The sequence below is a fragment of the Oryzias latipes genome, chromosome 1 (genome assembly GCF_053564925.1).
Source record: "Oryzias latipes strain Hd-rR chromosome 1, Olatipes_Hd-rR_3.1".
NCBI classification, from domain to species: domain Eukaryota; kingdom Metazoa; phylum Chordata; class Actinopteri; order Beloniformes; family Adrianichthyidae; genus Oryzias; species Oryzias latipes.
Genome location: NC_136237.1, coordinates 16,655,774 through 16,799,094, shown reverse-complemented (window position 1 = coordinate 16,799,094; position 143,321 = coordinate 16,655,774). Strand labels below are relative to the sequence as shown.

The window sequence follows — 143,321 nt, the reverse complement described above, 5'->3', positions numbered from 1 at the left end:
GTCGAATTGTGAGTCTGTGTGTGTGTGTATATGTGTGTGTGTCTGTTAGGAGTGAGACATAGGTAGGCGTGTACACACAATCTTTGCTGCACCACTGTGAGCTCTCTCCTGCCTCAGTCACGGAGGTTGTCTGTGTGAATTTATAACCGGGGTGTCCAGATGCAGTCCTGCCTCAGCAGCTGTCTTGATCTTTCCGCCCCCACACTTGTCTCATCCACACAAACCTCTATACATCTGTTTATTTTGCTTTACCAACACCAAATTCTTTCCACTCTGTATACTAAACCCACCTGAACATCACTTTTAGAATCGTACATTTAGAGAGAGAAAAAAACATTTTACCTCCACCAGCACAGAAAATTCAGTGTTTTTTGTTTATTTTTGGTCATGGACACGTCCTTCAAGGATGAAAGAGCTGAAATGTTGTTTTTATTGATTAAAATTTGAGAAAGCAAGTTAGCGCACACTCGAATCCTACCTAGTTATTCACTTTCAAAGCAGATAGATCCGAAAAATCTCACTTTTATGTTGATTTTGTAAACTGGAGTCAAATTTATAAAGTGTCTGCTAACAGAAAAGCCCCAGCACAGATTTATCCTAATTTCCATCTTTGTATACTTTCTCCCGCTAGCCACCCCCAAACTAACATTATGTGCAACAAAAATGGTTAATTTTCTTAATAAATGTCCTCCATTATCAGAAAAATGCCACAAGTACGTGTTAAAAAGACCAAAAACACTATTTTTATTTGAATGGGTCTTTAAACTGAGCCCCGGTGTTATATACAGTGTTTTTGTGCATAAATGTATTCCTTTATTCATATTTAAATGGATATGCATACTCATCTGTGCTAAAAGCATAAACAGTTTAACTTTGAATAAGTCCTTTTTTAGAAAAACAAAAATATATACTTTTAAAAGAGGTGAGAGTTTGTGGCTTATGACATAAATTAAGTGACAGAAAATAAATAGGATAAATTATAAAGAGAATGAACAATATTGGAAGTCTTTTTTGGAATATTAACATCACCAAAACAGCTAAAATCAATTTAGCCATTCCTTTGTTTTTATTTAAATCTATAAAAGTTTTCTTTTTTCTTAGTGTTTCATGTGTGCATCTGTTTGTTCCAATTGTGCATCCACTGAGTTATTTTCCTGTTTTCTTTGCAGGCAGAGATAGGGCCCGCTGCCTTGAACATTACAGACACATTTGTGGGTGCAGGCGGTGGTGGCAGCAGCAGTACCAGCGGCGGCGGTAGCAGTAGCCCGACCGGTAATTCTGGAAAGGCTCCAGTTCCGTCGACGGCGTCATCCCCAGGGGGCCGCCGTCCCGGTTCGCCTGCAACCTCTGGCCCCAAGCCTTCCTCTAAAGGTTCCTCTGGGCGAAAGGGCACCTGGCGGGTGGAGGACCTGGAGGGGGAGCTGGAGAGGAAGATAAAGATGCTGGAGAAGGAGCGACAGGCCATGAGGAAGGAGACACAGGGCCAACATGAGAAAATCAACCAGGGCATTGGCAGCGTTACTGACCGTGTCACTGAGCTGGAACACAGTGAGTCTATGGGGGGCAGCTAGGGAGGGTAAACTAATGCACAGTGAGAGGTAGACAGCTTTATCATCAAGCTATTCACATCAGCGTTGTGAAGCAAGGCTGAAATGAAAATTTAACTAGCTCTGCAATGGAACTGGGTCGTCACCACAGTAAACTGTAAGAATAACTTGATGCTTGAGTCCTTAAGACTGTCAAAAAGAAAAGACAAGTAAAACATGACATGCATAAATGAAGCAACATTTTCCTTTCTCTCCCGTGTTCCTGTGAAAGAGTCATATTTTTCTTTTTTTAGTAGAAAAAGGGGAGTCATAAATAATTCTGCTTGTTTCAACTAAGCAGATGTTACTTTGGAATATCTTTCAATAATTTTAACTTCCATTCATTATAACTGCTTAAACAGACAGTGAGATTCAGATGTAAAAACCTACAAAACACTGAGCTTTAGCAGTGATTCCTCCATCCTTTTGGAGAATTTTCTCCAATTTAAAAGCTGGTTGAAGTTATCCACAGGAAGAGTTTGTAGATTGATAACTTCATAAAATCAATTTATATTTGTTGTCGTAAACTTTTCTAATTAATGTCTGTATTTATCTCCTTGACATTTGTCTCCCAGCACTTACGGAGCCACCGTTTCCTGAAGGCTTTGTCCTCTCCTTCCCTATGCGGACCAATTACATGTACGGGATGGTCAGGAAAGAGATCACTGAGATGTATGCCTTCACTGCCTGTTTGTGGCTCAAGGCTAAAGAAGGAGGCATTGGGACGCCATTCTCCTACTCTGTGCCAGGTCAGCCCAATGAGCTGGTGTTGCTGCAGGGGGTCCACAATCCAGTGGAGCTGCTCATCAACGATAAGGTCAGAACTTTTTCTCAGTTTTAACCCTAAAAATGGGAGAAATGTCTGATTGGACCTGCTTTGTTAAAAAAAGTGGATTATTTCAACACTTTTAGCAAAGTATATTATTTTTCGTTCGTGCGATGCTTCTGAACTACTCCGCCAAGCTCCGGTGTAATGCCAATCACAACGAATGCAATTCATGCATCGATTTTTCAGCTGCTGCCTCTGTTTTGATATGCGCCAAATTTGATGTTCATGTGTTCATAAACTTGACGCTCCCTTCGGGATTCTCCTCTTTGGACAGCGCTTCTTCTTATGCAAAAATGTCAGTAGCAAATACTGCTACAGGCATTTACAGTGTCCTCTAGTGGTTGTTGGTGGTAAACAACTGCTAACAGGCGACCGATTTTTAGTGGGAAAATAACAAATATAAGCCTTTGTTTTTAAAAAATCACAAGTAAGTCGCTCCTTAGAAGAAGCCTCACCTCTGGCCAAACTATACAAAATAACTGTGACTTATACTCGGGGAAATATGGTAGTGCTGACCAGAAGACCTCAGTAGCTGGTCAGGATACATGAAGTTCAGTGGAAATATTTTTATTGTTTTATTTTGTCAGATGAGAATATTTTCTGGAGAGAGAAAAAATAAGCAGAGACACCTCAAAAATTTGGCCATAAGAAAGTAAAAAGATCCTTGTTTTAAGAAAATTTTTTGTTATTTTCTGTCTTGCAAGAAAAATAATCTTATCAATAAAGTTTTTCCAAAGCAAAATAATATTAGTCTAAGAAAACACATCTTAGTTACTAGAATTTTTTCTTAATTTAAGAATTCTTGGCAAGATCCTTTTTCTTACCCCATTGGCAGATATTCTTTGGTGCTTATTTAAAGAAAACCTGCCAATGGGGTAAGAATATTGGACTTTTTCTAAGGGGCCTCTTTTTGCAGTGCAGGAGGGAACTCTTTATGAGAAAAAATCCAAATGTGCAAACACAGAACACAAAAGACTTTCATCTAAAGCAAAGAGAAAAAGCTCGAGATAGGCTAGAGATCTTCTGGGGGAAAATGAACTCATCCATCTATACACACATCTGTTATTACAGTCTTTTGACTGACTGGCTGTAATGGACGTTATCAGAAATATTGTGTCCTCAAACCTTCAGGTGGCGCAGCTTCCTCTGTCCTTGCCACAGGATGAGTGGCAGCATATATGTATCAGTTGGACCCTGAGGGATGGAGTATGGAAGGCCTACCAGGGGGGCAAGATGAAGGGGAGAGGGGAGGGGCTTGCTGCCTGGCACCCAATCAAACCAGGAGGAGTCCTTATACTGGGACAAGAACAGGTGAGAAGGATGGGTGGATGAAAAGAGTGATGACTAAAAATATGAGAATGATTGGAATGATATCATGGTTTAAATCTTTGTAAAAAAGCATATAAATGAATGGAAGCTGATTCACTGAGGTGCAGATGACTGGACGGTTGCTGAAAACCCACTTGATTAACAAACAAACGAGACAGGTTGTAGGAGTGCTAAACATATGAGAGAACCCATCATAAGGTGAGGTGTTTTGAAAAACAATCATTAGCTCTTCACACAAGTGCAAAATAATTGGGTTCATCATTCTCATCTGCTTCTCTTCTTCATCAGTGAGTCAGATCCATTGCATAACCATTATGAAATCTGATGTTATCACTCCTCCCTTATGTCAAAGTTATGTCCCAGAGCTCATTGTCCATGCATAAAGGATACAGCAGAGAGAGGAGACTTTATCACAGCAAGATGACTCACTGATGCAACAGGACTTCATCTAATGGACAGATTTTTAGAGCTCTGTTAATCTCTGTTGTGGATGACTGATGAATAGTTGTTGTGCGAATATGCTTACTAGATTTTACACAATCCCAGGACATCCCTCCCCTTTATGAGGATGCTCGAAACAAACATTAATCTTATTTTGGCGGAATCCTCGCAACCCGGTATTTTTGTCCATGGCTTAAGCTTTCACTCCATTTTCATGATTATTTAACCAGGAAAGAGGACTTAATAGTAAACCCAATTCCTGATGCACAGCCATCTTCAGGTCAGAGGTTTTTAGAGCACAGAGCACAGAGTCGACATTCAAATACAACACATCTAAACAGGTTCAGTTGGGCAACTATAAAAAAGTAAACTTTCTAAAAAACTATTTCATCTGTCATCTTCAATTGAGTATTAGGGCCACCATGAAAGGAAAAAAGAGTAAATTATTATATGAGAAAAAATTCATAAAAGTATAAGAAAGAAGTCATAATTTTATAAGATCAAACTTGTAAAACATGAATAATAATAATAATAATAATAAATTTTATTTCAAGCGCCTTTCAGGTCACCCAAGGTCGCTGTACAAGGTTAAAATAAGAAAAACAGAATAAAACGTCAATAAGAAATTATCAAAGTAAAACATGAGTAAACATAAAGACATAGTAAAAAATAATAAATAAAAACATTTAAGATAGATACATAAAAAATTATAGGATAGAAAAACAGACAAACAGACAAATGAGGTTGCGATAACTGAATGGATTAACTGTATGATTGTTTGAAGAGATGGGTCTTGAGTTTGGATTTGAATAGTGGCAGTGTGTCGGTGTTCCGTAAATCTGGAGGAAGAGAATTCCACAGCTGAGGGGCAGAGCGACTGAAAGCTCTGCCCCCCATGGTGGCAAGACGGGCAGGTGGGACATGGAGTTGGAGAGAGGAAGTGGAACGGAGAGATCGGGAGGGAATGGAAATGTGAAGAAGGTCAGAAATGTAGGGTGGAGCCAGGTTATGGAGTGCTTTGAAGGTGATGAGGAGAATCTTGAAACTAACCCTTTGTTTTATGGGAAGCCAGTGTAAGTTTTGGAGAACTGGTGTGATGTGGTGGGATAACGTGGTCCTGGTGATAATGCGGGCTGCAGAATTTTGAAGAAGCTGCAATTTTTTGAGTGTTTTATTGGGCAAACCAAACAGGAGGGAATTACAATAATCGATCCTAGAAGTGACAAGACTATGAACAAGTACAGCAGTTGTATGAGGTGTGAGAGAAGGGCGGAGACGAGATATATTGCGAAGATGAAAGTAAGCAGAACGGGTGATGTTATTAATATGAGATTGGAACGAAAGTGAGCTGTCGAGGATGACACCCAGACTCTTTACCTGGGGGGAGGGAAGAACAGAGAAGTCATTGACAGAGATGGAGAAGCTATTGGATTTGGAAATAGTGGATGGAGTGCCTACAAGGAGGACTTCAGTTTTGGAACTGTTGAGTTGCAGAAAATTTGAAGAGAACCAGGAATGGATTTCTTGCAGACAGAGGGTAAGGGAGGAAGGAGGAAGTGATGAGGAGGGTTTCGTAGAAATGTAGAGCTGGGTGTCGTCCGCATAGCAATGGAAATTAATGTTGTGTTTATGGAAGAGAGAACCAAGAGGGAGGATGTAAATGATGAAGAGAAGGGGACCTAGGACTGAGCCCTGGGGAATACCAGCAGAGAGTGTGAAGGTGTTTGACATATGAGGTTTAATATGGATAAATTGACTACGGTCTGATAAGTATGAAGAAAACCAGGACAGAGGGGTGTGAGAAATACCAATAGTTTGAAGTCTGTGAATAAGAATATTGTGGGAAATGGTGTCAAAAGCAGCAGTTAAATCAAGGAGAATTAGAATGGACAGTGAACCGGAGTCCGAAGCTAAGAGGAGGTCGTTTGTGATTTTTAAAAGAGCTGTTTCTGTACTATGGAGTGGGCGGAAACCAGATTGAAAGTGTTCGTAGATGTTGTTACTGGAAAGATGAGCACGGAGCTGAAGAGCAACAGTTTTTTCAAGGATTTTGGAAATGAAAGGTAAATTAGAGATTGGGCGAAGATTATTAAAGTTATTTGGGTCAAGACCAGGTTTTTTCAAAACTGGAGTAATAGAGGCGACTTTTAGAGAATGTGGAACAATACCAGACATGAGAGAGGAGTGAATAATGTTGGTAATTGATGGGAGAAGAGAAAGGAGACAGGATTTAACGAGAGATGTAGGAATGGGATCCAGTTGGCAGGTGGAAGGTTTAGAGTTTGTAATAAGGTCAGAAATGGTTTGTACAGATGGAAGTGAAAATCTTGAAAAGGTTGTTAGAACCGAGGGAGGAGTGAAGATGTCCACTCCAGAGACTGCAGCTTGGCTTGTGAGCTGTTGATGAATTGTAGAGATCTTAGAAACAAAGAAGGACATTAAAGCGTTACAAAAGTCAGGTGAGGAGAGATGATTAGGGAGAGAATCAGGGGGTTTTGTTATATTAGATAGAAGTGAGTAGAGGGTCCTAGAGCTATGTCGGTTAGAGTGAATCAGGCCAGAGTAATAGGAAGTTTTAGCGGACGCTATAGAATCTTTATAGAGGATAATGTGGTTTTTGTACATGTCCTTATGAATTATGAGTCCAGTTTTATTTTGAAGTCTTTCCAGTTGTCTGCCTTTAGCTTTGAGCTGACGTAGTGCAGGTGTGAACCAAGGTGCAGAGCGGGTGAAAAAAGAAAAAAGTTGTAATTTTACAAGGAAAAAACGCCATGCTTTTTGAAAATAAAGTTGTAAACCTCGGTCTACATTACGTGCCGACTAAATCCATCAACTTACAATCATTTATGGTGATGCCGTGAGGTTTTAGTTTACCATAGACATCTATATCCCATAATGCATTTGGGGCTCTGCAACTATACTGCCAATGGGGTAAATGACACATCGGCCCAAAATCCACTCCTTGTGGATCATGAATTTTTTTTCTGAAGAGGCTGCAAAATCTTTTTTAATGTCCTTATTCTTATGATAAACTATTTTGACCTACTAAAATACTTAGTATTTAACTATTTGTGAAACCAATGCTTACAATGCCCGCTACATCTTTTATGATGAAACACATCTTTTTGTGAATTTATGACTTTGATAATGTAACTTTTCAATTTATAACGTATGACCTTATATATGTACAGTACATACAGCAGACACAAACACCCATAGACTTGAATATAGAACTAATCCATTTGTTTAGTTGTATTTTTCAGGACAGTCACTGTTTGACTAAACTAACCTTCATCGAGTTTTTTGAAGCAGCCATTAATGAGTGGACTCCAATTTCCATCCTATTTTTTTTCCTTCCTTTCTCTGAACTGGTGAGATCACATTTTGAAAACCCCACCAGATCACGTTTTTGGTGTTTTTAACAAGTTCTTGTGTCATTTTTTCTGATGATAGAGGACATAATATAAAGAAAATTAAGCCTAAAGTTGCATTTCTGACTCTTTCTTTATTTAAGTCATTGTAAATCAGGAGAAGACAAAAAAAAAAAAACAGTTTGAAGGAGCTCGGCTGTTTTCCTCGTCTGAGCTGGCATGTGTCTATAAAACTGTACGGCTGGATAGCTTGAATATTGTTCGCCACTCACGTTGCACCTCTAATGCTAGCTTGGTGGTGTGAGGGACTGTAAGCACCACCAATAGATGGATGATGGGAAATGGGGGTTGGCTTACTCTGCGCCAACAGTCACAAAGGTGAATTTTTAATAAACTCCTCTTGCTCTGCAGCAACTATGTCCTAGAAATCGACAGGTTGTTTGATTTTGGCTAAAAATGCCATAATAATAACTAAAATGTAGGGAACACTTTTAAAATAGATCAACATATGAACAGAGTACGACTTTAGGGACCAACAATCCCTCATAAGCATTTAAAATAAGTTTATAATCACATGATATTTATCATTTTTAAACTAGTTTAAAGCACTTGGCATGATTATTTCAATTATCATAATGAAAACACACACTATGGGATGACTAACTACTGTGTGTACTTTTCAAGGATACACTGGGTGGGCGTTTCGATGCCTCCCAGGCTCTCGTCGGTGAGATATCCCAATTCAACCTGTGGGATCGGGTGCTGAAGCCTGCAGAGGTGGCCGCCCTTGCTGACTGCAGCTCCTCAGTGCTGGGAAACATCGCCCCCTGGACCGATCATGATGTAGACGTCTACGGAGGTTCCACCAAGGAGTCCTTGGACCCGTGCCATGCTGCTCAGAGATCCAGCCTCAACAGCCCCAAACAGTGAAGGCTGACACAGAAAGCCAACCAGTCGTGGTTCAAATTAAAGGGGTTGAGAAGTTGATTCTGGTACAAAATTTGGGTTCAAGTACATTTGCTTGTTGGGGCTAAAAAGCTTGCTGAAGGACTGATAGCGCTATTAAGTCGTAAAGAGTGGTGTATCCGTTTTGTTCTTTGTTTTGTTGTCCACATTTATGTGATTACTTCTGCTGCGAGCAAAAGTAAATGTAGCTCTGCCAAAGACCAGTACGTATGGAAGGAGCGGTTAATGGCATCAACAGGTTTGACGGCGCTTTCCAATCGAGCACGGATTGGTTTTGTGTAAATTTGTGTGAATCTTGTTAGGCCCTTCATTCTGACGTGATAATGCAGACTAATGGCTTTGACGGGTTTGTAGGCAGTCATGAAATGAACTTGTAACTAACGGTGTCTTAATTTTGCAACACTTTCTATCTTTTCTCATTTTGTGTGACGTGGGTTAAGTACAGCAGCTGATTTCTGAGCTCCTCTTGTGGTCGTGTGCGTTCCATCATTTTATAACTGCATATGATTCATTTAATGAATGTCTTTATGCTTTTTTTCTATTGCATATCATGATCTGGAAACCGAAATGACTTCTAAATGTAGTATGCGTAATGTACCTCTGGTAATGTTGCTATGTGCTCGTCTGCCCCTCTTGCTGTAAGCTTGTCACACTTCTCCGAGTCCTGCAGTAAAAATGTTGCAGCGTTTTCCTTTGCAACCTGACAATGCAGCACTTTCTGCTGACCTCTGAAATAAACAGTTCACGTCTCACTAAGCAGCAATCTCGCATCAGTATCATGATGAATGTGTTGCAGCTAAATCTGCCTTGAATCGAAACCAGATGGAACGGGAGTATGTTTGCATGGATGTCCTTTACAAAAGCCACATTTCTGCAAACAGAAGTGAAAGTGTAAATGAAAGTGTTAGTTTTCACAGATGGAGCTTACACACACAGCTGATCAGTCATCACTGCATTAGCAGCACCCATATGTCTCTCATTGTGTCTTATGTTCAGTCAGTTCTAGTTTACAAAAATGTTACATCATGCAAGCTTTTAATTTATGTAAGGGTTTCATAACGACAATTGTAAATAATGAAGCAAATCAATTTATTTGCTAGGTTTAGTTTTTTCTATGTTTTCAGCAAAGTGAATTTTATTTATTGGATGTACATTTTTGGATCTTTCTCACCATTTAATGTAAAATGTGTTTGGTATTAACTGTTTGATTTTTCCATAGTTCAAAAATGCAACTAAAAAAGAAATCTGCATGTTCTTGCATCTGCATGTTTTTGTTCTTCTATAGAAAAGAAAACTTAATATTTATTATTTTGCACCTTAAATTTGATTAAGTGATTAAAAGCTAGCCCATGAATCAACAAATTGCATCAACAAAAACACTGCAGAAACACAACTTACAAGCTGTCACTGGTCTCAATTTGAGCACAAGCAGCTGCTCGTGATGCTCTCTGAAGCCACGGATTCATTTAATAATTTTTATATTTCTTATTTATTTCAACATTTTCCAGATTTATTTTTAACCATATACTTTTTATTATTCTTATTATTATTTTGTTATGACGGTGCAGCAGATAAAACGCTTCCATTTATATTGTTAAAGAAATATATATTAACCCCTTGACGCCTATATTTATTTCCACCTATGAAAAAAAAAAATCACTTGTGTTTTTGCTCTCAAGTAGAGGCCATAAAGGTAAGTTTGGAGCTGAAGTTGTTTGATGTATATTTGGATCAATGGGCATCAAGGGGTTAAAAGCATAGCATTGGTGTGGAGTTAAAGTGATGAAAACATTTGGGAAAACAGAGAAAAATGCAGTGATGTATCTACAAGTCAGATCGGCTCATAATCTTTGGATGATAAACTGACAAATGATCCAGATTTACTGACAGGTTTCATGAAGAAAGAGGAATAAAGGAAGAGCAGATAGAGAATTACATGACATGCGCCCCTTGAAAACATGCATACATGTCATTAACCTGATTTCAGCAGAGCTTCTGCATATCTGTAGACAGATTGATGATGATTGAAGGGTATTAAGTGGGTGACACAAGAAGACAGCACTCAGTAGACAAACCAAAACTGTCTAATCTTATAGACACAATACAATAGTCATACTTCTGAGTCTAACCATGTGGATTCGTGACTGCTGATCTGCCCACACAAGCAGCTTCTCTTGTCAGCTACTGTATGAGTTGATGTGTAACCTCCTCCCACTGAAAAGATTTCATCAGATTTTTATCTCACTGTCAAAATTAGTGCAGTTTTTTGAAGCACTGTTGCTGTTTTTACACCTAAAATGATTTTTTTTTTAAACGAGATTGCACTGAGGTGATTATCTTGTAATTAGTCCGGTTTGCAGAAGAACCGTCCTGACTGATCTAGATCATTTTTTTTTCTTTGGGTACAAGGAACACAAACATGTGACTGTCTTCCTCATATCTGCTTGAAATGAAAATGCTGTGGAAGAAGAAAAGGAGAAAGATGTTTCCATTTTTCATGAATATATAAGAAGATTTAGCCCTGTTAAAACTTGTAATATAGAGCACTGCTGTAACATATGATTCAAATTAGAAAAAAAAGTGTTACTCCTAAATTATTAATTTGTGCTCCCAAATTTGTATTTTGTGGCAGCAATTTAGTATTTCATGGCCACAAATTAGAATTTATTAGCATTTCCATGCACAGATAAGCATTATGTGCACACTAATCAGTACATTTTAACCACAAATTAGAAATTTGTTAACATTTGTATGCAATTTATTAGCAAATCGTGTGCACATATAAAAACGTAATGCCCACAAATTAGGATTTCATGGCTACAAATAGGTATTTTGTTGTCACAAATTAGTATTTTGTTGGCACAAATAAGCAATTAATTAGCATTTTATTGCATTAATTTGCATTTTGTGGCCACAACTAAGCAATGTATTAGCTTTTCTGGGCAAAACATTGCATTTTGTGCACCAAATTTGCATTTTGTGGCCATTAAAGTACTATGTGCACACAAATCAGAATTTTGTGCTCGCGAAATGATTATTTTTGTATAATCAATGCAAGGAGTTCCTAACACTTTCTTTAACTATTTGTGCTTTCAAAATGCTGATTTGGTTTTACAAAACAGCCTAGCCTACTAATTTGTTGCCAAAAATAATTAATTTAATACATGTTTTGGGTTTTGAATATATTGTTCAAAGCTCTGTATTATAAAAACAAACATACGTACATTAAATTGCAAACAAATTGACACAAAATTCTGAAAATCCATGCTTAGATTTATGATAAAGACACTGAACCAACCACACAAGGATATTATTCATTTTTATGTGGTTGCAACAAACCTTATTTTTATTTATCTTTTTTCTAAGTTTTTGTTATGAGTTTGTTATTGATCGGAATTACTCATAAGCCATTGAAGCAAGCCAGAGCACAATCCATCATCACCTTCTGACAGTAACATGCTGCTTGCTGCCAGTTTGTTCATGTAGAACTAAAACATAGTTGACTCTCTTTTTTTATAAGTCCATATTTTTCAATTTGTTTGAAGCATCAAGCTTTTGATGACTTTGTAAAGCCCAAATGGATTATTTTATAACCTCCTTCAATTGTTTTGATATCCATTATCTGTTTTTACATTGAAATCATTTGTGACAAAATGTAGAAAACAGCAAATTTAGAGTTAGTACACCTGTTTTCAAATTGGAGCCAGTTTAGCTCGTGCTGGTTTGTGGCGCCTTCTGTCCGTGAAACCAGGGTTCAACTCCGGGCTGCTCCCTGTTCCCTTCCCTACTTCTGTGCCGGTCCCAAGCCCGGTTGCTTTGAGAGGGTTGCATCAGGAAGGGCATCTGGCGCAATCATCTGGTGTAAAACATTGCCAAGTTTACCATGCGACTCATTCGCTGTGGCAACCCATGTTGGGAAAAGCCAAAAGAGAAGCTACAACACCTGTTTTCGAATTGTAAATTTTAAATGATAGAAACCTGCAATATTTTTCCTGCTTTACACTCTCAAAATTTCCGCCTCTGTCACTTGTTTGAGCCTTCTTAGTTTACCTGAAGCTCCTGGGATCCTTCCATCACAGGCTGTCAAGCAGGATGCTAGTGTGAAACACAACAACCTCATTGGAACGCATCAGAGGCAGTGAGTCTCTCAGTTGGTCATACACAGCAGGACAATCGGTCAGTCAGTGAGTCAGCAACCGAGTGTTTTCTTTTTTTTTATGATGCTGTCATTTTTCTCTGCACCATCCTTGCTGTTTATTTCACCTCCGTCACAGCTTGTCAGAAGACTCACATGTGGTCTTCCTCTCCCCTCCCTTTCAACTTCCTCTGTTGCTGAATTATAGATAAAGTCCACCTTCATTACCTCTCTCTGTGGGAGGCAATTTATCATCACTGCATCAAATAATACATTACCTGTCCAAATGAAAGGTCACCACTTGTTTAACTAATCCCATAGCTAACAAACTCCTACTGGAACAGTGGTGTTTCAGCTGACAAAGAGTTAGGACTGCAGATAGGACTGAAAAGGTTCTTCCATAAATAGATGTTCTTTTTTCTTTAATGCAGTTTCAACATGACAATTCCTGGATTCCTCTAGATCAAAAAGTCAAAGTTGGGAGGACAAACAAACAATGTTTTTGGACTTGACAGCATCTGTGGCAGAGGTGTTACTTCACAGAAATCCCACTTCTGGTTTCAAAGCACCTGAAGAATAAGAGGCATTGTCTGACATAACTGTGTCTAACTGCTTTAATATCAAGCCACAGCTGCACATTTATGGAAATATGCAGCCAAATAGTTCTGTTACGTCTTTTTGACATGCAAGTTATTTAAATTCTATTCACATCAAGGCTGCTGTACTATCGTTTCTGTTTGGACTCTGGACATTTACCATGAAATATTTACAGAACACGTTTTCCTTCTGGTGAATTATTTTCTCAAGGTCTTTAGCTCCACCACCGTACTGCCTCTAAAATCCTCCATTATGTGCCTCTCATCTCTTGAAATTTTCCAATTTTTCAGTCAACTCAAGTATTTGAAGCTTTTCTTTGTGACTGACTCTAACAACATAGTTGGAGTCAAAATAAAAGTGCTTTTTCTTTTTTTTCTCATCCATTTATGAATTCATATCTCAAATAGATTTGACACATCTACTGAACGTTTTTTAATTTTTGTAGTTTTCTTTTTTTGCCTATGTTTTTTGTGAAGTTGCTCAAGGTTAACTAGCCCACCAATCAAAGTAAATAAACAGTTGATGAGTGAATCCTTTGTACATGGATGCAATGGAAAGAAGAGGACAGATGATTATTAATTAAAAATGGAGAAACTTATCTGTATTAACAATAAATGTGCAAGAAGAGATCTAATGAGATGTCTTGGCACTTGCACCTTCTTCAGACACACTAAGTAAAGTACGCACAAAAAATTAAAAGCAGTATGTGTTACCTTGCCTTTAGAATTGTGGTATTATGCAGAAACCTGTGGGTCATGATCTATCAGTTTGCCCCAGGGCAGCTGTGGCTGCAACAGTAGTTACCATCACCAAGTTTGAATGAGGAGTGAATGAATAATGGAAACACTGTAAGCGCTTTGAGCGTCTGGAAAAGCACAGATAAATCCAATCCATTATTATAATTATTATTATTATTATTATTATTATTATTATTATTATTATTATTATTATTATTATTATTATTATTAAAGTATGTTTAGAATTTGTGTAGAAATGATCCCTTTTTCAGCTTTATGCCTGACAGTAAAATGTTTTTTTTTAAACTTCATTTACCTACAGAATGCTTCTCCATTTCTTATATAAGTGAACATTTTCAAATTTTGTTTCTAAGCTCCAGGGAAACTCACTTTTTCCCTCAGTTTTCAACTGTTGTGTCAATGCTGCTGCAAAAATATTTGCTGGTGGCATGACTGGCAGCGAATATGAATCAATAAGCTGCCTCAGACTGTCCCCTCTGATTTCTTTATTTTGACTTTACTACACCACCAATACTGTAGATAAAATAGTTTTTAGTAAAAAAAAAAAAAAAGACAAGAAAAAGGAAAAGAAAATCCTTAAAATCATTTTAAAAAGATTTTATAAATGTCAGCATTAGTTCATAGATGTATTTCTGTATGTGACTTCAACATTTTCCTCATTACACTATTGATTATCTGTTTGATGCAAGTTGCAATATTGTTCTTCTGGTTATTTTCTGCAGTCATTAACTACAGAATTATTTGATTTCAATGCTTGAAGGGCCTATGCTATATACCTTATGGCTTTTACAGTAAACAATATCCAGGTATATAATAATATATTACCTTCGGCATTCAAACAAACATGTTTTTATTAAATATTGGTTATTTTCCTGAGTTCTTTTCCAACTCTGAAATACAGTAAGACGACTCAGTCTCTGAGGCATCGGCTTTCGCTCTGTGTGGGTGCCGCCCATTTCATGACGTCAACCTAACATCGGCCTCAGCAGCGTGTCTGCCTCTCGCTCATGAAAACAAACAACATCCAGGGTTTGGTAAAGATGGATGTGCATATTGTGCATATAAAATGAAAACACCCCTAGCTCTGTGGAGAAAGTGTGTGTGTGTGTGTGTGTTAGCCTGGAGGTGGTGCTGGCAGCGCACTCTTCCTGGAAGGGGCTGTTTCCCACTTATCTACGTCAGCTTGTGAACCCACTCATTTTCATGGGTTGGGAGGGGCTGGTGCTCAGAGCGCATGTTTTTAGAGGAATACTCAGAAATGCGTGAATGGATCAAATACCGCTTTGGGGATTCTTTTCGTGAGGAATAAATATTATAATACACATAAAAGCTAAAAACAAAAAAAAGATTTTGCATGGTATAGGCCATTTAAGCTAAATTATGTATAAAATAACTTATACATTGACACTTGTTTAAAAAAAAAAGATAACAATTTTGAAAATCTTTGTTTTAAAGCAGATTTCCTGCATCAGATCCATTCATTTTTTTCTAAACACGTTTTTGTCCCTTTCGGGGTCACGGGGCTGCCGGAGCCTAACCTGGCCATTTGTGGGTGAAGGCAGGGGACATCCTGGACAGTCTGTCACAGGGCCACTATCACACACACTTGGGGACAATGTCGAGTATCCAATTAACCTTTGAGTGTTTTTGGAGTCTTGAAAAAACCTGTAGAAAACCCACGCATGCACAGGGAAAACATGTAAACTTGCAAAACTCCACACAGGAAGGTTCCCCATTGGTGATTCTGTTTCAGGTGCCCCAGTCAGGACTTAAACTGGGGCCTTCTGGCAAGAAGGCAAGAAGGAGGCAAGAGCACAAACCACGGCGCCACCCTGCAGCCCTCGTCAGCTTCATCTAACCGTAACATCTACATGCTACTGGCTCACAGCAACAACCCTTACATCCTCCTTCACTACATCTATGAAACCGACGTATTGACTTCCTTATAATTTTACCAACATTGTCAACATCCCTCCTATGAATGTGTTTAAATAATCCCAATCTGCTTCCATGCATTTATTTCGAAAATATGTAACAGGAATTGTTTCTCTGATGGGTTTGTTCCTTTCTTCTATCCCAAAGAGAACTTCAACCACTTCATCTCTGCTACCTCCAGCTCTGCATCAGTCTCTAAACCAACAACATGGCTTCTACACCTCTCCTGTCATTCTTGATGACACTCTTGTCACATGTCCCACATGAACCCCTCCTCCACCTGTTCCAACCTGCTTTTACACACCTCATAACCTCTTTCCCACACTTTCTGTTGCTCTGGAATGTTGTCTCTAAGCAGGCCACAACAACAACACCAAACACAAGAATACTAATTTAATTTGATTTAGTGATTTATTTTGAATCATTAAAAATAACTGAATAATGCAATAAAAAATACCAAAGACGGAGACATCAAATCTGTTTTAAATATAAAGTAATAATGAATTTAAAAATAAAGAAGAAATTACCAAAGATTTTTAAAAATAATACCATCTTTCATTATCATGAATAGATACTTTTGCATAATGCATACAGTACACACGTCACATTAGATTAATTTATTATAACGGTTATCAACTAAAATCTTAATTTGTTGCTTGAAAAGGAGTGGGAAGAAGAAAATGTAGTCAAACCCCTCCCCCCCCCCACAATTTGGTCTTTATCAAATCAAGTGCAGGCTATTAATCAATTAATTAAGTAAAACAATGTAACAACAACAACAACAACAACAACAACAATAATAATAATAATAATAATAATAATAATAATAATAATAATAATGAAAAAGAGACGTTTTAGCTGTAGAAAACATTTCTAATTGAAATTACACGAGATGACAGCATCATTTCGTCGGGGGCGGGGGGTGTTGATTGACCTTGCTGTAACCAATAAGAACGCAGCGTGACTGAGAGGGGCGGGCTCTATTTGTGTTTGTGCTCAGTTCAAACTGTCTCCTTAACAACGTATGAAAACGAACGATAAAAGCAGATTGTGTTGTTGGATTGACGCCTTGTAAGTATAGCATCCCTCAAAATTAATGTAATAAGCATTTGTGTGACGAAGTGGCGTCATATGCAATGCCTTGGTGGTGTTTCATGTGATTCTGAAGCATCAAGCAGATGCTGATGTGAAGGAAAGCTAAGCTAACTCTTTAGCTACTGGAAACTGCTTTGCTAAGTGATAAATCCCGGTCAAACATATATGGTGACATCTGTCAAAGTATATGGAACAATTTCATTTTCGAGGAGGTCCGTTAAGATATAAACTGCGAGATTCAGCTGGTTAAGGTTCAAGCTAACTGTTTCTCTAGTCGGGTCATGTTACTACATTGCTAGCTGCTATTTGTGTTTGTGCTCGTGTGTCCTGTGTCGTATGGTTTCCTTTCACCATTTAGCAGCTACAGGTTCTGACTTGGAAAAATGGACGGCATTAACTCGAAGTACACGTCTTCTTGTAGGTGATGGCTGGAACCGGGGAGGGGAAGAAAGAAGAGGCCGATTATAAGAGACTGCACAACTTCCCCCTCATCAGGGTAGGAGAAAGCACCGGAAACAGGACAAGGACATTTGGAAAATATCATAGCAGGATCCCCCCGTTCGTTTGCTTATTTAAAGATCCATTCAGATGACAATGGGGTTGTTGGTGTTTTTAAAATGTTCTTACATTTTTCTCATGATGGAGGACATCGTGAGAAAAATGCATGCTTCCTGCTGCGCTTCATTCTGATTCATCAACTTGTAGACAAGTAGATCTATATACGTCTTTGTTTTTCTCGTCTGAGCTGACATCTGGCTGAAAACTGTACAGCTGGAGCAATGTTGCTCGTCATTTCTGTTGCACTCGTAATGTTAGGTTGGGGTTGAGAGGAGAGAGCGTGTGAACAGATGATGATGATGGGAAGGGGTGGCTGTACTTAGGCTTATTTCTGTTGCACTAGTACTGTTAAGCTTAACAGAATTGGGGGCTGTAATCTAGTGGGAGAATACATAAACGAAAAGCTCTGTGCAACAGGGGATAGGGGCTTGGAGCTGCTCTGTACCAACAGTCCCGCCCACAACTCAGTTCTGATGAACTACTGCCGCTCTGTGGAAACTATGTCCTAGAAAACCACACAGATTTTTTGATATTGCCTAAAAACGGCATAATTATAATTGAAAAACCACTGGAAACACGTTTGCTATAAATTGAAAGATGATCAGAGTGGGGCCTTAAAGCTAAGCATCAATGTGCAGTTTTTGCATGACAGACTGCAATTAAACTAAAATTAAGAGTTAATGTGATAGTTGGTGTACCTTGTCAACGTGGATGCCAGTGTTTTACTTTGCTGTGTATTGAGGTATTTGAAGAATACGTTTTCTTAGAAAACTGGAAATTGACCATATTTGTTTGTTCACAGCACACAGACATGCCAGATGAAATGCGAATAGAGACCATGGAGCTGTGTGTATCAGCCTGTGAAACGTTTGCAACAAACAATGAGGTAACTTACAGTGGAGGAAGTATTTGATCCCTTGCTGTTCTTGTAGGTTTGCCCACTTGAAAAGAAACAGTCAGTCATCCTAATGATTGGTCAATTTGAATAGTGAGAGATAGAACATTACAAAGAAACTAATTTAATTTAAATAAATGTATTTGCACTTTATTGAGGGACATGAGTATTTTTTTTGGCAAAACCCTTTTTAGAGCACAGAGGTCAGACGTTTCTTGTAGTTAATGAACAGATTTCTGCACATATCGGGCAGAATTTTAATCCACTTTTCTGGCAAAGAAAAGCTTCAGCTCTCTCTATAGGTTTTCAATAGGATTGAGGTCCATGAGCTTGACATGCTTCTTCTGCCATTCCTTGGTTGCCTTGGCTGAATGTTTAGGGTCATTATCCTGTTGGAAGACCCATCCATTATCCATTTTAAGTCTCCTGGTGGAGGGTAGGAGATTCTCACTCAGGATCCTCCCATCCACACAATCCTCTGCAGAAAAACACCCTCAAAGCATGATGTTCCCACCTCCATGCTTTAGAGTGGGGATGGTGTTCTTGGTGTCATGGGCAGCATTTCTCTTCTTCCTGAAACGATGGGTTGAGTTGATGCCAAATTCCTCAGTTTTGGTCTCATCTGACCACAGCACCTTTTCCTAATCACTCTGTAAATCATAAAGGTGTTCATTGGCGAACATCCAGCGAGCCTGCACATGTTTGTTCTTAAGCAGGGGTACTTTGTGAACACAGCAAGATGTTAAACCATTGCTTTGCAAAGTATTTCCAATGGTTTTCCTGGTGACTGTGGTTCCAGCTGCTTTGAGGTTGTAGGCCTATTTCTGTTCTTTTGATCATGGAAACCCCATGAGGATTTGGAGCCCCAGACCTATAGGTGGATTGGTTGTCATGGTCATGTATTTTGGCTAATTTGCACCAAGACCTGTCACCTTAACCCAGTCACCAGCTTGTTGCTGATGGATTTGTAGTCCGTTCTGGTCTTGTGCAGGTCTGCAATCTTCTCCTTTAAATCCACCGAAAGCTCTTTAGTCTTTCCCGTGTTGGAGAGTTTGGAGTCTGACTGATTCTGTGGACGGGTGTTTTTTTTCTACAGGTGATTATTTCAAACAGGTGTTTTCAGTTCAGTTGACAGGTAGATTAGGAGACTCTGACTGGTCTGTGTGAACCCGAACTGTTAATAATTACAATGGGGTTCATATACTTATGTAATGAAATCCAAACAAATTTATATAAATTCTTTCAAGTTTGTTTCTTGATTATGTTTGTCATTGTTTATCTCTCTCACTGTTCAAATGAACCTACTATTAGTGTGGCAGACTATCAGATTTTTTTAAAGACCCACTCCAATGAAACTTGTATTTTTTTTTTACATGTTCTTGTAGCATTTTTTTTTTAAATGATGGAGAACATATAAAAAAGAATTTCAGATTTAAAAGTTCATTTCTGAGTATTACTGTATTCAAATTGGGAAGAATCAGGAACAGATGAAAAAATGCTGTTTGAGAAAAAGCTCTTTTGTGAAGCAGCAAGTGAAATGGGCGGACCAAAGTCTCACCGCTTCGCTCCATCCTGATCCATCTACCTGGAAACAACTACATCCATGGACAACTTTGTTTTCCTCATCTGAGCTGATGTCTGGCTCAAAACAGTACGTCTGGATAGCTCTGATATTCCTCGACATTTTTGTTGTACCACTTGGTACCCCAGCTTGGGGTTGTGAGGGGCTGCAAGTGTAAACAAAGGGATGATGGGAGATAACCGTGGCTTGCTTTTGTGGCAACAGTCTCGCCCACAACGCAGACCACTGGGAACACTTTGAAGAACAGAAGACGATCGGAGTGGGACTTAAAGTGGACAAACCGATAAAATCGGCAAGGGATCAAATACTTATTTTCTCCACTCTAAATGCTTACTTTTCTAATATTCAAATCAAATCACTTTTCATTCAGATGTGCAGCGGTGGACAAAATTGTTGGTACCCCTCAGTTAAAGAAAGAAAGTCCACAATGCTCACTGAAATGACTTGAAATGTTCAAAAGTAACAATAAATTAAAATTTATTAAAAATTAAATAATCAAAATCAGCCATTACTTTTGAGTTGTTGATTAACAGAATCATTCAAAAAAACAAACTAATGAAATAGGGCTGGACAAAAATGATGGTACCTCCATAAAAGGCTGAGAACTAATTGCCCACGGGGTCATGATGAACTCAGGTATGTCCTTTAATTGACCTCACAGCTGTTTTCAAACCCATAATCAGTCACACATAAAAAATGTGAAACACACACAACACCCCCCCACACACACACACACACAATATAATAAAACATAAACTAATGTTGATGAATGTTAGAATTAGAAATTCTGGCTTGATACTGAAGAGTTTCAGTCAGGAATCAAAGTGTTTCTCATGAATGTGTTGCTTCTTTTCCTGTTCCTCCATCCCATAGAGTGCAGCGAAGATGATCAAAGAGCACATGGACAAGAAGTTCGGCAGCTCTTGGCACGTGGTGATTGGCGAAAGCTTTGGTTTCGAGGTCACGCATGAATTGAAGAACCTGCTCTACATGTTTTTTGGAGGGAGCCTGGCCGTGTGCGTGTGGAAGTGCTCGTAGCGGCTCCGCCCTTTGCTTTATCCCAATGGTGACTGAATTGGAAATTAACACCAGCTTCTAGCCAGATTCTGGTTACATTTGGGTTTGGCACGTCAGCTTGTCTATACTACCATCCACGAGGCTCAGTATGGTGATCTGAATACAGAGAACACTTGAAAGTCTGACATCTTTGATTGGCATGAACAGCTGCTAGCCTCTTCCGCTACAATTCCTGTTACACTTGTTTCTTTTTATTTTTTTACCCCCATAAACCTGTTCTGTACTCACTTTAAGCATTGTCCTGAGTGTTTGTGAGAGTGCCTGTGCAGTTCAGTTACTTTTCTCAAAATGGCAGCTGGCCAGGGTCTCCAATCCCCTTTGTCCTCCTTCCTTCTTCAGGGAGTGTGTGTGTTTGCAAGTGTGTGACTGAACTGACACGTTTGTGTGTGCTGGACACACACTTTGTTTTGGTATGAACCCTCTCAACCAATGGTAATAACACTACTGACCACTGAACAGTCTAAGCACAAGAAGTGCAAGCCTTTTCCTGTCCGCACCGCCTGAAACTTCTCGCCTGTGCAGCACTACATGGTTTTCAATAAAGTTTTTAAATATTTTTTACGTGTACATATCTTGATGGAAAGCTTCATTTTGAAGGTATCTTCTTATAACCGAGGGCTCCGAATCTTAAAGCCAAACAATAAAACCCGATCCACCTTTTTTTCTCCTTGCTGTTTGTAATGATCTTAAACCGGAGCCTTCTTGGGTGACAGCAGCAATGTGATTGCTTCATGCAACTGAAAGGATCCTGCTCAGTGGAGCATAACATGTGAACTGACCTGATTGTATAATAAAGTGAAATGTAGTGAATGACTTTGATCATCACATTGCATTTTATTCTCAAAACCTTTGGATTTAATGCAAAGCTATTTTTATGAGTGCATTTCTAAACAAAGTGATCAAAGCAAGAGGTAGTAAAAGGGATTCAAAAATCAAAGTATCTAAATATTGACATCACCTGTCAGACAGTATTTGTAATATGATGTAGGTATAGATCTTGTATTTAATTGGTATTAAAAAAATTACTATTTGGACAAACTACAAGCATTTCATTTATTAGGAAATAAACCGCTATTACTCAGTTATTCTATTTGTCAGAATAACGATTCATGCTCTGCAACCATTTTTTAAAACATGTTTTTGCTAATCCTAATTCATTTTAAAAAAATAAAGGCAACTGAATTGGCTTGATTTTGTTGGCGCGGGAAGAAAAACACTTTCTTTGGGTGATGTCACACTCAGTCCAGTTCTCATATACGGTCAATGGTTGTAATACTTTTAGTGATCTAATTTGTGCAGCAGCTTTAATTTTTTCTGTAGATTTTTTGAATAGAATTATTATTGGGGTGTGCAAATAACCACGTGGTGTTTTATTTGGAGTTATTTATAAGTTACTGAAGTGGCTAAAGAATAATGTGATGTTATAAAAGGTCACAGTTAAACATCAGTAGCAGTTTGGATCTTGTAAATATTGACAGATGAGGAGACCTGGCAGCCCGGGTTTAAATATCTATGTACATAAAATGTCCTGGCTCCACATTGGGTCAGCCTGCACTTTCAGCTCACCCCTACAGTAACTGTTGCCCTTTGACCCTCACTGTGATTTACAATGTTGAGATACAGATCCAAAATTCTGCCAATGTGTGAATCTGTTTCTGTTGCTGCAGTTTAAAGGAAGCGTCAGGATCTCTCAAGGTAACAACAGCAACCACATTTCTAAAGGCATGAAGGACATTTGAGATGTACAAAGCAAAACAAAACCCTCAAAGGTCCTATTATTAGCAGCACAATTGTGAACATGGATTATTGTGTTTTTTTAGTGATGGCTGCATCACAGTATATTTTAGCTATTTTATTTAACCACTAACTTTCTCTTTGCCTCAGTTAACCTTCATAGGCTCTTGAGAGGTTTTGACAGAATGCTTTAGGTGGAGTACAGCCAGAGCAGGTCATAGTTAATTTTTTATTTTGTTTACCAGCTTAACACACCACAGAGGCAGTTAGAAAACAAAGACACTTATTTTCATGTTTTCACTGACATTTTTTTCTGGAGGCAAAAAACAAAACATTCTCTTGCACTTTTAAATCAGAAAAGATGGGTTGTGTCCAAATTCCTTCATACTCTCTACTTAGTGCATTATATAGTGCAGTCACCATTTTTTAGCGCTGTCCAAATCTACAATTCCAAAATCTAGTACCATAGAAATTTCCCAGAAATCTGCAAAAAAAACAGTGTGCATTGAGGCCCACTAGACTAGATTGGCAAATTTAGACCACAATGCATTGCATTTGAACACATTTTCATGTAAAATTCAGCATTTCAATTAATCTTTTATAAACCATCGAAGTTTTCATCATCAGAAAAGTGGATTCATAAATTTTCTTCTTAAAATTTTCATATTTATTAGGTTTTTATGGGAAATCAGTGTCGTTAAAACAAAAAAATAATGAGCATGGTGTCCAAATTGCTTTTAAAATCCGGGGAATCAGATAGTCCCTATATAGTTTTTTAGTATTTAGGGAGTAGGGAGGAATTGGGACATAGGCGTCAAGTGCTTTGCCTCAAACTTGAGCTGTAATGAAGTAATTTAAGAAAATCCTGTGTGTTGCAAACTGTGATTCGTGGCCACTTATTACAAACTATCTGAATATATTTTTTATCTACTTTATACACTTTTTTAAAATCTGAGAATGAAAATACATGCAACCATTACTGATCTTTTCTGACTGCATTGATAAAACACTGGGACATTTGTTTATACTCTATTGTTATTAAGCTGTCAGTGTTAATCCTTTTGCCTTTTTGACCTACAAAAAATCCACCTGTTCAGGAAGATCCCGGTTGACAGGTGACAAAAGGCCTCAAGAATAAGAACTGCTGTTATTATTTCCCTTTAGAAGTACCCATGTACAGTCTGGACTAATTTCTACGTCATGAAAAAAAAATATGGAGAACATTCATGTGACAGGAAAAAGATGATTATTTTTGATGTATGATTCATCCATTTCCCATGACCTGTAGCTGTGACTTTACAAGACCTGATTACATAAAATCATTTTTTGTGTTACAAAAAAAGGCATCAACCCAGAAATATATTATAGTGCATTAAAAATGATTCTAAAAAGCTCAAAGTCTCCTTTAACAAACTTTCATTCCTGTTTGCAAAGGCTTTGTACCAGTTCAGTGTGAAAAAGATAGAGAATGGTCAGAGTTTGAGGATCCCTGACCTAATTCTGCATGTAAACATTCTGGCATAAGGACTGAGGATGAATTTGATGGGTAAATGTGGATGTGTTGAAGCTCACACTGGCGTAACACACTGATAGCTTTCACCTAGATTTACCTGGCTGACCTAAATCATGGAGAGTACCCTCTGGATTCAACAATTTCTGTGACAGCCCAGTTAATCCGCTGTATAGCCTGTCGGTAAACACGCTTCCATCACGGGGCCACCTCATCCATTATTCACCTCAGTCCTTCTTCATTTTTCTCCTTTATCTCTTGAGCATGGTTAAAAATTCATGATAAAAGCAATAATGTCACATTATGTAAAGGCTCTGATGGTTTGTTTGGACTCAACACTGAAAAGCTTTCTATGACACTTCTCATGCAAGAGGCTCATGGGAGCTTTCTGTGAATTTTGAGACAAGTTTTTGCTAAGAGAAATGAAAAAAGAAAAGTGATGCTTTCTGCATACAATTCCCCACCCAAGTAATGCAAGCTTCCACATTCAGAATACATAATCCTACACCAAATCTTTGTTTACCTCTGGCTCTTCGTGGATATGGTTACTTGACTGCTAATGGTGATTTTAGACAGCCCACAGGGATTTAAAGGAACAGTCCATAGATGCCTGTTGTTCCCGATTAGTTACAAGCTCAAATTACATATATTTTCTGTGCTATAGTCAAATTTGAAAAACAAAAACATGATATTTTTTTTCATAATTGGAAATAAATTCCGGCATCAAGGGGTTAAAAAAACCACAGCAGAGATAAACCTTAGATTTAAACATTATTAGGGCTCTCTCAACAAAAAAAACTGAGGATAATTTAAGTCAAAGGCTCATGTAAGATCCCAGAAATGTTGATTACAAAACTTTTGCAGGAAACAGAAGCATAACAACTTTGCATTCCAGAAAAAAAATGACTCCACATCAGACAATTTTGCAAAAATTACTTTTTGAGGCACTCTTTTGTCTTTTGTTTCATTTTGCCTTTCATTGCAAACTGATATCATTTGATCAAATCTGAAAGAAATGTATAAAAAGAAAGATCTTTACCATATTCCTAAAAAAAGTTACCTGGCCTCTAAAGTGAGGTCTCCAAAACAAAACAAAAAAAAAAGACAGGAACATATGGATAATAAATCACAGTTTGTTGGATGCACCTACAAAATTTGATCTAACCTGTACTGATTTGACAATTTGCCTTAGTTTAACATTTTATCATCTCGCTGTTTTCTTATTGTCTTCTTGTTAATCTGTTCTCTTTAGTTTTTCCGTCTAGTAAGTCCTGGAGGCCTGCCTCTTTATTACTTTTTAGTCTAATGCACTCTGTCTCTGCTCCTGCTGCATACTGATGTATTATACACAGGCTGTCTCAGGTTGGCTCCATTAGCACACAGACACCACTCTTGTTTGATGCGTCTCCTCTGTTCACTTGTTTTAGTTTATTATTATACAAATTTCTTTTCCAAAATGTAGAACCCCCACCCCTTCTTTTATTTTTGATTGAAGCGGAGATGAAGAAATTCAAAGCCGTGTACAGCAGAGAAAAATAAAATAATCTATATTACTGGGCTGTGTTTGGTAATGTTTCAAAAAATAAAACTAAAGATGAGTAAATGTAAGATTTTTATTCCCTCTTGGGTCTGTAGACTGCTAATGCAACCCTATCTTGTACTCAAAACATGTAGTTGTTTAGCCATGAGCTACATACACACCGAGCATTTGACGCTCCTTCAAGACGTGCTAAGCGCATGTTCTTGAACTCACATTTAGCTCACAATGTTCACACTGGGCAAGCAGGGAGAGGCTGTTTCTTCCCGTTCCTTTTCTACTCTTGTTTACTAGCGTGTGTCCGCCACCTACAGTTGGAATGTGCTTGGTGTGAAATGTGGAAGCGATGTAAAGCCCTGTAATCTTGCTTCAGGCTTTTTCTTTCACAGCTCTATTCTGATATATAAAAAGTTGATGTCATATCATTCCGTCCAGGCACAAACCACACTCGTTGATTTCTTCTCCATGATCAATTTTCAAGTGGTTAGCACTTCTGTGAATTAAAAGAGACCCATCCATGTTTAACTACCAAATGTGAGTCCCACATTGGTCAAAGTTCAACATGGTTTGACTTTTAACGTGCATTCAGTGGACACATGTTTTATACGTGTAGTTCCAAAACAGTTGTGTGGTGACACGTGAATGCGAGAGTTTTGAACGCAAAAATCTGAAGCATGCAGCGCATTTACACGCATTTACAAATACTTTTTTATTAAAAGGGATCATCTGAACATACCTTGCAGTAAACGGTGTGAACGTAACTTTTAGAGAAAATTCAAGCAACAGCTTTCACCTGCACAACTAGCTTGACATGTCTAGAGATGTGAACTAAATGTTACATCACCCACATCACCCAAAGAAAATGGCTTACTTCCCACTCCAATGCACTGAAGTCAATTCTGTCGCCGTTTTTTCATGATACAAATGCCGCCATGTTTGAACCGGACAGTGCCAGTAAGCAGTGATTTGTTTGATTCAGGCTGAGATAACATTGTTATGGCAACCATTCTCACCAATCAGGAGTTAATTTGTTGGAAATCCACATCCCTTTCACTAAAAGCGGGCTCAGGAGAATCTGTTGATCAAATATTTCAAACACTCAACATTTTTACTGAGGCATCTGATTGGTCAGTTTATAACTGGAATAATTTGCACTACATAAAAAAATACCATGCTTAAAATTTGTGTAGCTAGGCGTGAATGCAAGAGTTTTGAACCCGGGAGCCAGAAACTTGCGTTTGAATAGGCTTTTTATTGAGAGTGGCTGCTTGACCGCAGGTTGCCGTGAGCAAACCTTCACACCAAACCCAGAATTCTATTCAGTTATGCATACATTTTATAGCAGCATTTACTGAAATCCTCAAAATAAATAATCCTGAAAAACAAAACCCAGACTAAGAGGAAGAACCCAAGTTCTCCTTTTGTTGTGAACATGCCTTTTTTTCTTCTTTTAAGTAAATTAATATACATGTAAGACAAATAAAGTGTTGAAAAAAGCCCTGGTTTGAATCCGATGACGAAACCCATTGATCTTTGTCCAGATCACTGTGACCTGGCATTATTACCAAATGAACATCACAGATAGCAAAAAACAACAAACAGTGAAGTTCTTCCAGGATGCTCATACTGTCTCGTACTCCAGGGATAGAGTTGAGAGCAGGCTTTAAAAAAGAAGGTATGTTTATCTTTCATTCTTTCTCCCTGCTGTTATCTTAGTATATAAAATTAATTTTATTATAATAAGTCCTAAGTCAATATGAAACTTGAGATAGTGACATATTGATCCTGACACCACAATGTACCTTAATCTTGAGGTATTGTTAATTGAAGGCTGGTTGCATGTTATTTTTCCTCTCTAAAGCCTTTTAGCCTACCCTTTTTCAGTTTTTCCATTCTTTTCTTATGCTTTCTTCCCACTGGGGGTCTGGATTTCCTCATGGCAGTATGGCGTGGCGTGTGCGCCATCGCTCCAGGACAATCTGCCTGTCCCTGGTCTTCATCACCATTTTCATCCACCTTCTGCTGGCATTTGTCTCGCTTTCCATTCCCCGCCTGCCTTGCGACTCCCCACTGCCACCTGGGACGCGTGCCTTTAGAGACTTGGCACGCTTCAACCACACCTCGGATGGCATCAAACGTCTAGCAGAGCCTCCAACTGGAATTCTAGAAGGTGATGCCAGAGGTCACAGGGAAACAGTCGTTGACAAAGAACTGCCAGCGAGAGGAGGTATGACGGCGGGCATACGGCAACATGGTGCCAACCAAACAGAACGTTTGGAGTCTGACTTGTTGAAGCTAAAGGCGCTGTTTGACCATCCACTTTACAACATCCCTACGCCTTCCATCCCTGAGGATGACTGGCTGCTGAAAGTAAAACCAAAGGCCAAGGAAAGTGAGAGGAGCTCCCTGATGTGGTCAGTGTGGCACACAGTGAATGGGCTTGGGGCTGTCTGTGAATGTTTGTGTGTTTAAACCTCTGATTGTGCAAAAACTGTTCAACGATGTTCACCAAAACCAAAATAAACTATATGTATAGAATGGGATTAAAGTTATATGGATCGAATCAATGCAAAATGAGTTAAAGTCTCAGCAAGCAAAACCTCTATGAACTTCAAAAGAATTACTTGATTTTTATGTTTTCAACGAATAGAAAATCCCACATATGCTTTTGGAAGATTATAAAATAAATGTACAGGCTTGAACAGAAGTGATGGTAACTTTTAATGAAAAACATAAATTTGACCATCAGAACATCTGGATCAAGATGTGACCTTCAATCAGAATCAGAGGTGCCATGTAAATATGGAGGGCAGGAGTCACGGTGCTGTTGTTTACTGCACTTAACATCGACCACAGCAAGATGAGAGGAAAGTTTTAAGAGATTTAAAAAAAATAATGAATTAAAGAAAATCTTCAAGCAGTTTCGTGTTCCTCTGTCTACACGACAGTAAAACACTCTTTTTGAATGTGGCTGCAAATTGTAAAAAAAAAAAAATGTGGATAATATAAATGATAATCAAAAAGCCAAAGACAACCACAAAAGAAATGAAAGAAAAATTCAAAGGGCAGAGTATGCCAGTATTAGGTCATACCATCCATCACAGTTTTAGCCAAAGACTACGGAAATCTCCAAAGAGGATGATGGCATTTTGCCACCTTCCATATTGACAAGTCTCAAATACTCTGGGAGAATTTCCTTTGGGGCTTTATGGCAGCATCAGCTTTGTGTTTACATTCACAAAAATGAAGAACAGGAAAAGAATGCTGGTCCAATTGAAAAAATGGAGTCAGCTTTGCTGTGGTCGGGGGCTGATCTTCTGTATTTGGGCGCTGGTGTCTTGAATCTGTGCAGATTCCAGGAAACGTTAAGACCTTTAACACATTTTGGAGCCAAATGTGTCCCTGAGCAAAATGTAGTCCAGTTAAGTGTACTACTCAGTTTTTAAGGGAGGTAGTATACTTGAATTTGCTTTTTATGAACTATCTTTATATTGTGAATTTAAAATGTTCTAATTTAGTCTAAAGAAGTATTCAGTTTTGCATACTCCCTGCACTACACATAGATAGTCTATAGTATACATGCTATACGTATACTTATAGCGATGCTTAATAAAATAAACTTCAAGTGTACTACTTTCTGCTAAAGGGCTAGTGTCAAACAGCTTGGTCTCAGTTGCAAGGGTCTTCAAACTTTTCTGTTTTCATGGCTGGATTTGTTGTTTGTGGGGTCATGGGGTGTGTGTTTGTCTACGTGCGTGTGTTTGTGTGTGACTACCTTTTAGTAGTTCATAACTGAGCAACTCAAATCATGAAACACAGTTATTTTGATTTGATTTGACTGTTCTTACAGTACACGTGTCAAAACAGGCTCAGCCAAAAGTCCACAATACTAAATAAGGGTCAGGTGGGCAGGTCAGTAACAAGCATAGGAGCATCAGAGGAGAAGTAGTCAGGATGCAGGCAAGATTCGGGGCTGGCAGCAGGCAAACTGAGTCAAAGACAAAACAGGGTCAGGAAATCAGTTCTGTATTCTACCGCTCAGTAATGCAGGCAGCAGGGCACAAACTATACTTTGCACTGAGTGAGGCTCAGTACTGTGATTCAGCATGCTGTGATTGATTTGGGAAATGAGAGTCAGGTGTGCAGCACTCAGAAACTGAATGCTGAAGTTGCTGGGAGATGTAGTGCGTCTAGAACTCTGGAGATGGTTCCCGCCGATGACCACAGAGGAAGACACAGCTCTGAGTTCTGACAACGTGGCTTTCTGTGAGCTCTGACCCTGTTGAACACACAGAAACACAGCAGAATTAATCTAGATAAGCAAGGAAATCCCTCAACCTAAAAAAAAGCTGAAGCCATTTGCTCATAAACAATAACCTACTGAGTGAAACAGATGTCTCATTGACAGTTACAGAAATCATTTAATTGCTGTGAATGCCTCAAGTACATGGCATTCACAGCAAAAAAAAAAAAAGAAATCCAGTTAAGGGTAGCATCATTTCTGTCTTGGCAAGTTTCAAATCTTTTTAAATAGTTCTATTAAAGAACAATTCAAAAGCAATATCATATTTCTTTTAAGTATAGAAATAAACTTTATTTATCCATGAGTAACTTTGAAAAAAAAAACACTAATACAACAATTTTCTTTATAATTATATGATATTTTTGTGAATTTTGATCTATCATTACTTTTTGATAGTTTTGAGTTATTTCAGTGATTCATGTGGTCTTTTCCATTAGTAGAAGTGTAGGCTACCACAAATGTTGACCTTTTCCACACTTAATTGTTTTAGGAATTTATATATATTTTTTACACAATTATTTTTGCTTTATAAAATGACAAAAATGAAGCACACATTATGTTTCTAAAACATGCAGTAAATAAAACTTTAATAAAAATCTGAATTAATCCAATAAATTAACTGTCAACCAATTTAACTTTCTCTGTAATTTCTTGTGTTTTTTTAACTTTAGGCTTTATTTGGATCTCAAAATGCACGTTTTGGTTGTAGATTATAAATAAAGAGTGAGGGGGGGCCGTGGTGCAGCGGTAGGGCAGTCGACCCCTGATCAGAAGATTACAGGCTCAATTCCCGCCCCGCCTGCACATGTGTCAAAACGTCCTTGGGCACCGAACCCCACCTTTCCTCTGGTGGAAGGTTGGTTCCAGTGTTAAACAGCGCCACCAGTGTGTGAATGGCTTTGGTGAATGTAAAGTGCTTTGGGCCTTTGAGGAAAGTCGAAAAGTGCTATACAAGTATACACCATTTACCATTTTGAAGGTCTATGTCCAACTTGCAAAGCAAAAATGCTGCTCCCATGGGATAAACCTCAATATTCAATACTAACATAACGAATAATAGAATGTTTGAATGAAGACCTTTTTATTATTTAATTGTAATAAGTTGACTTTTGTGTATTTGATCCATTACTTCAACAGAGATGAGGTTTGTCTTATAGTCATGTGATTGATCAGGCAAAATAAAGGATTTTCTTTGAGTATCTTCGATTTTGTTCTTTACGCTTTTTGTTTTTAAGCTGTGTACTTCTCGTCTACTTTCAGGGTGAGCGCTAGCCAAGAAGGATACGATGAAGTTCAGTGGAACAGCAGCAGTGAGAGCCACCCTCCATGGCTGCGCTTCCATCTGGGCATCACCCGTTGGGAGCTTTACCCCCAGCATGACCCCAACATGGAGCTTTTGACCCAGCAGATCGCCACGCAACGCATCGTCAGCGCAGGTGTGACATGTGGCTTCTCAGCTGGAGGTTTACCTTGGTGATCTATGTGCTGAGACTCAATCATTTTGATTTACTTCAGTTGAGAATTAACACAACTGCAGTCTGTGGCAATGTGATTTAAAAAAAATTGACCCAACCTGACAAAAATTAAAATTCTATGCCAGTTTTAAAAGTCTGCAAGCTGCAGGGAGTCTAGCTTAAGTAATGAGAAAAGACTGTTGTGATTGTGCGACTCCTGAGACTGAGGGCTGGACTTCTAACTAGAGATCCACTTTGAAGTTTTCTTGAAGCAAGAGTCTGTGAAGCTTTGAAACACCCAGGAGATTCAGCCTTAGGTGGTGGTAGTGAAAGGCCAAGAATACATTTCCAACTGTCTTCTCTGTGCTGATGTTTGAACTGCTGGCTTGGAGGGACAGTAAGCACAGAATGCTTGCATGACCATGACTTGGTGGTACTTTTGAACAGTTTTATTCTTGTAGAAATACATCTCTCTTATGTCTCACTCTGATCATCTTTTGATATATTTTAACAGTGTTCCCAGTGCTCTTAAATTACAGTCAGGCCGTTTTTGGCCAAAAAAAAAAAAAAAAAAAGGGTGTAATTTTCCCGGACGTAGAGCAGGAGTAGCTCATTAGAAATTTGCCTCTAGACAATTGGGGCAAAGAGACTCCTCCCCTTACCTGTCACCCATAACTGAGAGGTCTCTGTTCATACTCTCTCCCACTACCTTACAGCCCCTCACAACCCCAATTTAACATTACTCATGCAACAGAAACGGTGAGCAATATTGAAGCTATTTAGCCATACAGTTTTGCGCCAGATGCCAGCTCTGACGAGGAAAACAACGTTGTACTATTTGTCTACGAGTGGATGCATCAGAATGGAGAGGAGCAGGTAGACTGTGGACCACCCAATGTTTTTCAAATGGCATTTTATTTATTGATTAGAGTAAACAGATACTCAGAAATAAAATTTTACGCCTAATATTCTTTATGTATGTCCTCCACCATCAGAAAAATGCCACAAAAACATGTTAAAAGCACAATTTTCATCAAAGTGGGTGTTTAAATGAACCTCATCATCTACAGTTTTCTTTGCGGAATTCTGTGCAGAAGCAGGAAAAACTTTTTTGCTTTAAATTGGGAAGTATCAAATTATTTTCATCAAAAGTTATTGGGATAAGGTATACAGTATGTGTTTGTTCTGGTAAAAAAGGAAAAAGGTTTTGTGACACTTTCACAGAAATGATGTTGTTTAAAACAAAAGCAAAAAATAAAAAAACAACAAATGATTGCTGATAACATCACTAGATTAATGTAGAGGGTTCAATTTTGAGAGCTCAGATGGATACAGGACTTCATCCTTTAAACTGTGTTATTGTTTTATGATGAGAATTATTTTACCTGCTGCTTTGTGCGTGTTGATGAGAAAGCGCCTTTGTGCTCCCTTAATGGGCAACGTGTTCAGTCACAGCAGGATGTTTGTGAAGGAGAGATTGCACAGTGATGGTTACCACGGTAACACTCCCCATGTTCTTCCTTCAGTGCAGAAGTCCGGGGGGACACAACTGAAGCTGGTGATGTCATTTCCAAACTATGGACAAGCCCTGTTCAAACCCATGAAGTAAGGTGAAAGTTGACTAACTGACACAGAGTTTTACAAAATACATATCATGAATGACCTTCTCCATCTTTTGACTCATTTCTTTGTGGATTAAGTCCCATGTTTGCACTGATGATTGTATAAATTTAGGCTTTTCTCTGACAGACAGGAGAGAGAAGAAGAGACCAACTACAATCTTTACTACTTCTCTGACTTTGAAAGACACAACGCAGAAATTGCAGCTTTTCATTTAGACAGGTAGATTCAATTATTCTATGAGAAATGCTAAACTGGAGGATGAAAGCACTCAAAGCAAAATCCATCATTTTTCTTCTTCTTATCCATGTCCTTACTTCACAATTTTTGTAATTCCCTCTGAAGGATTTTGGGTTACAGGAGAGTCCCCCCTGCAGTTGGAAGGCTAGTGGATGTGGTCAAGGAGATCAAAGACATCACCACGGATCGCAAATTGGCCAAAACCTTCTTCACGTCCCCCGGTATACACTTCTCAATTATTCATAAACTCTGCATAAAATTCCTTTGAAACATTCTATAATAAATCTATAAATAGTCCTGCTCTGTTTCACTCTAAAACTCTATAAGGCCATTTTTTTTACATTCATCTCACATAATGCTCTTGCTCTCCCTAGTGGGCAATGTGTGCTTCTATGGCCAGTGTTCCTACTACTGCTCCACTGAGCATGCTGTGTGCGGAAGACCTCTGAACCTAGAAGCCTCCTTGGCTGTCATGCTACCAGATCTGTCCCTAGCACCTCGGAGAAGTTGGAGGTCTCCATGGAGACGCTCATACAGCCGCAGCAAGCTGGCAAAGTTTGTATATTTCGAGGAAAAAATTGCATTGATATAAAATGACATTGTATCATTGATATTTCTTAATATTTTGCCTGGAAAATGAGCAACCTCTATAATGACTAATATACATATTTTAATTAATTTTAACAATAAGTTTATTGCTAAATTTGTAAAAAAAAGAAACAAAAAAAAAGGAAACTACATTTTTTCATTTTGAGTAGGAAAATGAATGTTTCTCTTCTCTTCTCAGATGGGAGACAGAACCTAATTACTGTTCAACTATAAAAAAGACTGCGCCTTACAACAAAGGCACACGCCTGGTGGACTTCATGGATATGGTCATTTTGGACTTTCTGATGAGTATGTGTTCTCTGGGTTTGGGATATAACAGAAGTCTGCAACCTTTAGCACTAAAAACCATTTGGTTCTATTTCTTACTGATCAAAACCCAGCAAGAGACGCAAAATTCCACTTTACTACTTAGAAAAACACACTTTATTTATGTTTTTGTGCCCAATAAGCCGTTTATTTATAAAATGTAGCTTTTAAAGATCTTCCTGCTACAGCAGATTTACTTGAGTGTAAAATGCAAGAAAGTCAAACGTAACTTTTTCTGTCATCATGACTTGCGTACACCATCATGCTTTTATTATTTTGACTATGAAATATAAACATGCCAACATTTGTTTAGAATCCAATTTTTATATGCAAGCATTAACCATAAAAAATTGTCTCTGAACAGCAACTAAACAGTGTTGTGAAGCAGAGGATAAGAATATGTGTTTTAAAATTCTTCTAAAATTAAGCCTTAATGAACTAAAGGCGTATACTTATATAGCGCCCTTCTTCCTACTAGGACAAAGCGCTTTACAGTCACAGACCCATTCACCCAGTCACACACATTCACTCACACATTCACACACTGGTGGCGGCTCCGCTGCCAAACACAGGCGCCAGCCTACCACCAGAGGCAAGGTGGGGTTCAGTATCAACCAAAAGTACAACACCATTTTTTACTCAAATTGTTAGCATTTTTCTCCAAAGTCAGTGAGCCACTATGGAAAATTAGTGTGGCTCCAGAGCCTCAGGTTGCAGACCCCTGGTATATGTTTTTATGTTTTAAAGCTACTTTTATGCTGAAAAAAATGGCAGAACAAATGTTCAAGTCAAAAATGATTGATTTTGTTGAATCTTTTTGGACTTTCAAGTGATGATAAAACACACCCAAACAGACATTTTGACAAAAAAAAAAAACAACGTATTTCTGTTCTATGTTTTTAGTCATGCAATGTCTCATGAATCTAGCATGGAGAACATGTTTCAATCATTTTTTTCTTTTAGAGATGATAGATTCCTCTTATGCATCTAAATAAAGTGTCAGAAGACACTGCAGCAGCACTTCAGCTAATTAGTGTAGCTGCTAAACTAATGCATCAAGGGTTTTAAGTACGTGGGCCTATAAAAATGCTGTGTCTGTAGGCAGTTTGCTGCCTTGACCTCTCTTATTTATTTATTTTTTCCTTTTATGTACTTCTGGACTATAAATCATTTGGAAACATTTTTTTCTGCAACACAAAATATGAATTTGTCAAAGTAGTTCTTCTTAACCCTCACATATTTACACTTTTACATATTTAAACCTTTTAAACCTTTACACAGAGGTAACATCTGGTGTGTTATGTGTTCCATGTTAAAACAAACTATCACAAATTAACATTTATACATGTTAAAGCCTGAATTTGCAAATTTAATCGACTATAATAATCGACTTTTACGACTTCACGGAAAAGCACCACGCGCCAGTCAGTTACGTTGGTCACCATGGTAACGAGCCGTCGCAGTGGTTGCTGACAACTTTTTTCACCATACCATCAAGGTAAGTTAATAGGGTTTGTTTCCTTTGAAAAATATTCTTGGTAGTTTTTGTGTCAGATCCGAGAATGTCTTTAGTTTCAGAAGAAAAAAGGTTATGTCTCGTGTCTAAACTAAAACATTGATTTATCGTGGGGGGGGAAAAAATCATTTCATACTCTGCTAGCTTGTGTTGTCACAACCGGTTAGCATTTGAAGCTAATATTAGATACATTTCGTGTCACACTTTTAAGTGAGGAAATTGATGTTTTAAAGTTCCGTGTCGGCATATCTGTAAGGCCTTAACTCTAAAATGTATTCAGGCGGTTTGTTTATAAACTAAAGCAACTAAATCAAGAGGTTAGCTACATTTATTACCAAACTACCAAACATCTTTTGTAAATATTATGTGCAGTTTTTACCTAAAAATTGACAAAATAACTTACTCCTTTTCATACTTAGATAGAAATATTGTTTATTTTGTTCATTATTCTTGGAGTGCTTTTTATTACTATACTCCACTATATGTCAGTGCTCTACGTGATACAAAATAGAACTGGCTTTCTCCTAAAATGATCCCTGTTTGTTATACATTTTTCGTTTTTTTTTTCTTTCCAGGCTTTCTAGAGTAAGATTACCTAAAAACTGGAAGGCTAAGACAAATTCATTTCAAACTCACTGATGGTATTTACTGAAAGATCTGCAGCATGTCTGCTGCCCCATCAACGAAAAAATCCCACAAGGGATCCTCTCCTTCTGCTGTTACAGCTGATACAAGGCCTGCATCTGTGACTTCTAAGCAGGATCACTCTCCTGACGTGACGTTACCACCTTTACGCCCAAATCCATCCTACTGGGAAGCAGGCTCTGTGCCGACACACCTGTTCTGTCGTGCGTCAGGCTTCAGAAATGATTCTTTGGACAAATTTGCGCCAGTACTGGAACTCCCTCAGCTGGTTTCATGTGTAGATCAGAAGAAAAGCATTGCAGAGGCAAAATGGACTGAAGGACCTCAAAATATAACCAAAGCACTAAAGGCTACAATTCTCATCAAACCATCTCAAATGAGGTAAATAATACATTTAAGAAAGATTTGAAAATTGACTGTTGGTATTGTGTTTGTAAAGACCCACTTCGATGAAAATCATGTTTTTGTGGCATTTTTCTTATGATGCAGGACATATATGAGTAAAAATTAGGCGTAGAATTAATTCATTAAGTATTTCTTTTTTTAAATTGTTGTGAATCAGGAGCAGAAGAAAAAATGCGGTTGAAAATAGCTTGTAGGTTGAACGTGGGACCTACAAAAGTAGGCCACAAGCTCCCTGTTCTGCTCAATTTAGATACATAATTGATCAACATTGTCTTCGTAGCCTTCATCAGAGCTGGCATCTAACTCCAAACTGTACAGCTGGATAGCTCCAATATTGCTCGCCATTTTTGTCGCACCAGTAATGTTAGGTTGTGGTTGAGAGGGGCTGTAAGACAGCGGTAGAGAGTGTAAACGAAAGGATGATGGGTTATGGGGGAAAGCTTACTATGCCTCAATGGTGCCGCCCAAAACTTTCTAAGAACAACTGTTGCTCTGCCGAAACTAGTCCTAGAAAACGACACAGGTTTTCTATTTGGGCTAAAATCTGTATAATCATAGCTAAAAGACCACTGGGAACACTTTTACAATTGATTAAACGATGATCAGAGTGGGACTTTAACTATCAAGTCATTTTATCTATCACATGAAAAGCTTCCTCATGGTTTACACATGAAGGAACTTGATTCAGAAGGTCCTTGACCCAGGGCCAGCAGAAATAAACACTTTAGCAGGAATTCTCTTCCTTTATTTCCAGTAGATTATAGGAAGTCCTTCACAGTTGAACCTTCACATATCAAGCTTTTTGAAATGAAATAAATTTCTCTAATTTTGTTATATTTCTGTTTTATCGCTTCAGTTCTAAAGAGGAAAAGGAGACGACAGTGTTGCCAACACATAAGGAAGCAAGGGTAATGAAAGACCGAAGAGTGACTAAACCAAATGAATGCCAAATGACCGGCATAGACATCATTCACATGTTTGCCCAGAAAAGAGATCAAGGAGGAGATGTGGAGATTTACCACCTGAAAGAAACAGATGGAGATCATTTCAGGTAGGACATGGAAACTGAGTACAAAAGTAAGGAAAATAAGGTTTGCTATTAGTTCTTTTCTTGAAGCAATTTTCCTTGGTTAAATGTTTTTGTTTATTTTCCTTTTAAATTGTGCTATATTTGTAAGGAAATATACATTTGTAGAATTAAGAATAGAGCTGAATAAAACTTGTACCTGTAAAAAATGACACATTTTCTCTGCCATGCTTAGATGCAATAATCTTCTACATTTCAGATGCTTTTCTGTCCTTTAAAGTCCCATTCCGATCATTTTTTGATCTATTTTCAAAGGGTTCCCAGTGGTCTTTTAATTATGCCTATGCAGTTTTTTTCAGCCGAAATCAAAAGACCTTTCATTTTCTAGAACATAGTTTCTGCAGAGCGGCAGTAGTTCATTAGAAATTCACCTTTGGCGTGGAGCAACCCCTTTCCCTCCCCATAACTGAGAGTTCTCTGTTTACACGCTCTCCCACTAGTTTCTAAGCACACACACCTATAACCTAACATTAGCAGTGCAACAAAAATGATGAGTGAATCCATAGGGAGCTTGTGGTTTGTGCTTGTAGCTCCTTCTCACAGCTACAAGCTTTTTCCAGTGGCATTTTTTCATTTGCTCCTGATTCAATATAATTTCAATAAAGGAAAAATCTAAAATACAATTTCGACCTTAATTGTTTTTAAAAATGTCTTCCATCATCAGAAAAATGCCACAAGATCGTGTTTAAAACAGCAAAAAACACATTTTTTATTGGAGTGGGTTTACCTGTTTTTCTGGAACATCAGTTATGAACTACAAGGTGCTCTGTTTGTTTATAGACCATATGACCTACAAGTGGTTGATCCCGAAGATGCTGGTTCCGAGCACTACATCTTCTCACCTGAAACCGTCCTCCATGTGACGAAGACTGGTTTCGGTGGACTGGTCAGCCATGCAGATTGGTACAGGGAGCAGGAGTTGTGGACAGCTTTGCAGAAGATCGCTTTTTTCAGGAACTTCAGACTCTACAAATGCTTTTATTGGTAAAATCAAAAGGCTTTGAGCTTGCCAACCATCCATAACAGTGCAGTTTATGCCCTGCTTTTTATTTATTTTTCCACAGCTGGCATAAGAACACCTGCCAAATGCGTTTCAAACGCAGATGCAAGAATCTGCAGGAAAAGCTTCTTGTAGATGTCGCTCAGTTTAGAAATGCTCTTCATCTTTTAACAAGGTGAGTCAAAAGGAACTCAATTCTTCAGCATTCAGGTAGTCCTTGTCATGCCGAAATTGCTGGCTGCTAGCACATAGGCTGTGTCCGAAATCCGTTCCACTCACTACTTAATGCACAATAAAAGGGTGGTCAAATCCACAATTCCAAAATTAAGTGCCCTTGAAATTTCCCTGGAAAAAAACTAGTGTGCACTGATGCTGACTAAATTGGCGAGCATCGTGCACAATGCATTTAATTTGAAGGATGATTTATGATTAAAAAATGTATTTATTTATAGTCATCAGAGCACAATGAATTCAAAATTGGTCTTCGTAAAATGTTCAAACCTATTATGTTTTCACTTTGGGAAATCGGTAATGTCATATTTGGCCTTTAAAAAAAGAGAGTAATGAACATGGTGTCTGAATTCCATTCAAATCCAGGGTATCAGATAGTCCTGCAGTGTGGTTTTGGAGTAGTTCAGGTGTATGGAAGGAATGCGGACATTCTGAAATTGTTGCAAACTAACCGACCTGACAGTGGCTTGGATTGGATTTTACTGTAATCTTTTTGTTAGAAGTTGTTCAGCCGAAGAGCGATGAGTCCCAAATGTTCATCTTTTTACAGAGTAATTGAGGAGCTGAAGGGGAAACGCAGAATTCCTCTGGAGGAATCCAAAACCTACATGTTGCTTGACTTGAAAGAGCTTCTGAAAAACAAGAATCAAGAGTTTTTGATGACTATGGAGAAGTTATCCCAGTATCATGCTGTCATTCTGAATATGGTACTTGTTGATCTTCTGTGGAAAATTCCCGGATTAGAGCCTTTGTGGAAATCGTTTTAAGGTTGCCGTCTTCATCTCAGGTGACAGAGGACATCTGCAAAACACAGCAGGAGATCCACACGCAGATGTCAAAGAGGCCAAACAAACGCTATGGACCCATTCACCTGCTTTTTGCCAGACAGAAGGAGCTAAAGAAGGAGCTGGCTACAGCTGAAAGAAATCAAACAAAATTGGGAAATTTTGCAACACTCATCCATAACATGATTGAACAGAGTCTTGTCACGATCGTTCAAGAAGATACCCAGTCTTTTATGGACCTTTTGAAGGTATGAAAAGCACTAATGCAGCAGCATTTTCACATTTTTATAGTTAGCTTCAAGTTATTGTCAAAGACCCACTCTGATGAAAATAGTGTTTTTGGTGTTTTTAACATGATCTTTTTTCAGCTTTTTTCTGATGATGGAGGATATATAAAGACGATTAAGCTCGAAATAGCCTCTTTCTGAATATTTCTTTATTCAAATCGGAAATCAGGAGCAGACAAACAAATGCTTTTGAAAAAGAGCGTATTTGATTTTGGCTACAAACTGCATAATCATAATTTAAAGAACACTGGGATGCTTTTGAAAGTTGGAGTTTCAATGAATCTTGTATTTTTGTCTTTACTACTTACTCTTAAAAATCACCAAAACTATAGTATTACACTGGAAATTTTTTATCAAAAACACTTTCTAATTAAATAAAGTGAAATAAAAGTTTGAATTTCAATAAAATGAACTGTTTTGCCTTTTTAGGGCATGGCATTTCAACAGAGCTGCCTCTTCCTCACGGAGCTCGCCTTCAGTGCCAGTAGTCAGCTGATCTTGGATCCACCAATCCACGCTTTTCAAGAAACACTCAGCAATTTCTTCACGACTGCTGACAGAACAATTATTCAGGCAAATGTCAGCCGTCACCGCAGAGACACACGCTGTCATGTTCAATACTTTCAGTCCCCCTCATGATAATGGCTGTTATTTTGAGCTGCGATTATGCAATAATGATCATGAGCATCTCTCATTCCTGACAGATGTGTGAAAATTGTGGCTTTTTTACGGAGATCAGCCGCAGTGAACGCAGCTCTGATTACAGTTTAAGCTTAAACTGCATGAAGAAATCTGGGATTCCAGGTAATCTCAGACGTAATGAAGTGGAAGACTGCTGATACAACCCAGTGCATGTGATGAAAAAAAAAGTCTCTTTAGCGTTTCTTTTGTGTGTTTGTTCTTTGAGGACCAATGACCGGCTCATCTGTCGGAGACACTTTAAGCTGTCAGCTGTTGCCGCCTGAAGAGATTCTTCTAATGGTGAAAAGCACAATGGTCAGCGGCTGCTACTATCCTCTCTCCAAAACACAGCTGGAGTGGCAATTCAACATTAATGACATTGCAAACCAAGCTGAGGCTCAGCAGAGGGAGCTTATGCAGGCAAGAGTAAAATCATGAGTCCACGCAGAAGCTGAAAGCAAAACCTGTATTTTTTTTTTGTTTCTGCTCACATTTATCTTTGTTGTCTGGGCAGAATGCTGATTTAGAAATCCGGGAGGTGTGTAAGAGCTACGCGTGGTTGGAGGACATTTATTTGTTTGTGACTGGGTGGAATCCTTCCTCTCTGGAGTCCTTGAAGGGGCAGCCAGCTTTAGTGTATGAAGAGTACATGAACAAGTTGCAAAGCTGGGCTGACAGAATGCACGAAATTAAGTCATCCATCTCCTCATCCAACCGACTGTTCCTCCTTGATTGTACCCATACAAAGAATTCTCTTGGTATGTAACGACATCAAAAAGTTAATCTTGTTTTTTTTTGTGCAACATTACATTTCAGAGAGAAGCAAACCATTAATCAATAAGAAAACATAGTTTCAGGTTTCTTATGCACTTTTAACTGCAAGAAAAATAACATTTTAGGGTCATAACTAGTATTTTTATGCCTTAAACACATGGAACCCAACATTTAACCATTTTTTATGACATTTTATCACCATGTATTTTGTAAACGCTCTCTACGATACAACTTACACTTTAAGTCTGTAAAACATATCTTTTTAAAGTATAAATGCTATATTATCTTACTTTTTGGCCTTTGCAAGAATGTTCTTTATCTCTTTGTTTTCGTTTTTAGGACAACAGCTGGTATTAATTGAAGAGAGAGTTACTGCACAGCTTACTGAGCAGATAAGGCTGCAGTCAGAAAGCCTCGTGTCTGATCTGGAGAGCATCACTGCTGAACTCGGAACAGAACCACAAGGCATACGAGACTTCTCCAAATATGCCTTTAGGGTAAAGGATCTCTTTAAATATTCCTGCTCTTTATATATATGTATGTGTGTGTGTGTGTGTGTATGTGTGTGTGTGTGTGTGTGTGTATATATATCATTGTTATTTGTGATTAAGCTTTTGTTGCTATTTTTGCCCGTTTAATTTTTCTTAGCTATCATCAAAATAATATCATCCTTTTAAAAACAACTTACTGTGCATAGTTGTATTTTTTTCTTATCACAGGTGAGGGAAACAGTAAAAATGTTGGCTGACATGCAGAAACGTTTGGAGTATGTCCTCTCCCTGCATGGCACTGTCAGCACGATCAGCCGGAAGATGACCGAACAGAGTTTTGAACAAAAGGTTTGCTGGTGTAGTTGTGACAATAATGCTATAAATGATCAAAGAAGTTTAAGTTCTAGTTAAGTAAACTTAAATGATCATCATTTTTCACAGCAGTAGTTGTGTTTGTGTTCTGCTCCTAGATGCTGGACGTGTGGGGTTCCTTTATGACCTTGCTGAAGCAGGCAGACAGCCATGTGTGCCGCCACCTTCCCTCAGTGGCTCATGCTCTGGAGGAAATGTTTTCATGTTTCATCTGTCACCTAAAAAATCTGATCTTTAAAGCAACATCTGGACCTTTCCTTGACTCGAGCCAGAACGCAATCGAAATGGCCTCCAAGTTGAAGTACATGTGTGTCCATGTGCAGACTGTCAGTGCCCAGCTGGAGGAACTGAACCGGAGCAGTCAGAACCTACGAGGTGGGACAAATTTTTAATTTTAAAATTTTAAAAAAAATTTAAGTTTAATTTTACAAAAAGGTTCTCTTAGACAGACGACAATACTGTATTATGCTCTTTAGTCCTGATCAACACTGTGGCAATGTTAGTAGTTTCCAATGACAAACTGAGTTTTTGGACAATAAATTAATTTTTTCCTACAATAAGTTATAAAATGAAGAGTTTTCCAAAATGTTCATAAATATAAATGATATAAAATAAAAGGGCTACTATAGGCCTACACAAAAATTGCTAGGTACAGACACATTTAAGGTTACCTTAAAAGTGCTAAAACAATCTTATGGCAGCTTGAAGTATTTAACGAATCAAAAAAAATCCATTTATGCATTTGAGCTCTTTATGTTTGATGTTCGCCTCCTATATAGACCAGGGTCATTTGGAGTATAATTTAAGTTATTTTGACTCTTATTTAAATGAAACTATTGCAGTGAAATGGAAATGATGTTTTTGGTTGTTTCTCTATTTATTCTTGGATCGTAAGTTATATCGTCATCGCACTATTGATCACTAATATCGCATATTGTGAGTTTTCCTCATATTGTGCAGCCCTGATTAATTTTTTTGTACACTGCAAAAACAGGCTCCCTAAAAATTCTTCAATTTTGAAAAATGTTCTTTAAATAAGCAAAAAAATCTACCAATTGGGTAAGAAATCTTACCAAGAATTCTTATTTTAAGAAAAATTTTAGTCTCTAAGACATTTTTTCTCAAACTAAGATTATTTAACAATTGAAAAACTTTCTTGATAAGATTATTTTTCTTGTAAGATAAAAAAACGAGACAGTTGTTTTTCCAGAAACAGGAGTCTTTTTACTTTCTTAAGATTCAGTTTTTCCAGTGTAAAAAAATAACACAATAAACCTTGAAATGTATTAACAAAGCTTTCATTTTTTTATGGTTTCTCATTAGAAAACACAATGGATTTGAACATTTTGACCACAGACGTTCTAAAGGTCATAGCTCGGAAGGAGCTGTGGCAACTCAGAGCGGCGTACACCACATGGATGGAAGAGTGGAGAAAGCTGCTGCTCAGTGAGGTAAACACATGGAAAGCTCTTTTGTTTTCATGAGGGAGAATAAAACATACTAAACACCATCATTGTGATTTCAGTGTATTCGTGGCAATGTAAAAAACAGATTTGTACTATTGTTTTTAATAAATATTAGAGTATAAATTATGATTAGTTAGTTTAAAAGCAATAATTTGATCAACATTTTTAAAAGTCTTTTTAGCCTAATACCGTCTTGTGCAAAAGGTTTCACTCACTCCTGATTTTATCAGAATTTTTTTTTATTCCCCTCATAAATAACTGTTACACAGTCTTGTTGTGATGTGTGCCTCTGCTGGTCTCTCCTGTCAGGTTGTAGTTTCAGAAGCTAAAGAGAAAATTTCCAAGTGGATGCAGCAAATTCAATGTTTGACAAATATACCTGCTGATGACCCAGTCATGCAGGAGACTGTAGAGGTTCTGGAAAGTTTAACCCTTCAGGTGGGTGTCATAATGAAGTTACATTCCACCAGCCTCAGGGAAAAACACTGGAAAGCTATTTTGCAAGGTCAGAGCATTTTCCATCTGGTATCACATGAGTACTTTATTGAGTAAAGATTGATTTTGCTAAAATAAACTGTATAACGCAGGGATGGGCCTACAGTGTGTCCTTGAGAAGAAACTGACTGTGGCTGAAGTCATGTCTTCTCAACTCAAAACTCATCAGAAATTAATATATGATGTACGTAAGTTACTAATATTGAAGTTACACATACTTAAAATATGAAACCGGTTATTTAGGGACAATAAAAAAGGATCTATTTAAATATCTACTTGAGGCTCTGCTTGAAACTTCACTTTATCAGACATGCAAGGATGCAGAAACAGAGTGGAGCATGGAGCTGGCCCTCCAAAAGCTTTGCCTGGAATGGAATGACAGACGCTTCCAGGTGGAGGAATTCTTTCTCCCTGCTTGGCAACACTCTGTGTCACAGAATGGACCGACTGCCGACAAAGTCAATGATCATTCTGAAAGTGACAGCACCTCTAAAGGTCCTAGATTCATTATTACCGGTAAGAAAAACTAAAGTTGAACATTTGTAAAACATTAATTCCCTGATTCTGCTGTTGGTTAAACTGTTCTAGCTTGCAGCACTACCTCCAGATAGTTGAAAAATCTGTATTCTCTCAGGTTTGGAAACACTCCCGGCTGAGATAAATAGGGGTTTATCAACCTTGTCAGTCATGATAAAGTCCAGATATTGCAATGAGTTCAGGCCACAGTTGAATGAATGGATTTGGGCTTTCCAAGAACTTGGTAAATCAGTAACCCCAAGTTAAAATTCAGTTTTTGCCTCAAAAAAGACCAACTTTTTTTATTTTATTGCTTTTTGTTTGTATTTTTTCAGGTGAACTAATTGATTTATTTAAAAGACACCAGCAGCTGTGGGCCTTTCTGACCAAGAGTTTCGATGAAACATCCATAAGGGATCAAAGGGAACATTTGGTATGTCCCTTTCACAATCACAATGCTAACATCCCTAAGTTTGAAAAGTCTATTAAGTTCAGAACATATTTTTTCTCATTTTTAGTTAAAGCGTTTTCAACCAGTTGACAAGACGTATCGAGAAATAATCAACACAGTATTGACTGACCCTCTAATGGTGAAATTGGTTTCCTCCGAAACAACTGACAGCAAGATTTGTCAGAGTCTAATGGATGGTTTGTCAACAATGGAAGCCATTTTTTGCCAAATGGTGGATATTCTTCCAACCCTCTGCGACCAGTTTCCAAGACTCTGGTTTTTGAGTGACAGTGAAGTCATAGAGCTGCTCTCCTATCAGCAGACACCCTTTACGCTTCAGCCTTTTGTTTGCAAGTTGTTTCAAGGGGTGTGCTGGCTTGCATTTGACAGCAAGTTATCATCTAATACAAATGATGGGAAGAGTTGTGCAGCTTCAACTCAAGGCCAAAAAGAGATGAACGTTTCAGGAGTTCTTGGTACCTTCCAGGAACAAGTTGTGTTTTGCCCCTCTCTGGAAGTAGATCCTAACACCTTGGCTTGGCTGTTTTCCTTTGAAAAACAGTTAAAGCTGACAATAAAAAGGCTCATGAAGAAATGTGCTGTGCAGCAAAACCAAATTCAACCATTTGTTCTAGATTCACCGTGTGACAAAGCAGAGACAGAAATCCAGGCTCATTATTCTCACCACAAAGAAAACGCTCTACCTGTTTTAGGTCTGCTGTCTGAATTTCCTCTTCAGTGTCTCTTGGTAGCTGAGGAGGTGAATTGGTGCAGGATTGTTCTTCAGGCTTTCCAGAAGACAAGTCTAGGTGGTTTGAGAAACCTAAAAGCGCACAACCTTGCAAAACTGGAGAACCTTGGCGAAACTATAAGGAGCACATTTAATGGATCTGAAATGACACCTCAGGTTTCCAAACACTCAAGCATGTGTTTGCGTGCTTTAGTGCATCTCACGATGAATCATGCACAGCAGCTCTCTCGACTCATGGAGGTACCACATGACCCTGAATTGTCTTTTGAGTGGATAAGCTTGATGAAGTACCATTTCAACTCAGAGGATCAGAATGCGCTGGACAGTGATGATCTCACGTGCTATGTAGACGTTTTGGATCATCGGTTTCAGTATGGCTTTGAGTATTTTGGACCAGAGGACTGGGTGATGGTCCATACTCCGTCCACAGACCAGGCAATATTGGGGATTTTAATGGCTCTGAAAAGCTACAGATCTGGGTTTGTAAGTAGAAATTCAATGTCTGGACAAAACCACACCATAGTCCAGTTGGGAAAAGCCCTGGGGCAACAGATTGTCGTTAAACAGTGTTATCCAAGCACAACACCTGGCTTTGTTCAACAGATGCTGCTGGGTGCTCTTCACACAGGAGCCTGGCTTCTGTTGGACTCTGTGGACTTATTACCAAAAGGTGTCATGTCTCTGCTGGGAAAGCTTCTAGCCGACATACACCAGTTCTTTTCCAGGTTACAAGAAAACAGGAAATTGAGATTAAATGAGGAGCAAGAGCACATCGAAACTGAATCACACATTGTACTTGCAAGAAAGTGCATCTCTCCTTGTCCGAGATATGGATGTATTCTTATCTCAGAAGAAAATGCTTCCATGGTTTCTGAGAATCTGCTCCGTTCTGTCAGACCCATTGCTTTAAAACATCCAGATTACAGGGTTATTGCAGAAGTAATGTTGACTTCCATTGGTTTCCAAGAAGCCAAGTCTTTAAGTCATCGTCTGGTCTCCCTGCTTCTATTGGCCAAAGATTCAAACTGTCTCCCTGAACATTTCCTTGATGAAAACAGCTGTTTTCTCGCTGTCGTGCAAAAAGTAGTTTCAGCGTCTGAAGTGCATTTACGGCATGGCAAAAGTCAACGGCAAACTCCAAACGAACCTTCTGTTCTGACTCCTGAAAAGTCTGAATCTACCTCCTCCCGAAATGGTGAGAAAGATAAAAAAGAAACGGCAAAGACTACAAAGCTGCACTGTCGTCAGATGTCGTTAAAACAGGCTTTGATGGAGGAGACGGCCATCGTTAAAGCAATTCTTTGCATCTTTATAACAGAGCAGAAGAAGGCTTCACAGTTCAACACGATTTTCAAAGAAGCTTTTCCAATAGCATACCAGTTCCCCCATTTCCAACAATACATGCACGAAGAAGAAAGGAATCAAATTCAAAATGCAATATCTGAAGAGCTGCAGCAACAGCACCTTCATTGTGACGTGGAAACAATCAGCAACGCTCTCACGCTTTATCAGACACTAAAGTTTTCTGAAGCTGTCATGCTTGTGGGTGCTTCTGGAAGTGGAAAGACAACCTGTTACAAAGCACTATCTGGTGCATTACAAAGACTTCAAGAATCTGAAAATAAATGTAAAAATGAAAACACCTCAGCGACTAATTTTGTTTTTGAGACTCCAAAATGGTCTTCTGTGGAGACTAGGGTCTTTTTTCCTAATACCATGACGTACGAAGAGCTTTTTGGCTGCATCTCTGAAGCAAAGAGCTGGAAAGATGGAGTGTTCGTAAAGGTCCTCCAAGATTTGGAACATGATCCTACTTGTTCTGATGTTCACTTCAAGAAAAGGGATGGACCTTCAAAGGTGAAGTGGCTGGTAATGGATGGGGAGTCAGTTGGGCAGCCTGGCTGGTTAGATTACATAACCAGTCTGTGCAGTGTCCAGGATCGACGTGTGTGTCTGCCATCAGGAGAAACATTTCTGGCTCCTTCCAACCTCATTTTACTTATGGAGATGACTGACCTACAGGATGTGAGTCCTGCTGCAGTGACGCGATGCAGCCTCATCTATTTCATGGGGACCAATGTGTGGAAGGCTGTGTGGAAGAGTGAGATGGAGGCCTTTGCTCTTGAAAACCAATTGGATCAAAAAACGCTGAAAATGTGGAATTGTCTTGCCAAAAATCTTTTCTCAAAGACTGTGGCTTTGCTGGAACAAAATGATTTGAAAGCTGTCAATCACTCTGAAAGAGGATCTTCTAAGAGAAATGGCCTCCAAGAAATCACTTCATTTTTTAGGATTCTGCAAGCCCTTTACAAAGATCTTATGAAGCAGTTACAAAAGCCTAAAACAAGTCTAAATGCAGACAGAAAAGGTATGATAATCATCACTGATAAGCTAATTACTAGCCCCTTATTAAAGTTTCTCTTTAATAAAACGGTATGCCTTTCTTTCATACTAGATGGAATCACCGCAGCCGACACTGATGGACTTGGTAAAAAAGAGCTGCTCACTAGAAACATTTTCCTAGTGGCTTATATTTGGGGATTTGCTGGACATCTGCATCCAAGGTAAAAAAAAAAAAAGTATTTTTAGAGAGTATTTTGTTTGTGCAAATGGTCGAATGTCACATATTTTTACTTAAACGTAACTTTTTTTTTTCTTTTCTCCTTTTTAGCCACTGGCCACAGTTTGACTTGTCAGTTCGTCAGTTGCTGTCTACTTGTAGTTATAAAATTGTTGTTCCCGATGAAATCAGCGTATTCGATAACTTCTTTAACTTTGAATGTGAGATGTGCCAAAAGAAAACACAACCAACAACTTCCATCATTCCAAAGGTTTGTTTGATTCTTTTTGGTGTAAGTTCTTTAAATATACCATATTTCTGGACTATAAGTCACTCCGGAGTCCGGAGAAAAACGCCTGAAAAACGGCCCTTTCAGCGGTACTTCTGTCTCTCTGTAACCCAGTTTGATGACAGCAGTCAGAGGACTGAAAACATTTAAACACAAATAATAATGTCTCAGTAAAAAAAAAAAAAGATCATAAAGTTCAAAAGAACGATCAGATTCTCCTTCATGTTTGCTTTGGACAATGCTTCTCCTTCTGTGTTGCTGTCAGTATCAAATATTGACACACACCCCTACAGTGCCCTCTTGCCCTTGTTTGCAGGAAACAACTGCAAGCAACCGATTGTTAGTTGAAAAATAATGAATATATGAGCCTATATTTATTTAGTTTTTATTTTTCTAACTTGTTCTGTCCAACAACTGAGGGAACAGATGAGAGCTGAATTTTGTTGGATAGGTTTTACTATTACAAAATTTTGTTATTTCTCTAATTACAATCTTATCTTTAAAATCACATCATTTTCTTACTATTTCATTTTTTTTCAGTATGTTATTTATACAACCTTTAATTTTAAGTGGTCTGATTGCTTTCACACAGTATGGCAAATACAGGCACCTGCTGAACCTCATGCTCAAGGCAAACCAACCGGTTCTGCTTGTTGGAGATCCGGGTTCTGGAAAATCCAATCTCTGCAAATCTGTGTTAGGTCTTGATAAACCTTATATCAGCATACCAGGAAGTCCACTGCTGAGCTCCAGAGATCTGCGGCTGATACTAAACAACATCTGCAGCAGAAAACAATGTAAATATGTTCAGGAAACCACTGCAAAAAAGCCAAGCCTTCTTCTTTTTGTGGATGATTTGCACGAAGCCCCTCGTGGTAAGAAATTGAGTTACCGGTAATTGGAATGCATTTTATTTGAGTGTTTTTCAGATCTTTATTATTATAGTTACTCTTTACAGATGTATGTGGGAAAATGTCAGCGGCTCTGGAGACCATACGCCAAAGTCTTTCAAAGGGAGAGTTCCTGACTTCCGACACCTTCCTTCAAAAATCACTGAGCCCCGGAGCTGTCAACTATTTGGCGACATGTTGTTTTTGTGCTCCGGCTGACCCCAGCAGCAGCGTTGTGTCCTTGCGACTGTCCCGGCTCTTGTCTATCTTTGTGCTCCCTACCCTATCAGAAGATGCAATTTTGTCGATGCATTCCCCGTGGCTGAAAGGGTGGCTCAAAGAAATACCCCTAAAGTACAGTCCAGAGGACTTGTCTCAATGCATCATTATGGCCACAAAACATCTGTTTGTTACTTTATGTGACCAGTTCCAGTCCACTGCACAAAGGCCTCAGTTTATGTTTTCTCAAAGTGATCTTCAGAAGGTGTTCTTGGGGATGTGTCTGTGGAAGTGGGACATCTCAAAAACAACTCCACAAAAACATGTACTAACAGGCTGTTCTCCAGGATCAGTTCTTCATGTAGTTCATCTCTGGATGCACGAGTGCATGCGCACTTTTAGTGACAGACTCTGTTCAGACGATGACAGAGACCTTTTTCTGTCACTTTTAGTTGGAACAGCAGCAACACATTATGGAAGTATACTAGTTGATGATTACCAACCTGGTAAATTAGATAACTCACCCGCCCGTGCATCAACCGTGGATCCAGCACTCACCTGTCCAAATGTCAAACTAGCTGAGCGGACAGGATCTTCCTCTCCATCTGAAAGCATTTTTCCAACTGATATTAAAAGTCCCCCTGCTTTAACTGAGATTATTCAGCATTTCAAAGTCACTGTGCCCCAGCTTACGTATTGCCCTCGGCCTTTTGATGCGGTGAAATTTACAAATCTGCAGTGCAGTTATGAAGAGACGTGTTCTTACTATGAGCAAGACGTTAATGATGTCCTGGAAGAGCTGAATATGCTCACGGACAGACGAGGTGCCAATGTCTTCAATGACACAAGCAGGTACATTGTTCTCAGACAGGGAGTGAGTCAGCTGCTCCACATTCTGAGGGCTTTGCTCATACCGTGGGGTCACGGTGTGCTGATGAGCTCTGTCAGAGGAACGGGCCGTAAAACCACGGTGCGTTTAGCAGCTTATCTTACTGGCTGCCAGTTGATGGAGGTACATTCTGGGAATGAAAAGGAACTGGACGAAATCCTGAAAAAAGCCCGGGATAAAATAAGAACAGACATGGTGAAAGTCATTATACTAGTCCATGAGGAAGTGAGCTCAAGTGTCAGAGAAAAACTACTGATGGCAATGGCTCAGAGAACTTACCCGGTGCATCACACAGAAGATGAACTGAAGAGCCTTGTTTCCAGAGTGACACAGTCAAGAAGAGACTGCATGGACAGCTGGATCAGTGATAGGTCAGAGGAACACCCTTAACCTAGTTTGAATAATATTTTTTTGGTTTTACCAAAATGGACCAATTACAATTAGTTAGATTAAGAAAGACATTCATAAATTTGGGTTCAATAGCAGCTTACCTGTGTTTAGTGAGGCTTTGATCATTACTCTGTTGTGTAATTGTCACATTATGAATAACAACTACATCAAAACTATTTGAAATGAATGCACACATCCTCCTTACTACCACAAAAGAAATGTGGCAGTGACCATGCAGGTCAAAATTATTTTAAATACACAAAAACTAAAATTCCCAGAGCCCCACCCCTTCACATTTTGTATCAGTAAAAAGCCTCTAATGTCCTCTGTAGACACCAAAAAGAGTTAATTCAAAAGTTCCAGTGGTTGGGAGATATTTAGGCTTAGAAATGTTCTCTACAGAGAACAGATTTGCATTGCTGGTAGACAGGAAGATATTTAAAGAAATTTATATTTCTTTTCATTTCATAAAAAAACACTTTACGAAATGCAGTATGTTTAATGATGTCTCTGACTATCTGAAACTACAAAAACCTGTATATTAGCAGAAAACAGAGACTTTTTGTAATACAAAGTAACAAATGATTGTTTCTCTTCTTTCCAAAAGATGCATGGGCCAAATCTACAGAAATATTCACACCTTTCTGTTGATGCCGTTTGTCCAGCCGAACTGCTGTAAAAAACCTGCCAATTATGAAACTCAAAGAGTGAGTAATGTCACTGAATACTGTGAGGCAAGTTAGTATTTGATCACCCAGTGATTTTGCAAGTTCTCCCACAATCTTGGAGAGGTCTGACATTTTCATCTTCAGTGCATGTCCTCTGTGAGAGACATAATCTAAAAAAATCTAGAAATCAAATTTTATTATTTTTATATCATTTGTTTTTGTGGTAATGCTGGTTATAAGTACTTGAACACATGGGAAAATCAATGTTAATATTTCCCTCAGTTCTTCACTAGGTTTTCACAAACTACAGGAGTGGTTTTGGCCCACTCCTCTATACAGATCTTCTCTAGATCAGTCAACTCTCTTAGAAAACTGAGTTTGACCTCCTTCCAAAGATTTTCTATTGGGTCGAGGTCCGGAGACCGGCTAGGCTGCAGCAGAACCTTGATGTGCTTCTTACGGAGCCACTCCTTGGTTATCCTTGCTGTGTGCTTTGGGTCATTGTCATGTTGGAGGACCAAGCCATGACCCATGATACTACCACCCCATGCTTCACAGTAGGGATGATACTCTTCTTCTTCCTCCAAACAGGGCAACAGAGAATTAAGCCTAAAAGGTTTTATTTTGGTCTCATCTGACCACATGGCTTTCTCCCATGACTCCTCTACATCATCCAAAAGGTCATTGGCAGACTTTAGACGGGCCTGGACATGTGCTGGTTTAAGCAGGGGAACCTCCCGTGCCATGCATGATTTTAAACCATGAGTGTATTACCCACAGTTACCTTGGAAACGGCAGTCCCAGCTCTTTGCAGGTCATTGACTCACTAGCTCCTCCCATGTAGTTCTGGGCTGAGTCCTTATCTTTCTTAGGATCATTAAGACCCAGCAGTAGCACACAAATAAATTATTTAAAAATCACACAATGTGGTTTCCAGATTTTTTTACATCATGTCTCTCACAGTGGACATGCACCTAAGATGAAAATGCTTGCAAAATCAAAGGGTGGTCAAATACTTATTTGCCTCACTGTATATAACCTATGTCTAACAAGCAATCAAACAGTGATGTAACTTTAGCTTAAAGAAAAATCTTTGGGCTAGGTAATTCCATAAAAAAGTTGCCTTTAGACCCACTCAGATGAAAATTGTGTTATTGGTATTTTTACATGTTCTTTACATTTTTCTATATGCATTCTGTATGCATTTTTCTAATAATGAACTACAAATATAGAGAAAATAAAGCTCAAAATTGCTTTTTTTAAAAGTATTTCTTTATTAAGATCATTTTGAAACAGGAGCGGATGGAAAAATGCAGTTTGAAAAAAATAAAATATTGTGAATAGGCCACAAGCTCCCTGCTGCGCTCCATTCCAATGCATCCAATTACAGACAAGTTGCAGTAAGAGAGATTGCAAACAAAGAGCTCTCAGCAACAGTGAGGGGAAAGAGGTTGCTCCACGCCAACAGTCCCGCTCTGCAGAAACTATGTCCTAGAAATCGACACAGGTTTCTTGATTATGACTAAAAATTGCATAATCATAAAAGACCATTGGGAAGTTTTTGGAAAATACCATTAGTTATGTCTATCTCCATCCCTGTCATTTTATCATCATCTGCTGCCTGTTAATGCAAAACTAATCTTTTCTGTTTTAAAAGTAATGTTCAAGGATCTGAAGTTTATTACATCTTCATCCTGTTCTTACCTTGTTGTAGTTTCCAACATGCCTCTTTTGTGTCAAAACAGATGCTTGAAGGCTTTATGCTCACCGAGCAAATTTTTGTTTATTCGTCTACCTCCTTCTGCAGTCGCCTTCCATGTTGCTAAATCTTGCTGGAGGCTTTTTGCATTTTCCTCTCTACTGTTGCCTTTTCATAGTTCAAACTAAAAATCTGTCAATAGAATCTGCTGGTCACTTGTAGACCATTCGTATACAGTTAAGACAGTCTAAAAAACAAAAAACTGAAACTTTATCAATAAACATAGTTGATTTGATTTGTTCAGGGTAATACCATGTGTTATATTTAGTTAACTCCTCTAACATGTTTTTGTTGTTTTTACACTTGAGGCACAATTAACCAAGGCTCTGAAGCTCAGCTGCTGTGTCGAGGTGTTCCAAATGTTGTCCAATCATTCCCTGATAGAGATCGCCATTCAGTGCCTAAAAGGTCATCCTTTTAAAAGTAGGTCACCACATACTATTAACAACACATACTCTATACAAAACTGAGAAAACATGAGAGTGCTTTTTCTCTTTTCTTTCTCTGAAGTTGCAGTAGGAGACTCTGCGGAGAGCCTGTCTTTGGCCATGGCTGGAATCCATCAGTCTGCTTGTCAGTATGCTTCTGTCCTTCTTGGAGTTCAAGCTTTTAGCACTCAAACTTTTGTGGAGTTTATTACCCGCTTTGACTGCCTTTACAACAAATTACTGAAGCAATGGAAGAGCAAAAACAACAGGTAGATTGCTTTGAACTAGAGGTGTATTGAACTTTCTACTGATTGTTATTTTCTTGTCCTGAAAAGCTGGCATCAACTTAATGAAATGCACGTTTGTATTATTTTGATCTTTTTTTCTACTTACTACTTTTTGTCTACTTAAGTCGAAGTTTCATATATTTTATCATTTGTATTTTTAAAATAACAGTTAACTATCTTAAATTATGTTTTGTTCTATTTTTTTTTAATGTTGAAGGATCTTTGTTTGTGACTGTTGATTTTAAGCTGAGTAAAATAAAAATAACGGTTTTTCCTATTTTTAATTCACTTTAATATCCTAAAAGCCACACAGAATATGTTCTAAGACAGTCTAAAGTTTAGACTGTGTTTTAGATTCTAAACCATGAGCAGCATCTGCTGCAATTAGTCAACCATTTGACAGTGTTGAAAAAGAAGAGTTTACGATTTATGCTACAGCTAAGTGTTAATATAAAGGCAGCAGCTTATTTCTCATGTCAAATAGGCCGATTTAGATCTGGAAATGGAATAACAAATGCTGAGTTTTGTTTTTTAGACTCTTCAGCTCTGTGGTTCATCTGAATGTTCTGAACAACATCATCGTACAGGCCAGAGAGAACGTAGTAAAATTGCAGGAGGAAGTTGCTACAAAACAGCAGGTATTATGTAAGGGATAATGGTGTGTATTATTAATACTGTTTGTACAGACCAGCTGTTTTGAACAATGTTGGAACCATTTGCAAATGTATATCAAATTTTACTTTGAAATAGTTGGATAAATAGCTGGTTTAGACATGTATGTGAATTTATATACCTTTTTTTTTAACTTCAGCATCAAAAAGAGCTCCTCGGAGCGCTGGAAGATCAGAAGAATCTGCTTGAACTAGCTGTGCAGAAATGTGAAACAGAAGAGAACCAACTAGAACGGCTAAAGGAGCAGCTTAACCAAGCTGTGCAGCAGGTATTTCTCTTGCATTTGCATAAATATTTTAACCAACTTTTATTGTACCAAGAATTTTTAAAGAGAGAGCAATTTCACCAAAACTTTGTTTCAAAATGTACAAAGGTCTTTGTATCTGTTTTCTATCTTCCTGTAAAAAAATTTTTGGCTAATGTGACAAACAGTTAATCCAATGTTCTCATTGATCTTTTCATCCAGGCAAAATCTCTGTTCCTGTTACGTCTCAGAATTCTTGAAAGTTTAGATCCACATGACCTGGAGGAGGTGCACCACTACAGAGATCCACCTGAAGGGGTGGTGCGAGTCATCAATTCCATTTGTCTTCTGTTTAACCTTCCGCCCGGCTGGGAAAGCGCTAAACATCTTCTCGGACAACCCAACTTTATGGAGGTGTGGAATAGAAAAAAAAGAACAAAATTATAACAACTACATGTTTTTTGGCAGCACATGAAAAATTGTTATGTGTAAAGTTAGGATTGTTTTGCTGTGGAGTCAGGATTTATTAAAGACCCACTCGGGTTGTTGTACCCACAAGTCAGAGGCATATTTTTAATGAACGCCTGGCATCCTGTCGAAACTATATCCCAGAAAAACAACAGTTTTTTTTTTATTTTGTCCTAAAACTGCATAGTTATGATTAAAATACCACTGGAAACGGTTTGAAAAAAGATAAAAGATGATCAGATTCGTTCTTTAAGAAAGGATCAAACACGCTTTGCTTGTTAGCGACTGCTCTCTTACTAATTGTGCTTTCTTCTTCAGGAGCTGGAGTTTTTTGACTGCTGCACTGTGACAACTGAACAGCTCCAGCAGCTTGAGGAGATAATTCAAAGCCCCCATTTTGAGCCAGAGTCTGTTAGGGAGGTCAGCAAGGCCTGCGAGTCCCTGTGTCGATGGGTTCTGCTTGTTTATGAGTACTGCTGCAAACGTCACCAGCTGTTGCTTCAGCAACAGATGGAGGTGCTTGTTAGAGAGGCTGAAAGTCAGGTGTGCTTGGCCAAGCAACAAAAGAAGGAGGACTACCAATGTTTGGAGGACCTTCAGCTGAAGATTCAAGCTGTCCAATGTGAGCTGGACCGTCATCTAGCTGATCTGCACAAAGCTGAGAGTCATGAAAAAGACATTTCCATCTATGACGGAAAGTTTGAAAAGCAGTTCAGAGAATGGAGTTCTGATTGTGAGGTAACAAAACTGTAAGATATTTGACTAAGGGATCATTTTTTGTGTGATCTCAGTTTTCTCTTTCTTCCCTTTAGAAAGCAGATTTACGTCAGAAAAACCTTCCTGGTGACGCCCTCATTCTTGCTGCGGTCATCTCATATTCAGGCCCATTTGGACCCGATATTCGCACAGAGCTGCTTAACAAATGGAGGGATTTGTGTCTGACTGGAGACATCAACATAAACCCCAAAGATGTCCGAGCCGCCTTATTTACACGTGAAGATGCTGATCTCATTTCTCCCCCTCCTGGTTTTCCCATCTGTGTGACTGAGAGACTGCAGCTGCCCATTGGTGAAGCTGTGGGGTTGAATGAGTGGCAGCTTGAAAACACTCTGTCTGCCAGACTGCTGGTGAAGCTTTTGCTGTGGGGACACAAAGAAAGCTGTGGTCAGCGCTGCCCTCTATTGGCAGATACTCATCAACATTTGCAGATGATCTCTCATGGTCGGCTCTCTTCAGGTATGTTCTTAGATTAACGCTCCTGTAAAGTGAAACACAGCTAAAAAGGTTTTGATTTGACCAGAAATCGCATGAGCAGATGAGCATTACAATTATCATTAAAATATATCAAATGCTCATATGAAGAAAACTTGTTTCTTAGGTAGAATAAACCTCCCACCTCAGACATCCTAGTTTAGTTTGATATGCCATACAAAAGTTTGACATCCCTTGGCATTCTGAAGTATCTTGTTAGCCCTATAAACCAATTCGTATCATATTTGAGACAGGCATTTCTGAGAACCACCTGTCTCATTAGCATGATCAAAACTTTCCCTAAAAGCCTATTGTATAGAACTCAGTCCAAAAAGGTTTAGCTAATTTGACAAAACATGATGAGAATAGCTCATCTATTGTTTTTTTTTTTTTCCAAATGACTACTTGCTTTAATTGAATACAAAACTTGTTTAGAATTAATAATTTTTAATACAGCTACACAGTTGTAAAAATATGTGGATGAAATTTGAGACAGTGGGTAAATAAGGTGCTTTTTTTCCCGAACACTTATGTCAATATTTAAACCATAACTAACTATTTAAACTAAACTATAAACTAACATTGTTGTGAGCAAAAACTTATACAAAATCCCCAAACGTATCGTAATTGATGCTATCTACATCTCATAAATGATATTGCATCTTTTTTTTTTGAGGATTTCATCAGAGTTCAAAAAATAATTCCCAAAAACTGAATTTTCAATCGTTCTATCAATTCTTTAAAGTGGTGGGCTTTACAGTTAATATTAATAATCTCTGCAGACGAAAATATAACCCTGGAAAAGGAGGCGGGCCTTGATTTAGTTGTTTGTGCAGATGACCCAGAGCTGCTAGAAAAGCTAGACTGTGCAGCTGAAAAAGGTAAATTAGAAAAAAAGTTTATAAAGAAAAAGTGTTGTTTTTTGAATTATGTTTCATAGACTCACTGGAACTTTTTTTTAAAAAACTTTTAGGATTGAAGGTCCTGGTTACTCATGCAGAAAGAGCAAATCCCAGTCCTGAGTTTCTGAAAAAACTAATGCGTCCTGCTGGATGTTGGTTTCAAGGATCACAGCAGCTTGCTCAGCCACAGCCCTCAAAGTTTCACATAATTCTCAGCACTCATCTGCCCACAACGCTGCTGAGGAGTGGTAAGCAGTGCCAGCACATCTGTCCAGTCTGACATTTTTGAATAAATGCAAAAACATAACCATACTGGACACATTCTACAGGAAAGAAAAATGGATGTAAAAATCGCTCATTGCTGACATGTTTAAAAATAACAAGCCAAAAGGTTTTTTCAACCTTTTGTTATCTTGCCTACAGGGATCCATGCATCCATCTTGGCTGAAGTACATGTGGTCGACCTCTCTCTCAGTTCCAAGGAGATCCAGGAGTTAATGCTGACGCGGCTGCTGCCGCCAGAAGATGGAGAGCTGCTGATTCAACACTTGCGACTCAAGAATTACAATCAGCTGCTGCGTGGAAAAATGGCTGCAGAAAAGGTGGCAGAGAAGAACACTTTTTGCTCAGAATGTTTATGTTGGTGCATTATGCCCCTTGAGGTTCTTAAAATGCATCTTTAGTTTTGGTGAGGAAAACTTTTTTATGAGACGGAGTTTAATCAAGCAAACCTTTTTTTAATCACTAAACCTTTTCAGATGGAAAATTGTTAATTGAAATATATCGGTAGTGAATCCAAGACCAGTTATAGGTATGGGCAAGGCGGGCAATGCCCCCTTAAATGCCTAACCATATGTGATGGTCCACAAAAATGTACCATTACCTAAAGAAATAAAAAATACACACACAAAAACTCCCCAAAAATGTAAACAAAAAACACAAAAATATAATAAAAGTTAAAATAAAAAAACAAGCATGGACAGGCAGACAAATCAACAGACAAAAAAAAAGATGAATGCAGCCTCAAGGTGTCACAAACCAGTGTCCTGCTTGTGCCAGTCCCAAGCGTGGTAGATGGGTTAGGGTTAGAGATAAACTAGATCTCGGCCTGAGTGAAACCATTTAAAAAAAAAAGGTCTAAATCAAAGGTAATACATTGCACCGCTTTATTCTGAAATCCTGACGTACTGATGTACTGTTGTTCTAGGATGCTGTGATGGATCACATCCTGCAGTCGGGTCCACTGCTGCAGAAAGACTCAGACCTCCTTCCTCGCATGGCGGCTTTTGAAGAAGAAATGAGGAAAATTCAGCTAGAGATCGAGCGTGTCAGTGAAGAGCTGGAGGGTCACGAGTGTCTGCTGGCTGCTCCTCGTCGTTTGATGGAACTGCCCGTTGGCCTTTATCAGGCCCTGCAGGCCGTGTCCTGCCTTTCTCCCACCTATTACTTTTCCCTGCAGGGCTTCATCAAAGTGATGCAGGAGGCCCTCTGTGAAATAGACAAACCTTCCCTTTTGTGTATATCTGGAAAAGCAGCAAACAGTGCAATACCTGAGATTCTGAACACAATGGTACTCCAGCTACTTGTACATTACAGACCTTGCCTTTTCCAGAGCCACGCTGCTGTCTTTAAGCTGCTTGCACTTTTGGCTCTGCTGAATCACAACAACTTTTGCTCTGAGGCAGAGAGATTGGCCTTCATCAGAGGTTTGGAAGACTTGGAACAGCCTGTAACTGAGAATAGGCTATCAGATGTTTCTGCCATCACACTGCCCAGCTGGATACCCCCTCATATCTATTCACAGCTTCTCCTCCTGGAACAGATCCCCTCTTTTAGTGGGTTGATTGCCTCTCTCTGCACCTCACCCATGCAGTGGAAGGAGTACCTGAGTTTGCCCTCCTCTACTGTAGTAGGGACTGTTCCTTGTCGCTCCCACTCCCATCTTTCCTTGCTTCAGCGGGTCCTACTCTGGAAAACCATCGTCCCAAACTGCTTGGAGGGACTAGCAGGTACTTTAGAGGAATGTCTGCTCTGCCTCCCTGATAGGGCAGAACTGACTGAGCCACCCCACGCTGGAAACCCAGAAGTTCTTGCAAGATATTTGGTCAACCATGAGGGACCAGTCATTCTTTCACTTCCCAATCCTAAAGGACAAACGACCATTCAGCCTCTTTCTTTGATAAGTCAGCTGTCCCGGGTGGTTGTAGGAAAAAATAAGGTGATCCTAAAGGATTTTACATCTACTTTTTGTGACTTCCCCCAAATGCATTTGAGTTAATATCTTCTCTCTTTTAGGTTCAGTTAACAGTTATCTATTGTGGGACAATCCCTGAAGAAGACGCTGTTCTATCGCTGCTGGACACGGCCGTAAATGAAGGCCATTGGATTATCTTCTACAGCTGTCATCTTGTGGATCGCTGGGATGATAAATTGGTCGCGGCCTTGAGCCAGCTGATGTCCTCTTCAGAAGGTCTGTGGTCCATCAAGAGTCACATTTGACATAATTGTTGTCATAAACAAGACATTTTAAAACCCATTTGTACTCACCTGCTTGCATCCTCTGTCTGTACAGAAAGAAAATGTCTGACTCATCCCTGCTTTAAGTTATGGTTTGTAACTCATGAGACAGCTTCATGCTCTATTCCAGGTAACTTTTAAATTCATTCATACTTTCAACTCTCATCTGGTTGTATTTTCCATTAATTTACTTAATTTTTGTTGTTTTTTAAAATAAATTTACTTTGATCCATTTTCTTTTCTAAATTAAAACCATAAATTAAGGTTTTGCTCATTTGCTGCAAAAACGGGCCCCTTAGAAACAAGTCATAAATTCTTACCCCGTTGGCAGATTTTCTTTAAATAAGAAAAAAAATCTTCAAATAGGATAAGAAAAATAGTCTTACCAAGAGCTCCCATCTTCAGGAGAAAAATTCTTGTAGACATTTTTTCTCAAAATAATATTATTTTGCTGTTGAAAATCTCTTCATTGGATTGTTTTTCTTGCAAGACAGAAAAAAAGACAAAAAATAAGTCTTTTTATTTTCCTTAGATTTCGTTTTTGTAGTGCGACCCTTTTGTTTCTGCCTTTTCTGCAGCTGTGGTGCGAATGCGGGCCTTGCTACTGGCATGTGACTCTCCTTGGGATCTGAAGGAAGAGCTGAGCTGTTCTATGCATCACTTATTGTCATTCTGTCAGACACAGTCCAGCTCAGATGTCAGTGCAGAAAACATGGAGCTGTTTATCCGCTGTGCCATCTTCCACTCTGTCTTGCTTCAAAGACAAAGCTGTAAATACTTGGGTTTTGGAAGAACATGTCCCTGGTGAGAAATTTACTAGAAAAGATGTAATTTTTCTCCTCCAAGATTATTTTGAGTTTTTTTGTTATGTGTTTACGCAGCAAGAAATCATCACAGTTGTCACGTTTTCTTATTAAATACATTTTTCTTATTTTTGTGCATTTTTTTTTGTTTAAAAGGAATCAGGAGGATCTTCTTGCTTTAGTGGATGCAACCATTTCCATTGCCTGTCTCTGCCATGACAAGATCAAAGTCTTGCAGCATTTAGCAAGTAAGGCTATGAAGATCAGTGCAGCTCTGTACTTGTTTAAGGTCTAAGCATTACCTGTGTGTTCCTCTCAGTCAGTTTGGTGCATGGTGGCCATGTGGTGGAATCTGCAGATCTGGACGCCGTGGAGTGCGTTGCCAGATCTTGCTTTGGTGCAGAGTCACTGTCAGGAAATGGTCCACATATCCTTTGGGATATTATCAGCACTCATGGGCACTTTGGTAAGAAGAGGATATCTTTTTTGATGAACTGTGTGATATAAAAAAGAGCTATCTAACTTTAAAAAAAAAATACAGATACATAAAGAGAGAACAAGCAGAAAAGGTATTAGAAGACGTACGAGAAGAGTTAAACCTTAAGTCAAAATAGCACATTGCACTGACTTAACACTGTTTTATAATCTTAACACTGTTAAGAGTTACGCTTGAAGTTATTAGTTGTTAGGCTCTGAGCATAGCAATCCCTTTTTATGCAAATGTGTGTCCAATGGTCTAAAATTCAGTATTTAGACAGGTAACTTCTTAATTTCTCAATCTTTTTCAAAAACTTGAAATTTAAGTATACAGTTTATGTCAAGAAGTTACATAGTAACAAATGGGCCAAGAAAATAAACAAAAGATTGAAACGGGGTTCATATCCTCCATAAACGGTACTTTCTTTTTATATCAGTTTAAGACCCCACTCCAATCATCTTTTGATCTATTTTCAAAGCATTACCAGTGGTTTTTCAATTATTATTATGCCATTTTTAGCTAATATCAAGACTTTCTGAATTCATTTCTTGAGCAATCCTTTTCTTTATTAATACATTTCTTTTGTGTAAGTTGCTTTCTAAATTCTACATTAGAATCCAGAGGGCCTCAGCCTCTCTGTCAGACATTTACATAAACACTGCAACACTTTGAGACACCTAATAAACATTTTCCATGGTATTAATTGATGTCACAGAGATGACATTAAAATATATAAAAAGCTTTTTGTCTGAAACATTCATGTTTTACCAAAACCTCTCAAAAATGAGAAGCAGTTGTATTTAATAGGATGCTTGTCTACAATTAAGAACTTTAGAACAAAAAAAATCAGATCAATGCAGGTAAAGCCAAAACAAAAGAATTTGTCTTACATAAAAATCAGACTTATGCTCCAGATTTTGGTTCCATTACATAAAAAGGAAAAAAAGATAAACAGAGATTTATAAAGTTATACAATTTGTCTAAAAACAGACGTAATTCTGGGGAGCTGAAAAAAGTCTTTTCTTTATGTTACGTCTCTCCATTTAATTTAGGCGATTCATATAGAGTAAATTCATCCAAACTCTTCTCTGTGTATTTCTACAAGTGTCTCCTTCTGTTTCTTAGATTTGTCCGGAGTGCTGAAGATCATGGATCAATATTTTGGAAGTTTCACAAACGGCGACCCAGACATGCTGGGTTTCAGTGCTGATGCGGCCTCAGAGATAACAAAGATGAATAGCTGTAATCTGAACACACTGCTGCAGGCCTCCCAGAATCCTCCAGGGTTGCTTAGAAGTTGCATCACCAGGAATCGGCATGCTAAAATGCCTGACTACAGGCTTACAAGAGACCGACTGCAAGCTCTGAGGAATTACCTGACACAAAAGAAAGAACTAAACATGGACGGTGTTTCTTGCAGTCCTATTAGGGATTTTCTGCAGACGGAATGGAACAGCCTCTTTGACTGGGTGTCAGCCCTCATCTCACAGCTCCAGGGGCCTGTTCTACAAAAGATGTCCTCTTATTGTCTCCTCCAGCTGACAGATTTGGCTTGCTTGGAAAAGAAGGCAGCGTTGCTCAGCTCTTATCTCTGGCAGGAAAGTACCACAGATCCACCTGGTGCTTACCGACTATCTGCCTTTAAAAATCCCCGCGGCTTCTTAGTAGCACTGATGAGGGAGGCTGCTCCAGTAAATCACAAATGTATCAGTGAAATGGCCCTGCATTTTAAGGTACGAGGGGAAAGATAACACTAAAATGTTCTTTTTAAATGCAAACGTTTACTTGAAACAGGAAGAGTTTTCTCTAACTTTGAATCTCCTTTCAGGTTTTTTCTCATGGAGGGATTCCGCCCACGCTTCCTCCAGACACTGTGTATTTGTGTGGCCTTGAGATCAGAGGAGCATCATGGGATACGCAGCAAGAAGCGCTGCGGGACACTCTCTCCCATCAGCCATCTTTGATGCCACTCATTGGTGTGCAGGCTCGAGTCAGAATCTCCGACCCAGCTCCAGATCACCTGTCCTGTAGCGCTTCATATTTGTTGGATCCAGGCAATGTTAGAGCTGCAGGTCCGCCAGCACAGCTGCCTGTCTACCTCTGCCCTCTCCATCCACAGCAGAAGAGGCAGAGTGGAAACAGGGGGCTGAATGATGCTGAGATGATCACAAAAGTTCCCCTTCACACCGAGTTCAATCCTGTTTTGTGTAGTTTGAGAACAGTGAGGCTAGTAAGTACTCTGTGAGCTTCAGTGATGGATCTGATCGCTTTTCAGATGTAGTGATGAAACCCAGATTCATGAATTCATGTCAAATAAATTTTGTATTGAAAGCATTTTGTCTCTGTTTTACTTTCCAAGTTTTTATTGTTGTTTAAAATGACCAATTTAGCTACATTTCAGCACCTAAAAAAACATGAAACACGTACAAATGACATTGAAAACTTCAACCCAGACATCTCTAAGTATTTCCTTATTATTGTACCCATGATGCATTTCTTTTAAAAAGCTCTTTTTGTCTTCCTGTAGGTAACATGGACCGGCATCATTATGAAACCTTTGAGAAATTTGGCAACAGCACTTCCCTGCTGCATCTGGACAATGGGAGGGCGTGAGTGTTGGAGCCGTCTTGGTGGATTTTTTACTACTGTTGCCCTAAAGTAACAGCATTTGTAAGGAACTCTGTATCGTTTTATCACTGCAGATTTGGGCGTCACTCCAAAGATGAGCCTTCAATCTTAGTCCCACTGCAACAGTGTTGCAGGTTCGTATTCACATTTTCAACATCTTTCTTCATTTTATAATGATCTTCAGTTGTCATATAAAAAGGTGATTGAGGACAAATTAGCCAGAATCGATTCAAAGCTGAAGAAAAAGTTAAAAGCGTCATGTAAGCTGCTTCTATGTGATTTTTTTCTCTAGAATCCGTCGCTCTACTTGGCTTCGTCTCCGTCTCCTGTCTTTGCCTCAGTATCACATCAGCGACGTCATGAGGGCCTCGCTGTCCACCGATCCTCTTCACAAGGTGGCTCCTCTGTTGACTGAGCCTCATCTCGCTGCCCTCAGTCGCCGTTTGAAAACTGTGCTGGACACTGTAAGTCTCTGCCAGAAGCAGCAGAAAGAAACCGGCAGAGAAAGTGTCTTCTATGATGACCTGGACAGTCTTGAAAAATAGCTCCTTTTTTGCTGGCTCCTAAGATTTGTGTTTATACATAACTTTCCTTTTGAGGTCAAATGTAGTGAAGAGAAAACACTTTACAGGGACAGCTTCTGTATGGAGTCGCAGATATTACAATATTTACACCAAACAAATGAATAAAAAGACAAAAGAGACCGCCACTCTGTTTAACTCCTCAGTACAGTCCATTAAAGCTGTTCATCAGCTTTATCCTTTGTTGAGTTTGCTATAGCAATAACAGCATTTCACCTTAAAACATCCATAAAAATATCTTAGCTATGTTCTTTGGTAGTTAGTTATTTAGAAGTTTATTCAGGTTCCAATTGTTCTTTTACTTTACCATAATTGCAATTAAAATAAATAAATAAAATCTATTCTTTAACTCTGACAAAAGGTGTTTTTTTCCTCCCAACCGAGCATTTCAGGTGCAAACAGAGAGGCTGGCTTCACATTAAGTGAGGTCCACCTACTGGAGTGAATCTGAACGTCACAGATGCTTTGAAAGCTGCTCGTGCACCTTTTTTTTTTCTTTCTAGGTCTCCGTTCAATAATTAACGTTGTCGTTTCGGTGCCACCTATTCCCTTTTCTTTACTCTGCACATGCTTGCGGGTTCTTTCCATGAAAACACCGGGACAAGGGGGTGAAGCAGTCAGCAAATCAGACAGGTCTTCTCACTTTTTGGACCAGCAGCAGAAAGAGAGGCTCTGAGCTGCAAAGGCTTTGGAGACGTTTTTCAACTTTGAATGGGAGGACATATTTTATGACTTTCTGGATTGTTTTTATTCATATTGTTTCATCGTCAAACTAATCACTATGTCAGGAATCACCAGTGACCAGCTGCACAAATCAACGTTGAATGTTTACTCAGTAAGTTTTGATCTTTTATTTTGTTCACATTGTTCCTTATATAGAACACAGCTTTGTTTTGTTGTTAGTGTTTTACTCTGAGTGTGCACTATTGTAGAATCTCATGGAGCACTTCAACCCAGGTCTCGAGAAACTTGTTGCTCTTGGAAACAGCTATGTTCGAGCTTTTCAAGGTAAGGGAGTCATTTATTTGCTGCTTGGGCCACAAAATCTCATTGTGTTTCTTTTCTGTAGGTTTTCGTTGAACTGTTGAAATCTTGGTTTGACTTCACTGGTTTGGTTTGTTTCAAGCATTAAGAATAACGGAGTAGTACCATAAAAATATTACAAAACAAAAGCATATGAAACCCATTTCTGATATCAAGTAATACACTCATTAGAAAAACTTAGCAAAAATATGAAAGAAGATGATAATTTCGTCTTTGATAGTGTAAAACATACAGTGCACACACGTCACATTAGCTTAATCAAATATAATGATCAAATAAAGTCAGCTAGAGTTTGATTTGTTGCCTGAAAGAGAGTGGGAATTAAGGTAGCTTAAAGTTAACTACTGGTTTTGTAAGGAGAGTTTTCTGTTTCACTGAAGTACATCATTGATTTGGGTTAATAATGCAAAAAAGCATAACTTACATTTTATAAATTTAAATATTGTTTATTAATCTGCATTTAAGTTATAGAAAGTGATTTTTCAAAGATTCTTTGGGGAGTTTAATAAGAACTTTCATTTTATCTGGTTTATCAATAAAAGAGAATGCTTTTATTGATTTTTGAATATTTAATTAATCAATTCAACTACTTTTTTACATTTCCAGAAGCTGCATGTCAATGTAAGAAAAAAGTTGAAATAATAATGATTATGAATGTATAAAAAGACGAATTTAAACTTTTGCTTTATTCAACAAACGTTTTTCTGGTTAACCTGCTTCCTCTTTGCTTCTTCAACCTTTATCATGTGTAACTAGTAATTTACTTTGGTGGTTTTCATTATTAATGCGGCTTTCTGCATCAAAAGCCTGGAATAGTTAGTTTGGAAACACAATACTCACCAGCATGGGGCTATTCCGAGATCAGAAGCACGTATCACTTGTCGCCACTTTGAGGCTCGTTTTCCTAAAGAAGCAGCAGCAAGTGACCTCCTTTAAAAGCTCTGAAAATGGGGGACAATACTTTCACACTATTGTTTCTAGATATGAAATGGTTTGTCTGAAATAGACTTTTTGCATGTGTTTATGCTGCAGCCTTAGCTGTGTGCAGTGAGGCCTACTTCAGTGCTGTGGCAAAGATGGGTGACCAGGCGCTCCACACACTGTCATCACGCTCGCTCGGTAAGAGGGTCTCCATCTGAGTCTGTTCCAGACGAGCCCCTTTTTTTAACAAAGTACTCTTTTTTTCTCATAAGAAGCAATACAAATTATTTAAAAAAAAGAAAAAACAGAGTCCATTTCTGTTCTTTCCCATCATGTCATGGTTTTTGTGTGTTACAAGAGTGTGTATTTCCGCTTGCTTAACTTCCCCAATTACCCGATGGGTGAATGACGGGGTTAGACAACAACAAATATTGAACCAACAGGTCTTTGTTGAAGGTGCCAGTGTTTGTTCTGCACTTGCGTCTGATAGGTTTGGCTACATAAGAAGATCAGGGATCCACAGCCTGACTACAAACCCTATTGAGTGGCTTCACTTGAATCATTGATGAAGTTGGCCCTTCAGCTGCACTTAGTTCATTACCTTAACAAAAACGGACACACTCAGAGGCCCCAACATTAAAAGGCTTCACTTGTGCTCCATCTTCTTCAATGTCTAGTTTGCCAGATCATAGACTTTGAAGGCTGGAGTCATGAAGCATTGAGTTAGAGGGTAATATCCAATTTCTCCGACTTCTACCAGAAGAATTCCACCTATTAGGAGTTTATTTAAATTCACACAGAATGACAGCACCCACTCTTCAACCGCACTTCTCATGTTTATACAGCAAAGACATGACAGATTTTCTTCCTTGATAATTAAAACCCATCTTTTAGGAAGTATTAGAGTTCATTTTGTGCTGTTGAGTTAGTCTAATTTTTGATGGTCTGTTTCTCCTTTGAACAGGAGACGTCCTGATCCAGATCTCGGAAACACAGAGACGACTCACTGCAGAAATGGAGGGAGTGGTCAGTGCTTTTCCTCGGGAAATGTGGGGAAACCTGCAGCATAACAAATATTTTCCAGATTGCTGGCTTTAACTGTTAGACAACATTATTAAAAAAAATGAATGCTCAAAAGTTTATTATTTTCATTGATGTCAGAAAGCAATTTGATTTTACCCTGTACTCTTCTTTTTTTCGTTAAAAAAGGGCATTTTGATAAGAAAGAAAGCTTTTGGATTGCCACTCTGATCATCTTTTGATCTATTATAAAAGCGTTCCCAGTGGTCTCTTAATTAGGATTATGCCATTTCCAGTCTAAATCAAAATGTGCGTTTTCTAGAACATAGAGCGGCAGAAGTTCATAAGAAATTCGCCTCTCAATTGTGGATGGGACCGTTGGCGTGGGGTAATCCCGCCCCACCTTTTACACACCGGCACGCTAGCTTGCAGCCCAGGAGCAACAGAGATGGCAAGCAATATTGGAGCTGTCCAGTCGTATAGTTTTGAGCCAGATGTCAGTTCAAGTGAGGAAAACAAAGACATGCTGTAAATGGATTTAGTCATCGAAAAGTTTTTTCTACATCACATATAAGCTCTTTTTCAATCGTCTGCTCCTGATTCACAATGAGTTGAATAAAGAAGCACTCAGAAATACAGTTTTGAACTTAAATTTCTTTATATTTGTCCCCCCCCTGAAAAATGCCACAAGAGCATGTTGAAAACATCAATATCATAATTTTCCTCAGAGTGGGTCTTTAAAACAGCAAGTTAAGTTGGTTTACATTTGGTAGGATCACAAATGAGAAGTCTGTGTTTCTCTTTAGAAATCTGTTTGTCCTTGCATTTTCCATAGTTTAACTTTGCTTAATTTTGTTGGCATTTATTGACAGAAACAATCAAAAACACCAACACATGGCCTGTAGCAAAAAGAAAAGCTAACCTGAGGAAACATCACATTTGTAAATAGATTAAGTGAGACAAAATAATTACCCTGATAAACTAAATTACACCAAATGTTTTTTTCCATCTGCAGTTCCAGTGGTTTCAGGTTGAGGTGTTGCAAGCAATGGAGAAGAATGTCAAGCTGGATGAAGAATACATTGATGTGAGTTTATTTTACCCGTGTGTCTTTGAAACCTGGATATCCACAACAACATTTAGTGTCAAAATATAATTGCAGCTTTTGAATAAATTAAAGAAAGCTCCGAAAGTTGTTAGTCGTACTTTCTGATTTGGATGCATTTTCCTTTTGATGTAAACAAATGACATGCATTTCTTTCATGCACTTCAATGCATAGACTGTGAGGAAAACTAGCTTGAAGTATCTTTTTGAATATGTTTTTTTATTTTTAATAGCTATGCCTGCACTGTTTGTTGCACACACTGATCAAACGCATGGCAGATTCTTGGCCAATTAAAATACAACCCTTTTTTTTAAGGCAAATCTGGCTTCACATTGACTTTTGTTGATGAAACTATAAAGAACCTCAAGCTAAAACCTAAGGATCTGGAAAATTAAACTGCTGCCTGGAATTAGTATTAGTTGTGAAAAAGAAAAAAGAAAACCATTTTTCTTCCAGAAAGTGGAAAGTATTTTCACTTATTTTTTTAACCCAAAACGTTGCAAGGTTATTCCTTGCAGGCGTCACAGATTTGATCACATTCCTAAATAATAAACATGTTGAACCACAAAAGAAAAAGCAGTTGCTATCGTATAAGCATTCTACATGGGAGAGTTTTCCCATACGTCAGGAATACAGACTGAAGCATCTCATCCTGCTGAGATTAGTAGCTAGAAAGCGATGAAAGCACAGCTGAAACTTATTATGCCAATATTCCAGCTGGCAGAAGCAGGAAGATGTTTCATTGTTCAAATAAGCTGGTCCTTGTGCTGCAGGGAAGTCGCAAAGTGTATGAGATGGAGGTGAGGAACCAGGCCGAGACTTTGGAGAAACAACTCAGACGTGGAACGTTCAGGGATTCTTTGGTAAATACAAAATGCAAATTCACAATCAAGGTTTACAAATAAACACATGCAACTTATTTATTGCTAAATATGTGCCACAACGTTTGTGTCTTCACTTATTTTCAGGAGAACAGTGAATACATGTTGTACCTACGGCAAAGCCAGCAGGAGATCCTGAAGGAGGAGCAGAGGAGGTATCGCTTCTTGGCAGAGAAGCACTGTGGACTCACTCAGTCACTTCTGTTCCTCATTAATAAGGTAACTTTGCAGTCTGAGGAAACACAGGCAAAACGAAATGAAAGTTTTGATGAACTCTGGGTGGAACATTTATCAATCATCCTAGTTATCTGGTCACAAGCGGTTATGGTGCAGACCTTTGTATATTAACCCATTCTTAAATACCAATTTAGGAATGTTCAAATATAATAAGCTTTCTTTCAATACTAAATGTAAAAATGTCCCTTAGATTCAGGCTTCTCCTTATTAGTCAGTTGTAGCCCCGTCAGTAGAGGACGCTGTTCCTGAGCTTCTTGCTTCAGCAGGGTGTCAGCAGTGTTCTCCATGTAACCAAGACATTTACATTTTCATTCCAGCAATGATGCGTCATGTGAATTACAACAACATCTGCTGCAATTTAAGACTCATTTGCAATATTGAATTGACTTCCGTGTTAATCCTGCAGCTGCATGATTAGGTTGAAGTTTAATGAGAAGCTCCTTCCTCGTTTGTTTTTTTAGACTGGTGTGTCCCTCCAGCAAAAAGCTGATGGATGGAAGGAGAAAGTAAATGAGAGCAAGGACACTACCTCTCAGACATCCACCCATTTGGATCAAGAAGCCCAGGTAGGGGCACTTTAGTTTTTATTTATTTTACTTCATGGTTCAAAATCCAGTTTACTAAATTAGTTTCTTAAATAAGCCGCGATAAAGGCTGCACGGTGGCGCAGTGGTTAGCGCTCTTGCCTCACAGCAAGAAGGCCCCCGGTTCAAGTCCCGGCTGGGGGACATGAAAAACACAACATCAATGGGGGACCTTTCTGTGTGGAGTTTGCATGTTCTCCCCGTGCATGCGTGGGCTTTCTCCGGGATCTCCGGCTTCCTCCCACCGTCCAAAAACATGCTTCATAGGTTGATTGGCAACTCTAAATTGTCCATCGGTGTGAGTGTGAGAGTGAATGGATGTGTGATTGAGGATATTCTACCCTGCGACAGACTGGCGACCAGTCCAGAGCATCCCTTGCCTACGCCCAAGTGGCCGGGATAGGCTCCGGCAACCCCGTGACCCCGAAAGGGAATAAACGGTAAAGAAAATGAATGAATGAATGAATGAAAGCCGCGATAAAGCTGTTTATATTTATTTCTGAAACTAATGGAGTTTACTTTTGATTATGAAACTATTCTTAGTTAATAAACTAGGACAATTGGGGTTTAATTTTCAGGGTATTGCAAATTCTTACTAGAATTCCTTTGAAAAAAAAAAAGTATTAATTCATTAAAAAATGTTTTGTTTAAGTTTTATAAAAAAAAATTACTTTTGATAGAGAAAGCACATTACACATGTCTTTATGTCGATTTTCTTTCATGTGTGCAATAAAGCTCCTAAAATACACTGAAAAAAATCACAAGTCTACAAAGCCAGCTCTAAATTAAGAGTAAAAACTACTCATTTAATTTTTGGTGTTTTTTTTCTGTGCCTCACAATATTAATAGCTATGCAAAAATCCAAACGTGTTATATATGCTGTATATATGTTCAGTTAAAGATCCACTCTGAAGAAAATTGTGTTTTTGTTTTTTTCTTGTGGCATTTTTCTCATGATGGAGGACATATGAGAAGAAAATTGAGCTCAAAATTACATTTCTGAGTATTTCTTTATTCAGATCATTGTGAATCAGGAGCAGAAGAAAAAATGTCACTGGATGCTTGTGGTTGTGACGTAGAAAAAACACCAGGCAGGCCACAAGCTGCTTGCTCAACTAGATCCACGTTTGTCATCTATCTCAAAAATATATGGCTGGATAGCTCCAAAACTGCCCACCATTTTTGTTTCACTGCTAACGTTAGGTTGGGGCTGTAAGCTAGCAGCAGAGTATGTGAACAGAGGGCTCTCAGCAATGGGTGGGGTTCTGCAAAAACAGCCCGCAACTCAGAGGCAAAATTTTGATGAGCTCATGCTGCTCTGCAGAAAATAATTTGGCCTAAAGGGAGAACCTGTGTGTTAGCCAGCGCAGACTCTGGAAGGGGCTGTTCCCCACTTATCTACGTCACAATGTGAGAACCCACTTTTTGTGGTTTGGATGGGGCTGGTGCAGGATTTTAGAGGAATGCTCAGTAATGCATGATAGGATCAAAAAACCCTTAGGGTTGTTTTTTGTACAAAATAATACAATTAAAAGTTCGAAAGGGTTCATTTTGCATGATATAAGCCCGTTTAAAACACTTTATCAACTCCTGGCACCTATGTCTCACAGATGTAACATCACTGCTACCGGTTGTAGTAGTTATAAATCAGACGGTCAGGTTTAGCGTGTCACGCTGTTTATCACTGTTTTTAATTAGGAACTTTAAAGAAATTAAATCGAAGAAATTGATTTGTAGCTTTTTAGCAACAGGGTTCTTTTCTTTGCTTGTTTTTTTCCAAACGCATTATAAAAAATACTTCAGTGTTTCTGTGAACACAAGTTAAACGTTTTAGAGAAAGTTTCTGTTCATTTCTAAATAAGCTATTGATTTAATCATTTATAATGTTTTTGTGTGTCTGCAAAGCTCAGAGGTTCAGTGACATCTCTGCTCCAGACAGTTGCCAGAGAGGAGGACATGTCCTGGGCTAGGAGGGAGCAGCAGGCGCTGGGAAGAGTGCCATCTAGAGGTGAGAGGTGGAAGTACTTCTTCCAACAGATTCTATGTTATGGCAAATGTCTGGGAACATTTAAACCAAAGAAGAGCCACAAGCTGCCCTTGTATTTACTGAAAATTTTCAGTTATATATCTTTACTGTTTCTGAAAAGAAAATTATATTTAATAAAGCTCTGTCTCTTCTTTTTTTTTTTTGCACGCTTGGAGACAGCCTTGGTTTTAATCTGGTGCTTTACAATAAAACTGAAAAGAAAACTGAACTGAATTCTAAGAAATCTCCTGTTGTGAAGTTTTTTTCTCCCCTCTCTTTCCCTTTGCAGCACCATCTCCTCTCCCCAGCCGCTCTCGGTCCAGCTCGGTTGGAGAATCTCTGGGCCTTTCAGCGGGTAGAACCATGAGGGCTGTGGTGTCTCACCCATCCTCTTCCAATCCAAAGCTCTTACCTTTCAACAGGGGAGAAAGCATCATTGTGTTGGTACAGGAGCCACGTAACGGCTGGCTGTACGGGCGCACTGAAAGTACCCTGCGGTGGGTGTATCTATGAGTTTTACAATTTCTCACAAATGTCTGTTTTGTTTTTGCTTTTGTCTGATTGGTTCTGGTGCATTGACTTCCAGGCAGGGTTGGTTCCCTGCTGCATATGTGGCTCCAATTGAGGATTTCACCAACAGTCTAGTTACCAGGTTAGTATTGTTAGTGATGTGCAGATGTCTGCACAGATCTTTGTGTATTTGCATTTTGAAATCAGTTTTTACAGCTCACCAACAGAACCAACTAAATGACAAATTACTTCCATCTTTCTGAAATGAAAGTTTAGAAAGTTGTTAAAAACTGTGAAAGCAGTGTCTCCAAAATTTTACTGAAGGTACGTTCACACCCCCCTCAGCAACACGCGTTCAATCAGCTACTTTCAAAGAAAAGTCTATGTAAACGCGCGTGAATGCACGTGTCCGGCTTCTGCGTTCAAAATTCTCCAGTACATGCGTCACTACGCACATTTTTTAGTTTGTTGTTGGGCTCCATGTACAGAATGGCATTGAACGCACGTTGAAAGTTAAACTAGTTAAACTTTGACCAAACTGGGACTCAGATTTGGTAGTGACGTAGATGGACACCCCTTTAAATTCACGGAAGTTTCAATTCTTTGAAATTTGACCATGGAGGAGAAATGAACAATTGTTGTTTGTGCCCGGCCGGAATTCTATGACACCAAGTCTTTCAATGATCAGAATAGAGCTGTTGTGAAGGAAAAAGCCTGGAGCAAGATTCAAGATTTGTACAGCTTTGACATTTCACACCAAGCCCCTTCCAACTGTAGGTGGTGGAGATGCACTTGTAAACAGTAGAGAAAGAATAAAATGCAGAAGCCCCTCCCTTCTTGTCCAGTGTGAATTCCATGGGCTAAATGCCCTTTCAGGCACATTCTTCTACACGCGTTATACGCTGGTGTATACGCAGCTCAAGACTCTCACAGTCCCTCTCTTGTCACAGCGGTTCTGTCAGGAGCTACAGCATGAACAGTCTGCTGGACTCTGAGCACTCAGAGGCCAAGAGTTATGGAGATGTCCCAGTCCCGGCACCAGCCAGCCGCAGAGCCTCTGTGGACGTCCGAACCATCTCTCCCCTTCCTGACAAGAAGCTGGAAGCGCAGATGGAGACCAAGCCTCCACCTCCACCCCCTCCTCCACCCCCTCCATTTAGTCAGAACCTCCGAAGGGGCTCAGCAGATTTCCGATCAGTCTCTCCTCTGCCTGATAGGAGGAGCGACGCTACATTGGATGCTCAGGTAGTATTTCTTCTTTTTTTTATCAGTGTTCCTTTTGTCTTACATGTTTTAATACACTTCTGTTTTTCTTTTTTTTTCTTCCAGAAATTGTCACCTATGGGAGCAGCTGAAAACCCTCTTTTTCCAAGGTAACCCACAGTTTTATTCACTAACAGACCAATTTCCCAATAGCCACCTAATAAAAGATTTATTAGAATGATACATTATTATAAGTGGGAAACTTTCTTTGCAGTCATCCATTGAGGTTATTGTTTGCTGCACCAGTTAGATGATCATCTTAAATAATACTCCACTTCCCTTCACCTCATTCTATGAAGTCAATCCGTCTTTGCAGCAAACACAGTTCAACACGCGGAAAGTTGAGCTGTAAAAGCTCCCACAGTGAAAACCGGCAGGCTGGGCCGGTGTGGTGTTAGTTTCCTAACCCTGGATCATGTGTGTGTTTTCTGTGTGCAGGCGGCAAGCAGCTAAGCGTGAGAGGTGTTCTATAACATTTTCCATCATCCTTTCCTTTCAGGGGCACCAACCCGTTTGCCACAGTAAAGCTTCGTCCCACATCAACCAATGACAGATCTGCTCCTCATATTCACTGATCCATCAGTGCTGGGGGGGATCAGGATGTGGAGACGAGATATGCTTTTTTGTAGACCTCTCTGACGTAAACAAAGACACATTTTTGGATTTGTCCACAGGAATTTTAAAGAAGTTTTGTACAGTGTGATGTTTAACACCAAACACAAAAAATAAGTGATATTTTCTTTCTTCTAAATACTACAAAACAAATTTTAGCTGTTTTAGCTCTTCTTTTTACAGGTATAAAGTTGTGTTGTGTTTGTGGTAAAAATATAAAGTACCGTAGATGGTTGCTTTGGTAACACTGGAAAACAGGAGTCATGAGTGTCTATTTTGTTGTTTTTTTGGCTCACTGTTCCGTTGTTTGTATTGTTCTCATGGTGTTCTATATGAGATTTGTATTGAAACCGTTGACTGTATATGAGAACTGGACTGAGTGAGTGTTACGTCCATACAAAATACTTTACACCTCCTTTACTTTGCACCTACTGCATGAATTTAAAAAATTATGAGCGAGCAGGGCCTTAATAATAATCATAACAGTAATAAAAGCACATTTAGAAGATGCGTGTTGGTCTAAACGGCAAACGTTTAGCATGGCGAAATCTGCTGTAGCTGCTTGTTAGCAGCTTAGCTTGTCCCCCCCCCCCCCCCCCCCCCCCCCCACACACACACACTTTTTCTTGTGTTTCTTTTGTGTGACTGCGGTTGTCATGGCGGCAACGCAGCGACGGAAGGAGGCGTTGCCTTGGGCGCTCCAGGATGAAGCAGGCGCACGAGAGGGGATGCGCGGGAGAGGAAAAAGAAGGGCTGATCGGCCGGCTTATGTGCTTTTGCTGAGTTTTGAATAAGGAAGTGTTTGCAGACGTTGTGCTGTACTAACAGTTTGATCCAAGCAAAGAAACCAACGGCTTCTAGCCGGTTCCAGAGCAACGGTGTCCCACTTGATTAGTTACCATTTGCGTCCCGACCGGGACCGGACCAGAAATAACAGCGGTTTCCGACTACGGTCTGAAGCCTGAGGCTGAAAGGTAACACACTGATGGGGCTCCAGCTGTCCTTGAACAGCAGAATCAGCACATAAAAGCAACTATAAGTCATGTGACCTGAGTTGGTGGTGTCCTGAGTTGACGTCACTGACGTACGACTCGCATTTACTGGGGAATATCCGATTTGTCTGCTTACATGGCACACGCAAATGCACGTATCCGATTCGTATCCGATTTATTCCACATATGAATGAGGCCTGAATCCGATCTGAGAAAATCGTAATCTATGCGCTTTTTTTCTGCTTACATGTTCACCGGAATTGGGTCAGCCATGCAGTGTAAATGCGGCCTAAATGAAGTCAGTTCAGTCACCATTTTTTCATGATATGGATGTCGTCATTTTGGAGCCAAATGATGGCTCATACTAAGCCGGATGTAAAACAATAAATACTAAAACCTTCGTACATTTAGCACACTTTCAATGCAAACATACTGGTATGTAGTAGAGATGCAACTAATCCCTTTCCCCACGATTTGGTTTATTGATGTAACATATGGATCTGTTTTTCAATCAAGAACTGTGGCCTCCATAGTAAGCAGTGATTGGCCTGAGTCAATCTGAATCAATGTTTCTATGGCAACCACTGTCGCCAATCAGGAATGAGTTATTGAAAGTCCACACCCAGAATCTGTCAATCAAATCTTTTAAATGTTTAACACAAGACCAAATGTTTTTATTAAGGCATGGTCAGTTTATAACTTGAATAACTTGTGCTTCAGAAAGAAAAAAGAAAAAAAATTGGATTATCAAGAATGTATAAAAAGAATGTTTATTCTGACAAATGGAATAACTGAGCAATAGCTGTTTATTTCTCTGTAGAAGTCTATGGGATTTTGGCTTCTTGGAGCCAGCAGGTACTTCCTGTGTGGAGCACAAGGGGGGGAGGGATCACTCTGTCCAGTTCTCAGATACAGTCAAGGATTGAAACTCTAGTTTAATTGTATTCAATCAAAGGAAATAAACGTGTTTATTTCACATATTTATTGTTTATTTTATTCCAGTGCAAAAAGAAAAGTCAAGACTAAACTTGTTTTTTTGTGTGTTTTTATTGTGATTTTTCGATGATGTGCAATTTCCATCTTCACAGTTTCTGTTATAGATTTACTACATGGTCTGATCAGTCGATCAGCAGAGTTGCAGGTGTAAAATGAAGGAAGGAATAGAAGATGGACAAAAAGGAAAAAAGAAAAGGCGAGCTGATATGTCAACACGCAGAAACTGTGCACAAGGAGTCTTTTAACATCTACACCATCAACAGCACAAGCACCATCTGTTTTTGAACCACTGACTACCCTGATAAATCATTGAGTGGTATGTGGGAAAAGGAACGTTATTAAGGAAACTGATGGCTCTTATGCCTGAATGTTTCTCCTCATGGCTCCCTTTCAGCCTCCGTATGTGGGGTCCAGAAGGAGGTAACAGGAGTTAGAAGGTGGCAGTTTCCAAAATATGAATGAAGGGATGGAAAGGATGAGGAAGAAGGGGTTGAACGGTCCCTTTACTCGTGCACCAAAGCCTCGAACTCTAGAGGATCCAAAAAAGAAATAGTCAAACAACATAAACTTCTGATCTTCACTATTGACTGTATAAGAGAACTGGACTGAGTGATCCCTCCCTCCTCGCATTCCAAACAGGAAGTACCTGCTGGCTCCAAGAAGTCAAAATCCCATAGACTTCTATATTGAGAAATAAAAAGCTATTACTCAGTCATTCCATTTATCAGAATAACTGTTCTTGCTCCGATACCTTTTTTTATACGTTCTTGATAATCCTCTTTTTTTTCATATTTCTTGCTGATCCTAGTTTTTTTTTTTTCATCATCATTTTCTTTAGTGCAAGTTATTCAAGTTATAAACAAACCAATCAATAAAAGTATGTGGTATCATGTTAAACGTTCAAAACCTATGACAGATTCCCCCCGAGCCCAGTTTCAAGTGGTTGGGGTGTGGCCTTCAATAAAGCTCACTCATGATTGGCGAGACTGATCAGACCAACTCAGACCAATCACTGCTTACTGATGATTTCAGGCTCCAACACGGCGACATCCGTATAACAAAAAAATGGGGACTGAATTGACTTAATTTCATTGGAGCTGGAAGCAATTAATTTTCTTTGGATGATGTCACAATCACTCGGTCCAGTTCTCATATACAGTCATTGATCTATACTGGAATTAAAAACAAAACACTAGCAGGCTGAGTAACAGAGAGGTACCGTCAATGCCGATCTTTCCATCTCCATCTTTGTCTGCAGCTTGGAGGAATGCTTTTGTCTCTGCATCAGTCAGATCTCTGCCATCCTTAGAAAAGCCCTTTAGGACAAACCTGAAAAAAAAAGTTTCCCCAGTAAGACTACCTCAGAAAAATGACAAACCTGGTGTATTGGAATTTCTTACTTGAGCTCATCCTCCTCTATGTATCCACTCGCGTCCACATCCAAAACCTGGAAGACCTTCTTGACATTTTCTGCAGTCATGGCCCTCATCCCAATCATTTCAAAGAACTTTTTGGGGTCGAATGTCTCTGCTGCATGAGGCAAAGCAAAACTTTCAAAAAAAATATTCTGTGATCTGTTTTATGCTAAGGTCACCATCTTCACTGTATTGTTTTTGCAGACCTGCAAAGGCATCAAGAGCTTTCTTGATCTCCTCAGGCTTTAGCAGATCTGTCATTACCATTCTGCCTGCAGGAGGAAAAGACACAGTAGACATTGAAGGAGCATCATCAGAAAGAGGCCAAGAGAAAAAAAATACAATAAGTGAAAACTTCCTGTACCAGAAAATGGACAGGTTTCTAGAAAATGTGCAAACTCAGTTGAGATGATTAAGATATGTTATCATGTGTGGTGGCGTTGGCCTTGGGTGGGGGTTCATCCCGTGATGACTGCTGTACCATGCAGTAGCCTTCAGATATCACTAGATGTCACTAAAGAGCTTAATAAGTTAAGTTTGGAGCTTATGCCAAACAAATAAATAGAAAAAAGCAGGCAATTGCATATTTGGTGAATTCTTTTGGTGTAATGAGGGTGGCATCATGTGTGTTGTGTTTGTGACACACTAATGTGTCACACACACCAGGATAAGGATGTGAAAGCATTAGACTCAGTGATTTACTTTCAAACGTTTCTAGGCCTTTTAATCAACTGAAAAGGAACACAGATAAAGCTGATTTTCAGGTCCACATTGATTACCGATGAGACTTCTGGTACCAGAAGCTTACTGGAGTGAACGCACAGTTGTGTTTGGTCTTATTTTGCTTTCCCGAAATATATCTTTCAACATTTCTCTTTTTTGTCACATCATTTTTTATATAGGATGTTGTCTCACTCATAGACAAAAAAAATATATATATATGCAGGTTAGATTAGAGTTATATAATCTGTGTGTTCTTTCTTGCAGAAGAAGGGAAGATGTGAAGGATGTTGTTGTTCACCTTTCAGCACATTCAGGCATCGCCACAGGAAATAAGCTTTCACTGATTCACACATGTGGTTCAACAGAGAGTTTTTTTATGCCGGATTCCTATTTCCACACAACTCCAAATTTCATCCGGGCTGGGGACAGGCACAGAAATTTCCAATTTCCGTTTGCAAGAGACTGTGAAGATTGTCCAGTTTAGTCTGTTTTTAGTGATGTTTTTGGTCAGCTGTTCTCTCTCAGTCATTTCTGGTTAACATTCATAATTATCCACAGCTGTTTTCCTTTCTATGAATTGTCCTCAGACTACATAAGTATCTGGTCATTTGCTCTCTCTTGTGACCTTCTCCATGGGTGTTTTATGTTTATTTATTAAATTTCAAGTTTCTGCCACCAAGGCTGGTCTCCTGCATAGTGGGTCTTTGTCTAGTTCCTCACCGTATGACCTGAAAACCCTGAACACAGCAGTCGAATTTTTGCTGCAATGGTGGGTTTTTTGCCACTGCAGTCTACATCAGGACATCTCACGTCAGATCAGGTTTCCTGCAGCTATTTTTTGTTAATGGTGTCATACCACTTCCATGCTTCTGTTCTGGAGGACGATTGTCTCCTGTTCCAGTGAAGGGTAGCCAGGGCTGCTCCTCTTCACGTGTCTATTCCTAAGAGGGGAGCATCTTCATGTCTCTGTTCTCAAGGAGGGTCATTGGGGCTGCTCCCCTTCATGTCCCTGCCTCTTTGTGCCTCCTCCTGAGGAGGGGGTTCTCCATGTAACCGCTTACTGCTGCTGGGCTACAGGAACCTGAACTGTTCTTGCTCTGTTGCTTCTCCAGGTCGCCTCCTCCCAAGTGTTGTTGTTGTCTGATTTGGGAAGGGGCACCGTGAGGATTGTGCAATTTAGTTATGCTTTTTAATCCTTGTGCTATCTTAGATGACCCCACCCTTACTTTGACGTGTTCTCCCTACCATGACCAAGGTGGAGAAAGGTGGAAAGATTTCATGTAATCCATGGACACCAGTGAAGATCACAAATCAATGAAGAAAAAAGGTTCAGCGCACTGTCTAGTGGGTCTAGATGACCCAACTCCCCAACTCCCAAAGTTAAAGTGCCTAGGATAGCACAAAGGTTAATGATGTTTTGAGTTGTCCCCGGTCATCCAGTTCAGGTCCATGTTGATGATCATCCACAGCTGTTCTCATTTCTGTTAACTGTCTTCAGACTCTGGTTTTCCGTTCTTTATTGTCAGGTGATCGACTTTTTGTTTCTCCATGGGTTTTTCCTCGTTTAGATTTTTATTAAATGTTTACTTTCTGCCACCAAGCCTCGTCGCCTGCATATTGGGTCCTACACAACCAGTTCTTGACACAGCAGTTATTTTCCTTGTTTGTATGACGGGGGCAAGAGCGACTGAGAAAAAAAGTTTTGGTGGTATCAAAAATAATTCAACCCTTTGTTTTTACTGTATCCAAACTTACATACACGTAACCCTTGTGCTTTCCCAGGCACTTTAACGTTGGGAGTTGGGTCGTCTAGACCCACTAGACAGTGCGCTGAACCTTTTTTCTTCAATGATTTATGATCTTCACTGGTGTCCATGGATTACATGAAATCTTTCCACCTTTATCCACCTTTGTCATGGTAGGGAGAACACGTCAAAGTAAGGGTGGGGTCATCTAAGATAGCACAAGGGTTTTAAAGTCCCTCTCCAATCCTCTTGATCAATTATTAAAGCATTCCCAGTGGTCTCAGTTTTCATTATGCTGTTTTTAACCCACAAAAAAAAAACAATACAGTTTTACAATAAAATACAGTCGGCATAAAATTCACAAACTACTTTTTTATTTATTCTGATATAAGCTGATGCTTGAAAAAGAAATGCCTATGTCTTTGTTACAAAAGCTTTGAGTCTGTGAATTTCAGATGATAGATGTGCTCTGTCCTGTCGTGCAAAGCCCAAAGTGCACATCATTCTTCAGCCAGCTCCTTATTCTTCACTGTAGCCTTGAATGTTCCTCAAGGACGTTCCCACAATCAAAGCAATGAGTGTGAGCAGTGTGATGGAGAAGTATATTTGATTTTTAAGACAACAAAGTGTCTTTTCATCAAAAGGCAGAATCTCACAAGGGACTGAAAAGCAATTCTGTAGAAATCAGAACTTAATTTCCTCAGGATAAGATTCTGTTCTACACACCTTTCTGTTATTAGATATTGTCTCAGTTCTCATCAAAGACCGTAAGTAAGAACAGCTTTTTGCTGTATCACAGAATGAAATAAACTCTACTTAAAAAAAATCAAAGAAACACGAAAATTAACTAACAGAATCTGCAAAAATGCCTTTGTTCCTGGTCTGATCTGTCCTGCAGGGGCTCAGAGACAAAGCACCTGTCGCTTGTGACACATGAGCCACGAAAACAACACACTTCAGGCTGTCTCCTAACAGACAGACATGCAGACAGGACTTTGCAGGTATGGAAAAAATGCAGATACTAGAAACCAAGATGAATTGTGATTCCATTGTGAACCAGAAAAAAAAAACTATTCTGGTTTATTGTTAAAAACACATTAGGCCATTATTGTTAAAGGCTCATTCATCTTGATGCTTTGCTTGAATTTTCTTTAACCCCGTGCAGCCTATTGATGCAAATATGTGTCAAACCACTTCGACTCCAAAATTACCTCAACTTAGCATCTATTTACTATATTTTCAATAGCTGGAAATAAATGAAACCATCATGCGATTCATTCTTGGACTGGATTTCCAGATCTGTGTTTCATTACATTTCAGACTACCTAGAAGAACAAATCCATTTGAGAACCTGGCTCCTGTACTCATTTCTATACCAAAATGATTTTTCATTATTTTTTTTATTCATTTGTAAAATTAATCAGTTACACCACATCTGTTTGTCACAGATAATCAACCACTATTGTTCTGTTTGCTGTTTTAGAGCTCAGTTTCCAGGACAAATAGCTTGTTAGCAGATCCTTTCATGAGTCATGTGTCTAGTCTTACCTGAAGGAAGGGGTGGATGATGGAGATGAGAGAAAAATGAAGAAGACAGGAAAGGTGATGGAGGGAGACTGGAGAAAACACGCGCTCTGGAGACTAAAAGTAAGATGAGCAAGCTGAGGGGAAGGTCACAATAACACTTTTATAGCTGCCTTCAGACACATACACCCTTGTCCCACGTATCTCTGGTGTCTCATCCCCAAATCTCTATTTTGAGAAGAGGGGTTTATCAAGACGGCAAACATGGTCAGTCTATTAATAATAGCACTTTATCTGACTTCCTTCAGAGCTTTTCACCCAGGACGTCTCTGTTAGCTTTGTGTAACACCTTGAAGAACGTATTTGTGCCTATTTGTTCTTTTCTCTTTTGAATGTATCTGTAAACAATAATAATGATGGAAAGCCAGGTCTATGCTGTTCAATTCCTATTATGTATTCATGTATTTATTTGGTAAATTATGACATAAATTTGACTGATTAGTTCAATCGTGCAAACAAAGAAACAAAAAGGATCTCCATCTTATAAACAAAAAAATATGGTTGATTGCTGGTAACAAACCACATTTTTACAAATGTCATGAAGTTCTAGAATTCAATCAAGTTTTTGACAAATAAAAATGAAAGCCTATTTGGTAGGTGGAATTCTCAGCATCTTCCTTGTCTTTCATAAGGAGGGCGAGAAAAACCCAACGCACACTTTTGGAAAAATGTCCAGCAGAGACTCTGACAGAACAAAAGAGGAGGACGTGAATTTTATGCGCTAATCCCATTCGATGTAAAACAGATAACTGTTTAATGAAGCATGTGAAGGGAAGAAAGACGGGGGGTGCTAGCCGCGTCACACGTCTGTGCAATACCCGCGTTAGTGATCTGTATGACCCATGGATCATCATTGCACCCATAGAAGCTTCCCACTGGATCCAGTGTCAGACTGTCTAAAAAGTGAATGAAACAACGAAGCTCAGAGACGTGAGTCTGTTCGGCATTAGCACCACTGCTTTTCACTCCATCTCCCATGATGCATTGCATTAATATGACAGCATCTCTTACTGCGCTGCTGTTGACTGTCATGAAGCATAACAAAGCTTCTTGATAAACAGTTTAGTTCTCATTCAAGGTTTGTGTTGGAGAACAAAGGAATTCAAGACAGAGATTCCAGTATTTGTGTCACAAGAACGGGCAGAAGGCTGGTTCCGGTCAAGCAGGTTTTGTTAGCACAGCTAGACGTCCACAAAGCTAGAGCAGGGTCCCATGTTCGTCAATGATAGGCATGGTAGCATCAGAGAGGAAATTAGAGAAGTCAGGATCCAGGCGAGATTCGGGCGGCAGGCAAACTGAGTCAAAGACGAAACATGGTCAGGAAAGCAGAAGATCAGATCTGGATATAACCCTCGGTAATGCAGGCGGAGTGGCACAAACAATACTTTGCACTGAGTGAGGCTCAGTACAGTGCTTAAGTGTACTGTGAGGGATTGCACATGAGAGTCAGGTATGTGGCATCCAGGAACTGTGCGCCAGGGTTGCTGGGAGATGTAGCGTGTTTAGAACTCTGGAGATGGTTCCCGCCAATAACAAGAGGGGGAGACAGAGCTCTGACTTCTGACAGAACCCCCCTCATAGATGGGTAGACACTGAACCCCACCTTGCCTCTTGTGGAAGGTTGGCGCTAGTGATTAGGTGAATGGGTTTGTCACTGTAAAGCGCTTTGGGCCTATGAGCACGGTAGAAAGGGCTATACAAGTATACGCCATTTACCATTCCTCAAACAAGTTTTAGTAATGTAGTAGATGTACACGACAACAAAGTGATGCAGCATGTCACAGTTTTTACACCACAAAATTAATTAATACAAAAATTTCTGCTAAAGTTACATTCTGTGATTATGACAAGTAAAAACTAATAAAACTTTGTGTTCACATTTTTGTGTGGAGTTACAATTAAACTTACTGTATATATCATGAATACGGTAAAATGTTGGTCTTATTGGTGTAACATGTATCAACCCTGCTGGGATTATACGTTTCTTCAAAAATTACAGTTTCTCTGGCACAAACAAAAAAATTGTAAAAAACAAACAAACATTAAATTCCTTTAAAAAGAATGTAATTTAAAAAAATGTTTTCAAGCTTTAGGAAAAAATGTTTTGCCTTAAAATGCATGAGAGATTGTGGGCGGACTGTACATCAACAAAGACTTAAGAGTTTCTCTTTTATTATTGTTTTTTTTTTGGTTGCTGGTGTGCTGCAGGATAGTTGTTAAAGAAAAAGTATACCTTTGACTCAAAAAAGTTGAAAAATACTGCGCTAGCTCAAAATATTACCTACAGCAGAAAGTAACTATTCTTCTTTGATTTCAGAATTGTCATTATTGTCATGATTTATCAAAACAAAAGCTGTTCCTCAAGTCTTCAGAAAAAAACATACAAAATGAAGGTGGCCTACGTTGTATTAGCATCCACCAAATGCCATTAGCATCCTAGCGCTTAAAACGTTCGCCTTTTTTTTGTTCGAACTGTCACTAATGTAGCAGTTTTGGAACTTCAGTAATTGAAAACAATCTTTAAGAAAATACAGCTTGACCCAAATCCTAAAACTAGCATAACACTAACATCATTTGCAGGTTGCTAATGCACAAATGCTAATATTGATGTACACATATTTATTAGAGATGTAAAGGAAACAGATAGGATCTAGTAATGGGTGGCACAGTACTATCAGTTGAAAATTACACATATGAATTTTATTTGAAATTTACATTACATGTTATTATTTTGGTAAAAATGCATCAAATCAGTTGAGAAAAAAACAATCGATTTTTGTCAGATTTTGTCAGTTTCTCTTCCTGTTGTGTCTCTACTGTATTTGCTTTTTTATGTACGTGTGATGCAAACACAAAGATGTCCAATCACAAACTTGCTTCTACCATGTGAGGTCAATTCCAATTGGCTTGAGGTGAACTACAGTGAGGTATGTGTGCACTAAACAGTGAATCCCCAATTTTTTATCGAATCAAGTGATTCTCACCTTTTCTTTGGTAAATACACGAAGAATTTGGAATATTTGTCAAATCTGTTTTGTATTGTGGGAATCAAAAGAAAACTTTGAAGAAAGGAATAATACCCTGCAAAAAAAAACAACAACTATTTACACTTGTTGTTAAGCACTATAGCAGCATTTTTACCATTTTCCGACTTTTTTTAAACAGATAACCTTTTAATTTAAAACAAAAAATATTTTATTTTGTTCAAGCAGTAAACGCCTCCTGGACCACCATCTGAGGCTTCAGTGGACAATGGGGGAGCAGATGGTTTTAAAACTCGACAGGTTAGAGGGAATTGGCTAAGAAGAAGCTGTGTCGAGCTACAATTAGAAATTGGCTGAAGTGAAGACCAATAAATGATCAGAATATTGACCTAAAACTAGTTTTTTTTAATTCTTGAACATTTTTGTCACAATAAGGCAAACAGGATATAGATCTGTATTTTCACATTGTCTGTATTTCCTCACTTGTTAACACACTGGCATCCTGCATTGCCAAACATATTTTGGTTTCCTTTAGTGGTGAAACAGGATCCCTGAAATAAACAGTTTCTCCTTCCTTTAAATGTTCTACATCTACATTGTCACATATCACTGATCATTCCAAAGCTTTGTTGTGCCCCATGCGCTAAAAAACCCTTCTGAATTTCCTCCCAATCCCACAAAGTTACCGTATTAACACTTCTGTTGTGATTATAAACCACTGGAATCAAATTACCCTGTTGCCCCAAGTATTCATTTATTTTTCTCATTATTTTAAACTCAATTATGTGCCCCTATCCGTTGTAATATTTGTGTTTCTCATTTGCTACAATCTGTCATTAAAAAAATGTGTCTGCACTATTCTCTGTCTGACCCCCTCCCCATCGCCACCGCATAAAAACTCTCTGGCATCTTGCCCGCGCCGCCTCTTTCCCTCCCATGAGTGTTCTCCTACAATGCCAGAAAGTGCTTATGGGGGTAATTCAATAGAGAGGAGAAATCTAAGAGACTCTTGCCGAGCACAGAGGGGACAAAAGGTCGTGGCAGGACAAGACAGACGAAGACAATTCCATTTTATTTGATCTAAACTGTTTCATTTAAACTCCTTTTACAAAAGGACAAGATACGACTCACATATATTGTTTTTTACTTACTAAAAGTCAGTGTCTCCTGTTTATTTCCAACATTGACAAAACAAAAGTGAAAAACATAGAAATAAATGAAGCATTTTGTCTTAAAATGGGTTTTTGTCTTACTCTGTAAAGAACTTTGAAAATACTTTGTGTGTGATTTGTGTTCTACACAAGATGAGAAAAATAGCTTCTAAATACTCAACTAACAAATCATGCAAGGACATAATTATGGTGAGATGCAGATCTGGACGAAAGGTGTCTGATCCACAGACCAAACTGAAAATAGAGAGAAAGTGAGAGGCTCAATGACAGACAGAGGGGTAGAGGAATCAGATGAAGTTCTTAATGAGGTGGGTGCTGTTGCAGCAACAGGTGCTGCATGAGGTCATGGCATAGGCAGCGACACGGGTGTTATAGGTGTTATACTGTTCCCACAGAGGGGGTATCCCTCTTCTGCTCACCCACAGATTAGCAGGTATTGGGCCTAAAAATAAAAGAGGGGGAACCCATAAACTGGATGTGTCGGTTTAGCCACACAATACATGTGCTTTCATTAAATCCTTATACAGCTGAAGCTCCTATGAGAATATTTTAGGAATTTTTTTTTGGGAACATATGGGAGAATCTTTATTTCTACCAGATAAATTACATTTTTTTCTATATTAGCAGTGTGCTAGATAAATCCAGGATTACTACAGGAGCTGCATACAGCACAAAACTTTGTGGTTCTTAAAGACTCACTCATCTGTTGATCTTTTTTAAAGCTTGCCCAGGGGTTTCAATTTTATTTAAACCATTTTTAGCCTAAATGAAAAAAAAAAAACTGTAGTTTTCTGGGACATAGTTTCTGCAGAAAGGCAGTATTTCATAAATATATATCCCTGAGTTCTGAGCAGGCTCATTGGCATAAGAGTAACCCCTTCCCCTCCCCATTGCTGAGAGCTCTCTGTTTACACTCTCTCTGGCTTACAGCCCCAACCTAACATTAGCGATGCAACAAAAATGACGACCAATATGGGAGTTATCCAGCTGTACAATTTTGAGCCAGATTCCAGCTCAGACGAGAAAAAACGAAGACGTACACGGGTCTAGTCATCTACAAGTGAGTGCATCGAAATCGAGCGTATTTTCTGCATCACAAAGAAGCTCTTTTTGTCTGCTTCTGATTATAGATTGAAATAAAGAAATACTCAGAAATACAATTATAATCTTAATTTTCTTTACATTGTCCTCATCATTAGAAAAATGCCAGAAGAACATATTAAAAAGAAATGTAATTTTTATCGGAGTGGATCTTTTAAAGCAAATGTATTAGTATTACAAATGGTATATGTGGCATCTCTAAAGGTGCCTGAAGATTTCCTTTGGTCTTCAGTGCAGTGGTGCTCACATCTTTTTTAGAGCTGAGCATGAGTGGGTGAAGATTTTATTTCCCACATATACACAATAGCTCTGGTTATAGTGATAAATATAGGCCAAAAATGAGGGTTTTTGTGAGAGTAGGAGTGTGTGGGTCATGATGAGTTGTTGTAAATTCAGTCTGTTTTAGACAAGGTTTTACACATTTGTTTCTAGGCAGATGGTCATGGTGGATCTTTCAAACATTGCATATTTTAAGTGAAAAACAGACCCACTGAGTGAGACAAAAAAAAAAGCAATCAAGGAAAAGTTTATGATTTGTTGTTAGGACTTTGATATTTTTCAGGTCAACACTGAGCAACAAATGTTAAAGATTTGATCTCTCCATACAGAGAAAACATTCAGGACAATATTTGTTTTGGTGTTTTGTTCAAAGAAATGAAGGCAGGTGTGTTTAGAAGGACATTTCACGCTGGCCTGTTTGGTCATTTCCAAGAAAAGACTGCTCTGCATTTACACCTGAATAGGAGCAAGTAAATCTTGGCCCAAACAAACTAAGTGTCCCAGTTTACTTGCAGATAAACCCTGGTGCGGTTCACTAGGATCTGCAGACAGAACATTAAGCACGCTAAAGAGCAGAAGAAATCTAAAAGGGATGTACTTTAGTAAGAAATGGTTCCAACACATGGGAAAATGTTTTGTCGATAAATGCACAATGGTAAGAAAGTTCAAGAAGTAATTATGTGATAATCTGAGGACTGATTTTAGTCTCTTTCATCCTTGTGCTTCATTTTCTTCCTGTTCAAAGATATATGGCGCCAACAAATGAGCAGCTGTTGTCACTGGTTTACATTTTTTGACATTGAACCAAATCGAAGTAAAAGGGAAACGTTTCATCCAATGTTAGGCCTTTTCGCCACACAAATCTGTATTTTTCTGTGCACATGTCTTTTTTTTTCTTTGCAGGCCTGCTGTCAGCTGGTGAGGATCAGCGGATGGTTGGCTAGAGAGGTTTAAAAGCCATGGACCTGAAAGCTAAAACAGTTGGCTAATATTAAACGCTGCTTAGTGCTGCATACCTTTCAGTGAACAAATCTTTCGTCATGTTTTTTAAGCTGTGTAGCCTTCGTAAATTGTTTCAAATAGATTCTGCAAATAAACACGTTTTTTTTAATCACTTTTTGATAACGTTGTTGTTTTGTGTACCCTTCTTCATTCTCTGGCCTGATGTTTTTCTTTACTTCATTTTTGTTGAAGCGCACTCCGATCTGTGGGTTGTAATTCCTGACTGTATATGAGACCTGGACCGAGTAAATGAGGGGTCACCTGTAGAAAACGACTCCTGGCCGGCTCAACTGAAATGAAGTCAATTCAGTCGATACTTTTTTGTGTCAAGTCAATCTGAATCAATGTCTCTATGGCAACCACTTTCCCCAATCAGTAATGAGCTTTTTGGAAGGCCACACTCCTACCACTTGAAAGGAGGCTCGGGAGATTCTGTCAAATGTTTTGAACGAGATCGCCTACTTTAATTGAAGAATCTAATTGATTGGTTTATATCTTGAAAGCTTCCATTACAGAAAAAATATCACTAAAATAAAATTAGGATTATCAAGAACCTGATAAAAAAGTGGCAGCAGAGCAAGAATGGTAATTCTGACAAATAAAATGACTGAGTAATAGCTCTTTTTTCACTAACCCTTGTGCTATCTTAGATGACCCCACCCTTACATTGACGTGTTCTCCCTACCATGACAAAGGTGGATAAAGGTGGAAAGATTTCATGTAATCCATGGACACCAGTGAAGATCACAAATCATTGAAGAAAAAAGGTTCAGCGGGTCTAGATGACCCAACTCCCAACGTTAAAGTGCCTAAGATAGCACAAGGGGTTAATAGAATAGAAGTCTGTAGGATTTTGGTGTCTTGGGACCAGCGGGTACTTTCTCCAATTGGAAGAAAGGAGGGAGGGGTCACTCAGTCCAGTTCTCATAAACAGTTAATGGTTCAGCATTGTTTATGACTGACCACCCAAAAACTAACCAGAAATGAAAATACCAAAAAAAAGTTCTGCTTGTCCTCTGACTTAAACATATTCATTGCTTCAATCAATCAAGCTTATTCTTAAAACTTGCTTTCTTTATGAACTTGCACTTATTTCCAGTTTGTGCTGCTGGTTTTTATTCACATACTGGTCAAAAGATAGAAACTTTCTAAGGAATTGGAAAGGTAAAGTATATTTAGGGCTTCTTCACTTAAATTTCAGCAGGTATTTTGTGATTTAAATACAAACTTCCCCGTTCTTATAAGTAGTGCTCTTTTTGCAGAGCGTCCTGATCCATTTCACTGAAGGATGGTTTACCCAGCACCAGTGCTTTGTCTTTAGTAATGCTCAGCCTCAGCATTTTGCTTCTCCATGATGTTGCTATGGGAACCTGCTGTCAGGCCGGTAAACACAAAGGGTGTGTTTGCTGAGACCTTCTGTCAGTTTCACTCCTTGTGTTTCTGTGTGTGCGTTTATCAGTGTGTACCTGTCAACTGAATACCTGACTATGTTTCATCAGCAGCCGCTTTACGGGCACTTCTGTTTCAGAATTACATTCCAAGGCCGACTGGCAATAAACTGTATACAAACTGTCACTGTATACCTAAAACACACACCCAAATACACAAACCACACAGTCTCTGACACACAGAGTCGCTCCAGCACAACAGACTCCAGCAGCTGGCCTGACCTTGAAGATAAATACACCCTTGAAAAATGCTCTAGCAATTTATGGCTGGCGATGGTGTGTTACACGAGCAGCGTTTCGAAAGATCCATTTCAAGCTACATGTAAATAGATATTGATTCAGTGTGTGAAGCACTCATCCACCCTCGCCTGCATTTGTTTGTGTCTTCCACTTGCCTGGGCTCTTTTTTTTTACGGCTTTTTGTAGCATTCAGATTTCCTTAGCCCCCTATTCCTCCAGTAAATATTGAAAAGTACTTCCCAGAATCACAATTTTTTTTGCTTGTTTACACATCAATCGGCCTCAAACAAAATAACGTCTCAGAGTGGGTTAAGAAAAGCTACTTTGGTGGCAAACAGCTGTCGTCTCTTTTCCATTCTGCTGTAATCATTTGCATTTGAGTCTCAAAACAAGGAAGGGGTTTCACTAAGGAAGCTGCTGCCGATGTTTTTATGTGCTGACTGCGAATTTGCTCTTCATGTCAGTGTTTGGAATTAGAAAGGAAAGGAACACAACCCAAGCACTTTCGAGACCTTTTAACATTTATAAACTGAGCTCAGGCTTTGTCACTCATTCTGTCGCACTGATACTAAGCTCCAAAAAATTATTAACTACACTGACACCTGCTGTTAGAAGCATTTACCTTCCACTGATTATATTTGAAGCAAAAATATAAAGAACGATGTAGAAGACTGTGGTGAGAGCAGCCATGATGTTGGTTTCACCTAAAAACCAACTTCTCTAAACTGTACAAACGGCAGCTCTAAGGAGGATGGATAGAATCACAAATGAAAACATCAGATTACGTTAGATGTTTTTGAATGCTGTAAAATGTGTTTTTATTAGACTGAAATAATGCATTTTTGTCTGAATTTTGTACTCTAAATAGATCGACTCCCTCCCTAATGCTTTTCTGTATCCAGCTGCAGACACACCACTGCAGCTCACGTTACACATCTGATAAACCAATTGGAATAAGAACCTGCATTTACAGCAAAAACATTGACAACTGATCTATACAGGAGACGTCTTTAGGGGTGTCGTCAGCCCCCTGAGAGAACAGAAAGGAGAAGTTTGTATCCCTTAGGCCCACTCCGTGTCTGTTTCTTAACAGACACATTGGTTTGGTCCAGCAGGCTAAAGGTAAACTACTTTTTCCATACAACCAAAATTTTTGTATTTGATCCTTTATTAAATCTTGTTAACCTTATTACTTGTTTTTTCTTCATTTTGTTGAGCTCAATCTTCCCCTGAATAAAAGACAGTTTCGCAACAAATAAGGAAGCCAGATTGAGATGGTTTTGGACACATTCAGAGGATGGCCAGTTGATACTAGGATGCTGATGTTAGAGCTATTAGGAAAGAACCCTGAAGGAAGACCACAGAGGAGGTTTATGGGTGTATTTAGAAGAGGAGAAGGTGGTGTGAATAAGGAGGATGGAGAAGATGCCCTTACAGGCTAATCATAGGCAAACCTGTATGATGCACGTACAGGTTGGAGCAGCAATAGACTACCAGCCTAAGAAACAAGCTCTGTGAGGACAGTAATTGAAAGACGAAGCCGTCTCATGTAATCAATGCTCTGCTTATATTAAAAACCTTCTGAACACGTTAAGTTTTTTACAGATGTTTAACCTAATCATAAGTTTTCCCTAAATACATAACTCTATTAAAGGAAATGATAACAATATAAATCACAAAAAACAGCACAAACATAAATGCAATACATTCAGTGAACTAAAGGCATCATTCTTTGCTAGACGTCTTTACATCTCTAGTTGTTCTAAGGTTTTGACTGTGATTCTTTTGCTCTACATTGAAATACAGGTCGTTTTTGTTCTCATGTGTGACCTTTGACTCCCTGTGAATAATGATTACCTTATCTGTGAAGACTCCTAAAGTTAATCTAAAGATTCCTTTCTGACTTTTTTTTCAGTTGAAGACAATTGGCCAGACATTTAACTCTTCAACCTAAAAAAGGAAATCCAGATGATTTTAAAATGAGTGCCTTGCAAATTTGATTTCAGCATCTGTAGCAGTAAACTGTAATCCAGTGTTCACATTTGTGTATTACTGTGTATTTTTAATATCATATTTAATTATTCATAGGTGAATATTTGAGATATAATTGTGAAGTTTTGTCTATTTTGAAAACTCAAAGCAGAGATGAAGAGAATATTGAGTGTGCTAAATGTTTCACACATTTAAAGTGACATTCACAGGTAAAGTAGATTTTTAGAATTGTAGAAAGGTTAACTTCCAAAATTGTAATTTTATTCTCAACTTTCAACATATTTTGTGCCTATGAGTTATTTTTGTACATGTTATCAAATTACGCCACTTTTACTTCTTTTTAAAACTGTGCACACCAAGTGCAGCTCTCTTGCTTGGTCAGTGAAGGTTACACATCTCTGGGTCAATTCAGAAGAGGAAAATCATTCCACCAATTAAAAGTGAAAAGATATTTTTCTGTGATTGTAGTTGTTATTAGGATTGGTGGAGATTGCACTGTACGCAAAAGCATCTGAGGGATTAAATATGTGGTTCAGATGTTGTTATCAAGCAATAAGAAGCATGCATCCTTAGAGATGTTTATTAATTTAAAGTAATTTTATCATCTCAACCCTTGTGCTGTCCTAGGCACTTTAACATTGGGAGTTGGGTCATCTAGACCCACTAGACAGTGCTCTGAACCTTTTTTCTTCAATGATTTGTGATCTTCACTGGTGTCCATGGATTACATGAAATCTTTCCACCTTTATCCACCTTGGTCATTGTAGGGAGAACACGTCAAAGTAAGGGTGGGGTCATCTAAGATAGCGCAAGGGTTAATAAAAAATGTAAACTATAACTTTTATTTCTATATTAGTCTGTTCATGTATTGTTAAATATTTCTTGGTTTAGAGATCAACTTTGATGTGTAAATTGTAATAAATGATGTATGGTGAAATGCTCAGAATGTAAAAAATTTTTTTATTTTGGTTATTACAATTAAGCTGATAAATGATACTTTTTGTAAATGAAATGTATTAAACTTAACCATTACAATGGTAATTATATTACCATTGTAATGGTAATATATATATATAGACATTGTAGTGGTGGATAAAGAACAGAGGAAAGCCGTTGTGGTGGATGTGGCAGTGCCAAGCGATGGGAACATCAGGAAGAAGGAACATGAGAAACTGGAGAAATACCAGGGACTCAGAGAAGAGCTGGAGAAAGCCTGGAAAGTGAAGGTGACAGTGGTGCCTGTGGTAATTGGAGCTCTCGGGGCAGTAACCCCCAAGCTGGAGGAGTGGCTACAACAGATACCTGGAAAGACCTCAGACCTCTCAGTCCAGAAAAGCGCAGTGCTAGGAACAGCTAAGATACTGCGCAGGACCCTCAAGCTCCCAGGGACCTTAGCTTGGAGGACAAACCACCCGCGGTGGGTGAGAGGGGCGTTTATATATATATATATATATATATATATATATATATATATATATATATATATATATATATATATATATATATATATATATATATATATATATATATATATATATATATATATATAATGATTATTAAAATGTTCCTGAGCATGATGGATTTGGCTTTGGTTTTTTGATGAACAAAATAAGCATCACATGCTCCTTCTAAAGATAATTCAAACAGAAAGTGAATACCACCCTTTCTAAACCCTGCACATGAAAAATGGCTTAACTAAAAGGTCCGTTTTCTGATTTGAATATTTCTTTTTTTTCTCTTGGTTTTTATTAGCTTTTTTTTGGAACATAATGTAAAATGATAATGTAAAATGCAACAATTTAAAATAATGTGGCTTGACCTTTCCACCCCACCCTTGCTTTTGTCCACCTTTATTGAAAACCATAAAAAGCTAAAGGCTGTTTCTAATGTTCAAAATTGAATGGTCTTAATGCAAATAGAACAATACATCCTTTTGTGTTTAAATAAAAAGCGTTGAATTGTTTTTATTTTAGATTGTTCAAGTTTGTTTAAAAGTTGGCGATTGGTCATTAAATCCACAAACCGGCAGTAGCCAAATTACAGAACCCAAGACATTCAAGAAAAGGTTCCTTCAAATGATTAGTTTGTGGTCATTGGTGAATTTGGACAATTAAGCATTTTGTGGCCACAACTTAGAATTTTGAGCACCCAAATTTGCATTTTGTGCACCCAAGTTAGCATTTTGTAGGCAAAATCTTTTATTTTGTAGCCACATTTTAGCATTTTCTGGGCACAAATTATGCAGAGAAATTAATGTTTTGAGGCGACAAATTAGCACTTCGTGCAGGCAAGTTACCGTTATGTGCACACCTAAGTATTTTGTTGCCACAAATAAGCATTTTGTTCACAAACATTAGCATTTTGTGCACACAAATTATTTATTGTGTGCAGAAAATGCGTGTTTTGGATGCACAAATTAGTAATTTAAGTATGTACTATGATTTATTTTTCTTTGCGCACAGAAATACCTTTTTGTGTCCAAAAATAATTAATTTAAAGCGTCATGATTTAAAATATCAAGTCCAGGGTTCCGTACAAAATAAAGAAATGAAGGCGGCAATGCACAATTTGTATTTAGGGAACTGTCGCTTCCTGACTGTCGCGCTTCTTCCGCATTAGTTGCGCGTCTGGTTTCCGAAGGCGGCATAGCTGCTGCTGCAGCCCGAGCTGTATAAGAGAACTTTCACCAACAAATCCAACTTTCTGCCTTCACAGCAGACACGCAGCTCTCTCCGTGCGTCAGGACGCAGCATGTCTCAGCCGCAGCGATTACGGGATGAAAGGTGAGTCGGTTTGGTTTGGACGTCATGGTTCATACTAATATGAAGTCAAACGGGTCACAGAGAGCAGCTGCGTAGTACGCAGATTTGTATTCATTTGCTCTAAAGATACAAGTCATCTCAGTCACATAAAAAAGCAAAGAAATTGGGAACAAGTTTGGAAAAATATTGGCTAAAAACTCATAAAGTTCAATGTTAGAATGTATGTTTATTAAAAAATGCATATGGAAATTGGAAGAAACTACTAAAAATCTCGAATAAAACGTGTTATCTGGTAAATCTCTATCTTTAAAAAGACGTTAGATGTGTTGTACCTCTTTAGCCTTTTACCATTTTTACATAATTGGCACATAAAAAAACTTGCATTAAAAAGAACAAGTGTCATAATATGAAATATTTGTCTACTATTAAATAAATGATAAACTGTACCATTTATAGAAGTTCTGTTTTTTTTTAGTGACTTTGATCAGCTGCCAGGCAACATTCCTGTCAGTGCCACCATTGCTGACACTGAGGAGAAAAGGGGTTTTATTGACTACTTTGTAAGTCTATGAAGTTATCCAGTTTCAAATCTGTTTCTTGAAAATGTTTTTACAGTGAAAACTTGTGTTTCTCTCTCAGAGGTTTGTTATTGAGGTAAAAACTAAAGGAGGAAGCAAGTATCTGATCTACAGGAGGTACAAGGAGTTCTTTAACCTCCACCAAACTCTGGAGGCGAAATACTCACCGGGTGACTTAGAGAGACCCGGTCCAAACACCTGTGTCCTGCCTTCTCTTCCAGGTAAGTTCTCAGAAAAGACATAACTTAAATATTTGACTGTCAGGTTGGCCGGGGAAAAGAATTCATGACACCCTGTGGTTGAGTTATGGTCTGAATCAGACTTTTACGCACACAGTCACAACTTCCAGTTTTCATTTTAAAGTTGCTACAAGGTAAACAGAAACTTGTTAAACAGGTTTTTGCCAAAACAAAAAACAGAACAAGCAGTCACATGCTGCTCATAATAATAATAATAATAATAATAATAATACATTTAATTTAAAAGCGCTTTTCAAGGCTCTCAAGGTCACTTCACAATAAAAAAGAGAGAACACAATAGAGGAAGAAAGATTAAAAAAGATAAAAACTATGCAAATCAGATCAAACTTTATTTATAAAATAACGCTTCTCATACATTGCACATCTCGAAGCGCTTTAACATTAAAAACAAAAAACACACAATATTACAGTAAAAACCCAACCCACCCTTTACCCTTCCCACTCTCCTCCATTAAAACCTACAAACCATGACCCCCACATACAATGAATAATGACTATGAATAAATAAAATGTAAGGTTTGGCTCTGCTGTGAGGAAACAGTATTTGGGAATCTCTTCATACCTGGGGGGTATTCCAGGAAGCATGTTTAAGCTACCCTGACTTTAATCCTGAACTCTGGCTGAAGTCCACCTGAACTTGCTTACTCTGGGTATGTGGGTTCCAAAAGACCGGATATGAATTAGCGTAATAATGCTCGACTTGGTAACCCTGGGTTAACACGTGCACAGGAAGTACATAAAGACATTCTCAATGGATCGCCGATTTCTGGAGTCAACATGGAAACGCGTGGAGAAAAAAAGAGAGCGCTATACTCCAGTGAGACGGAGTCAGAAATTTAAATGATGGCGTATGAAGATTATACGCTCATCAAAAAAGTAATATGGCTGCATCAGCAAAAAAAAAAAAAAAAAAAGAGTTTCTGCTTGGAGAAAAATAACAGACAAAGTAAACGCACGAGTTCACAACATGAAAAATAAAATGTCAATTACCATTTTTATCAGACTTTAACATTACATATCAAAGTAGTAGGGGTGCTAAATAAACTCATCATCCTCTCCCTCCCTCTCACTCATGGTGCTTAAAGAATTAAACATAACAGGACAAAATAACTCAGCAAAACACAGTAAAACAGCTAAACAACTTAACACATTTGGTCAAAACCCACACTTAAACTCAAATCCATCCAGACAGGCAAAGGGAATGGTATCCCACAATTCTTTGTGCTGCCGATCTAACAGCAGCACCAAAGTTACACCTACTTAATTGAATTAATTTGAATGAAAGTAAAATAACTGTCTGATAACTATGTATTATTTTTAAGCCAACTTAACTAAAAAAAAAAGATTTATCTTAACTGAAGCAAATAAGTCAGTTAGATCAATGTAAAAAAGTTTAAGTGTCTGCGGCCCTGAGGCTCTCTGGCAGGCTGTTCCACAGGCGAGGACTGTGATGGCAGATCAAAACCTCACCATAAGTTTTGGTCCTCACCTTAGTAACAACCAAGAGGCCAGCACCGCAGGACCTCAGGGTCTGCGAGGGCTCATATCTTAAAAGAATATCATTTAAAAAAGAAGGCCCAAGGCCAAGACAGAAGGTGCTATTGAAATGTTTATTTTGAATAGGAAAGCTTTGAGTTGGAATTTGAAGGTGGATATGGAGTCCAAGTTTCTAAGATCAGGGGGAATAGAGTTCCAGACTGGGGGGGAGGAGCAGCTGACTGTGATGGAGCCACTGCAGTACCATAATCCTGGTCTTTTGAAGTTTGGAGTAGTTACCTGGAACTTGCAAACTTCCCACTTTTTCCTCCATACATAGCAATGTACATTAGAGATGACATCTTTCTCACTTAAGGCTTTTTAACATTAATATTATAATATTAATGTTAAAATAAATAAAGCTTTATAATAAACATTTTTGCAAAGTACACGTATGATATTACAAAGAAGTTTTCATAGGTTTGTGGCGATAAACAGTTAAGTTAAGCCAAGCAAAATAATCTTCTTATAACAATTTTCCTTTACTTGAATAGACACACACACCATTCTTAACAGTTGTCCATCAGGCTCCTGCAAGGTTAGTGTTGAAACAGGTTTGAGCAACAACTGTTTCAATACAGCTTCTGCAGAAGTGCAGAGGTCAGAAGGAGCATCTTTGAGAATGTCTCTGACAGGATACAGACAGAGTAGCTGTTGTTTCTACAAGGATGTACAATTGAATTGTGCATGACATGGATGATTCAAGGGGTTCAAGGTGTATCTTAAAGACTCACTCTTATGAAAATTCTGTTTTTTAACATGCTCTTGTGGCATTGGAGAACAAATACAAAGAACATTTTAAAATAGCTTTTCTGAGTATTTCTTTATCCAAAATGTGGTGAATTGGTGAGAGATGAAAAAATGGTGTTTGAAAAAGATTGGTTTGTAACAACTAGATCCATGCCCTGTACTACACATAAAGATGGAATTGTTCCAACCCGCATGGAGAAGGATTGTGTTGCATATTGGCTTAAAAACTGCAGTCCATGAATATGCTAAAAAACATATTAGAACAGAGAACAAAGATGGAGAAGTCAGGGGAACCCTTCATTGCATCATTTGTGAAAGCTCACTTTCAAATGTTTTCTCATTCTGCCCTGAACAGGCAGTTAAAGAGGAAGTAGTTGTTTTTTATAGTTACAGCAGGCCCTTCTTCCCCAATGAGGCAGAAACACCTGAACCCATCTGACTATGAATAATAGCAACTTTGTCTTCTGCTTTTTTGGATTATTTTTGTTTGTGGCTGAATTTCCAGCATGAATAATATAAACAAAAAAATAGGGTTACGGCTTGTTTGTTTCTTTTCTTGTGTTTTTTGGTAAAACAATGCGAAAGGTGCCCATCTCCACTTAGGCAAATAATTGTGCTCTAGCATAATTGGTTATGAGTTGCATAGTGTGAATAGGCCCCAAGAATGTACTCCTACTATGCATTGTGGCCTTTACTTGTTCACTAGTGTGTCTGTTTGCCCTTTCACAAAGAGGACAATATGCAGCCCTTTTGTTACCCTATCATCTGCCTAAACCTTGTCACTTTATTTCATCACCTAGATGAAAACTGCTCACAGAGGAGCATGTGTTTTTCTTTCATATATTTTTAACAGAACAGCCTTGTTGGATGTGTTCCTACAACTGTCCGACTCCCTTTTATTCCCTATTCAATACAATGTGTAAGTAAGTAGATCATGGGCTGTCATCTATATCTAGATAGATCGATATCTAGATAGATCGATAGATCGATAGACACTTTATAAATTCCTGGTTGGGGTGAAATGATTAATTGATTAATCGATGAATCGATTTCTATTCCAATGATCCAACCATATCAATCTGTCTGAGGCAGAACTGAATTGAATCGACTTATACCATTAAAAAACCATTTCAAAATGAGATAAAACAATAATTGAAACAATATTGGAAAACCGTCAGGATTGAGACACGGTAGATTTATTTTACTACAACATAGTATAACGCAAAAACAACCAAGTGCTATCACAGCAGACAATGTGATGGCAGCAAAAGTGATCAAGCCATCATTCCAGTGTATTGTGTGGAAACACTCCGAATTTTGCAAAGACGTGACCATAGAGTGTGGTAGAATGTTCTAATAATGTTCTGTTTATATTATTCTGATGTGGGAAAACAACAGTGGGCTGAACTGAACTGTCACTTTGTGGGAATTGCGTAGTGTGAATGCCACCAAATTTCATGGAGAAATTTCTTTAACATCTTTTCACAGTTAACACTTTTCTTGGTTTTTGGTTCCCTTCAGATATTTCTCGAGCACCTTGTTTGGGAAACACATCATCGTTCCACAAACAAGTTGGTTTCTGGCTTTGGTGACATTTTTTGATGATCATACTATTTGCTCTCCCTTATTTACAGCCTTCATTATAAGAATATTTACACATGAGATACTGAGACACAAAAGTTGGGCACTAATTACTCTAATGACTGCTCTATCTGTGGTGTCTGTTGAGCTTTGGTACAGGCTTAAGGATTAAGTAGATAATTGGCTTCTTTGCCGTTCTGTTCCTGCAAAAAAATATGTTTAAGATCTAAAATCACATCTCTGTATCTCACACCTCCAAAAAACGGCCAAATTTTTCCTTCAACATAACACCCACTGCGGATATGCTCTCACTTTTCCGGGCTTCTGAAGCTGCTGCTAACACCAATTTTAATATGAAGTTGTGCGACAGTGAGGTCCTAAGTTTTCTAATTGGACTAAAGAAAGCGAGGGAAGATGAGAGAAATGTTACACGAACAGAAGAGTGTGTCTAGACATCCAAGCAGGGAAGAAAAACGTCGTTGAGAACTGCCTACTGGTTATAATCAAAGACAACACTTTCAATTAGGAAAGGTCAGCTAATGAAGTAGTGGTGCATTTCAACTCCCAAAGAGGCCTATGTAGGGTTTCAGTGATTAGCCCCCTCAGTTCTAAAACTGGTTTAATTTGCAACTCAGACTTGGAACTTCAAAATCTGTTTGAAGACTGTTGCTACCAAGGGTGTACGATGAATTTGTTTCAACACTTGAAACAGAAGCCCTCTGTTTAGTGTGAGAAGTGCTGCTCGCCATGAGAAACTCAAGCCATCGGCAGCTCACCAAACATCTCCAAAAGACAATCATTCTCTCCTATGATAAGACTGGTGTCCATTGGAAGATGCCATGTTTTGCTACGGTAGCCTTCCTGCATGTGCACAACAGCACACATAGAAGAATCGCAGCAGAGCTGGAGGGTGTACGTTTCTACACTACAATAGACTTGTGGTCAAGTTGATCAGTGAACAGGAATTTGACAGTGCATTTTATCGACCAAATTTGGCATCCGTCTGCAAACGGCTCACAAAGGAGACGATAAAACAAAAGACCTCATTATGTCATTTGTAATATTTGTTAAGGAAAGTAAAGGGAGAGGAAAACAAAATTAATTAAAATCAAAAATCGAATTTGATGTTAAAATAATTGGAGATTCTATTTATAGGCCACATCCCAAGATATAGGCTTGTAATATACTGTGACAGACAAACTAGAGTTATAACAGGTTTATTCTGTTATTTTTTGTTTATTTCTATTTTGTTTCTCAACATCTGCTAATTTCTTAAATTACCAAATGAATTGATATAAAGGAGATAATACCTCACGTTTGTGTTGCTCTGTAAGGTTTTGTTTTCATTTCCTCAGCTCTGTTTTTATTCAGCTCATGTTTTCTCCTAAATCCGTCTGTCTGGGAATGGCCATTAGTATCTAAATTGATCACTTGACACCCAAAAGGTGCCTCGAAACACTGATGTTGGTGAGAACAGAAGGTTTGTGTGTGTGTGTGAGTGTATGTACATGAGTATGCTTTCAAACCAATCACTTTACTCGCAAACTTTCATGATTTGATTATTTTGTAGTAAGAATTTGGTTTGCGCTGATCCATCAGTTACAACTGTGGTGAAAGGCAGATTTTGCCACTATAGCAGCAAAAATAATTCCTAAATCTTTGCATAAGATCACATTTATTATAGTGAGAGTGAAAATACAGTCAATATTTCTTTTGCACTTAAAAAGAACAGCTTTGTTCTTCTTTGTTTCCTTGCTCTCAGGTGTGGTGTTGCTATTTTTTTTTTAACACAGTCTTTTACTTTTTGTGTGGTTTTTATGTGAGCTCACAGTGTAGCAATTAAGTTTTAAATATTCCGCTCTAAGCAGGTAATCATCAAATAATTACAGGCATCATACTGGGTATGTCTGTTACTGGAAAAAAACAACCCCCTTTGCCTCACCATTGCTGATATCTTTCTGTTTACACTATCTCCCGCTAACCCCAACCTAACATTAGCGGTGCAACCAAAACAGCGAGCAATATTGGAGCTATCCATCCGTACTGTCTTTAACCAGACACCAGCTTGAACGAGGAAAACAAAGATATACATGTATTTGTCCACAAGGATCAGAATGTAGAAGAGCACGGAGCAGCTCCTGGTCCACAACAATTTGAAAAAGGAAATACTCAGAAGTGCAATTTAAATCTTATTTTTCTTTTTAAATATGTTTTCCGTCATCAGAAAAGGCCACAAGAACATGTTAAAAACAAAACCAAAATATTCTTCAGAGTAAGGCTGACATTGGGTTAAATGTGTTGTTGTACAGCTGAAATGCTGTATGATTAATAGTAATTTAGTAGTTATATAATTCAATAAGCTTTGTTTTGTTTTCCTTGTCATAAAAAGAAACAAAGGAAAGTATTTTCAGATTGAGCCGAATTACTTTGATTAATAGTCTTACAATATATGCAGACACATTTTAGAAACGTTTTAGAGGGTATTTAGTAATTCTGCAATATTATTAATGTAGCTTGAATTGGTTGCACTGAAAATGTTCTCTTTAATCGATTAATTTATTTGAGGACTTCAGTGTACAATAAAAAAAAAGGTTTTTCTTCTGCCTTTTTATTTGGTTCTTTTCAATTTATGATTTTAATGAGTATATATATATTATGTAAATGTAATGAATTTTAATGTAAATATTGCTTTGATATGTTTTTTAAGGTAAGTGCAGGAAAAACTAAAATATTTTGAAAATTTGTAAAGCATTTTTACTTCAATGTGACTTCTAAATTTGAAGAGTGCTTCTTTTCTACAGATTCTCATTTCTCATCTGCCAGCAAAGAGTTCTGGTTTAATTGAAGTGCCAGATCTCATCAGGATGGCAGGGGACTAAAGGAGGCAAGGGTAGATAGAAGAGGATGTGTGATGGGTATACGGGCAGTAAAAAATAATGAAAAAAGTAATCAAGTGGATTTAGCCAAAATGAAGTTGTTCTGATTAATGGAGAAGCAAATAATTGCAGCGTCTCAATATAACTGATTGTTGGGCTCTCTTTCATTTGTCTGTACTCCATGATGGCCTTAAATGATGCTACAATACTTTCTCACAGCGTTTAGCTCAAAGAGGCTTTGGGAATCGGTCCGAGGTGAGCAGATGAGCGTGTGATTCCTCATTAGAAAAGCAAGAAGGTTTGTGTGATTGAGTGAGGTATTACAGGCTGGAGTGAATGAGATGAGAGGGAGCAAGAGCAGATCTGAATTTTATGGCTGTGGGTCATAGGATTGCATAAAAGTTTAATTAACCCCAGTATTACACAGGCTTGAATGCATTTCTGGGGTCATATAAAGTCTTAGAGGTTCGTACTAGGCCTTATACATTGATCTTGGTTTTATTCAGAAATATTTTTAAGGAGGATTTTAAATTAGTTAAATTATTTTAGATTGAAAGTTTTAAACTAAGATTAGCCGGTTCGATTAATTTGTATTTACTATATATCTGTGTTAGTGTAAAGCAGTTTAACTGTATCTCAGGAACAGGTAATGTTGGTAAGAATTTTAGATTTTTTGAAGATGGGGCAAAAAGAGTTGACTTTCAACGCATGTTCAGTGGTGGCACGTTTCATACATGTAGCCCGAAAACGGTCTTAAAAATGTGTGTAGCTTTGCATGAATTTAAAAGTTTAGAACACGGAAGCCAGCGTGTCTACAGTACATAGACTTTTAATTGAAAGTGGTTGCTCGACTGCCCGTTGCCGTGGGCGGTGTTAATGTAGCTGCAGACATTCATGACCTCATTTGAAAGCGTACGTTAGCTAAACATTTAAAAATCTATGCACAATGTCTCGACAAGCTGTTAACTAAAAAATGCCGCCATACCTTGTCCTTCAATTGATCATAAAATTTGGTACCGTTCAGTATTAAACTCAAGTCTCCAATGGAACAAATCTTTATAATACAAAGTATTATAATGTTTTTTCTGTCTTAAAAACATGATTATAGGTCCTTTAAGTTAAAAAATACTTTTTAACAGCAAACTATGATATCATTCAAGAGATATTGTATTTCTTTGTAAAACAGAAATCCCATAATAAACTAGGTACAAGTTAAACATTTCATCTTGTTTATTTTTGGAGCGATTGGCAAAAAACAATACAGCAAAAGAGCAACAAAGGATTAAAAGGATTTCCATCCTCCCACCTCCAGAGCACAGTAAATGCAGCATCATTTAAATGGGCATGAAGATGGAGATTTTTTTATTTATTATTAGAGTTACTTCTGTGATGTAACAATACACTGGTTTGTAAATCCTTTTAAGTTAGTACAGCAGGCACCACAAAATATCGAAACAAACTTCATTTTGTGTTATAGTTTGACACGCATGTTCTGTGTTGATCTATAACTTCAGGTCAGCATGAATTGTTCTGTATTTATTCAACTTCTTAAGAACTGTAATTGTATGTATTTATGCATTATTTATTAATCCGGGCTGTTTTTTTCTGTGAATTTACAATTGCTGCAACAGGAAAGATCTACATTGGAAACAAACAGGAGATTGCAGAGAGCAGAATCCCTGAACTCAACACGTACATGAAGGTAACCATTTAATTTTATGCAAAAAGATTGTTTTTTTTTTGTCTTTAGTAAAAAGCAAGGAGTTGTTGGCAAGCATGCCACATTTTGCAGTGTGTAGTGCAGTAGCCTACATCTCAGTGGGCTGAACAATGCTGTAGGTGGATAAGCACTGACTTGGACGTTTCAGCAGCAGTTTCGAGCTAGAGCTCAACATGTAGGCGCTGCTGCTCTCTTGTCTTTGCCCTGGCCTGTGCACACAGCATGTCTACCTGACTTTATCTGTGGGACTTTTGACATATTTTCCTGTTGCTTCAGCACAAAAAAAAAACAATCAGGTTCTTTTCACCCACTCAATCACTGCTCTTTGCTGCTTTACTCTTGTTTTCCTCGCAACCTACATTGCTTTTCTTTGCCACACTCAGTCACCTTTGCTCGCACCTGTAACACTTCTTGTTTCTCCTTTTTTCTCTTCTTAAATCTTGACTCTCCCACCACTTTTTTCTTTTCCTCTCCTCTTCCAACATCCTCCACCATCCATATACCCCCTGCTTTTGCCAACAACTTTATTTCCAACTGTTTTTCTAGTCCCCCATTACCTGAGGTGCTGCATATCTTGGTGCGATTCCTGTTTAGCATTTCTTTCTTATTATTCTTTATCTCTTTTTTCCAGAGATTGTTGCATTTGCCCGCATGGCTGCTGCTCGATGAGACTCTGAGGATTTTTTTCTACCAAACTGACGAGGACAGTCAGATACAACCAAGGGCCCTCAGACGTCTCCGCCCGCCTACCCGTAAAGTGTACGCCCCACAGCTAACAGGACAAATCAAACCTTACATCTCAAAGATATGTACTATTCACATAAAGTATTTCTGTACCTTTTTCTAAGAGTTAGCTAGTGAGGTAAATTATATTATGGCATTTAAAAAATGTACAAAGACTTTAGTACTGCACTTCCTCACACAAAACAGTTATTTTAGTGATTGGTCCATACTACTGTGGTCAAACGGAATTCTTTCAGCAGGAAATTAGGCAAAAGTCACTGCACTTCCCCTGTTTGTTCATTGGTCTGCTGTGTCTTTTAAAGATTGAATGAAATTTCAGTCAAAACAATACAATGTTCCCTCAATACGGGGATATGTTCCATAAATAACCCTTCACTAGCAAAATCTGTGATGTAGGATGACAGATGCTTCAAGGCTGTAAAACTCCTCACTACACACCTACGCTTTTCTTAGACAGACATGAATATTAACACACTTATTTCTCATGTTTAAACTTTCAAATTTCAAACGGTCATAGAAAAATAAGTCCAGTATTATAGAAGAAATCAAAGATCTGATCACGATGAAGATTTATTAACTCTGGCAAGCTCCACGTCTAGGTATGAGAGACATGGCACTGAGGAGATGGAGTGACAAGGTCAATGACCAATCAGGACGCAGAACACGATGAGCTGTAGAAAAAGAGCGAAAAATAACATGTGCAATGTGCATCAAAAGAATCAACGAAAAAGCAGACTGTGAAAGGTCAACTGCAATATAGTGAGGGAACACTGTATAAGAAAACACTATAAGTTGTCTCCTCTGTTACTTACAATCCTATCATAGCAATAACGGATAATCAGCTATTAGATGCTAATTGAGATTAAATAAATATTATAGTGTCCTGTTTATAAATGTGAGATGATCAGTGTTGAGTATTCTTAAGAAAACAGTTAAAAAGAGATTCACAGATTTTGCTTTTAGAGCATGTCATCTTGTGATTAAATCTACGTTCCCACCGCCCTCGGCATTGGGCGTGCAAGCGGCAAATTCCAATGAAAAGTCAATTTAAATGCACATGAATGCATGTTTAGAAACTCTCGCATTCACAAGTGCTACGCAAGTAGCTACTGAGCGGGTGTTAAAAGTTAAAGCAGGTTGATCTTCGACCGATCAGGGACTTGGATTTGGTAGTGAAGTATGGATTGCGTCCATTTTAACTCATGGTAGTGCCAAACGTTTGAAATTGGATCATGGGAAAGAAATCAATGAATGTTCTTTGTGCCCAGCTGGAATTATATGACACCAAATCTTATATATATATCTTGGAATAGAGCTCTAAAATAAAAAGCCTGGACTAAAGGCCCGTACACACCGGGACGAATTTCGCCCGCGATATTCGCCGACGTTTAACGCCTCGTGACTAAACAAAGGGCACCAATGTGAGTGTGCACACCGCCGCGAAAAAATGCCACGCGTCAAAGCGTCACTTTTTAAAAAACACCTCGGGTTCGTTTTTTTGGTTTGACGCGCCGCGTCGAAAACTAAACGACCAATTAGAATGGCGCTTTTGCACACGTGTCTGGAACTTCTGAAGTTACAGTAAAACAGAACTTGGGGGCGCTCAAACACAAAACTGCCTTTCTGAGCACATATACCAGCGAAGAAGATAGACGCCAAGTAGCGTCTACACTGCCGCGAAGAAATAATGACGGACATTCTAAAATATCCCCGAACCAAGCACCAGTTCATCGTCAGCGAAAATTGCCTGGGTGTGAACACAAAAAACGTGGCAGTAGGTGGCGGTCATGCACTAGTAAACAGTAGACAAAGAAAAAGAAGCCCCTCCCTGCTTGTCCATATGCTTAGCACGCGTTAATGAACGTGATTTTAGCAAGTCTGATGTGAACGCAGCATTAGAGCTACAATTTCAGTCAGGAATGTTGACGCCATTTTTTTAAACAACCAAAAAGACCATCAAAGTTAACATGACGTTGAATTAAAAAGAGATGATATTTCTGTCGGTGCCAGAAAAGTGGATACTGAGATATCTGCACACAAAAAAAAAATCAGTTGAAGAGGTTTGTCTGATTGAAATTTAGAGCTTTTAAAAGCTTTAAATTATTGTTTTTGCATCACTTTTTCACCAAACATGTTACTAATCGAGTTTGTTGACAATAATTAGCTTTTTTGAAAAACATATTTTCCTTTTTTATCTTTTAGAAAAACTGTTGAACCACAGAAGATGGACCTCTTTTCCTCCCCCAGGGCTGAGGTAACTGCAGTTCCCTATTTTGTTGTTGCGTTGGTTACAGTTGTCATGGCCACCCACAAGGAAGTAAACTAATAGTTCAAAACACGGACAAACGAACAAAATCACCCCTAGAAATACCCTATGATCCTTGGAAGAAGACCTTAGGCATGACTACATCTCATGACACAAGAACTTGTTTTTACACTATCTTGCCCAAAACTCTGCAAGACTTAAAAGTGACACTAATACACACAAGCTTCTGTCCTGTGACTCTGTTGGCCTCATCTTGCTTCACTTTACTTTTCATTTTGTATCAGTTTTACCTTTAGTTGTAACCTTCCTACTTTCATTCTCCTTTTTTTTCTCCCTCTCGCCTAATATCTCCCCTAAGTTTTCTTCTTCATCCACAAATTCCTGTCATTTTTCAAGGTCACCATCATGCCTGATTCTTCCCTGCTCTGACTACTTTTCAATGACAGCCCATCATTATTATTCTGGTCATGGTCTCTTGCTTAATGCTATTAAGAAAATGGAAATTTAATCTTTTTGCATTGCGGTTGTTTATCTAATAGATGGGGGTGTTTATCAGATTGGGTTGACTCTCATTAGGAACCATAATCGGGTCAAAGATCTTTTTAATAATAAAAAAATAATGTGTGCTTGGTTCTCTCTGGACCTTCTTTATAATTAGTTAAGAAAATAAACTTAGTTATATTTCTATAAATTAATTGAGAAAAAGAACTTTTACCACCAAGGCATTGTTATTGTAAAAGTTCTATTATTACCAGACACACAGATTTATGGAAGATAGTTATTTAGTGGTTTCAGTGCTCCAGACTTTATCAACAATACTTTGACTTCAAGTCAGGTATTTCTATGAAGAACTTTGATCTATGAATGTCAATTCAAAATGAGCTTTGAGTTATAATCAAATCAAGATTAAAGTCAATCCCAAAAACTTTTGCAGACTATTGTCACAGAATTTCGACAGAGCAAGTTTGCATAAACTTGGCTTTCAATAGTTCATACACAACCCATCCAAGGATGGGACTCAAGAGAGCTGCACTCTGATCTAAAGACACTTAACATGAAACTGCTGAAAATCAACTGCTATAATTTAGAGAAAGTATATTGTGTTAAGATTGACTCAATCTGTTCAAATACTCAGTTATCACTCTTTTTACAGTATTGTTAAATTACAATGTTCCGTATGGATACATCAATTTTATCAATTCATTTGAATTTGTTGTTTTATATGATTTTTTTTGGGAAAATCAAGATTTTATTTTCCCAACTCTCTGGTTCTTTGGCTTCCGTTGTTCGAACTAAGGTCAACCAGCCCGCGTCACGTAAAGCGCAGATGTGAAAACGGCAGCAAGCAAAGAAAAGCTTCTGCAAGGCTGGGTAAAAAAACAGAACAACAACAAGTGCACGTGCCATGAAAAGCTTTTGTTTTTACAAAACCCAACCCACTCTTTTTGTCTTTTGCATTTTTTTGTTTTATCCTTTATAAATTGGAGTATACACTCTCTGGCTATTTGATTAGGTACAACTTGCTAGTACTGGGTTGGACTCCCTTTTGCCTATTAGAACTGCCTTATTCCTTGGTGGCATAGATTCAACAATGTTCTATGAGGGGCCGTATAAGACATTGTTTATTCTGAACCATTCACATTCATACATTCTTGCTCTCACAGTCATATATACTCTCTTTCGCATACATATATTCTCTTACGCATACATACATTCTCTCTTGCACAGTCATATATACTCTTTATCGCATACATATATTCTCACTTGCACATCCATATATTCTTTCTCTCGCATCCATATATATTACTTTACACATACATACATTTTCACCCTCATTGTCACTCTTAAAAAAGAATATATGTATGTGAAATACAAGTATATATGTGCGTGTGAGGAAGAGTATATATGTGCGTGTGAGAGAGGAGTATGCATGAAATGGAAGTGACTTTGCATGAATGGGCAAAAGCACCAATTTTTTTCCACAGAGCTAATACCTGTCTCACTGTGTTTGTAAGCTAACGGCAGTTATAGGCTGCTTTTATTAGGTAGTATTTGTTTTAGTCTTTCTGAGGCTCACAGAGCTCGGGTTCTCTTTCTGGCCTCTTTTTGCCTTTTACTTTGTTTTTTAAGTTTAAAGGTTTTATTTTGATTTTTATGAACAAGAATGACTAAGTCTGAAGGTTGGTTCTTATAGTGTTCTGACTACCAAAAACAAAGTATATTAGTTGTGATTACATCACTTTTCATCTTAAGATAAAATACTTTGTGATACATATTTCATTTCAGGTTGTATATTTTACTTCTGCTGGTATTACAGAAGAAGTACCTTAAAGTATTCCACATACAATTGGTTCAAATACAGACGTAATTCTAAAATAGTAAAATTGTTAAAAAAAAAGGGATTCCTTTTCAGTTAAAATCACAAGTAATCTGTAATGTTAAAATTTACAGCTTGGCCGTAACTTTTACTAAACTGTTTGATCACTTCATTTGTTTTAAGATGAAAAATTCTCATACTTCAAAAAAAGGTCGACATCTGGTGCTGCCACCCTTCCCCGTTTGCTGCAGCAATGCATCGTAGTTTTCTGTCTTCATCCCACAGAAATGAATGAAATGAGACGGTTGAAGCTTTTCTGTTGTGACAACGAACAGCAACACATGATTTGCCGCACCTGATGCTCAAATCGCTCAGATCGCATCTGTACTTTTGACTTAACATTGAGTCAAGGCCGCCTCTGCCGCACGAATCGCGTTCACTGTGAATGCAGCTTAACTGTAATCCTGAACTCAACCCTTCATCTGGTTCCGTACAGCCAAGAAAAAAGTTCAACACTGGCTGCACGTGTTTGGAAAATTATGTGCGAATAGTCCCTTTGTTTATGGCATTTAATTTTAATTGCGGGGTAAGTAAATTCAACAATCTGCATGTGCTAGCATCAAGTCACTTATGAGCCACAGCCAGTATTGCTTGTTGGTGCAATGTAACCTAAATTATAATGTAATTCAAAGAATTCTTTATGGGCTTTTCAAAGTTCTTTTTCATGTGTAAGTTAATCAAACAGCAGGTCTTGTACACATTTCACATGTTGTTCAAAAAGTGTCGATTTGTAACCATAAATATGTCACTTTTGACTGTTTCTTTATTGCTAAAGATAAACTTTTGAGAATAGAGACTGTCAGTCCGCGTCATTAGCGCCCCGCCTTGTGTTAAGCTCCTCACTCATGCAAGACACAGCTTGCAGAAAAGGGGGGATCAAGGTCGGGGCTACTCAGCTCACCACCAATGGCCAAGCCCATTTAGAGGAGATTTTGGAAAGGGAGACTTCAGGTAGACATGAAATATGGCTTTTTAAGACATTTAGGTTGTGCGATTTTGGTTATTTTCATAATCATAATTAAAACACCACTGGGAAAGTTTTTTTTTTAATAAAAAAATTTCTTAGGGGGACTTTAAAAAAAAGTTTTTTATTTTTACCTGTCGAATCTATGAAAACAATGTGTGCTTGACTCCAAAAGGCGGACAACGGTGCACGTGTGATGTCACAGCAAGGGGTCTATTAGGTGCAAAAGAAAGTTGAGACATATGATGCACCTGTCTGTCTTCCATCTGCTAATTAGCCTACTAATTTAAACTCAGACTGCATTAAAAAAACAATATAAATGCATACTTTATGAACCTTCTGAATAATCTGAATAGATACATTATTATAATTATATCTTTGTTCTTACTATTTTGGCTTTTTCTGCACAGCAGACCGCCTGCTTAACTACGGGTTACATGTCTGGAGGGTTTTCCTGGCTGTTGAACTACCTGTCATGTATCCACTCAGAAAAGCATTTACCTTTTTAACTTTGCTACACACAAACACACATTACCAGCATTTTTTTCCTCCACACATCAGTGGTCTTTCATTGCCAATCTCCAATTTGCTCCCACCTCCCTGTCTTTCTCCCCTCTCTCCCACACAGAAGCAAAACACTGGTGTACTCTGCTCATGAAGTTGCCAGCCTACTCAACACTTATTTTAGCTCTCACTCTGTTTCTCTCTGGAAAAGTGAGCCCTCCTCTGTGTTTGCGCACGGCCTTCAGTGTGGCTGACAAAAGGCCTATTAAACTCTCCTCAAACGATGATCAATTGCAGGTGAGAGCTTTTGGACAAGAGGCAACACAGAGATTTGTCACAGTTGAGTTTTTGCACAACATACTTCACTTTGAAATAACTCAGATATTCCTACAAACAGCATCATGAGTAAGTGTTGGCTGTGTTACTATGAGTTTTAAATGATGTCAGCACCACAGATTATTGCTATTTCAATAGTAGAAAAAAAAAGAAATTAAAGAGGAAAACTTAACATTATTAGGAAATGTAAAAAGAAATAGTGATGGTTCCATGACTGGGATTCACCTTATACCACTTTATGACTGCAATACTGAAGGTTTAAAGAGATGTGGGCTTTAAGAATAAATTAAACCCAAAGTTGAACACATGGATTATTAAACGTTCCACCATTGTCAAGCCCCCAACATTTACTAAAAAACTTCGTTCACAATTTTGTGATTGTAGTTGGCTACATCCGGGTTTTTCATACTTTTTTGAGCCAAGGTCAACTTTCTCCTCAACAAAAATCACTAGGCACACCAGCAACCAAAGATGTGAAAAAACAAAAACTCTGAAGTCTGTATTGATGTACAGTCCCTCTACAATCTCGCAATTTTTTTTTTGTTATTCTGGCACAAAAATTGCACCTGTTTTTGTTGCATCTCAGTATCTTGCAATAAAAGTTGCAATAGTTTTCAGTAATATTTTTCAGCTAAAGTTGTAATAATTTTGCCCAGGTAGAGGTTTTCTCTACAGTTTTTTTTTTTTGTTTTGTTTTGTTTTTTTTAACTTGTCCTGTCCAACAGCTGGGCAGACAGATGAGAGCTGAGGGCCTCTTGTGTTGGACATATTTTGCTTTAACAAGAGGGGTTATTAATCTTCAGACAAACCAAAGGTATGTCTGAATAAACCCCTTTTGTAATTGAGGCCAAACTTTATTAATTTCAATCATGTCTGAAAATCTTTGGTGTTGGACCGGACGGAAAAGGAAAGAGGGGAAGAAGAGAGAGGGACGCTAGAGAGAGGGGGGGTAGGGGGGTGATAATAGGAGGGGAAGGGGGATAAGACCATGAAGCAGCATACAGCAACAAGTTTAATGGTTGTTAATCATTATGGTAAGGTTCAAATGCAGTACAAAAAGGGCGGGGCCCGTCCACACACACAGTCAAATGTTATAAACACACCTGCTAGCTGCAAAAATGTCCACCTGTCGACATGTACACAAAACAGATAGTGTTCACACACGCATACTTATGCCTTAAAACCAACTAGTGTGAAATATTTCAGTCATTCAGTCATGCAAACTGTTAGTGCAAAGGTGAGCTAACACCAGTGCTCAGGTGAGTGTTTATGTTCTTCTAAAATGGATGGTGGAACGTGAAAAGAAGGAGGGAGAGTGCCCAGCCATCCCCACCCCAAGACCCCCACCGCAGCAGCAGCCGGAATCCCCCCAACGCCACACGGGAACCGGCAGGGAACAACCGCCGCCCGGGCGACCAAGCCCGCCACCAAGGCCAGGGCCAGCAGGGCCGCCGCAAGGCCCCCAGAGCCAGAGGCCAGGGAGGCACGGAGGGAAAGAGAGCGCCGCCCCAGCCCAACCAGGAGAGCAGCCCCCCCGCCGCGCCGGGAGAACCCAACGCAGGGCCCCACCGGAGAAGGACGCCCACAGCCCCAAACGAGCACCCCACCACCACCCAGGAGTTCCGGGCATCCCCCCGCCCCAACCCCAGGTACGAGCCAGGACCCCCCAAGGGAGACCCGCTCCGCACTCCAGGCAGCCATCCGCCCGGCCCACAGTTGGTCCAGGGAGGAGCAAGGCAGGGGGCCCGCCGCCCCCGCCCAGGAGGGGGGAACCCCGGGGAAAAAAAGAGGGACCACAAGGGGTGTTGTAAATATGGCCCGACCAGGCTCGGCCACAGTTGGAATTTTGGCGGGGCCCAGCACTCAGGAGCAAGGACCAGAACCCACCCCCCAGGGACCAGACACCCCCGGCTCAGATGTAATGTGAACCCCCCCACCGCGCGGAGAGAGCACCGCCGGGCCCAGGAAGCTGGCACCCCGGGGACACGGCCGCCGTTGCAAAGGGGCCCGTACCCCCCACCAGGGAAGAGGCAGGGGACAGATGGACCCAGGTCCCACCTTCCTTGCAAAATGTGTGTGCATGTGTGTGTGTTTATGTTGGGATGTATATATTGAGGGGGGAGGGGTGTGTGTACTAAGGCGGGTGCAGTTAAAATTGGCGGGTAGGGCACTAAGAGGACATCTCCTGATTACTCACAGTGACGTCCCCTCACCCTCCCCACCAAGGGGCCCTAAATGTCTAAGGTGCGGTTAAAATTGGCGGGTAGGGTGCTAGGAGGACATCCGCTGCTTGCTGGCAGTGATGTCCAAGCACCCCCCCTACCAAGGGCCCTACATGTCTAAGGTGCAAATAAAACCGAAAGAAGGGGGGCCCACTCCATACGGCAACCATAGGAGGGGGGCCACTGCCTAGTAAACCCCCCCCCAAGGCTCATGGCAGGCTAAGCCCCCCACCCCCTCACCCTATTATGAGGTTATAAAGGGAAGGGGGTAAGTTGGGGACAGCTGATAGACTGTCCCACGGTGGTCAAACAGCTGTCCCCCGCCCCCCCCCGCCCCCCCCCAGCAAGGGGGCCAGGCCCACCCAGCCCAGGGGCCCCACCCCCGGAGGCGCCGACACCCCAGGCCCAGCACCACCCCCCCCACACAGAGAGAAAGGAGCCAGAAAGCGCTGGCCCCCCCCCCCGGAGCGAGCCCAGGCCCCCACCCCCAAACGCCGGCCCGGGGAAACCGCCGATGGCCTCAGCGGAGACCCCGACCCGTCAACCCCCCCTGCCCCGTACCAATAGTGCCCCCCCCCTCCCCCAGAATGCCCCCCCACAGGACAGGGCCGACAAGACCCCCCCCCCCCCCCCCCCCCCCCCCAGACCCCGCAGCCGAAGCGGATGACACCCAGAGCGACCGGGGGCCCCAAGAGGGTTGCCCCGTCCCGCCCCAGAGCCAGGGAAGGGCCAATCCCAGCCCCAGGTGTAGATGGGAAGCCCATCCAGCACCGCTGGGCCCCCCCCCCCGAGCAGCGCCCCCCGCCAACCCCCCCCAGCACAGGCAAAGGGACCACCCCCCCAAGCCAAGCCAGACCACCACCCCACCCCCCCACCACGCACCCCCACACCCAAGCCCAGAGGACAACGCAGCGCCCCAGCCCACCCCACCCAGGCGCCGGACCCGACCCCCCGACCAACGGAGCCCCCACCACCCCCCGCCAGGCACCGGAGGCCCTGACCCCCACCCCGGCCCACGGCAGAAGGGCAAGGAGCAGCGACGACCAGGCCCCCCCCACCCCCTAAGTCACGGAGTTAGCTATGGGAGACCAGAGAGACCGAATTCTTTCAAAGTTACTTGAACTTTGGGCTGACATTTTTTCCAAGCTGATATGATCAAGCAGCAGATTTCTGTGTTGACTTATATTTATATTTTTTTTGCTTTTCCAATTTATTAAAATAGTTTTTTTTAGCAATGCAAAGATTTATGAAAATGATAGAGCCTAATCCTCCTTCTACATCGATGGCGCTCATGTCACCAAGCACACAAAGTGACGGTGAAGCTGTGATTGAAACCTTAAGCCAGACTGATAGATCGGCACATACCTGCTGCCAGAGAGCCTGGACAGGCGTGCAGAACCATAGTGCATGCATGTAATTGTCGGGTAGATTACTGTCACAGTGCTGACAAATGTCTGAGTTACTGAGACCCATCTTGAACATCCTCTGTCCAGTGTAGTAAATTCTGTGAAGAGTTTTGAAATGGATTAGCTGCAGATTTGGACTTTTTGTCATTTTAAAGGTGTTTAGACCAAAAACTTTCATCTGTGCTGATGCTCAAATCCGCATTCCATTTTGTTGTCGGAAGTGAAATATTGTTATCTAAATTGCATAAAAGTTTGTATATTTTGGAGAGAGTTTTATTCATTGAGAAATTGATCAGAGTGGTAACTACATCTGGTAGCTTTAAATCGTTGTCTCTGTATTTAAACTTTTTAGTAATAAATGATTTAAGTTCCTGATATTCCAAGAAGTTATATATTCCATGTTTGTCTTGAAGTTCCTGGGGAGTTATGAATCTTCTATCAATAATTATGTGCTTTAGTTGTTTTATACCCCCTGCTTGCCAAGCTGGGAAGTGGATAATTTTTTTGTTTATGAGGATGTCTGGGTTGTTCCAGATGGGTGTCATTTTGCGCGGTTGAATTGATGATTTTGATATTTTGAGAAATTCCCACCAGGCTGTTAAAGTGGCATTTATATTAATACTTTTGAAACAATCCTGTTTTTTAACTATTTGGCTAATAAATGGAAGATCTGACAGGTTGATCTTTCCACATAACGCCTGTTCCAAGTCTAACCATGAGTTAGTTTCTGGATTATTTTTTAACCATTTTAAGATGTATTGTAATCTATTTGCAAGAAAGTAATTGTGGAAGGTAGGTAATTCTAATCCTCCACAGCTTTTTGCAGATTTTAAAGTTTTTAGACTAATTCTTGCAGGTTTATTGTTCCATAGAAAGCTTGATATGGATGAGTCTAATGTTTTGAACCATTTTAATGGCGTTTGTGTGGGAATCATTGAGAAGAGATAATTAACTTTGGGTAAGATTTTCATTTTTATCGTGGCTACCTTGCCCATAAGGGACAAAGGCAGGTTGGTCCAGCGTGTTAGATCGTCCTGTATGTTTTTCAGTAATGGGGTGTAGTTTAGCTGCACCAGTTCTGATATTTTGGGGGAAAAATAAATACCTAGATATTTTATATTGCCTGATTTAACTGGTATTGTGAGTCCTTGCTCCGCATTACTGTTCAGTGGTAATAAAACAGATTTATTCCAATTAATGGAATAGTTTGATATAGAAGAGAATTCATTAATGATTGTTGCCGTTTCATTTACAGAATGTATATTACTTAAAAACAGTAATATGTCATCTGCATAGAGACTAATTTTATGATGGCTGTGTTTGGTTTTAATTCCTTTAATACTCTCATTCTGTCTTATTGCTGCAGCTAGAGGCTCGATAAATATTGCAAAAAGAGAGGGGGAAAGTGGGCAACCCTGTCTAGTTCCTCTTCCAAGAAAAAACCTGTTGGAAGTCTGTTTATTAGTTCTAACTGATGCATTGGGGTTGTGATATAATATTTTGATCCAATTGATGAATGATTCTCCAAACCCAAACTTATGGAGGGCAGCAACGAGGAACTTCCAGTTTACTCTATCAAAGGTTTTTTCAGCATCCAGTGATAGTATAGTCATTTCCTGGTTTTTGATGGTGGCAAAGTCTATTATGTTATCGAGTCTGCGGACATTGTCATCCGAGTGTCTGCCTTTGATGAATCCAGTTTGATCAAAGTCAATTATGTGAGGAGTGACTTTTTCTATTCTCTGTGCTAGTGCTTTGCAGATAATTTTTACATCTGCATTAATTAAAGAATTGGGGCGATAGCTTGAAGGACTCGTGGGGTCTTTGTCTGGTTTTAGAAGAAGGATAATGTTGGCAGAGTTCATGTTAGGTGGTAGAGATTGGCTTTCATTGATAAATTTTACCGTTTTATAAAACGTTGGTGGCAGTTGTTCCCAGAATTCCTTATAAAACTCTGCAGGAAAGCCGTCGGGTCCTGGTGCTTTGCTGTTAGGCATAAGTAACAGAGCTTCATGAAGCTCAGACAACGAGAGCGGAGAGTCTAAATTTGTGATTTGATCTTCGTTTAACTTGGGCAGGTTTATATTGTTGAGAAATGAGTTGATGCTTTGTTCTGATGGATTGATCTGTGGAGTGTATAAGTTTTGATAAAAGTCTTTAAACGCATTATTAATTTTTACCGGGTCATGGGTGACATTCCCTGTTTGGTCCATAATAGAAGTGATTGTTGATTTTTCTTTATTAATTTTAAGCTGATTAGCTAGAAATTTGCCAGATTTATTTGAGTTTTCATATCTTTCCAGTCGAAGCCTTTGTATCTGGAATTGTGTTTGTTTATTGATGATGTCATTTAACTGCAGCTTTAAATTTTTCAGGTCGCCCAGTATGTGTTCCTGTGCAGAAGCAGCATAAGCAGTCTCCAGAGTTTTTATTTTATTTTCTAATTCTAATAAATCTGCTTTCTCTTTGCGTTTTTTATGTGTTGAATAAGAGATGATTTTCCCTCTCATGACTGCTTTTGCTGTTTCCCAAAGAATACTTGGTGATATTTCAGAAGTATTGTTGAATTCTAAGAAGGTTGCCCACTCTTTTTTAAAGAATTCAATAAATTCCTGGTCTTTTAACAGAGATGTATTAAACCTCCAGGTTGAACCCGAGGGTCTGGGTACTTCCCTTGAAATAGTAACAGAAACTGGTGCATGGTCACTGATAATAATTGGATGAATGTTGGAACTTTTAATTTCTTTCAAAAGGGAGTTACTGACTAATAAATAATCTAAACGAGGTTGAATGGTGAAGTGGAGAAAAAAAGGTGAACCCCTTAGTGCTTGGATGACATGAGCGCCAAGCGTCGCAGAGACCCAGATCATTCATGTACTGCTTTAGAATACTTGCAGACTGCCATGTACGCTGGTTTGCTGCTGTGCTGAGTCTGTCAAGTTCAGGGTCCAAAACAAGGCTGAAGTCTCCTCCTATAATGATTGTGGAGTCAGAGTGAGCTGAGAGTGAGGTGAAGAATCTGTGAAAGAAGGAAGAGTCGTCAACATTAGGGCCGTATACACTCGCTATACAAAAGTCCTTATTCTGAATGGATATATTAATGATTACAAATCTGCCTTCTGGGTCAGTAACTGTATCCTTATGAGTAAATGTAACATTTTTATTAATCAAAACTGCAACCCCTCTTTGTTTGGAGTTGAAACTGGCAGAATACATAACTGGATACTGGGAACAGCACAGGAGATGACCAGCTGATAAAGATAAATGGGTCTCCTGCAGCAGAGCTATATCTGCTTTAAGATCATTCAGGTTATTTAACACTTTCAATCTCTTTGGCCCAGAACCAAGTCCACGCACATTCCAGCTAACGATGTTAAGACTGTTCATAGCGGTTTTAACCGGGGGAGTGCAAGGCTAAATAGTGCGTGTGGCCGTCCGTGTGCGCGTGCACGCTGTGCGTTCCTGCTACACTGACAAGCGCTGTGCGTTGTGGGTGAACGTGTCTTGGCTGTGAGTTGCATGTTGCATGCGTCCTGTGTGAGCCTAAGTGAGGTTCAACGTGTGTGCGGGATCGCGTGTGCATGCTCTTATGCGCGCTAGTATGCGCGCGCGCCCGTTCCGTGCATAAATAAATACTCACCGTGGTTGCGTTGACTTTACCTGATTCACATATGAGGACATGGGAAGGGGGGGGGACAAGAGAAAAGAGAGAGGGAAAGAGAAAGAACAAAAAACAAAAACAACGAAACAACAACAGAAACATGAATGTGAGAGAAAGAAAAAACACTTTTCCTGAGAGGTGTGGATTATTGATGATCCGATTATTTCCTATTCAATTAAATAAGTTTGCTGGTTTCTTCTGGGCGGCGCAGATGTCAGTGCGCCTCTGAAAGCCTTCAGCATAGCCAGGGTGTTACCTCTGGGTCCCGGAACAGCTTGCCGTTCACAAAAAGTTTATCAACGGCAACCACCGCACGGGCTCCAGCAGACAGGTGCTTCCTCCTCAGCGGGAAGAGGATTTTCCGCCGGCGGAGGATCTCGCCTAGAAACTGGTCATTCACGCTGTAATGTGTGCCTTTTAGCTCTCGCCCTCTGCTTTTTACCTGCTCCTTTTGTTTATAATGTTCAAATTTAGCAACAATAGGACGGGGACGCTGATTGTCCGGCCTTTTTCCTCCGAGCCGGTGAACCCTGTGAAAGGAGATCTTCTGGACTTCTTCCTTGGGGAGCTTCAGGTGGACCTCTATGAAGGACTTAACAATGTTCTCCGGGACTTCTCCTGCCTCTTCTGGAATCCCTGCGAACACTAGATTGTCCCTCATGCTCCTCGCCTGAAGATCCAGGAGGGTTTCTTTGATGGATCGGTTTTCCTCAGAAAGACGGGCGGTGTCGTTGCTCAGGGTCTTCACGGTCTCTCTGAGGGCCTGGTTCTCTGCTGCGAGCTCCTGCACCTGCTGTTGGCTGAATTCCAGAGACTCTCGCAGACCTTGGAATTCCTTATGGAGGATCTCCAGCAGATTTAAACGGCAATCAAGGCTGGAGAGCTTTTTATCAATTGAATCCAGGATATCACTCATGTTGCTGCCTGGGGAGGAGGCAGCCCCCGGGGAGTCTTCGGGACGGTTGCGTTTGGTGGACGGAGTGGCGGTGTTGGATTTCCTCATGAAGCAGGTATTGAAACACTCGTCGATGTAATTCTCCAGATCCTCCAGGTCCTCCAGGTCATCCAGGCTGGCAAATGCTTGACAAACTTTTTCAGATTTTTATTTTTTAACTTTCTGGATTATTTAAATATGGCGGTGTAATGAAATAAATCAAAAATGTTTGTTCACAACTTACGCGCCGCCAAGTAAACTCACCACACTCCTCTCGTCGGCTCTCGCGATACTACAGCATCACGTGTCCTCATCTCGGTTTTCTCTACAGTTTATTAAAATGCAGTTTTATATAACTTCAAAAAAACAAATAAAAACAACAACCTATTTTTACTAAACAGTGATTTATTTTTTATACATATTTTTTAATGTTTGCACAAAAGCAACTGTAGCTTTTGAGCAAATATATTATCACAGCATGCTTTATAAATTTTACACAAAAAAAGCCACCATTTTATTTATGTTTAGAAGTTCATTTGTAACTCGACAAAAAGTGAACACTGTGGAATTCCAAGGCACTTGTCCTCAATGTCTGCCATTGTTCCTTCTTTGAGTGAGACCCCTTTGTGTGGACTACCTTGCCTCTCTTTGTGACCATCCAACTGCATTTCTGGAGCCCGAATGACATCCAAGTGTTAGTACTGTAGATCCTGGTGGTGTAGATCAGGGAGTCAATGTTGCGCTATCTCTAAGAAAATTGCTTGATGTTATCCATGTAGAGGCGGTGAATGATGGTGGCCCCATTTCTCAGTCCGTATCTGTATCCAGTTTTGTTGATTATTTGGCTGAGGCCGTTCAAACCTATGCAGAACAGCAGTGGGTATATCACCTTGGTCTATCCCGCATTTGATGGACACTTGTCCAAGTGGCTAGCCATTTTGGCTTCAAGGGTGGTTTTCCACAGCTTCATCGAGTTTCCTGTGAAGGTTCTTAGAGTCCTGTTGATGTTGTACAGCTCCAAGCATTAAGTGATCCCAGTGTGTGGCATTGAGTCTTAGGCTTTCTTTTAATCAATCAAGGCTGTGCACAGGTTGGTGAATCATGACCTGCAGTCTCGAGCAACTGTTCTGTCAACCAATAGTTGGTGTTTGGCTCCTCTGGAATCTCCACCAATGCCCTCCTGTGCATTGCTGATGTAATGATCCTATTGATGCCTATTTATTTTGGTTGCAACAAAGCCTGACATGAGCTCCCATGTTGTCAAGAGACAGGTTATTGGCCGGTAGTTGGATGGTACTGCACCCTTTAAGGGATCCTACTGGATCAGGATCGTTCCCTTACCTTCCTTAGCCATTCGGGATGAGTCCCATTTCTTAGCAACTGTTTTTTAGTGCTGCCAGGTGCTCATAGAGTGCAGTGTAATTGGCCAGTAGGCATGTACAATGTCAGGGCCCAGTGCTGTCCAGTTCTTCATACCTGAGGCTCTTTCTTGGATGTCTGCCACTGTTATGGTTACTGAATTCAGTTTAGGGAGGTTGCTATGTTCTTTTCTCAGAGAAACCAACCACTGGGCATTGCTGTTATGTGCTGTCTCTTTCTCTCATGTACTCTTCTTGTACTGTTCATTTTCCAGCCTTGGTGGGTCTGCTCTGCTGTTTTGACCCTGCCACTGATCATACACTTTCGCAGGTTGACTTGAGAAAAGCCTGCTTATCTACCTGGCTTCATTGTCTGTTGTGTACCTCTTTAAGTGGCTGCTCAAGGCCAGGAGCCTTTGCTTGGCAATTTCCAGTGCTTCAGGAATGGGCATCTGGCTATAAATCTTAGGCTTTTGCTTTTTCATTGCACCTCTTTGGGCCTCTGTCAACTGACTCACATCTGTCCAAGTTGCCTTGATTTTAGCCTCCCATGGTTGCTCTTATAGCCAAGCATCTCAAGGATCAATGCCGCTGAAGTGTACACCAGTTCATTGGTTTTCTGTGATTGTTGTGGTAAGAATTGCCCTCAATGCTGCATTAATAGTTTCCAGAAAATCTTTTAGGTGGTACATCACTTGACCTTTGTAGTTGGTGTTGCGGTTGCCTGGTGTTCGTCCTAGACATGATCTTTTTTTTCAGGTCAGTTGCTGCCTTGCTCGGCGTATCTGTGGTTGTTGGGGTCGTGTTCCCAAGTTCCTCTCTGACCTGGTATTCTGGCACACCCTTGGTACAACTGCTTCAGTCTGAAGTTGTGATAGGAGTTGCTTTTTGTGGATGTTGGAACATTGACCTAAAAGTTGCTTGGCAGTTAGCCTTGATTGTGGGTTTCAAAGCATCAATTCAATCCACATTCTTGTATGCTCCTGAGTAGGATTACTTAAGTATTTGTATTCCAACAGAACCTTGTTCTCATATCTAGTCCATTTCCAGACTAGATACGAGAACGAGGGAACGAGATACCTGTCTTGTTCTAGTAGCCCACTTTCCATCAGGGTGCTCTGGTTGCCCAGCACCTTGCAGACCTTGCAGACGAATAAACCATTTATCTTTCGTCACTCTCACAGCTTCATGAGCAGATTTCTCAGAACATTTTCCTTTGTCTACCTCGACAAATCTTCATTTAGTCAGGCTAAACAACATGTCCTTGTAAAAGTGTGAAATTCAATAACTCCATAAATCAATTTTATGTTTCATAACCCAAACCAAGCAGCAGGCTGAGAGGCTGTTTCTGTTTTGAATAAATGTGCTTAGAAAAGACAGTTGAGACAAGCACAGGCTCTTAATATAAACAAAACAAAAGTATTATATAGTCTGAAACAAGACCTACAGTTATTGAGGGATCAATTCTCTAAATATAAACTGACTTCATTACCCAAACTTTGTAGCATTTTTGTTGATTCTGGCTCATAAAACCTGCTTCATCCATAGTATATTTAAAGAAAGGCATCAATTAGTTAACTAATGAAAATAAGTATTATACTGTTTTAAATGGGCCTAAAGCATACTTTTTAAAACTTTGAAGTATATAATAATTTTATTTTGTCATAAAAACAACCCCAACTCGGTATTTTGATCCATTTAGGCGTTTTTGAATAGTCCTCTAAAACCCATCTCTCTGAGCACCAGCCCATCCCAATTCTCGAAAACGTGTGGGTTTTGGTGATCGGCCAAACACTTTCATTTCATATACATGTATATGCACATCCATCTTTGCAAAAGTTTTGTTGTTGTTCGTTTTCTTGGCAAAACGCAGACACGCTGCAGAGGCTGTCTCTAGGTTGATGTCATGTACCAAAAATGGTACATGACATCCACAAGGAGCAAGAGGCAGTGCCTCAGAGATTGTGTCGTCTTAATTCTGCGTAAGAAAATGAGCTGCAAAAATAACTAATCTAATAAAATATTTTATTTTAAAAAATCGTTCTTTAGTTTGCCAAAGGTAATATATATGGGCATAGTTTACTCTGAAAGGCTTTAGAAAAGCATGATATAGACCCTTTAAAATGATTTTTCATCTACCTACAAAAAACAGTTACTTTAGATATTGTCCTTTTCAGAGTCATAAATACACCCTTCTCCGCCTCCCCCCCCCCCCCCCTTTTCTAGCCATGCAGTGTGAAGCCTGGCTTATTTGCTTCACAGTGCAGTTACATTCATTTTGCCTTAATGACAACTGCTCTTACGAGAAATGCGGTTAAGAAATTAGAGAACCGGTATGGGGCACGTAGGTGACCCACACATAATTTTATGATTGTAGATTGCTTAGTGAGCCTGCAGAGCGAAAATGGTTATGCATATTTTTTCTATGGGCATGCGGTGGATGACAGATTGTAGCAAACACTCATACAACATGCAAGTGTGAGTAAGAGGGAAGTAGGTGATACGCAGGCACATTGTACAGATTTTTCCATTTTTCAACCACCTTTAACCCTACGCACACTCGTAACGTGCGTTTTGCCTGCAGCCTAACTTTTTGAAAATTAGGAAATTAAATCAGAGTCTACCCTGCAACAGACTGGCAACCTGTCCAGGGTTCCCCCTGCCCTTGCCCACAAGTGGCCGGGATAGGCTCTGGCAGCCCCGTGACCCCGAAAGGGAATAAACGGAAGAAGATGAAAAAAAAAATCCGAGTAAAGTTTCTTTGGACATCCTATCATCACTTATCAATCACCGGGACACCCCGTGTACAGAATCCATAGGTGGTCAATGAGGAGCCAGTACCAACACTTTACCAGTCACAGGTGTACTGCTGAAAGGGCGCCATACAACGTCGATCGCTCAACCAGCACGAGCTAAACCACAATGTTAATAAAAGGTAGTAGAGTAAGAATGTTTATTCCGAAGAATATAGTTACTGAGTAATAGCTGTTTTTTCCCAAGTAGAAGTCTGCACGATTTTAGCTTTTTGGGATCAGCAGGTACTTCCTATGTGGAATGCTAGGGGGGAAGGGTTAATTTGTTCAGTTCTCTCTAATACAATCAATGATCAGGGCAAACAGCATAATGGGCAGCCTCTTGTTTAATTTCGTGGTTAGTAAAATGACTGTTAAAAACTAATGACAACGGATATGGAATATACACATTTTAATTTTGTGGAAAAATGAAGGAGAGGTGGAAGGAGATGAAAATGGAGGGAATATTGCTTTGTCAAGATGCATTTGGTGTTTGTTTTAGCTGATAGCATCTTATCATCTCTGACAAATTCCAAGATCATCTGTAAATTACAGCCATTGGAAAGTCAGAACTATAATGAAACAGCGCATGGACTAATAAAATGAAAACTAGCAACACTGACTTCAGAGTGTGCGCATGTGCACGTGTGTCCTCAGAGTCATGGTAATCTCAGGGGTTTGCTAATCCAGCCTGCTCCAGCTCTCCCCAGTCTCATTAATCTGCCACCCATCTATTTTGCCAAGGGCTCATTCTTTCTGCACACACATAGACAGACAGAAATACACTCGCACAAATGGACGGGAATTAAGGCGGACACAGACATGACAGCTGGTTTTAAAAATGTTACCCTTAAATTTTCAACATGTCCAACTCAATTTTCAATACAATCTGTCTTTGTTCAGCACACATTCAGTTCACAAAATTTCACTTCATAGAAAAATCCATGTGTGGTGAAATGAGACATTTCTGTTGAGGTGATATTTTTGCTGCCCCTGGTGGATGGAATCTGCACTGTCCCAAATAGATCACTGAAAATTTGACAAAAACAGAAATATCAAATTTGCCCTTTTGGCCATTTTTTGGAGTAAATTTGCCCTTTTGGCCATTTGGAAAATACAAACAGCAATACCTGTTGTTGTGTGTTTATGTCCTACTGTTTGTAGCTGCTATTTAAACATTTAAGACTTAGGTTGTTGAAAAAACTCTACATTCTTTTTCACTGTTTAAATGCTAAACATTTATCCAATTTGTGTTGAAGGTTAAACAGGCAGCTTAATTATTAAACATTTTTAAAAATGTCTTCGTATCAAAAAAGATTAATTTTGTCCATCAGAGCCTTATATAGATGTGTAAAAAAGAATTTATGTATAACTCTGAATCTGCCTCTCACCTTACATTAAAATGGCAAAAGTTAGTTTTGACAAGAATTTGTAAAACAATGTTTGTGTTTTATTTTTGAATGGATATTGACACCAAAGCTTCTTTAGGAAAATGACACTCCATATTATTTTCATGTTTGTTTTCTCAAAGGCCTATAGAAGAAGAGTTTATCTTTTCTAAAAACTCAATGATTGCATTACTTCATATTTCTACCTGTTACTTCTGTGCTTCCCTTTTTTCCCTACCTGTAAAAGTGAAACTTCAAATGACACACTATATTTATGCATATTACCATTTAGTGGCATCTTTAGCAGAAAACAGTCACGGCACTTTCATTTAAACACATCTTTTCTAGCACAGTCAAGCACATTAGTGTAGATTTGATGATTGGGGCTCGATCTGTAGCCAAACGACTTGAACGCCTCTCAACTGGATCGTGCAAAACAACAGTGTTCCAAAGTGGGAATTGCTTAGTTTTTTACCTTTCACACAGACACAGCACCTTACATATTTCCAACAAGTAAACATCAACATAAGTTTCAGAAACCAGCTATTTATCTTTAAGGCTACTTTTGTGAGAAGATAAACCAGGTTAAACAGAAGAGCTGTAAATACCCACAAGATTAAATGTAACATAAACCACATATTCTCCTTAATGTCACATCCTTAATAATCAAAAATTCTAAATGGGAGACGTCACCCTAAACTATGTTCCTGTTAGAGGCTTTCTACCTTATGGTTTTAAGCTAGTTCCTGATAATTCTTTATTTAAGGTTTCATCAAAGTTACTACTGACATTGATGACGGCAGTGATGCTTAATTTAGGTAATACATTCAAAAGTTTTGCACTTTAGCTCCATTTTATTGCTGAGGTAAGTCACATGTCCCAGATTATGTAACTTTTTTAGAATAATAGTAATAATAAAAACCATGAAAATTAAAGATGGTATGCATTTGCAGAGTCACATGTGTTAGCATGGAAGATTTACTTCACTCCATCATTTTAGTAAATATCCAGACTCTAGACTTAGTTTCATTTTCATTTTTAAAATGTATTTGTAAAACTGCAAAAGTGTTTTTTTAGGCAATGGGCAAAGTATTTGCTTGGCTTTCTATTATTTTGGTTCCTGAAATATTCCAGAAAAAAAAAAATTTACCTTTTTTTTTTTTTTTTACTTTCACACAACTTTTAAAATAGATCCAGTGCTGTGTAGTAACATCAAAGAGGTAAAACCTAGAGGAAGGTTTTATTATAGATCTGTTGTCTAAGGAGTCTTGAAGCACAATTAAAGATAAAAAACATTGATCCATAAAACTAGATATTAGAAAATCATTTATAACTTTGGTTAAAAAGACCAAAGGAACAATCACCCAATAGCAAACAACATCACCATCCCTCCATTCACTAATTTTCTGATTCCGCCGATCCCTTTCGGGGCTGCTGGAGCCTGTGCCAACTATTGTTGGGCAATCTCACACACTCATAACAGCAGCACATTAGGGTACATCTGGGTACTACTGTTCCACCTTTAGGAGGTTAAACATAACGGCCATTGTGTCTGGGTGTGACGACTCTGATGACTTTAGAAAAGGTATCAGCCCGACTATAGAATGTGTGATTCTTTTTTATGCATCAAATAAGAGAACAAAGGCCAACAACTGCATTTGAGTCTCAGCTGCTGAATGAAATGTAACCATTTATTTATTCAACTGAGTTTTATGTATAAGTAATCAATGAAGGAAAAACACATGTAGTCAATCTTATTTAAAAATGATAGGTGTGTGTTACAAAATGGCTATAAAAAGTTTCCTTTGTCTTTTTTATCTTGCTTATACAATTTTCACTTCAAATCTACAATTAATCATTTTTTAAAAGCAACCTTCTGTTGTTTGTAGACAGAAGTAAATATGCATTTTTTTAAATTGTTTTTTGAATTTTGCTGGTGATGAAATGAGAGGTTAGAAAACAGGGGGGTTTTGATTAAGAGTTTTCTTAGACAGATTGTTGCATTAATTATCTTTTCCTTTTAAGCCTCAGTTATCTCACTCAGTTATTATTTGTAGGATATTACATGCTAGCACAGAGTTTTATTCCACTGATTTGCTGAATTTTCACAGCTTTATTAAAGTCAATATGTGCCCTACCAACGCTGTATATTCACTTTTCCAAATTTTAATGAAGCGTCCTGCTAACGTTTTTGCTTCTGTCTCTATCACTATCACTTTGTCAAATCTTTGACAGGGCCCCACTTAACCCTTGTGCTATCCTAGGCACTTTAACATTGGGAGTTGGGTCATCTAGACCCCACCAGACAGTGCGCTGAACCTTTTTTTTCAATGATTTGTGATCTTTACTGGTGTCCATGGATTACATGAAATCCTCTCCACCTTTATCCACCTTTGTCATGGTAGGGAGAACACGTCAATGTAAGGGTGGGGTCATCTAAGATAGCACAAGGGTTAAGTAGCATTAACCCAAAATGTGATGTGATGCCAGGTCTTGAAAGGTTAACGGCCTGCAAATGGTGTGGAAAGTTGTCATGGAGCTGGCAAAATGGACAACAGACTGGATTGCTAATTTCTACCAGTTTTGTAATTTTAACAACTAACCCTGTTTTTCTCGATCCTATATTCCCAGACCTTTTACTTTAATATCTACTCAGTCGAGTTTTGTTTGTAAAGGAGATCATTCTGTGGGTTTAACAGTACTAAAGGCTCAGGCTAACATTTTCCATGGAATGCCTTTATCTACTGAAATGTTAATGGGTAAATATGAAGAAATGTTAAAATACCCTTTAGTTTCCTAAAAAATGTACCTTTGATAAGTAAAATGATTGTTTGAAGTATTTTCTATTGTCTTTGTTAATTATCAACACTTCTTTATTTTTACCGTAAACAGGATCAGTTTTCAAATCACAAATTTGACTTTGAAAGGAAGATTACTGAAGTGCAGGACGGTATGTAGTGGGATTATTCTTTTATGCAGAATAGATTTATATCTGCTTTTGCTACTGGAAGACAACAAGCAGGCTTTCACTCTGTCGCTGTTAAAAATGGAATCAAAAAAGCGTTACCAAAAACTTCAAATTCAGCTCGGATCGACAATATCAGCAGTGGTGTACTTCTGATTAACTTTTCTTATCACCCCATCCTCTTCCACCTACTCCTCCTCTTCTTCACCTCCCTCCTACTGCTTTAACCGTTTCTTGTTCTTTTTTTGGTCCCTGTGTAGTTCAATGATTCTCCAACCTTTTGGTTAGTTTCTCTGCCTCTCCTTAAAATGGTTCTCAAATGTCTCAGCACAACGTCTGCTTTGTTTGCTTTTTGGCGAATGGAATTTTTTTCTAGTGGTTTGCTTCTGTTAAAATACTGATATGAGCTCAGGAAATGGATAGTTCTTACTATAGGTCAATATAAGGAAAGTTCTGGCGTACTGGATTTTTTCAGATTTGAACATTTCTGCTGTTAGCATTTTCACAACTCAAATGAATCTAAAAGACTGTGATAACTGTCTGTTCAAGATTATGAAACAAAGTATTTAGCCCACAGATTCTGCTGTTTTCAAAAAGAAAATTACCTGGACAAAAACCTATAGTTGCATAAACTATAGTAGTAACATCCTTACACAACAGCAAAATACTGACATTGTTAAAACAGCACAAAACTTTTATCTTTTCTTTCTTTTACAATCTCTTATTTTTACATCCTGTTCGTATTTTCTGCTTGTTTTATTTTAGTCATTTTTCCTTTTGCCTTTGCAGATAATCAGACTAGTCTGCATTCTTAAAGTGTGTGAGTCTCACCTGTCATGGCTCTCTCTTTGTGTTGAATCCGTCTCCACGTGTTCCTCTCTGTTCACTCACTTGCCTCTCCTTTTCCCCTGCTTGCGTTTCAGGCAATGTTCGACTTTCGCGGGAACAGCAAGGCGGAGTTGAACCTGAAGAGGGGAGAAGTGATCTTCCTGCTGCGACGAGTTAATGCCGACTGGCTGGAAGTAAGAGCAGAGACAGAGAACGATTGGGAGGTGGGAGGGTAGGAGAGTAAAGAAGAGAGAATGGGAAATGACTGATAGTGTGGAACGCAAAGAACGATGGAAAGAGGAGGATGGATGGACAAAACAGGTAGTGGAAAGGAGATGAAACAAGGAATAGCCAAATAATTTGAATTGAAAGAAAAAAGGAAGACTGAAATTAAATGACCAAAACAACAATGAAGAACTCCGCGCCTACATACTCACCCACAACTCATTGGGGAATTTCTAATGTACTCTTGTCACTCTGCAGAATATGTCCTAGAAAACAACACAGGTTTTTTGATTTTGGCTAAAAACAACTTAATCATAATTTAAAAAGAAAACATTGGGAACACTCTTGCAATATATAAAAAGATAATCAAAGTAGGTCTTTAAGCAAAAATTCATATTAAATTGAGTTGTGAGTTTTTCAATAAAATAATTTTTAAAAGAGTCTTGTAGTCAAGACTGGATTACCTTAGACTCCGAATCTCATCTGAACTTGAAAGCCAATGCGGCTGGTTAGTCTTTGGCTGGTAAACTGCTTGGGACCACCAGGTGTTTTAAGCTCTCAACCATGCTTTGGTATTTCAATTACTGGTCCCAAGCCTGGATAAATGCTCAGGATTGGGTCAGCATTTGCTGTAAAACTCAACCCAATTCACGTGCAAATCATAGGGCGATTCACTTTGGCGACCAATGAAGAGAGAAGCCGAAAGGAAAAACAGAATTCAACACCTTGTGATGCTTCTTTTTAATCTTTATTGTTGTCAAATCTATTTTCTTTGTTCACAAACTAGCTGACAGTTGCAAGTAGTTCAAGTCATGACATAGTGACAGTGACCTAAATGAGAGGTGGAAGAACTCCAGGCCTTCAGGGTTGGTGTGTCTGCATATGTAATGCTCTACTCATGGCTGATTACCTGAATCAGCTGTATCCAGCCATTCAAAACATGCCAGAGCCAGGTATGTTTGGAAACAAGCAGGAACTGCCCCCCAGACCTAAACAGTCCAGAGCATTGACTGAGAGCTACTGTATACTGAGTGACCCCTCCCCCTTGGCGATCCAAACAGGAAGTACTCACTGGTTCCAAGAAGTAAAAATCCTACAGACTTCTATAGACAAACAAACAGCTATTACTCAGTCATTATGTTTGTCAGAATAATAATTATTGCTCTGCTACCTTTTTTTAACATGTTCTAGCTAATCCTAATTTTTTTTCTGTAATTTTTTCTGTAGTGCAAGTTTTTCAAGTCATAAGTTGGCCAATCAGATCCCTCGATAAAAGTATCTGGTGTCGTTTCAAATGTTTCAAATGTCTGATTCACAGATTCTCCCGAACCCACTTTCAGTGGTAGGGGTGTGGACTTCCAACAAGCTCAATCCTGATTGGTGAGGGTGGTTGCCATAGAAATATTGACTCAGACCAATTTGACGGCCCAATCACTCTTTACCGATGTCATCTCTCTCTTAAATGCCGTCATTTGTGTCACAAAAATTGGCAACTAGAGTTACTTAATTTGGACCCAGAAGTAAACAATTTTCTATGGGTGACGCAACTCACTTGGTCCAGTTCTTATTTTTTTATTAAACTGGATCCTAAAAAAGGAAAACAAAAGGATTTTTACGTAAAATTGTTTACCTGTTCTGGTATAAGCATTTAAAAAGGGCTTCATTAAACGAACTATGTTGCACAGGTACAAGATCACTTTTTAAACTGCCTGGTTATGATAATTGCATTGAAACAGCAGCTTATTATGAATAAGCCAATTATTCTGTTAGTGTTCCCTTTTGATGTTCCTCTGAGTGCTGTCTTGTGGTTCTCCTCATTTTTTATCACACTTTAATTACTTTATTTTGTGAAACTTTGATTCTTCTCCCGTCACGCTTTTATTTTCTTCTCATTTGTTTTTAGGGAACAGTTAACAATCAGACGGGTATTTTTCCAGAGTCCTATGTAAAGATTATTAAAGCCCTCCCAGAGAGTGACTCCGAGAGTAACGGTGGAGGTCACACATACAGCTGCCTCCGCTGCTTCCTGCTCACGCCCTCTGGAGTAGAGACCAGGTCTGTCATGGACTATCACTTTGAAACTGATTTCTAATTTGATTACTTAACAATTTGTGTTTCATTAATAATATTAGACCTAACCTCTTAAGTCCTAGCTCTACCAAATGTGGATACACATGTTGAAAACTTATTTTTAAAATACATTTTGTGTATTACTCACCCAAGGCACAAGAAAATTAACAAAAATAATTTTCATTTTGTGTGTGTGTGGCTCCAGTTAAGGTAGAAATAATTTAGATTTAATTAAATAAGAGAAAATATGATGCACTACATTTAAAAAAGATTTTGCAGTCTTCTATTATCAATTAAGTATAGTTTGCATAAAAATGTGCTTTTAGAGAATGTGTAGTCAGCAGATTGTGTTTGCTTATTTGCAGAGACGTTTGTGTGCAAGAAGACCTGAGCATCCAACCAACATATAACGAACTGCTGTCTCGCATGAGGTAGAAATCTTACTTTTAATTTGCTGTCTTTTGTTTGCCTTGGGGGTGGTCCCAACAAAATCCTTTCTTGCTTTTTCCACCTCCCTGCACGTTTAACTGCTTTATATATTGTATTTGCAGGAGCAAAAAAAACAAAAAACAGAACAAAAAAAAAAACAAAATTAAGAAGAAAAAAACATATAGTAGTTGCTCCGGAGTATAAGTTGCTCTTTTGGGACAAAAGTGTGACGCTTCGGAACAGTGTAATGCTGTGTTCACACACGTCTGCTGCCTCTATTGACATATGTCAGATTTGGTGCTCAATGATTTTCCAAACATGTGAAAATAGAGGCTCCTGTAATGGGTGGGAGAAGCTACATAAATAAATAAATGGTTTAGTGCACATAAAGAAAAAATAAGGTGCTATTTTACTGTTATTTGTTTAAAATTTAAAACCTAATTCCTTAATTTTTGTTGCCGTAATATTTCCTTTTCAAAATTAATGTAGGGTATGGTTGAGCAGAAGCATTTAGCCAAGCTCAACCTGTTAAGATCATTACTCCAGGAGTTCTAGTCACAACGTCTTAGTTTTCTTCCTCATAAAAGAATTAAGCATTTTTCTTGAAAATGTAAATTGATTCCATTACAATAACCAACCTATGAGAAATTAGAGTTCATGTTGCATGTATTTATGTGTACACTTTCAGACTTTCATTGCCTCACAGCTTTCTTTGTAAGCGTAAAGCAAAAAATAAAATAAAAAAACTCAAAGAGTAAACTGACACACAGCACACCCTGGAGGTATGTTAATCAAACATGATAATTACCAGGTGCTAATCATCAACGCTGGTCAGATTAGCTCCTTTAGGACCTAAAAATTTCTCTGATTGAGGAACAGCACTGGATGCAAATGCTTAATAAACGATCTGTTCTTCTTTGTGTGGTTATCTTTCATTGCCCCTCTATCTTTCATTATTTGCTCATTTAGATAGGTGCCAGCAGGAAACGTTTTCCCCTTCCTCCTCATCCGTAATCATTTCCTTTCTGCTGCTTATTTGCTCATTATTGTTTCTCTGTATTGAAGTCTTTTATGCCCCAGAGTTGGATGGATAAGACTGCAGTTTCAATGTGATGCAGCTCGGAGGAGGAGATAGCATAGATAAAAATATGCGGAGGAAAGATTAAAATGCACTTACAGTCAGTGACTTAAAATGAAAGTTACATCTTTTTTGGTTTCCATGGTGACACAAACCCAAATAAAGATTTTTTCTGGATTCTACAAACCTTTGACCAAAGGAAACTGTCTGATCCATGTTTCTGTCTCTTTAGTTTCTGATTCTCCCTGTTTGACAGGAACGTCTTCAAGGTGGAGGACATTGCCCTGAATTACCGTGACCCCGAGGGTGACCTCATCCGAATTCTCGACAATGAAGACGTCCAGCTGATGATCGAGGAGGGCAAGCGGCAGAAAGGCAAAGTCAAAAGACCTGTCAATCAGTTTTCATGGGAGCTGCATGTGACCAAGGCTTTCGACTTGTCAGTTTACAACTTTGAGGCCTGAAAGAGGAGAACCCCAGATGAAAAGATCCAACAAATCTCTTTCCTTCATCGGTTTTCATTATCATTGGATATTGCTGCTCATGATGTTTCTCTTTGACGTGTGTCCCTTTTTTACAAATGGCTCATACATTTCACATTTTAATAAACTAAGTAAACATAATATTGTGTACTTTTGTTGATTTTGTGCTAAAATCTTTCTTGCACACACTAGCATTGCATGTCCCAGAGGTTGGGCATCAGCTCAGCTCTCAGAAACAACAAAGCAACAAATGAATCTCGAATAAAAGATGAAAAAAATGTGAATTATATCCAATAAAACATTTTCTAAGATATGAAAGAACACTTATTATTCAAGGATAAAGGTATGACACAACAAGAATAGAAACAATAGTTGAGTAACATAAAATGTTTTTCTGTACTAAATTTATAAATAAGTTTAGGCTTCTTTTAGAGCAAGAACACATAACTGTCAGTACTTTAGAAAATGGTGCCAAAGCTCAGTCTGTTTAAAGTTAAAGAATAGTCTCACTTCAATCATCTTTTGATACGTTTTTAAAGTGTTCCTAGTGGTCTTTTAATTATGATTATGCAGTTTTAGACAAAATGTTAAAAAACCTGTGTCATTTTTTAGGGGCATAGTTTCTGTAGAGTGGCAGTAGTTCTTCAGAAATTTCCCTTTGAGTTGTGGGCAGGACTGTTGGTGCGGCACATCCCGCCCTCCTTCCCCCTACTATTCATTCTCTCGCTCTTCATTTACACACTGTCCCTCATATTCTCCCTCACGCCCTCAATCTAACATTACGGATGGAAATGGCGAGCAATATTGAAAGCTATCCAGTCATACAGTTTTGAGCCAGATGCCAGCTCTGAGAAGTAAAACAAAGATAAGCACAAAAATGTACAATGTGTCCAATCATGCACACACTTTACAGGAAGTAGAAGAATACAAAAGGTCTATCCGCCCATCTATATATGTTTAGTGTCATCTTAGTGTCATAAAGGTCACTAAAGCTTTCCTGCTAAGCCTGGCTTCACCCAGTCCGTCACTGGGCAACACATAAAGAAAAACAATCGTGTATGTTCACAATCACACCTAAAGGGGAATTTCGAATCTCTATTTGGTGAGAAAACATGTTCTGGGACCATGTGAGGGAACCCAGTTTTTATCACCATCGCAATCATTTAATGTTTTGGTCGCCTGGGGATAACGAACAGATTGGTGTGAGTTTCAGAAGAATCAGGAAAAGTAAACTTTTGGATTTCCTTAGCAACCAAGGGTATTTGCTAACCACGCACAGATTCCAATTACAGCCAAATCCTATGTTATATCATTTCGTTTTAGCCTTACCAGTAGTTTATGCATAAAAATTTCACAGTAACCTACAAAAGACTGTGCGAGTAACAGTTGAACGCCACTTTTGCAAGCCCGCCAGGCACACGCCACACAAAATTAACAACTTCTAATTGCAACATTTTTTCCCCAATGGCTTTGACCCTTGTGCTATCCTAGGCACTTTAACATTGGGAGTTGGGTCATCTAGACCCACTAGACAGTGCTCTGAAAATTTTTTCGTCAATGATTTGTGATCTTCACTGGTGTCCATGGATTACATGAAATCTTTCCACCTTTATCCACCTTTGTCATGAAAGGAATAACACATCAATGCAAGGGTGGGGTCATCTAAGATAGCACAAGGGCTAATGGGAAGTTGTTGGAATTTTTGAATAGGACACATATTGATGGGCTGATGAAGCGGTAAAAACAGAGGAAGAAAACTGAGTGCTCAACATCTGACTCAGCCACTCTGAGACAAACTCATGTAAGCCGACAAGTTGTGTTCTGTTCAGCTTTGTGGTTCCTCTGAGCTTTTGCAATGACTGATCTAGGAAAAACTGCAGGTTTTCAAAAGTTGCAATATCTGAGAAAATACTGGAAAAAAATAATTCTCCTTTATGAAATTCTGTTGGGTTGTGCAAAAAATTATTTGTGATTTTTTTATATGATAAAACCAATTCAAGATCCACATTTGGATTTCAGAACCCGTTATACTTAACTGCATAAACTGTTGGAAATAAATCTGCTGCAGCACAGTCGAGGAGAGGTCATCCTGGCAGTGAAAACATTAATGTGTGGTACAGTATATTCAATACAATAAATACCTTTAAATACGTGGTGCAGAAACCAGTCAGAGTTCCTTGTGGCAAGTGTTTTCTTTTCATTTAAACGAGTCCTTTAAATGTTGTTTGATATTATGAATTCAACTAAAAGCCAATAATGCAACAGTTGAAATATTCTTTCAAAAAGTTTGATCAACATATGTTTTAGATCCCGCAGAGCTCAGTGTTGATTGACACAGTTTGTTTTTCTCAGATAAATCTGGTATTTTACTGCTACTTCTGGGGAGATTTATTACATGATCACAAATCATGATTTGCATGATCTATGATCATAAAACAGGTAACAACTAAATCAATTCACAGTACAGAGTTGTTTTAAAATCTAGTGTTGGTAAAACTGATGGAACTCTGCTGGACAAAATATCATGTTCGCATATTTCCATGAATCTTCTTAGTCACTCTGACATACTTTCACCTTCATCCTTTGCCTCTCTACCTCATAACCCAGATGGCCTTATAATCTTAAATTATCTGCAAGTTGCTCAATCATCCTTTTTTCAGAATTTAATCATTGCTTTTTTTTGCCTCAACAGATGCCTGACATACATCTAATTAAGCAGATAATGAATGTCATTTGGGTCAAAGTCAACCTGCCTGCAGATCAGCCGTGCGCTGCTACCCAATTCATGATTGAGTAGATGACGAAGCATCAGCAATACAGGGTTCACTCACGTTTAGACATTTTTGGGTTTTATTTAGGGAATATTTGGGCTATTAGATAATTAAGTGGGGCTTTGAGTTGGCTATTTAGATTAGCGTGCTATTATTCTACATTAAAACTGAGGTGTTATTGTTTCAGTTAAAATTAAACACTGAACACAAGGTTCTGCTTAGACTGACTGTTTGCTTTTACAATTTGTTCATTCTTCAGTGTGAAAATGAACTGCAAAAGTGTTTTTAAAAATTATAGAATTCATACCTGAAATCCATGGTTTTATTACAAAGTCCTTACTTCAAATTCTTTGTTTTTTGTATTTTGGAAACAGGCTTTCTAACACACTCAGCTTGACCCCAGTCAAAATCTTATAGTTCTGTTGGTGCTTTTAAAATATCTTTTTCTCCTGAAAACAGACCACTCCAGAAATTGCTTTTGCTGATATCCTCTGAATTTTTTGTGATAAAGTAAATCCTGCTATCAGCATTAGCCATGCAGCGTCTGAAATCTGTGATTTGGATCTTTTAATAGAAGCTATTCTGTACATTTTTGTAAGCATGTACCTTTGCAGTGTTGAAGATAAACTTCAGGGCTCCTGCCATGCTCTGAATCTTGTTTGCAGGCTTGCAAAATAATGAAGTAATTATGTAACTTTATTTTTATAAAGTCTTTTAACTAGATGGTGACTTTTTGAAGGGTTTTCTGAATTATATTTGATAGTTTTTGTAGCTGCTGGAAATAATGATGCTTAACTGTATTTAACTGATAGTTTTCATGCGTCATTCTCTCTTTCCTCAAAAACAGTCCCATCACCCTGTCAAGTAGATTATCACGCTTCAGTTCCATCAAGAAGTCCTCTTCTATTCCATCAAGGCCAGTGCTGAGAGCCGAGTTTGTCCAGTTGTGCTTCTGCGTAGGTTTTAATTCGCTTTAGAGCGGAAAATGTCCGCTCCACAGACGCAGTGGACACAGGGATGGACAGCACCAAACATGCATATTGGTCCAGCTGGTTCATGCTCATTGGGATATTTTCCTGCAAAATCATCCATGGCGTACATTACATTCAGCTCTGTTTTTAACTGAGACAAATTCAAAAGTGCTCTGTGGCTCTGTGTCAAACTCGGCAAGGCTGCATGTGGGACATTTTTCCTGTATTCCTGAAACTTTTGTCCAATCAGAAAGTCTGAATACTGCGACGTTGCCAAAGCCTGCTAGAAGGCCCTGCTAACACCACCTCAAAATCGGATTGGTTAAAAGAAATGAATGTCCGACATTGGTTTTGTACTACAGGACCTTCAGAACTGATCGTGAAGGCCCCTTTAGCTCTGACCCTGCCTGGCAACAAAGAACAGCTAAAATGCAATTGGTTAAATGCTCCAATATCAAAATACGTCTGTCTGGAAGCAGCACAACCTTCAAAAAACCCAATAAAAGGGAATGGACAGACCATTTGTAATGATTTAATGTGTATGCATGGACAAAATATAATTAACGTATGATTCAGATATTTTTTAAGCTTTCAGAGAAGGCCTTGAAGGCCCTGAAGGCCCACCAATGGATAAAGACTGTCCCTCAGTCAATAACTGTCAACACAATGGTGAGTATAAATAAGCCATGCCAATTGGAAGCCTCAATACTTCCTCCATTTTATCTGGCTGCAGAGCTGAATGTGACATGTTGTGTCATAGTTTTCAGGCGAGACAGACCCAGACGCTGAAACCCAGAATGATCACACAGGTGAGTGACTTGGTAAGTGGTTTTAATGTCAATAGAGATGACAAGGTTGTTTTCGGCAGGTTGGCGATCCAGACTAGAGCGTGGCTCGTGGCATGGCTGGAGGTAATACCACGGCAGCTCGGCTCCAAGGTTCTCTGAGGCAGCGGGTAAGTGGCAGATGACTTCCACACGGGTGACCTTCGTTTTGGTAAATCCTGAGACAAGGAAGTACAAGGTTAATGCGAGGCAAGGCAAGATTAAGCTAGGCATGAGTAGGCAGACCAGGCGTAGTCACCATTAGGGGTAACTAACTGGCGTTGAATGATGGAGCTGGGTCTCCTAAAGAGCAGCAGGGTTGATGAGGGTGAATTGGTCACAGCTGGTGGAGTCAGGAGCAGAGCAGAGCAGAGGGGTTGGGGCTGACAGAGGCAACATGACAGTACCCCCCCAACGGCCGCCTCCAGGCTGTTCAGGCCGATGATCCGGGTGAGCACGGTAGAAGTCGGAGATGAGGGTGGGGTCCAAAATGAGTGAACGGGAGACCCAGGATCGTTCCTCAGGACCATAACCCTCCCAATCGACCAAGAACTGATGGCCGCGACCCCGGCGCCGGACGTCCAAGATGCGGCTGACAGTGTACGCCGGCGCGCCATTGATGAGCCGGGCGGGTGGAGGGGAAGCGGAAGGCGGGCAAAAACTCGAACAGAACAGGCTTGATTTGAGAAACGTGAAAAGACGGTTAAACCTTGAGGGCTGTCGGAAGGTGAAGACGAACACAGGTGGGATTGATGATACGGTCAATAGTGAAGGGTCCACTATTCTCCTTGATGCGGAGAAGAGCAGCTTGGGTTTGACGCCAGATGTGCTGACAACACTGAAGATGGTCTTGTACGGAGGGCACAGGCAGATCTAACTCATGGGAGGGAAACGGAGGTGGCCAGTATCTGAGAGAGGCTTCAAATGGTGACACACCTGTGGCTGAGGAGGGATGCGTGTTGTGTGCATATTCAATCCACACCAGATATTTGGACCATTCGGTGGTGTTCTGGGCGCCGGGGCAACGGAGGGAAGCTTCCAGCTCCTGGTTGGCTCGTTCAGCTTGCCCGTTGGACTGGAGGTGATACCCCGATGTTAGGCTGATTGTGGCACCTAGGGCAGAACAGAAGGCTTTCCAAACTTGTGATATAAATTGAGGTCCGCGGTCAGACACAATATCGGTGGGGATGCCATGATGTCTGAAAACGTGGTTGACCAGGTTGACGTCAGCGGTCTCCGTGGCCGTAGGCAGCTGAGAGAGGGGGTTGAAATGGACAAACTTTGAAAACCGGTCAACAATAGTGATAATGACGGAGTTACCCTGTGACATGGGGAGACCCGCGACGAAGTCTATGGCGATCAACCAAGGTTGAAACCAAGGTTGGTTGGTGTGGGCAGTGGATGAAGTAATCCTGAGGGCGGAGAGTTAGAGGACTTAGAGCGCGCGCGGGTGGAACAGGCAGCTACGTACTCTCTGATGTCCTTGTTCATGGAGGGCCAGAAAAAACGTCTGCGTAACAGATTGAGAGTTTCTGAGACCCCTCCATGACAGGCGATGCGGGATGAGTGGGCCCAGGTGATGACGTCCGACCTTAGGGATGAGGGAACATAGAGTTTGCCGTTAGGAGGAGTGGGATGATAGGGTTCCTCACCTTGTGCTTGAATGACTTGGATTCTATATCCTACGTGAGATTGCCAATTATACAGGTAACCGGGAGTTTGTTGGTGTTTTCCAGAGGATTTCTCACGCTGGGACAGAACCACTCCCACACCAGAGTCGGAGGCATCGACCTCGACAACAAATTGCCTAGAGATGTCTGGTTGTATGAGGATAGGAGCGGAGACGAACAATTTTTTCAGGGTGTCGAAGGCGGCCTGGGCTGTGGGATTCCAGTGAAACGGTTTGGAGGTGAACGTGAGTTGAGTGAGAGGCACAGCAATGGAGCTATAGTTTCTAATAAAGCGAAAATTATTAAAAGAAATTAAATTAAAAGAAAATTAGCAAATCAGAGGAATTGTTGTAGTTTTTTGCGGGACGAGGGGGGTTCCCATTGGGAAACAGCAGTGATATTGGCGGGATCGGGACGAATGCTGCCAGCTTCAAAGATGTACCCGAGGAACGGGATGCTGGTAGAGTGGAATTGACACTTTTCTGCTTTAACGAACAGCTGGTTTTCAGGTAACCTTTGGAGGACGAGGCGGACGCGTGGTTCTGATGTAGGGCAGGATCTTTAGAGTAAATCAAGATGTCATCAAGGTATACAAAGACGAAATGGTTAATGAAGTCTCTAAGCATGTCGTTTACTAGACGTTGGAAGATAGCAGGGGCGTTAGTTAGACCAAACGGCATAACTAAGTATTCACAATGACTCACTGGGGTGTTAAATGCGGTCTTCCATTCATCCCCTTCTTTCAAGAGCACCAGATGATAGGCGTTACGAAGGTCGAGTTTAAAGAATATGCGTGCCTCCTGAATGGAATCAAAGACCAAGCTGATGAGAGGTAGAGAATATTTATCTTTTATCGTAATCTGGTTGAGTTCGCGGAAATCGATACAAGGTCTGAGGGACTTGTCTCTCTTCTCAACGAAGAAGAAACCGGCACCGGCAGGGGACAAAGAGGGACGGATGTGACCAAGAGAAAGGGCTTCCTGAATATATTGTTCCATAGCAACTTTTTCTGGACCCGAAAGATTAAACAATCTCCCCTCAGGAAGGGGGGCACCATCTAATAAATTGATGGCACAATCATAGGGCCTATAGGGTGGTAAGGAGGCGGCTTTGGACTTGCTAAAGACAGGCTTTAAATCATGATAACATTCAGGGATGTTAGTCAAATCGATGGTTTCATTTTTACAACCCGAGGGAGCAGTCACAGATGGTAACGCAGATTGGAGACAGTTACCCATGCAGAAATCACTCCAATTTATGATACTGTGGCGGCTCCAATTAAGATGGGGATTATGGAGTTTAAGCCAGGAAAACACTAGGACTACGGGAGTTTTGGGAGTGCGAGTGACAAAAAAATTAATGGTTTCGCGGTGATTACTGGAGGTAATAAGCATAACGGGTTTAGTGTGGTGAGTTATAAGTGAGAGGTGTTGACCACCTAGACCAGCAGCTTTGACAGGGGACGTGAGTTGTGGGCAAGGCTCTGATCAATCAAACTTTGTTCTGCGCCAGAATCGATTAGCGCCTGAAGGTCGGCGACTTTGGACTGGTGACATAACGTGACAGGAACAAACAAGAAATCATTAAACATGGTAGAGGTACCCCCCGCGGCCTGTCTTCTAGCGGGGGGCTCTGGAGTTTAAACGAACGGAGCATTGATTTACCTGATGACCTAATTCACCGCAATAGAAACACGCACCTTCGTTGCGCCGTCTTAATCTTTCCTCCGCGGTGAATTTAGAGTGCTCGATTTGCATAGGTTCATCGGTGACACTGCATGAGTTTTCTGGTCGGGGAACAGGAATAGCGTCCATGGTAGTAACTTGGTGTGTCCGCACAGGTTTTTCTGGGTGACATAGTTCCGGATCTGGTTACGATCTCGGAGTCTGATATCTGATCGCAGGACGGCTGCTACTAACTCCTCAAAAGTGTTAGCCTCTGGCTGGGTGCATAGATGATCTTTGATGGGTTCACTGAGAGATTGGTAAAACACGCCACGGACGCCGGGTCAGGCCTACACAGCCAGGATACGAAAGTCCATGATGTGCTCGCTGACAGAGTGACCGTGCTGTTTGAGGGTAAGTAGCTTGCGTGCGGCTTCATCTTGTTTCCGAGGCTGATCAAACACTAAGCGGAACTCGTCAATGAAACGGTCAAACGGCAGATGAGTTATGGGGTTAGCGGCCAGAAAAGCCTGCGCCCATTGCAAGGCTTTTTTTTAATTTATTTTTTTAACTTGTCCTGTCCAACAGTTGGGCAGACAGATGAGAGCTGAAGGCCTCTTGTGTTGGACATATTTTACTTTAACAACAGGGGTTATAAATCTTCTGACAAACCAGAGGTATGTCTGAATAAACCCCTTTTGTAATTGAGTCCAAATTTATTCATTTTAATTGTTTTTGAAAATCTTTTGTGTTGGACCGGACGGAAAAGAAAAGGAGGGAAGAAGAGAGAGGGACGTTAGAGAGGGGGGGATAGGAGGGTGATCATAGGAGGGGGGTAAAACCATGAAGCAGCATAAAGCAACAAGCTACTGGATGTTTATCATTACGGTAAGGTTTAGATAGAATACAAATCTCAATCTGTCCTCACACACACTCAAATGTTATAAACACACCTGTTAGCTGTGAGATATTTCATTCAATCACGCAAACTATTAGTGCAAAGGTGAACTAACACCTGTGCTCAGTTGAGTGTTTATGTTCTTCTAAAATGAATGATGGAATGTGAAAAGAAGGAGGGGGAGTGACCAGCCACCCCCACACCAAGACCC

At 39.3% G+C, this 143,321-nt stretch overlaps 6 protein-coding genes across 10 annotated transcripts in view; 5 read left to right on the top strand and 1 right to left on the bottom strand.

Annotated features, from left to right (window-relative positions):
• The window catches only part of cbx6a (chromobox homolog 6a), a 25,935-nt gene extending 16,657 nt beyond the window's left edge, over positions 1 to 9,278 (top strand). The window contains exons 7-10 of the mRNA XM_004066107.5: positions 1,170 to 1,548; positions 2,162 to 2,403; positions 3,547 to 3,726; positions 8,241 to 9,278. Coding sequence (XP_004066155.3) covers positions 1,170 to 1,548; positions 2,162 to 2,403; positions 3,547 to 3,726; positions 8,241 to 8,486 — 1,047 coding nt within the window. The 3' untranslated portion in view covers positions 8,487 to 9,278. The remainder of the gene's footprint in view (positions 1 to 1,169; positions 1,549 to 2,161; positions 2,404 to 3,546; positions 3,727 to 8,240) is intronic.
• Positions 9,279 to 16,887: 7,609 nt separating this feature from the next.
• LOC101161374 (dynein axonemal light chain 4) lies at positions 16,888 to 21,967 on the top strand. Its single transcript, XM_023958856.1, has 4 exons — positions 16,888 to 17,018; positions 17,464 to 17,538; positions 18,403 to 18,486; positions 20,951 to 21,967. Exons 2-4 carry the CDS (start codon positions 17,467 to 17,469, stop codon positions 21,113 to 21,115), a joined length of 321 nt encoding a protein of 106 aa, XP_023814624.1. The 5' UTR covers positions 16,888 to 17,018; positions 17,464 to 17,466; the 3' UTR covers positions 21,116 to 21,967.
• A 13,892-nt stretch (positions 21,968 to 35,859) lies between these two features.
• On the top strand, positions 35,860 to 65,703 carry dnhd1 (dynein heavy chain domain 1). 3 transcript variants are annotated; one of them, XM_023958864.2, is made up of 47 exons: positions 35,860 to 35,965; positions 36,559 to 37,009; positions 37,890 to 38,084; positions 38,901 to 39,104; positions 39,185 to 39,295; positions 39,902 to 40,058; positions 40,139 to 40,384; positions 40,853 to 40,996; positions 41,128 to 41,227; positions 41,331 to 41,524; positions 41,619 to 41,862; positions 42,218 to 42,375; positions 42,598 to 42,717; positions 42,840 to 43,116; positions 44,065 to 44,192; positions 44,517 to 44,712; positions 44,795 to 44,886; positions 45,011 to 45,218; positions 45,337 to 45,462; positions 45,554 to 45,651; positions 45,737 to 48,788; positions 48,876 to 48,984; positions 49,092 to 49,251; positions 49,862 to 50,144; positions 50,228 to 51,638; positions 52,265 to 52,364; positions 54,393 to 54,507; positions 54,595 to 54,781; positions 55,335 to 55,437; positions 55,611 to 55,739; positions 55,938 to 56,129; positions 56,502 to 56,921; positions 56,996 to 57,419; positions 58,217 to 58,315; positions 58,408 to 58,584; positions 58,760 to 58,938; positions 59,544 to 60,554; positions 60,632 to 60,806; positions 60,909 to 60,983; positions 61,432 to 61,657; positions 61,813 to 61,904; positions 61,976 to 62,122; positions 63,260 to 63,867; positions 63,963 to 64,364; positions 64,662 to 64,743; positions 64,837 to 64,896; positions 65,055 to 65,703. In XM_023958864.2, the coding sequence occupies exons 2-46, from the start codon at positions 36,648 to 36,650 to the stop codon at positions 64,872 to 64,874; spliced, it is 13,356 nt and encodes a 4,451-aa protein (XP_023814632.2). In that variant the 5' UTR covers positions 35,860 to 35,965; positions 36,559 to 36,647; the 3' UTR covers positions 64,875 to 64,896; positions 65,055 to 65,703. The 3 variants fall into 3 exon arrangements, 2 of the variants coding, with proteins under 2 accessions (XP_023814632.2, XP_078806369.1); XM_078950243.1 differs by having other exon boundaries at positions 40,853 to 41,002; XR_013657436.1 differs by lacking the exons at positions 63,260 to 63,867; positions 63,963 to 64,364; positions 64,662 to 64,743; positions 64,837 to 64,896; positions 65,055 to 65,703 and having other exon boundaries at positions 40,853 to 41,002; positions 61,533 to 61,657; positions 61,976 to 62,022.
• A 215-nt stretch (positions 65,704 to 65,918) lies between these two features.
• On the top strand, positions 65,919 to 75,654 carry baiap2l2b (BAR/IMD domain containing adaptor protein 2 like 2b). Of its 2 annotated transcripts, none has more exons than XM_011478271.4 (14): positions 65,919 to 66,178; positions 66,276 to 66,351; positions 67,420 to 67,506; positions 68,273 to 68,334; positions 69,344 to 69,415; positions 70,208 to 70,297; positions 70,403 to 70,534; positions 71,014 to 71,118; positions 73,042 to 73,144; positions 73,452 to 73,659; positions 73,749 to 73,814; positions 74,623 to 74,917; positions 75,002 to 75,045; positions 75,435 to 75,654. In XM_011478271.4, the coding sequence occupies exons 1-14, from the start codon at positions 66,125 to 66,127 to the stop codon at positions 75,508 to 75,510; spliced, it is 1,470 nt and encodes a 489-aa protein (XP_011476573.1). In that variant the 5' UTR covers positions 65,919 to 66,124; the 3' UTR covers positions 75,511 to 75,654. The 2 variants fall into 2 exon arrangements, with proteins under 2 accessions (XP_011476573.1, XP_078806373.1); XM_078950247.1 differs by having other exon boundaries at positions 65,975 to 66,178; positions 73,072 to 73,144.
• Positions 75,655 to 77,567: 1,913 nt separating this feature from the next.
• On the bottom strand, positions 77,568 to 130,171 carry pvalb7 (parvalbumin 7). Of its 2 annotated transcripts, none has more exons than XM_023958890.2 (5): positions 130,032 to 130,171; positions 79,157 to 79,222; positions 78,936 to 79,065; positions 78,755 to 78,864; positions 77,568 to 78,064 (listed from the first exon to the last, which is right to left on the bottom strand). In XM_023958890.2, the coding sequence occupies exons 1-5, from the start codon at positions 130,036 to 130,038 to the stop codon at positions 78,039 to 78,041; spliced, it is 339 nt and encodes a 112-aa protein (XP_023814658.1). In that variant the 5' UTR covers positions 130,039 to 130,171; the 3' UTR covers positions 77,568 to 78,038. The 2 variants fall into 2 exon arrangements, with proteins under 2 accessions (XP_023814658.1, XP_023814662.1); XM_023958894.2 differs by lacking the exon at positions 130,032 to 130,171 and adding an exon at positions 82,967 to 83,099.
• ncf4 (neutrophil cytosolic factor 4) lies at positions 95,824 to 134,453 on the top strand. Its single transcript, XM_004066067.5, has 10 exons — positions 95,824 to 96,003; positions 96,458 to 96,542; positions 96,622 to 96,781; positions 105,195 to 105,265; positions 105,915 to 106,042; positions 108,230 to 108,281; positions 130,124 to 130,222; positions 132,157 to 132,308; positions 132,689 to 132,754; positions 134,087 to 134,453. Exons 1-10 carry the CDS (start codon positions 95,972 to 95,974, stop codon positions 134,292 to 134,294), a joined length of 1,053 nt encoding a protein of 350 aa, XP_004066115.2. The 5' UTR covers positions 95,824 to 95,971; the 3' UTR covers positions 134,295 to 134,453.
• Positions 134,454 to 143,321: the final 8,868 nt, after the last annotated feature.

Excerpts from the sequence above, each read along its gene's own strand:
- LOC101161374 (XM_023958856.1), top strand. The coding sequence starts at position 17,467 with ATGGCTGGAACCGGGGAGGGGAAGAAAGAAGAGGCCGATTATAAGAGA. Across the intron at positions 17,539-18,402 it reads ACAACTTCCCCCTCATCAGG|CACACAGACATGCCAGATGA; the intron begins GTAGGAGAAAGC and ends GTTTGTTCACAG. Across the intron at positions 18,487-20,950 it reads CGTTTGCAACAAACAATGAG|AGTGCAGCGAAGATGATCAA; the intron begins GTAACTTACAGT and ends TCCATCCCATAG.
- dnhd1 (XM_078950243.1), top strand. The coding sequence starts at position 36,648 with ATGTCTGCTGCCCCATCAACGAAAAAATCCCACAAGGGATCCTCTCCT. Across the intron at positions 54,508-54,594 it reads AAAAGGTCATCCTTTTAAAA|TTGCAGTAGGAGACTCTGCG; the intron begins GTAGGTCACCAC and ends CTTTCTCTGAAG. Across the intron at positions 60,984-61,431 it reads AGCTTCATGCTCTATTCCAG|CTGTGGTGCGAATGCGGGCC; the intron begins GTAACTTTTAAA and ends CCTTTTCTGCAG.
- baiap2l2b (XM_011478271.4), top strand. The coding sequence starts at position 66,125 with ATGTCAGGAATCACCAGTGACCAGCTGCACAAATCAACGTTGAATGTT. Across the intron at positions 67,507-68,272 it reads ACTGTCATCACGCTCGCTCG|GAGACGTCCTGATCCAGATC; the intron begins GTAAGAGGGTCT and ends TCCTTTGAACAG. Across the intron at positions 75,046-75,434 it reads GAAAACCCTCTTTTTCCAAG|GGGCACCAACCCGTTTGCCA; the intron begins GTAACCCACAGT and ends CTTTCCTTTCAG.
- ncf4 (XM_004066067.5), top strand. The coding sequence starts at position 95,972 with ATGTCTCAGCCGCAGCGATTACGGGATGAAAG. Across the intron at positions 96,004-96,457 it reads CAGCGATTACGGGATGAAAG|TGACTTTGATCAGCTGCCAG; the intron begins GTGAGTCGGTTT and ends GTTTTTTTTTAG. Across the intron at positions 132,755-134,086 it reads GAACTGCTGTCTCGCATGAG|GAACGTCTTCAAGGTGGAGG; the intron begins GTAGAAATCTTA and ends CCTGTTTGACAG.
- pvalb7 (XM_023958890.2), bottom strand. Across the intron at positions 79,066-79,156 it reads AGCTCTTGATGCCTTTGCAG|CAGAGACATTCGACCCCAAA; the intron begins GTCTGCAAAAAC and ends TGCCTCATGCAG. Across the intron at positions 78,065-78,754 it reads TGGAAAGATCGGCATTGACG|AGTTCGAGGCTTTGGTGCAC; the intron begins GTACCTCTCTGT and ends TGGATCCTCTAG.